We start from the raw sequence: 144,179 nt of genomic DNA on the forward strand, positions 1-144,179 counted from the left end.
GTGCCACAGAGTTCAGTAAAAAACAGTTCACATCAATGCAATTGGATAAAGCTGACTCATGCAGAATCCCTTCACCAAACAGATGCCAATATTCTCTTGACATTGTTTAGTCTTGAAGGTAAGAATCATTTTCAGAAAGTTTTAAGAAAATAAGTATTCATGGGAATCAAAAATATTACAAGTAGGAATCAGTATTGGAACAGGATGAGGCCTGTCTTACCACTGCCACATGGCTGACTTAAATTCTCATTCTGAACACATAGTGTTGATTTTGGAAGTTTGGTTCCTGCATAACAAACACATGCTAACCTCCATGTTTCCTACTCCTAGAGTCAAAATTACATTCCACCCACAGTGTTTTATTCAAATGACAATTGCTATTTCATACTTGTCATGTTTATATTTTGCATTGGTTATGTGATTGTAGTTAAACTAGTGTAATTTCTAATTTCATTTATTTAAACATTACCAATATCTACTTGTGCAGCAAGGCATTATGTGATCTCATTTGTATTAAAGATCTGATATCTGCTCGTTTATCATTTATCTATTTGTAAAGGTGTTTTGGACTGAGGTTAGGAAATGGAAACATGGTTGTGTAAATACATGTCACTTTAACCTAATGAATATTGTGGCTATCTTGCTTGGAGAAATATGGAATATGTTCTTAAAGCTTTGTTTTGTCCATTATTTTAATGCCAGCTTTATCCCATTTCTTTCAATGGATAATTGCCGTACTAAAGTAACATACACAGGAATGTGACAGCTTGTTAGCTATTCATTAACTAATATTGCTAGCGGCAAATTCTAGGTTCCTAACACTGGAAAAAGAAATGGTGTGACAAATTTTGAACATAAATCTCTACTTGTTGTCAAAGAGATAAGGACCTTCCAAATTAAAGCAACTATTTTATTAAAATTAAATCAATTTGTGAAACAATATGTAAATATGATTTTAAATTAGAACAGCACTCTACTGCAAAAGCATCGTAATTTAAAGGTATTAGTGTTGAAATTATATCAGTAAGAATGCATGATATAAAATGAAGCTTTCTTTGCACTGGATTTTATTTGGAATTGCTTTGTTTGAAAATAGCTGGTTAGAAGTTATCTGATTCATTTCAGGTAGCCACCAATATGTGCATCCCTTTTCCCGACTCAGGCAACTGACTGTGTGGAGTTTGCACATTCTCCCCGTGTCTGCGTGGGTTTCCTCCGGGTGCTCCGGTTTCCTCCCACAGTCCAAAAGATGTGCAGGTCAGGTGAATTGGCCATGCTAAGTTGCCCGTAGTGTTAGGTAAGGGGTAAATGTAGGGGTATGGGTGGGTTGCGCTTCGGCGGGGCGGTGTGGACTTGTTGGGCCGAAGGGCCTGTTTCCACACTGTAAGTAATCTAATCTAATCTAATCTAATCTTAACGATCAGTGGAGCATAGCAATAAAGATTATGCACAATGGTCAGTCTTAGAGCATGAGAAGCCTTGATCTGGAAAGAAGTTCAAGAACTTCCAGATAATTTTAGATACATTAGTTAGAATTGTATTTTTGTTTTAAATAGCAGTCACCTGACCCAGTGCAGAACAGTGAAACTCTCTGGTCCTCTAGTTAGTGTTATGTAAGAACATTTGTTTCAACAAAAGAAATAAATAACACAGTAAGAATCTGTACCTTCCGCCTACCCAACCAACTAAAATTTTCTCTTTAAAAAGGAAATAATATGCTGACATTTAACTTTGATCATCTTCAACACTGAGAATACTTTACCTTTCCCACAGCAGCACCATTATGATCTTTGCTGTTGAACCAAATCCCATTTCAAGTGGGCATTTGATATCTTGCGGTCATATTCATTATACTGTCACTACTATTTTGTTTCATGCCCCCTCAACAAATAATGAAATTGCCAAATCAAATTTCATTCAATAATATTGCTACATCTCCGGCCTTTTTTGATCCTTTCACTCTAGTTATTTTTGGCTTCTCTGTTTTGAGTCATGCTGATATATACATTTGCAAATGTTCCAGTGTTCTAATCAAAATATAGTAGCATGCCCAGGATAACTGTCTTTATGTTGTTTTGGTTAACTCAGGGTGACCAGGCTGAAAATGTCATTCATTTGATGATAGTAAGAATATAGTAGAAAGTGAGGACTGCCCATACTGGAGATCAGTCGAGAGTGTGGTGCTGAAAAAGCACAGCAGGTCAGGCAGCATCCAAGGAGTAGGAGAATTGAAGTTTTGGGCATAAGCCCTTCATCTGGCCCCACTCTCGATAGTAAGAATATAAATGACTGAGGGTTTTGCTGTCAACTTCTAAAGATATTGATCAAAGAATGTAAATACCTCCCTTAAATAATCTTTTGAGTGCCAGAAAGCTCTTGAAGGTATTAATTCATATAATTTTTGTATTTAAGGAGCTTTTTAGGTTACTTCTCCTGTTTTTTCCATCTTATGCTTCCAGAGGATCACCTCTTATTTTGAAATTAGCAGAATAGTATTACAATGAATATTGTTTTAATCTTTAACTGGAAATAAACATTATTGAAGCAACATTAGAACAAGCAAATCTTTGCAGCAGGGAAACAGCTATTTTTCAGTTACTGCTAAATTTTGATAATTCTCAGATCACAGTTTTCCTGGATCATCATGACCTATTGTATGCTGAGAAATCTTGACATTAAACAAGGAGTGAATCTCGAGAAGCAAGAAATAGAGTATCCAAAGGAGAAGAAGGAGGATGCAGCACATGAGAAGACTGGGGATTAGGCAATTTGCAGGGTAGTCATGCTGTTTTGATGAGAATTAGATTGGTAGCTGGAATTAGTGAAATCTGGAAATCTGGCATCTTACAAAGGTAGGTTGGACAGGATATGCTTGATTTCACTGGAGTTAGAAGAATGAGGGGTAACTTGATGACAGTCGATAAGATCCTGAATGGTCTTGACAAGGTCAATATGGAAAGCATATTTCCTCTTATGGGTGAGCCCAGAACTAGGTGCACTGTTTTAAAATTAAGGATTTAAAATTAAAATTTAGGACTTGGAGCTCTGCCTTGGAAGAAAATAGATGTAGGATCATTAATTCAATATTTTTAAGCCAGAGTTGTTAGAGCCTTATTGGGCAAAGAAATCAAAGGTTATCATGGGGTGTGGAGTTTAAAATAAAAACTGATCTTACTGACTGACGGAGCAAGTCTTTCATATGTCTATATGTAAGATCTTTAGAAATTTTATCCTGGCAATGTCATCCAGAGAAAGCCTTTCATTCAGTCTCTTATCTCCTCTGAGAAAGAAACCCTGTAAAAAGACTTTTTAAAAATATTCACATTCCCTCTTACCATATGTCAATTTCCACCAAATACCTTAAACCTCATGAACATCAGATATGTGCCACTCATATCAATACAGCACCCAAACAGAATTCTGGCAACCTAATTATTTTCAATGTGGTGTTTCCTCTTTCTAACAGTGGTTAGTTTCCCTGAATCAGCAACAGGCAGGAATATGACATCCATGTATTGCTGTCAGAACTTGGGACCTGAAGTGACTATCAAGTTCTGTAAGCTTGCACACCATCAGGCTAGCTTCAATTTGCAATTCATTTACTGCCCTGGAGATAGCCTGATGCTGTATTCAGTAAAGAATGAGGTACGGGGTTTGACTGGTAGCACTGGATGCCAAACCAATCAGAGAAAGGACCAACAGTTAAAAACTGTTTAAACATTCTCCTTTTGTGGACATCCCATGAGTCCATTCATAGCAACTTAGAGCAGTCTTTATTGCAGCAGTCAGAGCCTTTATCTATGAATGCATGATACATGGTCAAATTTAAGACTAATTACATGGCCTCAGTTCTGAAAGGAGATGCACCTGCCATTTCCTTCAAGGAAGTCTGCAAACTCTCATTACCGTGCTTCAGCCTCTCACATGTCGGAGGTTATGATCAGTAAACTGCTGATGTAGTCGAGAAGCTGCACAAAATATTGCCAGTTACATTTTGTTCCTTTATTCTTCCAAGGGGTGTTGGAATTGCCTACAAGGCTAGCATTTGTTGCCCATCCCTAATTGTCCATGAGAGGACAATTAAGCATCAACCACATTGCTGTGGGTCTGGACTTACAAGTAGACCAGACCAGGTAAGGATATCAAATCTCCTTCTCTAAATAACTTTAATGAACCTGATGGTAGCTACCATGGTCACCTCTAATATTAGTTGTATAAATACAGATGTTATTAAATGAATTTAAATTCCATGAGCTGACATGATGGGATTTGATCCAATGCCTCCATAATATTAGCCTGGGCTTCTGGGTTACAAAATTAGTGATATTATCATTACACCTTTGCTTTTCTTTTTCAACATGACTGCAATGGTCTAGAATACTCTGAAAGTATATACCTTTAGAGTTTTCTCTGCTTTCTCCTACTGGTCTGTCTGTTGATTTTCACAGTAGCATGATTTCATGTTATACCCTCTACTTATATCCACTGAACAAATCTAACTGTGCTACAGCATGCCAAGTCTTGGAATTGCAAAAATATGTCTGACGATATGTTTTTTGTCGGTTCAATTGGCTTCTGGCTGCTCTGATACCAAGGGGTAAGTGTAAAGGTAAGGTAATAGTTAGGTGAATGTGTACTAACGAGCTTGATCATCACTGTTCCCTGTGTGGGCAGAACCTGAAAGTTGACATTTTCAAGCAGCATGACGAGAGAATGAAAAATGCAAAGAGAACAATGCTCCCCTCCTTTATCATTTCCTGCAATCCCTTTTGAATTGCAATATTACAGCATTGATGCCCTTTCCTCAGTTGGTGTAACTTCCTGCCTTATGCCAGATCCTTCTTCAGTAGCTCTGCACTGCTCTCTGTTAAATGTTCCTTCTCTTAAAAAAGTATATAAAACTTCCAATAAAGCTTACTTCAATATCATTCCCCTGTATCATTGGAAGTGCTTTTTAAATAATTCATTCATAGAATATGTGTGTTGCTGTCTGGGCCATCTCTAATTGCTCCTCCCTAATTGGTCTTGTCAATGGTGGTGAGCAGGCTTCTTGAATCGATAAGGTTTGGAACACCCATTGAACTGTTCAGAAGGGAATTGAATAACTTTTACCAACAATGGTGAGGTAATGGTAATGTAGATTAAGTCAGCGATAACACATATCTTGAAGGGGCCTTATAGGTGTTGATGTTCCCTTGCATGTGACCCTGTGCCTCTAGTGATAGAGGTTGAGTGTATAGTACATATTGTCAGAGGAACCTTGGAAAGTTGCTCTTATGCATCTTGAGGATAGTATCTCACACTGTGCACTGGTAGAGAAAGGACTGAAAGATTTTGTTGGTGAATGAGGTGATACTTTCCTGAATGGTAGCAAGCTTTTTACATGTTGTTGGAGCCATACTCATCCAGACAAGTGCAGAGTATTCCATCGCGCTCCTGATTTGTGCCTTGACAATAAATGAAAGATTTTGTAGAGTCAGGAGGTGAGTTACTCACTGCAGAATTCCCACCCATAGACAGTTACAATATCGCTGGTCTAGTTCAGTTTCTGGACAATAGTAATTTGTATGATTTTGACAGTGGAAGATTCAGTGAAAATAATGTCATTGAATGTGACTAACTCCCAAGCAACTCTACAATGATTATACTACCACTGTGCTGCCACCTCTGATGGATCTGTTCCACTGGTCAGACAGGAGATACCTAGGGATGGTGATAGAAGTGTTTGGGCCATTGTCTGTGAGGAATCATTTTGTGAATATTACTTTGTTAGGCCATTGTTTGATTAATTTGCAGAATAGCTCTCCACATTTTGGCCCATGTCTCCCAGATGTTGAGAAGGACTATTTTGCATGGTCAGTTGGATTGGGTTTGCCTTTGTATTTTCAGTGCCTTGGTAAATGCCAGGTAGTCCACCTAGTTTCATTCTTTCTAGACATTTTGGCATTTTGATGCACCTCTGTGGCTTGAGAAACCATTTCAGAGAGATGGATGCCATGGTGAGATTTGAACTCAAGTTCCCAGGAACTTGGAAATTTACCAATGTCTTTACCGCTACACCTCATCCCATTTTCTCATTTCATCCCTGGGTCAACATAATAACTGTAGAGGCAGGCTTTAGATACTTGAAGATATATGTGTGGAATGTGCATGATTTATGACAAGTGAGATAATTCCTATTATGTAAGGGACTATAACAACCCCCTACGATGCTATTGCATTTGCTCATTATTTTGAATAATGGGAAACATTAGAAGGTAAATTTCCTCAAGCCTTCATCTGTTGCACCGGCATAAGATCATCAAAGGGTTCCAAATTCATATAAATTAATATCTGGATTCATACTTGGCACATAGGAAGATGGTTGTGGTTTTTGGAGATCAGTCATCTCAGCTCTCGGACATCTCTGAAGGAGTTCCTCAGGGTAGAGCTCTAAGCCCAACCATCTACAGGTGCTTCATCAATGACCTTCTCTCTGTCACAAGGTCAGAAGTGGGGATGTTTGTCGAAAATTACAAAATGTTCAGCACCATTTGCAAATCCTCAGAAACTGAAATGCTTCATTTGCAAATACAACAAGGTCTGGAAATTATCCAAGCTTGGTGGAAAGTGGAAGCTGACCGGTGGCAAGTACCATTTGTGCTACACAAATGCCGGTTAATGTCCATCACCAATAAGAGACAATTTAACCACCACCCCCTTGACATTCAATCATGTTACCATCACTGAATTCCCCCTTATCAACATCCTGGGGATTTACACTAACCAGGAACTCAACCGGACTTGCCAATAAACACAATAACTACAAGAGCAGGTCAGAGGCTAGGAATACTGTAGTGAATAACTCACTTCCTCACCCAAAGCCTGTCCACCATCAACAAGATGAAAGTCAGGAGTGTGATGGAATATTTCCTGTTTGACTGGATAGGTGCAGTTCCAACAGCACTCAAGAAACTTGACACCACCCCAGGGCAAAGCAGCTAACTTGACAAGCATCACATTCACAAACATCCACTCCCTCTACCACCAATGCTCATTCGCAACAGTGTGTACTATTTACAAGATGTACAACAGAAATTCACCAAAGATTCTTATCTTCCAAACCCATAATCATTTCCTTCTAGAAGGACAAGGGCAGCAGATAGATGGGAACACTACCACTTGCATGTTCCCCTCCAAGCCACTCACCATCCTGACTTGGAATTATATCACTGCTCCTGCACTCTTGCTGGGTCTAAATCCTGGAATTCCCTCCTGAAGGGCATTATAGGTCAACCTTCAGCATGTGGAGTGCAGCTGAAGGTTGACCTATAATGTGAGGATGCAGCTCACCACCACATTCTCAAGGGCAACTAATGACAGACAATAAATGCTGGCCCACCCAGTGATACCCATGTCCCATAAGTGAATTTGAAAAATGGTAATCTGGTAAACTTTCATTGACTTTGAGACAACGGAACTGGAGAAAATCAAAGGAATTCAGCCCATAGTTATTTACCATAATGTTCACAAAAAAAGTTGTATCTGTTTAATGGCTCACATATTCCTTCATCTTCCTGGTGAGATTATTAACTATGTTTGGCATAGTTTCCTTGGTTCAGTTCTGCTGCTGTGAATTATTTCAGCCACCACTGTCCATGTCCAGCATGCTATTCCTTTCCATAGGAGGCAAATAAAGCAGCTTTACCTCTGCTCTACTTCACTCAATAACCATTCAATGGTTCTTTTACATTATTATCTATCTTTTGGTGCATGCTGTGAATCAGAAATGTTTATTTTTCAAGACAATGATGAAGTGTTACTGCTTTACACTGTCAGGTTATAGGTTATGGGCAACCATTCTGCTCACCCAGGTTTATTCCTTCCTGTTCGTTCCATGAGATCATCACTGCATTAGAGAATCACAGAGTCATGGGGATGTACAGCACCGAAAAATGCCCTTTAGCCTATCATGTCCATGCTGATCAAAATTAACCACTTAGGCTTTGTGCATTGGAAATGTCTCACTAACTTAATTGAGTTTTCTGAAGAAGTAATGAAAAGGATTGATGACAAATGGCAAAGCAGTGCATGTGACCTATATGGACTTCAGTAACGTGTTCAACAAGGTTTCTGATGAAGGGCTTATACCTGAAATGTTGACTCTCCTGCTCCTCAGACGTTTCTTGACCTGCTGTGCTTTTCCAGGACCACACTGTTGGACTCTGACTCTCCAGCATCTGCAGTCCTCACCTTCTCCTATGGTAGACCAATTAGCAAGGTTAGATTACATGGAACACAAAGAGACCTAGCCATTTGGATATAAAACTGGCTCAAAAGTAGGAGACAGAGGGTGTTGGTGTAGGGTTGCTTTTCAGACTGAAGATCTGTGACCAGGGGTGTGCCACAAGGATTGGTGCTGGGTTCACTGCTTTTTGTGATTTATATAAATGATTTGAATGTAAACGTAGGAGGTTTGGTTTGGAAGTTTACAGATGACACCAAAATTTGTGGTGTAGTGGACAGTCAAGAAGGTTACCTCAGAGTTCAATGGATCTTGATTAGATGGGCCGGTGGACCGAGGAATGGAAGATGGAATTTAATTTAGATAAATGTGAGGTGCTGCATTTTGGAAAAGCAAATCAGGGCAGGACTTATACACTTAATGGTAAAATCCTGGGGACTGATGCTGAACAAAGAGACCTTGGTGTGCAGGTTCATAGTTCCTTGAAAATAGAGTCGCAGGTGGACAGGATAGTGAAGAAGGTGTTTGGTATGCTTGTCTTTTTTGGTGAGTGCATTGAACATAGGAGTTGGGAGGTCGTATTGTGTCTGTACAGGACATTGGTTAGGCCACTTTTGGAATATTATGTGCAATTCTGGTCTTCCTCCTATAGGAAGGATGTTGTGAAACTTGAAAGGATTCAGAAAAGATTTACAAGGACGTTGCCAGGGTTGGAGTGTTTGAGTTATAGGGAGAGGCTAAATAGGCTGGGGCTGTTGTCCTTGGAGCGTCAGAGACTGAGGGGTGACCTTATGAAAGTTGATAAAATCATAAGGGGCATAGATAAGGTGAATAGCCTAGGTCTTTTTTCCCAGGGTAGCAGAATCCAAAACTGGAAGACATAGGTTTAAGATGAGAGGGGAAGGATTTAAAAGGGACCTAAGGGGCAACTTTTTCACACAGACGGTGGTATGTGTATGGAATGAGATGCCAGAGGAAGTGGTTGAGGCTGGTACAATCAAACATTTATAAGGCATCTGCATGGGTATATGAATAAGAAGGGTTTAGAGGGATTTGGGCCAAATGCTGGCAAATGGGATTAGATTAATTTGGGATATCTGGTCAGCATGGAGGATTTGGACTGAAGGGTCTGTTTCCATGCTGTACAACTATATGACTCAATAACTATTTTAACCTAATTTTCCAACACTAGTCCCATAGCCTGTATGCCACGGCATCACATGTACAGATCTGTACTTCTATCATCCAAACTAGCAGTGAGGTCCCGATTCTCACCACCATCTCAGTGAAATTTCTTTCCTTCCATCTTCTTTAAAGCTCCTGCTCTTTAGCTTAAATCTATGCTCCCAGATCATTGATCTTTCCATTAAGGGAAATAGTTAATTCCTGTCTACCCTGTATATGCCCCTCATAATTTTTTACATCTCAGTTATGTTCCCTTTCAACCTCCTCTGTTCTAAGGATAACAATCCCAGTCTGTCAAATCTCTCTTCATAATTGAAACTCTCCAGCCCAGGCACCATTCTGGTAAATCTCCTATGCATTTTCTCCAGTGTTATTAGGTCCCTCATAAAATGTGGATTCCAGAACTGCACATAATACTCTAGCTGTCGCCTTACAAATATTTTATACAGTTCTAATATATAACCTCCCTGCTCTTAACTCTGTGCCTTGACTAACAAAGGCAAGTATACCAAATGCTTTCTTAACAACTTCATCCATCCTTGATACTTTCAGGGATTGATGTATATGCACACCAAGGTGCCTCTAATCCTCGAAGCTTCCCAAGTTCCTACTATTCATCATGTATTGCCTTGTCCTATGCATCGTGCCCAAGTATCCCCTTGTCCTATTTATCTTGCCCAAGCATATCCCCTCTCATTTACCTGGATTGAATTCCATTTTTCACTGATCAGTCCATCTGACCACCCCCTATTGATATCTTCTTGTAATCTAAGGCCATCCTCCTCACTGTTTACTATCCCACCAAACATACGGATCAACACTTCTAAGTTCAAGTCTAAATTATTTATATAAACCAGAAATAGCAAGGGCTGAACACTGATGCCTTCCAGTTGGAAAAATACCCCTCAACTCTCATTGTCTGTTTCTTTCCACTCAGCCAGTCATAGATCCAACTTACCAAATTTCCTTGGATCCTATAGGCTTTGCTATTAGTCTTCCATGTGGATCCTTATCAAAATCTTTGTAGAAGTTTATGTAGACATCAAAAGCATTACCTTCATCTGCACATCTCATCACCTCTTCAAAAAATTCAAACAAGTTGGCCAGACATGACCTCCACTGAACAAAGCAATGCTGACTTTTCTTGTTTAACCTCTGCCCCTTTAAATGCAGATTGTATCTGTCCCTCAGAATTGCTTCTAATAGTCTCCCCACCACCAAGGTTAGACCAATCGGCCTGTAGTCTCCTGATTTATTCCTTGCTGTCTTCTTGAATAACATTGCCACACTGGCTGTCCTCCAGTTCTCTGATAACTCTTGTATGGCCAGAGAGGAACTGAAAATTTTTATAAGCACCCCTGCTATTTCCTCCCTTGCCTCACTCAATAACCTAAGATACATTTCATCCAGCTCTGGAGATTTATCTACTTTTAAGCCAGACCTCTCAGAACTTTCTCACCATCTTTGTTTTTTTCTTTAGTTGTATCAAGACTTTCTCCCTGATTTCTATACCCATATCGTCTGTTTCACTTGTGAACGCCAACCAAAGTATTCATTTAGAAGGTAAAAACAATGACTGCAGATGCTGGAAACCAGATTCTGGATCAGTGGTGCTGGAAGAGCACAGCAGTTCAGGCAGCATCCGAGGACAGGCCAAATCGACGTTTCGGGCAAAAGCCCTTCATCAGGAATAGAAGCCTAACTACATCCTCTGGTTCCACACACAAATTACCACCGTGATCTTTAATGGGCCCTACACTTTCACTCATTAGTCTTTTGCTCTACCTTTAAAACAATTTCCTTTATTCTCTCTGCCAATATCTTTTCATATGCCCTTTTAGCTCTCCTAATCTCCATTTTATGTTCCCTCTTGCACATTCTATGGTTCTCTATTTTGCTGTTTTGAGCTTTTGGTATTTGCTATATGCAAATCTTTTATCTTCATCAAGTGCTGCACATCCCTTGATATCCATGGTTCACAGGTTTTGATGTCCTATCCTTTTTCTTGATTGAAATACATTGGCCCTGTACTCTCCTTATTTCCTTCTCGAGTGCATCTCACTTTGCGAGGCAGATTTACCTGAAACTATTTGCTCATTATCCGCTCTGGTCAAATTGTACCTGATCTTATTAAAGTCTATCTTTCCCCATTTGAGAACTTTGATTTCAGGCCCATCCTTGTCCTTTTCCATAACAATCGGAAATCCAACAGAGTTATTATCGCTGTCTACAAATGCTTCCCTACTGATACTAAACTGTGGATGGCACAATGGTTCAGTGATTAACAGTGCTGCCTCACAGCACCTGAGACCCAGGTACAATGCCAGGCCTGTGTGACTGTTTGTGTAGAGTTTGCACATTCTACCTGTGTCTGTGTGGGTTTCCACACACAGTCCAAAGATATGCAGGTTAGGTAGGTTTGACTCATGAAATTGTTCATAGTGTCCAGGGAAGTCCAGGCTAAGTGGATTAGCCATGGTAAATGTGGGGCTACGAGGATAGAGCGGGTGGTTAGTTCTGGGCAGGATGTTCTTCAGAGAGTCAGTGCAGACTTGATGGGCCAAATGGACTCTTTCCACATTGTAGGAATTCTCTATAAAGTTAGATACCTTGGCTTATGATTTATGTGCATCATTTTGTCAAAACATACCACAGCTGGAGAAGCATTCACATTTCTTTTGTGAATGCCATCAGAATGCAATGCATAAAAACTTTAGAAGCATGATCATGCCTTCTAACTTGATTTTGATTTCTTAATTTCTAAACTGCATGAATATTTAAGCTCTGATATGTGTAAAGAGCAAAGGCCAAGCCTAATTTCTTTATTATGAAGTGAAAGGTGACACAGTGTTTCCTAACACATGTGTGTGCCATAAATATTATGTAGCAATTCTCTGAGCTGAAGCTTCTCAGAAGGAATAGTGGTAAATTACCTTTTGATAATATGTGGATTAACAGGATAATAAATCCTTCATCAATATTTTTAAAACTATATCTTACTTTTAATGTCATATTTTGGCCTTTCTCTAAAGGCCAATTGATAAATGTGATGTAGAGGGGTACTGAACAACAAATATTGAATTTGTGTGTGATGTCTACCCAGAGTTGCAAGTTTCTGCCTCTTCGAGTCTTCATGTGACTGCACAAGCCAATTCTCAAATCTGCACATAGAGTCATAGAGATGTACAGTATGGAAACCCTTCGGTCCAACTTGTCCATGTCAACCAGATATCCCAACCTAATCTAGTCCCACTTGCCAGCACCCGGAGCCTATCCCTCCAAGCCTTTTCTATCCATCTTTTAAATGTTGCAATTGTACCAGCCTCCACCACATCCTCTGGCAGCTCATTCCATACATGGACCACCCTCTGTGTGTAAAAGTTGCCCCTTAGGTTTCTTTTACATCTTTCTCCTCTCACCCTAAACCTATGCTCTCTAGTTCTGGACTCGCCACCCCAGGGAAAAGATTTTAGTCTATTTATCATATCCATGCCCCTCATGATTCATTGGGCACATACAGCAGATCATTCCACAAAGTATTGAATATAAGAGTTGTTTCTTTCTCTTTCTTTCTCTGCTGCAGCGTTGCCTCATCATTAAGGCATGAAGACTAAAGCCTGACGCAGTTTGATGGTCAAGATGTCTCAATTCTGAACAATTGGTCGAAGGTTCCTCCCAATCATTAATATCAATACTACTATTCTTCAAGGAGTGTTCTGGAATCTGTTTAAAGGATTTCTTTATCCTCTGTAGAATGTTCACCATTTAATAGTTGAGAAAACATGAAAAGGAAGAGCTGGGAGAGATTGTTTTTGGTTATCTTCAGACATAGTCCTATCCATTGAAGAAGGGGTTTTGACTATTTGATTGTGGAGTTGTCTTCAAGAAGACCACATAGCATATGTTTGTTGGTCCTTAAATTGAATCCAGAGGCATAATTTATGGAATTTTTCTTGTGCTTTTATGTGTCACTGATATAAAGTCTCAAAGTCACTGTGGTACATGTGTGGTGATGACTACTGTTCTCCACACAGAGACATTTGTTCACTTGCAAAGATCTTTGTTGTCAAACCCTTGCTGCCATAGTTTATATAAGACTGAACTAGCATAGATGGTCTGATGTTGGACCTTCTTATCAATGCTGGCCTTTTGAGAGAAGTGTCTATGAAGGTATGGGAAGTTCTCAACATATTCACAAGTGACCCCTTCACCTTATACGGGAGGTGAAATATTTAGTTTACCAGGTTTAGGGTGTAGGTTTGCTCACTGAGCTGTAGGTTTGATATCCAGACATTTCATTACCTGGCTAGGTAACATCATCAGTGGCGACCTCCAAGTGAAGTGAAGCTGTTGCCTCCTGCTTTCTATTTATATATTTGTACTGGATGGGGTTCCTGAGGTTTGTGGTGATGTCATTTCCTGTTAGTTTTCTGAGGGGTTGATAGATGGTATCAACCCCTCAGATATGGCATTGTTTATGGTGTTGTGGTTGGAGTGCCAGGCCTCTAGGAATTCTCTGGCATGTCTTTGCTTAGCCTGTCCCAGGATAGCTGTGTTGTCCCAGTTGAAATGGTGGTAACCAGGTGTGGGTTGATACTTGAATTTTGTTTTGTTTAACTCTCTTGAATACAAAATTGAAAAGATCAAACCAGCTTCCAAACTCAGTGTTGAGTGGACAATGACACTGTAGTCATTCACATACTGTAGATCATGTATGTTCATAGTGGTCAATCCAGTTTTGGAACAGTGATGACTGAGATGAAAGAGTTTTCTCCCTGAATTGTATTTAAGAGTGACGCCAGACGGCACTTGATCTTTACTACTGTCAGATAGGTTGTAAATTGTATAGGAGGTCTGTCACATAGCCTCGCTTAACTTTAGCCTGGATATTGAAGACAGCTATTTCAGATCTCTCACTCAGGAAAACCACAGTCATTAAACAATGACAGGTTAGTGATGTTGATTTTTGGGTATCTAAATCTTTAAAGCAGATTCTACTGATTCCCTTAATTTACTGAATCAAATGCGTTGTTCAGCTCAAATGGAATGAAGAGTTTCCGATGTCGATCTTGTCATTTTTTCTTGGATTTGTCTGGCAACAAAGATCATGTCAGAGGTTCCTCTGGAAGATTTCAAGCTATATTGTACCTTGGGGAGGATTTTGTCAGCCATAAAAGTAGACAATTCAGAACAAACCATGTCACGATCTCCCCTGCTGTGAACAGCGAAATAACTACGTACTTTCCATAACATGAACTATCTTTCTTCTTGAAGCTCATGATAATGATTGCAGTCCTGAACTCAGTAAGGGAATTTGCTTTCCTTCCCCAAACCTTGTTGTATGGGTGCTCTTAATGTAAGATAATACATAGCCACAAAGGCTCATGTTAGGATACTCCAGCTAGGCTATAAGGAGCATCTTATCAGAGAAAAGTGAGGAGGAGAAGGCAAGAGATTTCAGGAGGCAATTCTGGAGCTTCAGGCCCACCTGCTAAGACTGGATCAACTAAAATATGTACTGTAAGAGGCTAGATTCAGAGAGGTATGGATATCTGAATGGGCTACAAGAGTTTGGAGAGATGAGGGCAGCAAGATCAGGAGGAATTTGAAACAAGGATGACAGTTTTAAAATTAATTCCAATTGGTTGGATGGGAACTGTTGAGGCCACAAACTTGTCCTCTTCTTCCTCACGTCTCAATAGTACCCAGGAAATTGTCAACTTTATTCAGTAAAGTCCTTGGCCATAAACCAATTGGGAGGTAGTAGGAGAGATGGCATGCAAAGCAGTGACAGAATCAGGAAACTATTGATTTAACATCTGTCACTGGAACAATGTTCTGATCAATCAACAAGGAGATAGTAACAAGGCAATTAGATAATCATAATATAATCAAACAGAATCAACACTATTTTATAAAAGGAAAATTGTGTTGGAAAATCTATTTGAATGGGCAGTACGGTGGCTCAGTGGTTAACATTGCTGCCTTACAGAAACCCAGGTTCAATTCCAGCCTTGGGCGACTGTCTGTGTGGAGTTTGCACATTCTCCCTGTGTCTACGTGGGTTTCCTCCCACAGTCAAAACATATGCCGGTCAAGTGAATTAGCCATTCTAAATTGTTCATAGTGTTAGATGCATTAGTTAGAGGGAAATGGGTCTGGGTGGGTTACTCTTTGGAGGGTCGGTGTGGACTTGTTGGGCCGAAGGGCCTGTTTCCACACTGGAGGGAATCTAATCTATTTAAAGATCTATCATAAAGAACAGATAAAGGAGAAGGGTAGAAGCAGTATATTTGGATTTTCAAACCTCGTTTGATGAGATGCGAGGTTCCTGCATGAGTTAAAAGCTCATACTGTTGACATGATATATTAACATGGCTAGTAGATTGGCTAACATGAAACAGAGAATTGGAATAAAGTAGTCATTTTCAAATATGCAAACTAACTATTGGGGTATTGCAAAGATCAGTGCTGGGACCTGAACTATTTATGGTCTATATTAATGATTTGGATGAGAGAATAGATTGTACTTTAGATAAAGTTGTGAATGATACAAAGATAAACAGGTGGGCAAATTATGAGGAGGATGCAAAGTGGCTGCAAATGCTTATACATAGATTAAGTGAGTGGGCAAAAAGATTGAAAGATTAGATTAGATTACTTACAGTGTGGAAACAGGCCATTCGGCCCTACAAGTCTACACCGACCCTCCAAAAAGCAACCCACCCAGACCCATTCCTACACCTAACACTATGGGCAATTTAGTATGGCCAATTCAGCTAACCTGCACATCTTTGGACTGTGGGAGGAAGCCAGAGCACCTGGAGGAAACCCACGCAGACACGGAGAGAATGTGCAAACTCCACACAGACAGTTGCCTGAGGCAGGAATTGAACCCGGGTCTCTGGCGCTGTGAGGCAGCAGTGCTAACCACTGTGCCACCGGAGTATAAGGTGAGAAAATGTAAGATTGCCTGCTTTGGCAAAGAAGAGTAAAGCAAACATTACTTAAATGAGAAAAGACTGTAGAATACTGCAGTACAGAAGAAAATGGGGGTCCTTTTTTAAAGAATCACAAAACATTAACATGCAGGTTGAGCAAGTAATTAGGAAGGAAAATGAACGTTTGGCCTTTAGAGTGAAAGGGATGGAGTAAAAAATGGGGAAGTCTTATGACAACTGTTCAAGCTTTCATGAAAGCCCACGGAAGTAGAGTATAACAGTTTTGGTCTCCTTATGTAAGTGGAAATATACTTGCATTGCAAGCAATTCAGAAAGGTTTTCTAGGCAGGTTCCTGGTATCACTTATATGTAAGAATTAAGCAGGTTGGGCCTACCTTCATTGAAGTTTAGAAAAATCTTATTGATAAAATCCACAGGTGCCTTGGCAGGATAGATTCTGGGAGGAGAGTTTCTCTAAATGGGGTCTCCCATATACTGTGAAGATGAGGAGAAATTTCTTCTTTTGTAAAGTTATTACTGTTTGGTGTTCTTTCTCACAGAGCAGTGGAGAATGGGTAATTGAATATATTCAAGGTTCAGTTAGACAGGGTTTTGACCAGCAGGAGAGTTAAGTGTTACAGGAACTGAGAAAAAAAATGAAGTTAAGGCCACAATCAGATCAGCAATAATCTTATCGAATGATTAGTGGGCTAAATGGGCTGAATGGCCTGTTCCTCCTATTTCTTATGCAACTGAAACACCACATTCTGGAATTTACCACATATTATGCCAGGGCAGAAAGCAATAAAAGAAATTATTGTTGAAATATACATACTCAGCCAGCTTCTTCACTTTTTCAGAAAATGAATTTATTTTAATTCAATTACTCCATCTCATGATTCTTATCATGGTATATTCTTACTATTTCCATTGTCATTGCATCATACAGTTTAATTACATCAGTGTTCAATGTATTTATTTCCTTTTAGGCTCAGCAGAAATTGAACTATTTGTAACTAAATTATGGAAATTGGAGAGTCAAGCTTTCACTGATGTATAGTATATATTTTAGACAGCAAACCCTTACTTACAATCAAAATCATAATGAGCAATTTGTGATCTTTCTTTGCTGCATCATAACAGTAAATTATGCTCTATTTTTAATCCAGAAATAAAAGGAATCTGGGATTTAGAATTCACTAAATTACCAGTGACTCTGTAATTGAGACCAAATATTTAGGGAATTTAGAATTCTCCAAGCTTGATCGTCAAAGGTTACTGAATAATGAGCCCTTTACGCATTTAATTTATAACCAAGAGTTTGGTTCCATATGGAATAGACTCACAGGTGAAATATAAGTCTATTTGATAAGTAGCCTACAGGCAAATCCAAATGGAAAAATCACATTTTTACAGTTGAGCATGGACACTTACAAGTAACCTACGCCTTAGAGTAACCAAAAAGGAATCGGACTTAAAAACATGACCCCAGTATAACCTAAGCTTCTTGTAAACTGTATGTTTGTCCTCCAGAGGTTTGTTCTGTAAAAACTTTGTCCACCTTAGTCCTTGTTGCTTCACTTTTACTTCTCCTTAATGAATCAACCAAATGCTAAATAGCTAAGTCATACTCTCAGATTTCCAGGTTTACCTGAAACTCTTTAAAGGACGTTTTTAACTGGACCTTCCCAGCATAGCATGTGCACTCTTGGCACTAAGCAAAATTGAGAGTGACCTGTAAAAGAATGAAAGAAACAATTGATTTGTACAGGCAACATTGTACAAATTTACTTTCTGAATAAATGCAACAGTCGGGAACCTAGCAATTTTCGTTTAAATTTTCACTGGTGAATAGCACAGAGCAAAACTGAGCTGTGTGGGATTTAGGCAGACCTAATCAATCAATGACAGATTACAGCTAAAGCCACTTCCATACCCATTAAACCAGGACAAATGCAGAATTGCAACTGAACAACTTCTAGTTTTAAGCCAACAGTGGGACTTCCTAGTTATTTATCAAAGTCAGTCTTTGTAAGCAGTGTGCCTTTCTGTGTGATTGTAGTTCGCAGTAGGCAGAGCTGACTGTAGGCCTGGAATGAAAGAACTGTTTATGCCCTCAGCTGTGGTGCTGTAAGCCCTTTGGAATTTACTGTAAATCACACAGCTTTTATTGCAAGATTTACTAGCTTATCCTCTGTAGGCTCTATTCACTGAAAGCTTGTCCCTATTAGGATGTTAGCCTTAGTCCATAAAGGGACTTACAGACTATCAAACATGAGAGAAAAACCAAAGGTTTCATTTTTCAATTTTCCAAACCTAAATTCCTCTCCAGTTATTCAGCAAGTGGTGCTCAACTAAATTATAGCCCTCACTTTTCTCAATGGAGTTATACACTTACATTACTTTTATTTTCTGTGCCAGTTCTAGGCAGCCTCTCTTAACTGTAATTTTATTACTACGTTCATTTTTTAAAAATTTAATGAAATTTCCAGATGCTGAAATGAAAAGTGAGACAAATTACAATGTAGATTTTACAAATTCTATTTTTTAAGTTATTAATTTGAGGACTTTACCAAATTTTAATGGGACTTTTTTAATGACTCAATACTGTAAGGGATATCTGTCTTGATGATTACGCTAGGTCCACTGGTACAGTTTGACAGTCTATCAATAAAGATAAAGTACTTTTTTTAAAGAGGACCAATATGAGGGAACTGCAATACCAACAAATCATTTCAATAAATAAATTGTGATGCATAATAATAATATAAATTTGTATACCATGTGACCTTGGTCTTCTTAATATTAATTTGATAAACTATCACACGCGTATTACTAATGCAATCATAAAATTGTAGTTTTGAGCATGCCATGCTTTTTATGCTTACTTGATATATAGATCTTAGTTGTTAGCTATAAAATAGTTGTTTTATTTATGTATTCAGATTTCTAATCAAACTCTACTGAAACTCAGTCAATCAAACTCAATCAAACTCAGTCCTCATATTCATATATAACTTTCTTAATAGAATTGTATACATCATTGCAAAACCAGCTGAAATATATTTCCATTAAGAGCAATTACTTCCATGAAACTTGTGAGATTAGAATAAATCCAAATTTGAGAACTGTATGAAGTAATTTTTGTAATTCCTCATCCACATGCTTCAACATATCCCAGATCTCAATTAGGTTGAGTCACAAGAGTACTATTTATCTCTCAAATGTAAAGGCATCCTTTTCCATTGAAGTCTAGCCATACCATTCCCCTGGAGACGCTTGGTAACAACATCATCAAGCCCTTTTTGAATGGTAACCATATTTATCATTACAGCTTGTCATATTAAATCAAACCAGACAAAGACCATCAAATCTTTATCGTTACAAATAAATTGCTAGGATGTCCTTTTTCTTAAATAGCTACCATCTTTTCATGCAAATTATGTAATCACTCTAACGTACAAAGTAGAATTTGTAAAACCTACTGTTTCTTGAGCATTGGCTACAATACTACCTTTCAGGTCAACTTTGCTTTTTCAAACTTGCACCAGCATAACATAATTTGAATAATTCTTAAAAATCAACTGCAGTATTCATTTACGCATTTAAAAAAAGTAAGTCAAATACCAAAAGGTCAGACAGAAGTCTCATAACTGATTTGCAATTTCAGTTGTATTGTTGTGAAGTGTACAATTAATGTTGAGTCTGTGATGCTCTAGATTTGAATAAAATGGATAAATTAGACATAGTTTTTAAATACTATTCACCCACCCATCCCCCACCCACACAATATTTCCTGAGGGTACTCTTAATGTTACAAAGACCACTCATATCTCAATGTAGCCAGTCAAGTGTTACTTAGCATCAGTTACACTGAACAGTTAAAATTACTGCTATGTATTTGCCTGAATCTTTTTGAAATAATAAATACAATATTACATTGTTATATTATGATTGCTTTATGATCAGTAAAATGGCAGTAGAAATTGGCTTCAGAAGACTTTCAGCCATTTTAACTGACACTGGAACAAACAATTTGTAGATTTTTTTTATTTTGAACATCATCAATGTAGTTTACTTTAGTAAATGCATTTTTCCTAGAGTGCATAGGACATTTACATTAGATGAATGGATTTTTTTTTCCTGACATCTCCTATTCACTTTATCATAGTAAAATTTACCAAGATTTCCCAATGGAGCTGGACTGCTCTAAAATGTATCTCCTTTCACTAAAATGCATTTCCTTTTTCCTGAAATTGTCAGTAACAATCCATTGACACTGGAAATTGTTTTCCTGGAGTCCTAGGATAAACCACAATACTGCTCCAGGATATTGCTAACCTTTAGGTAACATGAGCAGAGTTTATTGATATTAAAACATGAAAATAACTATTCACACACAAATCAGGAATAAATGGTGTGATGTGGGTCCTATGACTGCATTTTGCTGTTTACTCCTCACAGTAGCACATTATATGAATTCAGTGTGAGCTCCCATCCATGACAACATGCTGCCATGCAATTGGAGTGTTTGGTGAGATAACAGCTATGGCCCATTTAAATGGTTTTAGCAACTTTTTCATTAGAATGCATTCTCAGCTGAAGCACAAACATTTTGAATAATAAAATTCCTCAATATTACAAGCTTTCCACCTGTACATTGCAAAATTTCTTGGAATGCTTCTGGAACTCATACAGTTAGATATGCCCAAATCAAAATAAGGTGTGATTTTTAGGAGATGATTATATTCCCATGTCCTAATTTTTAAACCAGTGGATTTGGGAGTTGTTACAGTACATCATCTAGTGATACAAAATGCAGTAATTATATCTTTGTGGAGAAGGAAATGAATAGAATGGTAATGACCTGAATAGTCAGGGAGTTATACACCATATCTATTCTGACTAATAAACACCAAACTATACTAATCCCATTTATCTGCACTTTGTCTATATCTAATACGCCCTGGCATTTTAAGTGCTTGTCCAGACACTTCATGGAATCATAGAATCCATACGGTGTGGAAGCAAGCCATTGGTTCCATCCGGTCCACGCTGACCCTCTGAAAAACATCCTACCCTGACTCACCCTGACCCACCCCCCTCACCTATTTCTGGAACCCTGCATTGTCCACGGCTAATCCACCTAACCTGCACGTCCCTGAACACTGCAGGGTAATTAAGCATGACCAATCCCATTAACCTGCACATCTTCAGACAGTGGGAGAAAACTGGATCACCCAGAGAAAAACCCACGCAGACACAGGGACAATATGCAAACTCCACACAGACAGTTGCCCAAGAGTGGATTTGAATACATACATATGTATAAAAAAATATATATATATTATTATATATGTAATAGTGCATTATACATTCCCTGACAGATACCAATGCAGCATTTCCTTGGGGTTTAATATATTTTTCTTCTTGCTGATCTGGTTACCAGCAACATGTGAATAAAGTGAATGTGCTTTATTCATGATCAGCCTGATGGTTTAAGGCAGCAGTGCTAACCACTGTGCCACTTTGTTACACTTAGGATGCTTCTCAAATGTTGCAAGAGTACTTGTCTCCACCACCCTCTCAGGCAGCATGTTCCATATTTCTAGCATCCTCGAGATGAAAAGAAAAAATCCTCAGCAACCCTCTATACCATTTGCTCCTCACATTAAACGTGTACCCTCTGGTTTAGACATGTCTGCCATGGGGAAAATATTCTCACCACCTACCATATCTATGCCTCTTATAACATTGTACAACTCAAACAGTATTCCCCTCCCCTTAGGATCTTGCGTAGAATGGTATAATAATAATAATCTAATAAGTTGCATATGTTCTACTACACTCTACACTTGAGATTTGGAGATGTTAGAATAGCATTGCAGAGTTAGGGAGGATATCTCCGCTGTTCCACATATTATGGAATATGGTTTATCCAGTGAATTTCAGTCAATTACCCCCGATACCAAATAATTCAGCTGGATAGTGACATAGAATGTCAAAAGAATACAGTTAGACCTTCTATTTTTGTTTATTACCTGTGTTAAAATGACAGATAAGAACTCCAAAGTATTCATAGATTTTTAAAAACTTTTAATTCCATGATGCATTGTTTTTTAGAAAAAGAAAAGTCAGTCAGCATCTAAGCTTTTGGTCAATACTGACTCCTAACCTCTGGATATTGGTGATAGGCATGGAAGTGTGTAAAGCTGGGGAGATAGTTGTGTTGTATTCCTCAGTCTAAACCTTGAAGTTATAATTTGAGTTAGTACCATGGACATGGCAATTGTGGGAAAAATAGGAATTAACTCTGAAAATCCATGGAAGTGGTCCCTGTCAAAAGTAGATTTGGACAGATAGAAGGCATTTCAGAAGGTATGTTAGCTGAGCAGAAAGCCTGGGTCAGATTTCCTAGTGAGGCCTGAGTCATAAGGAAATATATGCTTAAAATGCACCAAAACTCCTTTGGCCCTTTCCTTCAGGTGTTTAATGCTAGCAAAATAAGCCAACGAGGACTCAAACACAAGGGAATCAAGAAAAGCATCAAAAGTATGCAAGTCACAGGAATACCTTTCACCTGAGGTTCCTTGTTATTAAAAAGTACTGCATAATTGTTGCAATACTACCATTGTAGGAAGAAAATGAAAGAAATTCACACACAGCACTGGGTGAGCTTACATTTTGGAAATCAAGCTTGAGACATATTGCAGTCAGCCTTCTGAGTCTTTTTGTCAAACATTACATGGTGTCTAATCGGAGATGAAAATAGATTTAAAATTCCAAGGTCATGGACAAAATGAAGAAAATCCAATAGAAGGATATGGGGGTAAAATAGTTTTAAGTTCAATACAACAGAAATGATCCATGGAGACAAGTGCAAACCAACACTTTATTGTATAAAATATATGAGGAAACAAGAGCTTATTGGTAACTTTGGATCAGGTAAAGATGGTAAATGTATCCAAAAGGTATTCATCTTTCTTTGAGGAATAGTTAGTACTTGAGAAGAATATTAATCATAAAAAGTTCTAATTCTAATGTTAGTGTATATGAACAAACTTGGACACAAAGTGCTCATTCCAAAGCCTTATTTGGAAGTAGGAATGAAGGCAGGTGCGTGTGGATTTACACACTTTCAGCTTGTGTTTCAGTTCCCTCGCTCCATCCTCCCAGAGGTAAAATGGGAGGGAACAATAGGACCACCCACTGAGCTGTTTAATGGTTTATTGAGGCCTGTTATCAATGGCTGACTGGAGTTTATTGGGGCTCAGACTCTAGGATCCCTCAAGCAATGGGCTAGCAGGAAGGGTGGAGACTGGGGTTCACATGCTATAATTAGATTAGAGGACAGCCTGGGTTCACCAACAGCTCTAGGCCATCAGCAGCAAAATAATGCAACAGGAGAATACAAGGATCTGTCAGAAGTGTGGGTAATGGATGTGTTGAATTGAAACTAGCTGCCTGTTGACAAAGGAAAAAGTGAGGACTGCAGATGCTGGAGATCAAAGTTGAAAGTGTAGTGCTGGAATAGCACAGCCAGTCAGACAGCATCCAAGGAGCAGGAGAATCGACATTTCGAGCATGAGCTCTTCATCAGGAATGAGCGGGTGGCCCAAGCCCAGGTGAGACAATAGGAATTTGGCTTCTCCAAGTTCCTGATTAAAACTAATCTGCATATATACAACTTGAAGTAGATCCTGAGAAACTATTGGATCCTCTAATATCGAAGTAAATTTATCTTCACAATCACAAGTTCTCATGCTCACAAGACTATATAAATAGAAAATGTAGAAATGTGAAACCCACAACACCCAAACAAGAATTGACAAAATATAGAAAATGTCCACCATCCTGAGGTTTGCTATTGACAAGAAATTTGATATACCTCAGCAATGTAACATCCATAGATACAAGAGTAAACCAGAGACTAGAGTTTCTGCAGTGAATCATCAGAGCGTAAAGCCTCCCTGCTGCATTTGCGTCACCATTCAGGACTATCCTAGAATACTGTCTATTGCCTGGATGTCTGGTAAGATTTCCACAGATTCACCATCCTCTGAGAGAATAAAAATCTCCTCATCCTCATCCTCATAAGGATGACCACTTACTCTGAGATATGCCCTCTGGTGCAAAACTCTCCACAGAGGGAAACAACTGCTCTGTCAAGTCCGCTAAGAGATGTTTCAATAAGGTTGCCTCTCATTCTTTTAAACTCGAATGAATATAAGCACAGCATATCTTTCCTTAGATAAGGGCAGCAAAACTGTTCACAGTATTCCAGGTGCAATCTGACTCATGCCTTGTGCAGTTTTAGTAAGATCCTCCTATTTTTGTATTCCATTCCCTTTGAAATAAATACAAATATTACATTTGACTTCTATATTTCCAGCAGAACTTGGATGCTAGCTTTTTGTGATTCATGCACTAATACCTCCAAACCCCTCTGAGCTGCTTTATTTCATAGTCTTTCTCCATTTTAATATTATTTTATTATTCTATTCTTCTGGCCAAAATGCAGAACCTCATATTTTTCACATTATATCCCATCTGCCAAGCTCACTCAATCTGTCTATATTCCTCTACATACTTCATTGTGTTATTCTCACAACTTGTTTTCCCACCTATTTTCTGTCATTTGTTAACTTGACAATTGTACTAAGGTTTTGATCCTCCAAGTTATTAGTATATATATTGACAATGATTGTGGTATCAACACTGACCCCTATAGCACTGTAATAGTTACAGGTTGCCAACATGAAAATATCAACTCTCTGTCTTCTATTCATTAGCCAATCCTCTATCCAAGCTAATAGACTACCTCCAACACCAATATTTACTCCAAGGGGCCATCCATAGTGATTGATGGGCCGGCACCTTTCGCAGCATTGACATCCAGTTCCGAAGGTCATGCATGGACCTCAGAGGTACACACAAAATAAAAAAAAGGGATTGCTGCCCAACACCATAGTTCTTAATGTATTAAGTAGTCTTACGTACAGTGTCTTATCAAAGGCCTCTTGGAAATTCATACATATTACATTTACTGCTTCTCTTTAACTATCCTGCTTTTTACTACCTCAAAGATTTATAATAAATTTGTCAGGCATGATTCTCCTTCACTAAGTTATGCTGACTTGCTTGATCATATTATGCATTTCTAAATATTCTGTTGTTACATTTTTATAATAGACTCTAACATTTTCCCAATGACAGATGATAAGCCAACTGGCATGTAGTTACCTTTTGTTTGTCTCCCTATCTTTTTGAATAAGTATATTATATTGGCAGTTTTCCAATCCTTTGAGACTTTGAATATCAGTGATCACATCATAAATATTTCTACTTCCTATTTGAATCTTTTCAGCTCTCATGGAGATCTTGAAAACACAAAGATGAGAGAAAATCTAAGAGGCATAAAGTTTGCACATCAAACTCAATGGCTGTTGAGCTGGATACAGGGATCATAAAGATACAGGGAAAAAAACTAATATGGATTAATTAGAGTCAGCTTTTCTTTCTTTCTTATTGTTCAAATAGGAAATAGTTGGTTAGGTTTGGCCTCATACACACAGGAGTTAATATATTAATGATGATGCATAAGCATCATAGGTGGTGCAGTACTGGAATCAGTAAATTATTAAACATTCTGCAATGATTTGCAATGCATATATTTGCATATAACTGGTTATATGAAGGACACAATTTTAAAAGTAAGGCTGCCATCACAGACTGATAGGTATGAATTCCAGATTCACACTATTAACATAGAGGTTATAGCACAGCTCAATTTCAAAACCTTTAAAGCCCTGATGTTCTGATTCCAATCCTTTTACTAGATTATAGTTACTTTTGAACTGCACTGGCCTGATAGCTGTTTCATCATTTATGTACAGAGTTAGCTTGTTTGAAAGTTGCTCCTCATTCCGAATGTAGTGCTTGTTTTTATTTTAGTCAATAATGCGGATTTATTTTGTATCTGAAATATTTAAACAAAAGGGAGAACTGGACTCACAAAAGGGCTCCTTCCCCTTTTACAGTACACTCTCTGTCTCTGTTATTATTCATATAAGTAGTAGGTCAATGTGGATTGTCCAAGCTTCTTGCTTTTATAGGCACATGGTTGTGACATGTAATGTTGAAACTGAAGTTTCCATAATGTTGTCTTCAGCCCAATTTGCTGACATTGTTGTCCCTTTAGCTTTATTCATCAATGAGATAAGGGTACTAAGAACAGCTCTTTATGAATTGCTTGGCCCTAATATTCAAACACGGTGAACCAGCAATTAAAAATAGTCATGAATAGACTGGATTGTTAGAACTTGGTGGCTGCAATCAGTCCGTTTTAGATATCACTATAATAAAAAACATGAAAAGTTTATTCATTTTTGACAGAGTTAAATATTAACTTCAGTAAATATAATATTCTGTAATAATATTTAAAATAAAATGATTCCTATTTTTAAAAATAATATTAGCTCTACTATTGATATTTATATAACACCTTTAATTAATAAATCAACTGTAGTTAATTTACATAGGCATTATAAAACAAAATCTGATTTCAATCCATAAAACAGGATCCTGATCAGATGATTCAATGGGCCAAGGAGTGGCGATGGAGTTTAATTTAGATAAATGTGAGGTGCTGCATTTTGGAAAGGCAAATTAGCGTAGGACTTATACACTTAATGGTAAGGTCCTGAGGTGTGTTGCTGAACAAAGAGACCTTAGAGTGCAGGTCATCGTTCCTTGAAAGTAGCTTTGCAAATAGACAGCATAGTGAAGAATGTGTTTAGTATGATTTTCTTGATTGGTCAGAGTATTGAGTATAGATGTTGAGAGTCATATTGTGGCTGTACAGGACATTGGTTAGTCCATTTTTGGAATATTGTGTACAATTCTGGTCTCCCTCTCATCGGAAGGATGCTGTGGCTCTTGAAAAGGTTCAGAAAAGATTTACAAGGATGTTGCCAGAGTTGCAGTGTTTGAGGTACAGGGAGATGCCTAATAGGCTGGGGTTGTTTTCCCTGGAGCGTCAGAGGCTGAGGGGTGACCTTATAGAGGTTTATAAAAGCATGAGGTGTATGGATAGGTTTCCTGGGGTGGTAGAGTACAGAACTCAAGGGCATAGGTTTAAGGTGAGGGGGAAAGATATAAAAGATACCTCAGACCCTTTTCACACAGAGGGAGGTGCATGTATGGAATGAGCTGCCAGAGGAAGTGGTGGAGGCTGGTACAATTACAATATTTAAAAGGCATATGGATGGGTATATGAATAGGAAGGGGTTGGAGGGATATGGGCCAAGAGCAGGCAAACATGACTACATTAATTTAGAATATCTGGTTGGCATTGAAATGAAATGAATGGTCTATTTCCGTGCTCTATGACTCTAAATTGTCATTTGATAGGAAAAAACTTACTGTATTGCTGAAGGAAGACACATTTTATCAAAGTTCTTCATCTTGTACTCATCAAGATATTTGTAAAAGTACCAATTTGTGGAGAAAACCAAAATTTATACTCCGCATGAAGAGAGTGTTGATTGGTAGGCAATTGGACTCTGATTGATAGAAGCATTATTTTGAAGAATACAAAAATTAACTGCGCTAACATACAGAAAACCACAAAGTATATCAGCTATCTTGGTCCACTTGCAGGAATGTAGATATGATTCAAAACTTGGCAAACGCATTCTTAAAGTTTGTTTACAGGTAGAGTGAGAGGGAGGAAGACTAGATTCTCTTACACCCATTGGTACATTCTGCTAGCTCAAGTCTTAGTTCACACACAAAACCTGGATAGTCACATGACTTCTCTCTGATATTCCATTGATTGTTCAAAAGTCCAATGTGTAATCCAAAAATGTATGATGAGCTCATATCTTAGCTTAACTTAGTCATTGTTTCATGACCCTCAGTGATTTGATTTTAATATCCTCTTTCTAATTGTTGAATTTCAGGTAGTTATCACAATATTTTGTTAATAGCACAAGAAAGAGGTTTTTTCACATTTCTCAGATGGTTATTCTCTTTGCTGTGATCTTTTTGGTATTGCAAAATGGCAAGCATTCTGATGAAGTGAAGTGTCCTTTTTTCCCTCTTAAAAGTCCTACATGTGACATCAGCCATAGACATAAAAAAAGATTGATATAGCACATCTTCATGACATAATTAAGAATGGAACTAGGTGAATGCATTCACCTGGATGGTTGTGGGTTATATGACTATAATAGAGGAAAGTTCCTCTTCAATCTTATCTTCTTTCTCTCCATGTCTAGTAGCACCTAAGGCAACCTACTTCTTCCACAAAAAGCGCATCATACTGGAAACAATTATGTATGAGGGAAAGTGGAGAAGGAAATACAAGACACGAAGAGACTGGATGAGTACAGATTGACATCTAACATGGCAAGGAATCCCAAAGGCTTCTGCAGTCATAAATAATAAGAGAAGAGTAGTAAGAGGAGAGCTGTGGATAACTTGGGAACAAGAAGTAAATCCAAATGGAGATAAAGACATATGACACAGAGGTCAGCATATAAAAGCAAGGAGGTTATGATGAATCTTTAAAAACCATTTCATTCTGGATTGTAAACATTCCAGAGAGTGAAAAGTGACCTGAGGCGAGATTACAAAGGCACTGATCAAACTTTTCCAAAAAGAAAATGGGACTGGGAGTTGTGCAAAGAAAGGAAATGAGGTTAACTGAGAAATTATTCACTCCAGTCTCTTACTAAAGTTGTCAGTAAACCCATCCACAAGATCAATGTTCTGTACTGTTAGACCCATTCCTTTTCTGGCTGCTATGCTGGCTGAGATTTTAAGTGGTTTTCTCTCCTGAGGTAACATTTCATTAAAAGTGCTTCCATCCATTCCTCAAAAATTCTACTCTTCATCCTGTAATCTTTTCATACTACTATTCCATCACCAACATTCATTTCTACTACAAAGTCATGGAACATGTTTTCACTAATTCTGTAACTATTCTTTCTGAAACCCAATGTTTGAATCTTTAAGTCAGATTCACTCTTTTACCAAAACACTGAATTGGCTCTAATCAACATCAGAAATGCATTCCCTCTGAATCTAAGTAATGTAAATGTATTCAATACATAGTTGACTGGCTGATTAACTAGCAGGCTGACTACCAACTGAATGTACAGTTGGAGACCTTTAATACCAGAGTGTCTCATGTCATGAAATTTCATAATGCCTGAAAGATGAGTATTGGGTATTATCCTATCTCATGGTTTCTGCTGTGTTGGCCATTGTCAATCATGCTGTCCTTCTGCAATCTGTCCTCTTGTTTCTAGCTTAGTGACACTGTCTTTTAACGTAACATGTTAAACTGTAGCTACAGAAGCTTCAGAGCTGGTTTCTCTTTATGTATCTTCATCTCCATGTCCCCTAAGTGATAAATGAGTTCAATGGTGAAAATAACTTCAATTACTTTACTTACCAAATTTTAAACTTGCTGACAACTCCCTGAAATATTGGATTAGATTCCCTACAGTGTGGAAACAGGCCCTTCAGCCCAACAACCCTCCGAAGAGTAACCCACCCAGACTCATTTCCCTCTGACTGATGCACCTAACATTATGGGCAACTTAGCATGGCCAATTCACCTGACCTGCACATCTTTGGATTGTGAGAGGAAACCTGAGCACCCAGAGGAAACCCATGCAGACACGGGGAGAATGTGTAAACTCCACACAGACAGTCGCCTGATGTTGGAATTGAACTTGGGTCCCTGGCACTGTGAGGCAGCAGTGCTATCCACTGAGCCACCGTGCCGCTTCATGCCACCAAATATGCACAGTGATTTTTTACAATGTAGAAATTTTGCAAGTAACCTGTTCCCATAACACCGCCATTTGGAAGGTCTTGTGAGCACAGTGCTCCTATCCCAGAAGGTCCAGATTCAAGTCTTACCTTTCCAGAGGTTGGTCATAACATGTCTGAAGAGTTTGATTTATCTATCTTTAAACCATAATGATTGTTACTGTGAAATTATCATATGTAACCTGTACAAAAGTGATTTGAAATGATACTGAAATCATTCCTGCAAGGAAGTCAGTAACCCCTGCTTTGCACCTTACCATAATTAATGGCTCAGTGTGTATATGATCATAGCACACACTGTGTTTTAGTGTACTGCTCACTGATGTTCAGTTTGAGTTCTGAAAAGACTGTCAGCATCTTACCTCATTACAGCCTTGATCCAAAATGGACAATAGAGCCTAACTCAGAGTGGAGATATTAACTGCCCTTCACATCAAGACCAGATGTAACTAAGTGTGGCATCAAGCAATGGCAAAACTGATGTCAATCAGAACCAGGGTAAAACTCTACTGGTTGGAGTCACACCTGGCACAAAAGAAGATTGTTATGATTGTTGACTATCAATCAACAATACATCAGGGGTTCCTTCCGGTAGTGTCCTAAACCCAACCATCTTCAACTGCATTATCAATGACTACTGTCCATCATTAGATGATAAGTGGAGATATTTGCTGATGATTGCACAAATATAAGCATAAATATCAGCATAAATTGTGACTCTCCAAATACTGTAGCAACCAAAGTAGAGACAGTAAATCCTGGACAGTAAATCCTAATACAGGGTAAGTAACATTCATAGTATAATACTGCCATGTAACTAACATCTCAAATAAGAGGAAATCTAAAGACCTGCCCTTAATATTCAGTTACATTACCTGAATTCCCACAATCAAATTCCTGCAACTGAATGGAACCATATAAACATTATTGCTCCAAGAGTACATCAAAGATGGAAATTCTGCAGTGAGTAACTCAATCCCTGACTCCCCAAAGCCTATCTACTATCTGCACAACACAAGTCAGAAGTGACGGAATATTCCTCACTTGCCTGAATGGGTGCTGTTCGAACAACATTCAAGAAACATGACACCATTCATGACAAACTGTCCACTTGTTTGGCACCCTGTCACCATACTTCACAACATTCACTCCCTTCACCGGTGATGTACAATAACAGCAGTACCTACCATGTACAAGATGTAGTGCAGCAATTCATCAGTCTCTCTAGGGAGCACCTCCTCAACTCACAACCTAGAATGACAAGGGTAGCAGATGTGTAGGAACAACAAGACTTGCAATTTCATACAGTAAAAGACTAATTATTCTTAAGAACTGTGAAATTCTTAAAACTTAAACCTGGAAATGCCTGTCGATGGTAGTGCTATGAAGAGAGTTCCAAATATTTACCATCCTTAATTTGTAGAAGTGCTTCCTATGACTCTCCTGAACTGTCTGGCCCTAATTCTCACGCAATGTATCCTAGATCTAGAATCCCCAACCAGTGGAAATAATTTATCTTTATCTACTCTATTTCTTCCTGTTAATATCTTGAAGTGTTCAATCAAATCACCCCTTAACTTTCTAAATTCTACAGGAAACAGGCCTAATTTTGTAATCCCTCCTCATTACCTAACCTCTGAAGTACAGGTAGCATTCTTGTAAACCTAGGCCTAGGCTGTACTTCCTCCAATAAACCCTTCCTAAGGTTTGGTGCCCACATCTGCTCACAGTAATCAAGTAGAGTCTAACAATAGTTTTATATAACTGAAACATAATTTCTGTAAGTTTGTACTCCAGTCTTTGAGATAATAAGGCCAGTATTGTATTAGCTGTCTTGGTTATTCCAAGAGAGTGCCAAGATTTTGATCCAATGACACTGAAGAAATGGTGACATATTTCCAAGTTAGGATGGTGAGTGAATTTGAGAAAAAGTTTTAGCTCTTGGTGTTCTCTCTACTGCCATTGTCCATCTAAATGGTCGAGGTCTTGGATTTAGAAGAGTTGTCTATGGAACCTTAGTGAATTTCAGGGGTTCATCTTGTAGATGGTATGTACTGAACATTGGTGGTGGATGGAGTGAACTTTTGTGGATGTGGTGCCAATTAAGCTGACTGCTTTGCCCTGGATGGTATCACAATTCTTGAGTGTTGTTGGAGCGGCACTCAATCAGGAAAGTGAGCAGTATTCCATCACATACGTGACTTATATATTGTACAGAGCTGAAAATGTGTTGCTGGAAAAGCGCAGCAGGTCAGGCAGCATCCAAGGAACAGGAGAATCGACGTTTCGGGCATAAGCCCTTCTTCAGGAATATATTTTATACAGCCTGGACAAGCTTTGTGGGATCAGCAAGTGAGTTATTCATTGCAGGATTCCTAGCACCTGACCTACTCTTGTGGTCACATATTTCTTTGTTAATCCAATTCAGATTTTGGTCAATGGTAATGCGGAGGATGTTGAGAGTGAGGAATTCAGTGATGGTAATGACATGGGAATGTCTGGGTATAATAAATACATTCTGTCCTGTTGGAGATGGCCATTGTGTGTGGCACAAATGTTACTTACCACTTGTCAGACCAAGCCTGAACACTATCCACATCTTGCTGCATTTAGATATGGACTACTTCGGGGACAGCAGATGCATGGAAACACTATCATTGCAATTTCCCCTCCAAGCTATAGAATTGGGAATTTCTTAAGACTAAAATCTGGAAATTTCTATTGATGTAAGTACTCTAACTTGTAGGAATTTTTCTCATAGCATCAGAAATAGATAGTTTTATGATGTATAAATTTTTCAGAAAAGGGTGAGCTAGCAATCTACGCTGGCAACTGGTGGCTGGAGGAGTATTTCTGGTCTTCCAAGCCTCATAAATCTAACCTGTGGGCTCCTGACTATCTACCATGATAGTCAGAACATGAACAGGTTTAAATATGAGTATTAGCAGTCCCATCATAACAGTGGTGATGAGTTATTTTCTTCAACTGCCATAGTCTACATAGTGAAAGTACAAGCAGAATGTTGTTATCCAGGGAGTTCAGGATTTTAAATGAACAGCAATGAAGAAACACTGAAATTTATCACATTTAGTTGTTGTGTGATGTAGAGGAGCACAGGGAGATGCTTCTGTAATGGAGCCCTAAACTTTCTTACAGTGAAGGTCACAGGTTTAGGATTTGCTTAAAAAATTCTTGTTGAGTTGGTGGAGTGCACCTTACAGATGGTACTTTGAGAGCCGTGGTGTGCTAATAGTGAAGAGAGTGAAAGTGAAGTGGAGACCTTGTAGTGATGGGCGGGCTGATCAAATAGATAGTTTTACCATTGCTGTTATTGAACTTCTTCTGTGCTGTTCAGCTGTTGAGATGCATGTTGAGGCTCAGTTGTGAAGCATGTTCAAGGCTGAGATAGACAATTTTAAATTAGTAAGGGAAGCATAGTATAGGGATAAGGTATAAAAGTGAAGTTGAGGAACATCAGATCAATCACAATCTTGTTAAATTGCAAAACAGACTTGATGGGCAGAATGGCCTATTTCTGCTCTGATATCTTGTGGACTTATGGTCTAATTTCTCTTGGATAAGACTGTGCCAAAAATAGAATTAAAGTATGTTTCTTAAATCATAGCTTAAAAAAGGAAACAAAATTGGCAAATAATACAAATAATACATGCGCAAAATTATTGCTACAATCTTCAAAGAGTCAAGTAATCTTAACTTAGTACATTTGTTACATTACAATGGCAATATTGGACTGTGCTCTGTTAAGTTGCTTTAGGTGTACCACACTGCACATTTATACCAGTTTCAAAACCATATCTTCCAAAGCACTGTGCAATGTTCTACTAGCATTGGGATTAGGCTTCTTTGGGTTAAGACAGCAACATTAGGTGTTGCAGGTTAGTTAGGCTTGCACTGAGATACCAGTTGCAGTGGAGACTACCCAACATAATTTAGTAATGTGTGCTTCCACCACAGCTTTCAAAGATAACAGACCTGCAATATAACTCCTTGAACTGTCGGCCCAAGACGTCAGTCGTGAAAGCAACCTGAGATCCAAAGTGTGTGTATTTCAGTATAAAGTTCTTAATGTTCAATCAAGGTATGTAGCATTGCAATGGCATTAAATTATACTGGTAGATAAGTAACCTTGTTATATTTGAAGTACTTAGAAATAGAGACCAATATACTTTTACCCCAGATTTTACAGCAAGTGACTGATATTAGTGTACGTGTTCATACTATCCTGTGCATTTGTGTTGAAAATTACTTCTTTATGATACACATTCTACGCCGTAACAGTTGACCTGAGTACTGTATGATAAATACAATATTTGAACAATATAAATCCCATTGTTTAAGCAAGGTGAACTGACCTTTCTATCTTTTATGACATATTTATACATTTTTACAATGTTACGTTTGAAATGAAATTCCCAGTTGATATCATTTTGAATTCTTTAAGAATGACCAGGAGCACACATTTTCAGTTTGCTCATACTTTATTACACAAACACCACTGAGAATTCCACAAAATGCTATTTGATCTCCAAAGGTTTGTTAAATGATTGCAGATGACTTCAGTACCTAAAAATCACTCACAAAGAATTGGATCATTATTACTGTTCATGGTTACCCACTGATATAAATTTTCCAAATGAATGAATTATGTATCTCATGTTTTCTGTTATCAGGCTAGATGTTCTCATTTTAAGATTTGTCTAGCTCCAATAGCACTGCAATAACTAGGCCATTTAAGCACTAATTATGCCTTACTCTTTCTTAAAAGGACTAAATCAGCATCTGTTCTATAATTATCATTAGTGAGTGTGTATAGGTGCCATGTACCATGTACGAAATGACTAAATAGGAATATTTTAAATATGAAGGTCAATAAAAGTGTACCAGTATAATGTTAATGTAATCTTTAAACATTCTTAAGCTCTGATTGAAACATAAATGGAATGAGTTTAAATGCAAGAGGCTATTTTTATGAAAGCATGTTAGATTTCTGTTTGTTCTGTATTTGATTTTTAAGGTATAATATATCAAATAACAATAACTAAGTAATGATACAGCAATTTATGCTGTATTAATGTTACACATACTATGTATATTGGCTGCAATAAAACACAATGTTAAATTCTGACAATTTTTTTGATTCTCCAATTTCAGGTGAAAATTTGTAAATGTCTGTAAGGTTCTGTGATATGACATCTAGGTTTATTTTTAGAATACTTTCAGTAGCAATCATACAGCATAATTAGTTAGAGTACAAGTAACCATATTGTGTAATGGCTATTTTTTCTTCTCTAATAATGGGTTCTAATTGGGAATTGATGCCACATTCTTGATGAAGAGTGAAGTTTAATGTAATATTTTAATCAAACATGGTCTGGAGAAGATATTGCTACTGATTGATTGAAAACTGATGTCTTTCTTATTTTCTTATGAAGATGTCAATACATCGATTACGTAGAATAGTTTGACAGTGCAACTATGCCAAGTTCTGCAAAAATTAACATGGCTGTAATAGTTAAACTTAATTTTTTTAATTTATGAAAAGATGTATGTGTTAAATGACACTCAAAATCTGTATTTATAAAAATAACAATTCAAACATACTCAACAACAATACAGAAACAAAAGAGTTTTCCGTTGCTGATCAGTGATGAAGTTATAATGACTTTCCATATAAAACACACCACGTGGAAACATTTGCTTTTGACAATGACAATCACAGCTCATTTGATAGCATGTCATGATGTTATTAAAGATTACAGTAATGCAGATTAAAAGCATGCATACTGTTTACTTCAAAATCCCATACAAGTTTATTTAACAACTCAGTCTCTAAGTTGCAGTTACAAGATGGAATCATACCTGGTACATAGGAAGATGTTTGTGGTTGTTGGAGGTCAGTCATCTCAGCTTCAGGGCATCTCTGCAGGAGTTCCTCAGGGTAATGTCCTAGTCCTTCAGCTACTTCATCAATGACCTTCCCTCTCTCATAAAGTCAGAAGTGGGGATGTTCGATGATGAATGCACAATGTTCAGCAATAGTCACGATTCCTTAGATGCTGAAGCAGCCTATGTTCAAATGCAACAAGATCAGGACATTATCCAGGCTTGGGCTGACAAGTATTATTTACACCACATAAATGACACACTACGACCATCAGCAATTAGAAACAATCTAACCACTGCCCCTGAATATTCAAAGGTGTTACCATCACTGAATTCCCCATGATCAACATCCTTGGGGTTACCATTGATCAGAAACTCAAATGGACCTGCCACATAAACAGTGGCTATAAAAGCAGGTAAGAGGTGAGGAATTCTGTGGTGAGTAACACACCACCTGACTCCCCAAAACCTGTCCACCACTGTAAGTCACAAGTGAGAAGTGTGAAGAAATACTCCCCATTTGACTGGATGAGTGCAGCTCTAACAACACTCAAGAAGCTCGACACCATCCAAGACAAAGCAGTCTGCTTGATTGGCACTACATCCACAAACATCCACTCCCTCCACCATCATCACCCAGTAGCAGCAGTGTGTACTATTTGTGAAATTCACTGCAGAAATTCACCAAAGATTCTCAGACAGCATCTTCCAAACCCACAACCACTTCCATCTAAAAGGACAAGATTAGCATATACATGGGAACACAACCACCTGTAAGTTCCCCTCCAAACCACTCACCATCCTGACTTGGAAATATGTCACCATTCTTTCACTGTTGCTGAGTCCCAACCCTGGAATTTGCTCCTGAATGGCCTTGTGGGTCAGCTCACCACCACCTTCTCAAAGGCAATTAGGGATGGCAATGAATGCTGGCCAGCCAGCGATGGTTACTTCCCAGGAATGAATTTTAAAAAGTAACTATGGATGTATCTAAACTCTAGCATGCTTCTGCTCAATGGCACAACATGATTGTTCATGTGCATTAGTGTCTCCAGCTCTTAAAATTACAGAAAAAAAAACAGAAATTGCTGGGAAAAACTCAGCAGGTGTGGCATTATCTGTGCAGCGAAATCAAAGATAATGTTTGATTTCTCAGGTCACCGGACCCGAAATATTACCTTTGACTTCTCTTCACAGATGTTGCCAAACCTGCTAAGCTTTTCCAGCAACTGCTGTTTTTGTTTCTGATTGACAACTTCTGCAGTTCTTTTGGTTTTTCTTAAAACAACAGACCTCTTAAAGTAATAAAACAACATCCCTTTTCTTTCCAAGGTAAAATGACATACACTATGAGAGAAAATGCATATACATTAGGGTCATTAAAAAATTATTTGCACAGAAACAATAATTGGAAAATTTATGAGTTTCAGAGTCTGTTTGATAATCCTTCTGGATTTTGTGATGGTATAACCTTCCAGAGATTTAGACTTCAGATTTGGATACTCTTGACCTGTAGGTATATTGGAATTTTAAATGTTGTTAGTGGGTTGATCACCATCCCAATGGTCTTCCACACCTTTTTTATCTGAACTTATTTCTGTACGTGATTTGTGCATGCTTGGACTATTGCATAGTTTCTGTGTTCACTTCTGAATCTTAATGGTGTTGTTCCATTCAATGTTGTGATTTCACACAATCTCGTCTCACTGCACACTATGGATATCTCTATGGGTAACCATGTTCCCTGTGTAGGATATATAACTTGGAACTTCTGTACAATATGTGGATCAGGTAATTCGGCAATTGCATGCCAGTCATGCATTACCTTTACTCTCCCTTGTTTTTCAAGAGATTTACCCTGTATCTCTGAGAACTTGGATGGGTGATAATTTGGCAAAGTTGTCTTAACTTGGATTCCAAAGATGATCTTTGCTGGTAAGGGAAATCTCATATCCAGAAGTGTAGCTCTTAGCTGTAACATAGCAAGACAAAATAACTTGTTTCATTTCTGTATACTTTATGACATGAATTTTGATAATTAAAACCATTGTCTCAGTTAGATGTTGGATCGGGGATAGTGTGGTGAAACTGTGCACATGAACCTAAAAGAACTCACCCACCCATCCTCCTCGTCTAACCAAAAACAAGGGCGCTATCCACCGGATTGGTAAGGTGACTAGTTTCTTTACTTTTTTTAGTTTTCAGTTGGCTCGTTGCAAATTGAAAACAGTAGGAATGGAGATTAAGGCAGTTGAATGTTCCTTCTGCAGAATTTCTGTGGGAAGTACACTCAACTTCATCTCCTCGAAAACCATATTAGGGAACTGGAGCTAGAGGTGGATGAACTTTGGATCATTCGGGAGGAAGAGGGGGTTTTTGAGAGGAGTTACAGGGAGCTAGTCACACCTCAGGTAAAAGAAAAAGTAGATTGGTCACCGCCAGGGGAAGGAAAGGGAACTGGAAGGCAGTGCAGAGATCCCCTGTGGCCATTCCCCTCAACAACAAGTAAACCATTTTGGATGATGTTTGGGAGAGATGACTTACTAGGGGCAAGCAATGGGGCACAGGTCTCTGCACAGAGTCTGACCCTGTTGCTCAGAAGGGAAGGGAAAGAGAAGCAGAGCATTAGTCACTGGGGACTCCATAGTTAGGAGTACAAACTGGAGGTTCTGTAGGAACGAGAGGAACTCACGGTTGGTATGTTGCCTCCCAGGTGCCAGGGTTCATGATATCTCTGATTGTACTTTTGGGATCCTTGCAGGGGAGGGGTGCAGCCCCAAGTCGTGGTCCACATGGACACCAACAACATAGGTAGGAAAAGAGATGAGGATTTATGGTAGAAATGCAGGGAGCTAGGGTGGAAGCTTAGAGCTAGAACAGAGTTGTTATCTCTGGTTTGTTGCCTGTGTCACGTTCTAGCGAGGTGAGGAATAGGGAGAGAGAGGAGTTGAACATGTGGCTACAGGGATGGTGCAGGAGGGAGAGTTTTGGATTCCTGGATAATTAGGGCTCTTTCTGTAGTAGGTGGGACCTCTACAAACAGGTTCTTCCCCTGAACCAGAGGGGTACCAATATCCTGGGGGAAAATTTGCGAATGCTCTTCGGGTGGGTTTAAACTAATTCAGCAAGGGGATAGGAACCGAAATTGTAGTTCGTGTATACAGGAGGATGAGAGTAGTGAGGTCAGAACTAAGATTTCAAGATCGCAAGAGGCACTGGCAAGCAAGAAGTGGGTTTGAAGTGTGTTTACTTCAATGCCAGGAGCATCCAGAATAAGATGGGTGAACTTGCAGCATGGGTGGTACCTGAGATTTCAATGTTGTGGCAACTTCAGAGACATGGGTACAGCAGGGACAGGAATGGTTATTGCAGGTTCCAGGATTTAGATGTTTCAGTAAGAACAGAGAAAATGGTAAGGGTGGGGGTGGGTGGGGGTGGAGGGTGGCATTGTTCGTCAAGGACAATATTGCAGTGGCAGAAAGGATGTTTGAGGACCTGTCTACTGAGGCTGAGATTAGAAACAGGAAAGGAGAGGTTAACCTGTTGGGAGTTTTCTAAAGGCCTCTGATTAGTTCCGGAGATGTAGAGGATGGGAAAGCAAAGTTAATCCTCAATAGGAGTGAGAGTGACAGGGTAGTTGTTATGGGGGATTTTAATTTTCCAAATATTGATTGGGAATACTATAGTTCAAGTACTTTAGATGGGTCAATTTTTGTCTGATGTGTGCAAGAGGGCTTTCTGACACAATACATAGAGCAGCCAACAAGGGGTGAGGCCACATTACGTTCGGTACTGGGTAATGGACCTGGCCAGGCGTTAGATTTGGAGGTAGGTGAGCATATGGTGATAGTGACTACATTCGGTTGTGTTTACTTTAGTGATGGAAAGGGACAGGTATATATCACAGGGCAAGAGTTATAGCTGGGGGAAAGGCAATTATGATGCAATTAGGCAAGATTTAGGATGCTTAGGATGGGGAAGAAAACTGCAGGGGATGGGCACAATTGAAATATGAAGCTTATTCAAGGAACAGCTACTGCGGATACTTGATACCTATGTACCGGTCAGGCAAGAAGGAAGTTGTCAAATGCAGGAGGCGTGGTTGACAAAGGTAGTTAAATCTCTTGGCAAGAGCAAGAAGAAGGCATATGTTAGGATGAGATATGATGGCTCAGTTAGGGTGCTTGAGAGTTACAAGTTGGCCAGGAAAGTCTTAAAGAGAGAGCTAAGAAGAGCCAGGAGGGGACATGAGAAGTCATTGATGAATAGAATCAAGGAAAACCCTAAGGCTTTCTTTAGGTATATCAGGAATAAAAGAATGACCAGAGTAAGATTAGGACCAACCAAGGATAATAGTGGGAAGATATGCATGGAGTCAAAGGAGATAAGGGAATACTTTTCATCAGTTTTCACATTAGAAAAACACAAGGAGAATACTGAGATATAGGCTACTGGACTAGGTGGGATTGAGGTTCAAAAGGAGGAGGTGTTAGCAATTCTGGAAAGTGTAAAAATAGATAAGACTCCTGGGCCATATGGGATTTATCCTAGGATTCTCTGGGAAATTGTAGAGCATTTGGCTTTGATCCTTATGTCATCATTGTCTACAGGAATAGTACCAGAAGACTGGAGGATAACAAATATTGTTCCCTTGTTCAAGAAGTGGAGTAGAGACAACCTTGGAATTTATAGACCTGCGAGCCTTACTTTGGTTGTGGCAAAAGTATTGGAAAGTGTTATAAGAGATAGGATTTATAATCATCTAGAAATGATTAAGTTGATTAGGAATAGTCAACACTGTTTTGAGAAGGGTAGTTTATGCCTCACAAACCTTATTGACTTCTTTGAGAAGGGGACCAAACTGGTGGATGAGGGTAAAGTTGTTGATGTGGTGTATATAGATTTCTGTAAGGCATTTGATAAGGTTCCCCATGGTAGGCTATTGCACAAAATAAGGAGGCATGGAATTGAGGGTGATTTAGCAGTTTGTATCAGAAGTTGGCTAGCTGAAAAGACAGAGGGTGGTGATTGATGGGAAATGTTCATCCTGGAGTTTAGTTACGAGTGGTGTGCTACAAGAATTGGTTTTGGGGCCAGTGCTGTTTGTCATTTTTATAAATGACCAGGATGAGGGCATAGAAGAATGGGTTAGTAAATTTGCGGATGACACTAAGGTCGCTGGAGTTGTGGATAGCGACAAAGGGTTTTGTAGGTTACAGAGGGACATAGATAAGCTGCAGAGCTGGGCTGAGAGGTGGCATATGGAGTTTAATGCAGAAAAGTGTGAGGTGATTCACTTGGGAAGGAGTAACAGGAATGCAGAGTACTGGGCTAATGATAAGATTCTGGGTAGTGGAGATGAGCTGAGAGATCTTGGTGTCCAGGTACATAGGTCCTTGAAAGTTGCCACTCAGGTTGATAGGGTTGATACAGTATGTTAGCTTTTATTGGTAGAGGGATTGAGTTTCAGAACCATGAGGTCATGTTGTAGCTGTACAAAACTCTGGTGCAACCACACTTGGAGTATTGCCGACAGTACTGGCCACCACATTGATTAGATTCCCTACAGTATGGAAACAGGCCCTAAAGCCCAACAAGTCCACACCGACCCTCCGAAGAGTAACCCACCCAGATCCATTCCCCAACCTTATATTTACCTCTGGCTAACACACCTAACACTATGGGTAACTTAGCATGGCCAATTTACCTGATCTGCACATCTTTGGTTGTGGGAGGAAACCAGAGCACCAGGAGGAAACCCACGCAGTCACAGAGAGAATGTGCAAGCTCCACACAGACAGGCATCTGAAGGTGGGACTTGAACCTGGGTCCCTTGCACTGTGAGGCAGCATGGCACCCTATTATAGGAAGTATGTGGAAGCTTTGGAAAGGGTTCAGAGGCAATTTATGAGGATGTTGCCTGGTATGAAGGGAAGGTCTTACGAGGAAAGGCTGATGGACTTGAGGTTGTTTTCATTAGAGAGAAGGTTGAGAGGTGACTTAATTGAGATGTATAAGATGATCAGAGGGTGGACAATGAGAGCCTTTTTCCTCGCATGGTGATGGCTAGCATGAGGGGACATAACTTTAAATTGACGGTGATAGATATAGGACAGATGTCAGAGGTAGTTTCTTTACTCAGAGAGTTTTAGAGGTGTGGAATGCACTGCCCACAACAGTAGTAGACTCATCAACTTTAAGGGCATTTAAATGGTCATTGGATAGGTATATGGACAAGAATGGAATAGTGTAGGTTAGATGGGCTTCAGTTTGATTTCACAAGTCAGTGCAACATCGAGGGCTGAAGGGCCTGTACTGCGCTGTAATGTTCTATGTTCTATATCACAAAATAAAATCCACCCAACAACTGGAGGAAGAATACCTCATCTTCAGCCTTGGGATCCTTCAACCACACGGCATCAATGTCGACTTCACTAGTTTCTAAATCTCCCCTTCCCCACCTCATCCGAGGTCCAATCCTCCAACCTTGCAGAGCCTCTTGACTTGTCCCACCTGTCCATCTTCCTTCTCACCTGTCCACTTCACCATCCCCACTGACCTATCACAATCACCTCCCATTTGCATTCCCCATCACTTTCCCACCTACCTTCCTCCCCATCCCCACCCCACTCCACCCCCCCTTTTACCTTTCATCCCCCTTAGCCCTCGACATTCCTGATGAAGAGCTTATGCCCGAACGTAATTTCCGCATTCCTATTCAGATTTGGTAATCTGCTCACTATGTCTAAGGTAACCATTTGATATCAAGTTTGTACCAGACATTAAAGTCATATCCGTGCACTTTTAGCAGCAATCATTGAAGTCCAAGTGGGCCAACTGTCAGTGATTTGCAGCAAGTCATGTCCAATGCTTTGTGAATAATTTCCACAGTGAATTGCTTAACAAACAGGATGCATGAATTCTTATGATATTGAATACTAGAACAAGCATTTCACATACCTCATTAGAAAGATTTTATTGCACTTGTGATAGAAATTTGGATTCAAACACCACTGGATTGCCATCGTGCATGATGCTTGTCCCAGCCCTTTCTAATATGCATCAACTTCCACGATTGTCTTCTTCCATGAATCATAATGCTGTGGATTACAAACTGCTGTTTGACAATGCTTTTTTGAATGATTCCAGTGTGTGTTGATGATCCTCCTACCATACATATGGGATGTCTTTACTTTTAAAGATGATGCTTTGTCAAAAACTTTTGCTAAGGCTGGGGCATGGAATTTTAAAAATTCTGATGCATCTCTGCAGGTCTTCTTTGCCTTGAGAGGTAGGTACTTGTTGTGCATTTCAACTTTGCCTGGGTTGAGATGGATCCCATAACTGGAATAGATAGAGCTAAAAATGTTTTTTATTATCTTTTGTTAGAAAGCACATAGTTGAACTACGCCAGTTTGTACACTGATGTACATGACAGATAATGTGGGCGGCATGGTGGCACAGTGGTTAGCACTGCTGCTTCACAGCGCCAGAGACCCGGGTTCAATTCCCGCCTTAGGCGACTGACTGTGTGGAGTTTGCACGTTCTCCCCGTGTCTGCGTGGGTTTCCTCCGGGTGCTCCGGTTTCCTCCCACCATCCAAAGATGTGCAGAGTCAGGTGAATTGGCCATGCTAAATTGCCTGTAGTGTTAGGTAAGGGGTAAATGTAGGGGTATGGGTGGGTTTCGCTTTGGCGGGGCGGTGTGGACTTGTTGGGCCGAAGGGCCTGTTTCCACACTGTAATCTAATCTAATCTAATCTAAAAAAAAATAATACCATGATGTTCCGCATCATCCAACTTATTCTTAAATTCATGTTGTATGTGAATGTTTACTTTCTGGGAATATCAGTTGACAGAATTTCTACTTCTCTGAATGGCAAAGTAGCATCAGCTTTGAAGTTCCTTATGTTACCAACAAGACTGAATATAGGACTTATGCCCGAAATGTCAATTCTCCTGTTCTTCAGATGCTGCCTGACCAGGTGTTCTTTATAGCACCACACTCTCGACTTGAACATAGGAAATGCATAGTTCTTAAATAATTATTACATGTCTTACAGCAACTATACATTCCTTCAAGGTGCAGAAACATAAAGAAAGGTCAGTCAACCATAGCTGACAAAGGAAGGATTGTTTAAGATTACATGAAGAGGCTTATAAATTTGCCAGAAATTGGAGAAATTCTGAGCATTGGAGGACCAAAAAGACTGGTACAGAAATGGAAAACAGAATATGAATGCAACCTTGCAAAAAAAAAGCCTTAAAATGTCTGTGAAAGCTTCTATAGGTACACAAAAAGGAAACAATTGATGAAGACAAATGTGGATCCATTACAAGCAGATGCATGAGAATTGATAACAGAGAATGGAGAAATGCAGAGAACCTAAATTATTACTTTGTATCTGTTTTCACTGATGAAGATTCAAGAAATCTCCCATAATTAGAGATCCAAGTGACAATGGAGATATTAAACGAAATCAGTACAAATATGTAGGTTGTACAAAAGAAATGAATGGGGCTGAAAGTCAATAACTAACTGACATCTGACATTCTACATCCCAGAGTATTGAAGGAGGTGACTATGAAGATAATTGATGCATTGGCGATCATCTTCCAAACTTCTGGAGAGTCTAGCATAATTAATGCGGATTAGAAGTTAGCAAATGTCACCCAGCTATTTAAAAAGTGAACAAGAGAGAAAACAGTGAACTACAGACCTGTTAGCCCTAAATCAGTAGTAGGAAAAATGATAGAATCGATTATAATGAATGTGATAAATTGACACTTGTAATAATAATCTAAGTAGTATAGTTAGCATGAATTTGTGAATGGGAAATTGTGTTTGATGAGCCTGTTGAAATTTTTTGAAAATGTTACTAACAAAATTTATGTTTATAGTATACTTAGATTCAGGTGTGTTAGAACAGATTGATTGGAAAATTTGTTAATAAAAAAATAGATTTTCAGAAGGCTTTTCATGAAGTCCACATGGGTTGTTTGTTAACAAAATTAAAGCATATGGGACAGGAGTCATGTATTGGTGTGGATAAGAATTGGCAAACAGGCAAAAAACATAGTAACAATAAATGGTCATTTTTGCATTGGCAAGCTGTAATTAGTGGGCTACCATAATAATCAGTACTTGGGCTCCAGCTGTTCACAATAAATAGATAAATGATTTGGATTTGGGCACCAAATGTAATATTTCCAAATTTGTGGATGATACAAAACTAAATGGGAATGTGTGTTGTGAGGAAGATGTAAAGTGGCATCAGGAGGATTTGATCAGGCTCAATCAGCAAATCAGAGCACGACAAATGGAATATTACATGGAAGAATGTGAAACTATCAACCTTGGTAGGAGAAATACATGTGCTGAATAGTCCTTAAATTGTAAGCATTTTGAAAGTGTAAATGTACAAATAGATCTAAGTGTCCTTGCTGAGAAGCAACTGAAGACTGACATGAGGTGCATCGAGCTATTAGGAAGGCTAATGGAATGTTAGCTTTTATCACAAGGTAATTTGAGTACAGGAGTTTTGAAGTCTTGCTTCAGTTGTATAGAAGATTGATTAGAGTCAAGATTAGAGTGGTGCTGGAATTGCACAGAAGATCAGGCAGCATCCGAGGAGCAGGAAAATCAACATTTCTGGCTGGAACCCTTCATCAGGAATCATTCCTGATGTAGGGCTTTTGCCCGAAACATAGATTTTCCTGCTCCTCAGATGCTGCCTGGTCTGCTGTGCATTTCCAGCACTCTAATCATGACTCTAAACTCCAGCATCTGCAGTCCTCACTTTCGCCAAGAAGCTTAATTAGCCTGCCCTTGGTGCCAGTGTGCAGTTTTTGGCCTACTTACCCCAGGAAAGATATTATTATTGTAGAGGGAGCGCATCAGAGTTTAACCAAACTTGTTACCAGGATAGCAGGACTGTCCAAAGCAGAGAGATTGGACAAACTGGAGTTTCAAAAAATGAGGGTAAATTTCATTGAAACCTGCAAAACAATTAAATGGATAGATAGGATAAATGAAGGCAAGATGTTTCTCCTGGCTGGAGTCAAATCCTGGGGCTACTATTTAATAATATGGGCTTTTGCTACCTAAGACCATGATGAGAAACATTTTTTTTTACTCAGACAGTTGTGAATCCTGGGATTTCTCTGTGCAAAAGGATTGTACCATCAGCCATCATCATACTAAATGGTAGAGAGACTCAACAGTCAGAACGGTCTGTGTCTGGTTTTATCTTTCTGTGGTGTCTGTCAGGGTACAATTGTTTTATACCTGGACTTACTCAGTGTGAGTATTATCAGTCTATTTTGCTAGAATCATGAATGTTACAATAATGTGATTTGTGCATACTGGTAAGCAAGCTATTGTTGTCCCACTCTTATCCACCAGGTAAAATGCTTGTGGTTTCTTTGCAGAACTGCCATTGCTACATTTTATTGTCAATGTAATGTATCTAAACAATGGATGGGTGACCTATTTGCATAGACGGGAAAATAAGCTGGGAAAGTTACTGGTGATATTCAACAGCTACACAACCTTGAATGAGTCCTGTGAACATTCCTTTACAGGCCAAAGATAGCACCAACAATTTATTTTTCTGTAGCTGTTTTCTGTACTGGCCGTTTGTTACACTATATGAGAGAGAGAGAGTTTTGTTCTGAGAGTTGGACTTCATCTCATAGAGTCCAACTTCAGTCCAACCCGTCCATGCCAACCAGACATCCCAACCCAATCTAGTCCCACCTGCCAGCACCCAGCCCATATCCCTCCAAACCCTTCATATTCATATACCCATCCAGATGCCTTTTAAATGTTGCAATTGTACGAGCCTCCACCACTTCCTTGGCAGCTCATTCCATACACGTACCACCCTCTGAGTGAAAAAGTTGCCCCTTAGGTCTCTTTTATATCTTTCCCCGCTCACCCTAAACCTATGCCTTCTAGTTCTGGACTCCCCCAACCCAGGGAAAAGACTTTGTATATTTATCCTATCCATGCCCCTCATGATTTTATAAACCTCTATAAGGTCACCCCTCAGCCTTCAACGCTCCAGGGAAAACAGCCCCAACCTATTCAACCTCTCCCTATAGCTCAAATCCTCCAACCCTGGAAACATCCTTGTAAATCTTTTCTGAACATTTTCAAGTTTCACAACATCTTTCTGATAGGAAGGAGACCAGAATTGCACACAATATTCTAACAGTGGCCGAACCAATATCCTGTACAGCCGCAACATGACCTCCCAACTCCTGTACTCAATACGCTGACCAATAAAGGAAAGCATACCAAATGCTTTCTTCACTATCCTATCTATCTGTGACTCTACTTTCAAGGAGCTATGAACCTAGGACCTTACCATTAAGTGTATAAATCCTGCTAAGATTTGCTTTTCCAAAATGCATCACCTCACATTTATCTAGATTAAACTCCATCTGCCACTTCTCACCCCATTGTAATCTAAGGTGACCTTCTTCATTGTCCACTACACCCCAACTTTGGTGTCATCATCAAACTTACTAACTATACCAAATCATTTATATAAATGATGAAAAGTAGTGGACCAGCGCTGATCCTTGTGGCACTCCACTGGTCACAGGCATCCAGTCTCCACCATGACCCTTCGGACGGGGATCATAAACGGTGCCAGGAATGAACCCAAGCCTCCAGACCAGCCGTCGATCAAGGCGTCCTCGACAGACAGAAGGGCATAAGACTTGTTGCTTTTTCTTGTTTCTCTTCCATTTATTACCCGTATTATCATTATTATTATTACTTAATAAACACTGACATTTAAGCAAATTTCTGTTGTCGAGTCTTCTTTTAACTATATTTAACCAAATCCAAAAGAACCACTTTGTATACACCCTATGATCCAAGACACTACTATAATCAGTCAAGCATGCTGTTGTTGGCTTTGTTATTGAATTCCAATGATCCAGGAACACAAGCTTCAGAATTCTGACTGGTAAACTGTTTGCATTAGCTCTCACGTTGACTTTCACCTTGAGAGTTGTCAATTTTCTTTCGGCATATGATCTTAATGACTTCATAACCTTCTAATGATTTGATTTTGGTCACACACTATGTAACATGCACAATGTGGAAAAGCTATTCACCTTCTCATTGAAGGTTCCTTTACTCAGAATCTTCACCCTGCCTAGTCTCACTGCTCATCTCATGTATGTGCTTAAATAGACTTTTGGCACACTCTCTGTTACTACCAGCATGTTAAACATGCTATTTGCAGGGCTATATCCTATTCTAGCCTCTGGTTCTGTCTTTGGAAGCAGATTTCTTGCATAGGTGAGCCAAGTGCCCATTTCTACCACAAGACTTGTGGAAGTTTGGTAATGCTAAATAGCTTTGTGTTGGGTGCAATTGACTGCAATTCCCCTACAGCTTTCTTTCTTTCTGCATCCTGGCTGCCATGCATACTGGTAAATGCACCTAATGCTTACAGATATTGTTTGGGTACAAAGGCTTCAAATTTTGTCATCTTTAAGCAGCGTATCATTATCTCTCTAAGAGGTCTTCTTTGAAATCTTTGGTAGGTGCTAAAACTACAACTAGCCTCATCATCTGCTCGGACAGCTTGGTCCTTGAAAAATAACAATCATTGCCATTCCCATTGCATCTACAGACAAACCAATCAATTGACTTTTGCCATTGTTAACTATAAGATATCAGGTCTAGGTGGTGAATTCTAAAGTTTACTTGTATAGGAAGCAGATTTTCTTGCATTTCCCAAAACTTAGCAGGATCTTTTTGGCCCTACTGACACAAACCTGAAGTGTTGACACTGCAACCCCTGCTTTCCAATGGTTTTCTTTATTTTCACTGCTTGCTTAGCTTGTTCTTTAATGGCAAGATCTATAAAGCATAGCTTCTTCTTTTGTTTAAAGATCCAGAATTCATGTAGGAAACCTGCAAACTTCTAATTCATGCTAGGGAATTTGGCAGTCATATTTCTGATGTTCCCCATGTTTTTCAAATACAATTGATATTTAAGGGATTTATAATTATCCTATTACTATAAGGTTATCCTATTTGAAGATGAAACTTTATTGCTGGAACAGCACAGCAGGTCAGGCAGCATCCAGGGAACAGGAGATTCGACGTTTCGGGCACAGGCCCTTCTGCCCGAAACGTCGAATCTCCTGTTCCCTGGATGCTGCCTGACCTGCTGTGCTGTTCCAGCAATAAAGTTTCAACTTTGATCTCCAGCATCTGCAGACCTCACTTTCTCCTCCTATCCTATTTGAAGACTCAGCAATGCACTATTGATATGTATTTCGCTGGTTCAAAAATTCTGCTCTATCCTGTTACAAATACAACTTAATTTTTTTTCGTCTTGACTGCTAGTTCAGTCCAATTTAGAATCAATTCTATGCTTGAACAAGCTCATAAATCAAGTACTCACTGTTCCTGTTGTTTCTTTCTCATAAGTGTAACTCTTCCACTGCTTCAAGTCCTGTTTGATGCCTTTTCCTGGGACTTTTCAAGATTGCATCACTGGCTTCCTTTTAAAGAAAATTCCCGAGTGCTCATCACCATGTTATACTTCTTGTGTTATTGGTAAATAGCGAGGATTAAATACAGAGCATTCAGTTTATGAAATTGCAAACAGGATTATTTAACAACTCAGACTACAATTTGTTGAACATGTATGCATCCAGAATCCAGCATATTTGTGCTGGACTGCATATGACAGTTGGTCATGTGGTTTCCTCCTGGACCTTGTCTCACTAATATGTTCACTTTTAAAGCTGACAGTTCTTAAAGCAATAATAGACAGCATTCCAGCATCTAAGTTACAGAATCTGAATTCATTACAGGACTTGAGCACAAAGATGAGGCTGACATTTCAGTGTAGTAATAAAGGACTTCTGCACAGATGCCACAATTTGTTTTTTAATGTAAAGTTAAACCAATGCCACACCTGACTTTGGGTGGATGTATAAGGTTCTGGGGAACTAGTTCCCAGTGTCCTGGTCAATATTTATCCCTCAGACTACAATTGGAAAAAACAGGCTATCTATCCATTTTCACATTGATGTTTGCAAGAGTTTGTTATGCACACACTGGCTGCTATGTTTTTTTACATTACAGCAGTGACAGAATTTCAAAATAACTTCATTGTTGGTGAAGTATTTTGAGATATCTAATGAGCATGAAAAGTGCTATGCAAATATAATTATTTCTTTCATGCAATATCTGTATTATGAACACTACAATTTTACTTTTGTCTTGGCATCATTTTGAATTTGCTATAATCCATATCACCATGCTAAAACTTCAGATCATAGCACAAGACTTTACTAGGTGTCCCTCTCTCTCAGACTGCTGAAATAAGTATCTGCATTAACCTCTCAGTTCTGAAGGTGAGACATCTCCTGTATCTGCTTCACTAGATAATTGGTTAGTTAGTCCATCCATAACCTTTACTTATGGTAAACTCATAATTTTTCATTCTAATGACATAGTGAGTTCATTGTTTAAGAAATTGTAATTTAATTAGCTGAAGAGAGAGACAGACAGAGAGAGAGAGAGAGAGAGAACAAAAAGAACAAACAGTGTGGAACTCCAAAATGACATTGACAAGGTGCTTGAGTGGGCCGATAAGTGGCATAGGACGTTCAATGCAGAGAAGTATGAAGTGATGCACTTTGGTAGGAACAACATGGAAATGTAATCTAAAATAGGAGCTACATTCAAAAGGAGGTGCAGGTGCAAAAAGACCTGGATGCATATGTGCACAGATCATTGAAGTTTGCAGGACAGGTGAAGGGAGCACTAAATAAAGCATACAGTTTTTTTTTGACTTTATTAAGAGAGTAGAAGAGCAAGGAGGTGATGTTGAACTTGTGTAAGGCACTTGCTAGACCTTAGCTGGAGTATTGTGCACAGTTATGGGTGTAGCATTATAGGAAGGATGCGAATGCATTGGAGAGAAAGTAAAAGCAATTTACAAAAATCATTCCAGGAATGAGAAACTTCAATTATGAGGATCTCCTTGAAGAGAAGAAAACTGAAGAGATTTCATAGAGGTTTTCAAAACCATGAGCTGGTCTTGATTGAGTAGATAAGGAGAAGCTGTTCCCACTCATAAAAGGAATTGGAATGCAAGGGGAACCATGTGTAAAAGAATGATATGAGGAAACAAACCAGTGAGTTGGCAGGGTATGGAATGCACAATGAGGTATTAAGAGAGTATTGGATGATCATTTGGATAAAAATAATGTATAAGGGTATGGGGAAAAAAGTAGGAGATTGTCACTGGGTAATGATGGTTGTTTGAAGAGCTGATATAGACATGATGGGCTGAATGGTCTCCCTCCATCTGTAGCATTTTGTGGATCTGTGCAAAAGATAAGATAAATTTCTGCTGGCAGCCAATCACAAACTTTTTTGTGGTCATGAACACAAGAATGAAGAAAGGGAAAACCAAAGGCAGAGAAAAGCAGGAAAATTAATAAACATAGTTATAAATGTTAAAGGTGAAAGTAAACAAAACACATTAGGAAAGAAAAATATAATAATAATAATAACAATAAAAGTTAAAAAATGAAACATAGAAAAGACAATAAAACAAATAATAGGATAAAGTAAGAATAAATAAGAAAAGAGCAAATGAGAGTGAAAGGAAGAGCTCAGATAAAATGTTGTTTAGGATCTTTAATATCAAATCTCAGTAATAAAGGCACTCCTAACATTGTAATAACAGTTGATAGTGTTATTATTTGTTTCTTCAACCTGGTTTTGGATTGTAAAGTGAGCAGGGTTTTTTTTAAAGGAGAGATAAATAACCATGGAGAGAGTTAATAAAAACAGAAAATGCTGGAAAACTCAGTATTTGTAAGGAGACAAACAGAGTTAACATTTAGTCAAATAAGACTCTCCTTCAGATCTCAATAACTGAGTTTCTCCAGCATGTGCTACTTTTATTTCAGATTGGCAATGTTTTGATTTTTGAATTACAGAGGGAGTTAATATGTCAGATGATTTGTAAATTGTTTTACAGAAAACATTTAGATGATATAAAAGTGAGGTAAAAGATACCGTATACAAAGAAGGATAGGTTTCAACTTCCTCTTTCCAGAAGTAGAACCTAAAATATCAACATTAGGTTGAACATACCAATTCACCCTGTCATTCTGTCGGGTAGTCGTTGTATCTAACTGGGTCAAGTGACAGCCTCATTAATCCAAATTGGGATCTTATGGTATATATATTACTCTGAGGCCAAATAAACATCCATTTAGTAGAGAATATTCATCAACGCTTTTGGCTCCTAAACCCTGGCAAAATAGCAAAGAGGTCTATGTAAATAATATGAAAATTTATTTTTGTAAAGCTAGGAGAAGTAGTACTTTCTCAGTTCCACAATAACAATATAGGCCACTTCCTTCTCTTCCTTAAAGATAGCAACACCTCTTTATCTCTTACCTAGACAAGTTAATCATTAAGATTGCACGAGTCCAGATCGGATGAGATGCAACATGCCTATTTGCTGTCAGTAAATCGACATGTTAATGTTAAGGTGTCTTGGCTGTCAATGAGATTCAGATCTCTCTTTATGACAGTCAGGAGGCTAGCTGGTACCTTTATTAAAACTAACATATAAAAAGAGCAAAGAAAGTGAAGACAGGGGCATGTCTTCAAAGAAAATCAAGGGTGCTGAAAAAATACTGCGATATTTGAAATTTGTGAAACTCTCCTAATCCCATTTTGACCTCTATTTTTGGCATTTAACATTATTCAAATGAAGATTGTTGCAAAGTTCAATAACTGTGCCTTATCTTTCAGTTAGGCATTTAGCAATTCTCTAGTCTTATCATTAACTTTACAAATTACTGAACTTAACTCCATTTTATTTTCTTCACATTACTGTGTGCTTAGAAAATGGGAAAGCCTGTAATGATAGAGGAGTAGGAAAGAAATACTCCCTCAGAGCAAAACAATGTTGGTCAAATTATTTTTTTTAACAAAACAAAGAATTGTGGATACTGGAGATCTAAATTAAAAACAGAAATTGCTGGTGAAATTCAAAAGTCTGGCAACCTCTTGGGAAGATAGGAGAGCTAACATTATGAGTCCTACTTTGTTGTTATTTGCTCCAATATTTGAGGCTGTATCTTTTCTGTTTTTTTTTCCCATTTGTTTTTGTACAAAAACAGCAAGTTGTGGAGAAATTCAGATAGCCAGGCAGCAGTTTTGGAGAGGTAAAAACAGAGTTAATGTGTCTGTTCAATAACCTTTCATCACTTCGGAGTATTTTCATCACAATCTGTTTTCATGTCAGATTTCCAGTATCCACAATACATCCCTTTTGTGTTCATTTTTTTCACTATTAAGCATGCAGATGTTTTACAGTTGTTAGTCAAAACAAGATTTGACGCATTTGTCTCTGTGAATCTTATGTAATTCAAACCTTGAAAGATGTTAACATGGTGGCACAATGCAAATTAGGTTTACAGGAGAACACTCGAATTGATTCACGAAAGTTGTTCATTTTAAATTGGTGGTTTGAAAAAAAAAGCTCAATCAGAGAAGCAACCAAAGGTGTATTCCCTGGGAATGAACATCAACATGTAACAGTGCATGTTGTGTTCCGAGGCATGCATTATATTTATAATATGATGCTCAGTTAAGAAGGTCGGAATTCAAACTGGATTTCAGAACTTGAGCACAAACTGACCCAGAAGGAGGAGGAACATAAAAGCCTGCAGTTCGGATTTGGCAACAATGAGATCTTGTCAAGGAACCGTGAGTCTGCCGCAGTTTATTTTCAGAGTGAAGCGTTCAGTGAGTGGACTATCGTGGTGTTTCACTCCTGATGTCTTGTTTGAAATTGCCTCTCCGGCTCGGACGCATGCGTGTCCCCCTCCTCTCCTCGGCCGAGGCAGCTGTTTTGGGTCCGAATTCCAACATGGCAGTCTTCCGAGCGCACTGGTTTGAAAACTTGGAATGATTTCAAATCCTTGTCAGCCCCGCTTCGCCCGAGCTCCCGCTTGCCAGTAAACACCGGGGTCGATGTTCCCAACCTCCGCGGCGACCCTCTGACCAACCCCAGGTAAGACTTCCTTATTTTTTCCCGTCCCGATTGGCAGCAACATTTCCATCTGAATCCCGTAAAATCGAAGCGATCGCGAGCAGATGAGGGCATTGGGGGGGGGAGGAGGTGGGGGGCTGAATAACCCGCGCCTGACTCCCCCCCCCAGTGTTTATCTGCACCCGCAAATCACTTGCACACGCTGTGCGCCCCGCACTCTAGACTAACGCGTTTAAAAAAGACACACGCACACAAAGAAAGAAAGACTGGGACTTTTCCTTAAAGTAAGCGGGTTAATTGCAGTAGTGAGAATCCAAGAGTTCAGCAGAGCCCCAACCCCCGCCCCTCTCTCACTGCTCTCTCTCCTCCCCTCCCTCCCCATGTGCATGTTCTTTCCCCATTGGAGCGGAGTAGAGTTATTCTGCTGTCGAGTCGGACAGCGGTGAGAGTGCTTTGCAGCTTGGTTTGCTGGGGGAATAACTTCTGAGCAAATTCAGGAGTGTAAATAAAAAGCAGACCTCCCTTACTTGGCGTGGTATATGCTCGTGATTTTTATTTAAAAAAAAGGCACCCAAGTGTCAGAGCCGAGGCTGAACCTGTGCTGTAACTGTTGGGAGCTGGAGAGATAACCACATCATCTATTTTCAGGCTGCAAAGGAAGCATGGTGGGCGTATTGTGCCGTGGAACAGAGGAGAGAGAGAGAGCGAGATGTATAATCTAATGGTATATACAGTACAGTGATCCTATTACTGTCCTCCCCGGAGCTTCTTGTTAGTTTCCATGGAAGTGAGTGAAATTGACAGCGACTTGGATTCGTGATCATGTGCTTGTATTTTTTTGTGTGTGTGGTGCGCTCTCTGTCTCTCAGATCCCTTTTTGTTGATGTCGCTTCCCCCCCCCCCCCTAATTACATGCATGTAGGTTAAATGAATACCTGACGAAGGGGTCCACGTTTCAGCAGTGAAATTTGATAGCCAAGAGGGGGGAAAAAGTGGCTAATGAAAACCCAACGGTCGGAATTCTGATTGTGAATCCAATTGTGTGCTTGCAAGAAATGATCAGTAGCGCGAGTGTTTATGGTATGTTTCTGTTGTTGTTGCATTTTCGTCATTTGCAAAGCATCTAAGAGCGGAAGCTTTTTTTTCCCACCTTAAAGATGTTTAATGTGCACGTTTCCATAATTTGGAGCTTTAGAGATCCTTCCGATCTCGTGCTAAACGTGTAATATATATTCATAGCGGATTTGGCAGTGGTGTGCCTAGGATGCTATAGAGAGGCTCTCGCGTTTATAAATTTTAAATCGGGGGCAGTACAAGTGATGAGGGCTGGTATTTGACGGGAATGCGATTTTTGCGATTGGTATTCATTAGTGCGAAATTCACAGCGAGCGGCCAGCAGAAAACAGCAGGTTAGGGTTAGCCAACGGTTGCCTGTAGTTAACAATCATATGATTTAGGGTTTATTTTAATACGACTGCGCCATTTATTCAAAAAAAGCTATTGCCAACAAAACTTGAACGCATTAATCAATTTGCAGTTGATGAAACCCAGTGTGAGCAGAGTAGGCAAAACCAATGCTTTTTCCTCAGGATTTGCTGTGAATTTTGGTGTCAATTAATTGCGACGTGTAACAGCCATCACAGTCCCAGAGCGTTTTAAGTTAAAGGAAAATTCAGTTCCGCAAATTAATTGCTGGAAAGCGAGGAATTGAAGGTAGTAGTAAAGGTCTTATGCTGTTAGATATGTGTTAGATATTTAATTTTTTTTCCATTTAGCTGCTTTAATGAGACATTTATAGGAATCCTTCTGATCAATAGTACCGCTATGTGAAAGACTTTTGTATTGGTCTCTGACGAAATAACAATAACTTATTCCTATCACTGGACCTATGAACGTATGAAGCCCCTGTGCCAGGATCATTGTTTTAATAATGAAAGTCCAACAGTTGCATCACGTAAACAGCAATATTTCCACATATTGATGATGACACTTGACTACCCCACCCGAGCCCCCTCCCACATTCAGGACTGTGTCCTCGCGTCCCCATGCAAAACGTGGCATTTAAATCAGTATGCGAATCAGATGCTGGGAAGTTCGCGAAAGTATTTTGCATGCGAGCGAATTTCAGTGGTGTAAATAGTTGAAAACAATGTTTTTCCTGATACTCACGCGTGCAGACCACATCAGAATTATTTAAGCTGTTATGTGTCTAGAAAACTCAATAAAATATATGATAGAAAAGGGCCAGAAATGAACACCAGTATGGAGCAATTCCTAGTTATCTAGAGTAGATAACTATGTTGCACCTTCAAGAACACTGAACATATTGTATGTATGGAACAGAACAAATGAAGAATTTGTATATACAGAAACAAAACAGATGGCTGCATTTGTAACCTTCATTGCACCTTCAAGTATAATTATTTGAACTTTTAAAAATTGTTTTTGTTTTGGTGTGTACCTGATTGTATATTAGGAAGTAAAAGATAATGAATATCTGAGTAGGTATGTTCATAGAACACTTTATCTGTACTAGTTATAAACATAATACATTTTTCAGTATCTGTAAGTAAGACTGCTCGAGTAAAATACCATCAACCTCAGCTTGTCAGCTGTAAGCAAATATGTTAAGTGTTGTGTTTGTGCTTTAGATTAGAAAGAAGAGACCCAGGGGAGCTAGCATCATGCAAATATAACAAATCCCATTTCTAATATGCATGATGTTCACCCTTCCAGCAGCTGGATATGTTTTCTTTGTGTTATTTTTGAGTGTGCTGACAATTTTTAGTACAGATCTAGGCTGGACTACATTATAAAGTGAAACCAGCTGCCTGTCGCTGCTCTGAGGGATGTGTTTGCTCTGCTGAGAAGATGAAGGACCACAAATCCTTGACACACTTCCCTGACATGATCAACATTCAGCTGCTGAGATTGTCTGCTTGGTCAATTTTTTTTTGTTCTGACTGACAGCATGCAGCACAAACAAATTAAAGGAAAAAAGTTTGAGCACAAATGCAATGCTTTCATATTATTCTTTCTGTGGAATCTCTGTGATTCTGTTTGAAGCATCAGCACTAGCTTCTCAAAAGTCCATTTCACCAGTGAAGTATTCGCTCCAGTAAAGGAGAAAAGAAAGTGCTTTTTTTCCCCCAAAATAAATATGCAAACTGTGAAATGATATGTTAGGAAAAAGTAGAATTTTATATGTTACCTATTAGTTGCAAACTTTTATAATTTAAAAAAAAAGATCAATGCCTGGTAGAAAGTAGGGTCTGGATTGTTTGTGTGCAAATTGGGAATTGGCTAGACCAGGCAGTCCCCAATGGAGAAGAAGGGAGGTTTAGTGGTAATGCTTTTAATCTGGACTTGTAGAGGATTCATGAGCATCCATAGATTTACACTAGTAATTATCATATCCCAAGTGGCACAGGAAGGCATTTGCCTAAAAACTGATGTCTTCATTACAGTGTTTACATTTTAATTGAACAGATTACAGTTTCTGGTATATGAAGAGTTGTAGTGTGAATGAGACAGAACTTTAAAAAAATAAACCTCTCAGGAAAAATAAAATCCATCTGCAGTTATAACGTTATAACAAATATAAAATATTCTGGAAGCCAAGCAGTATGATTTTCAAATATTATTATTTATATTTCAGTCTTTTGCAGGGTTTCCTTTTTTTTTGCTGTCTGTTGAATACTTCATACATCCAGGCCCTGAAGCATTGTATGGCTATGTACTTGGCAGTATGCCAGACATTGACTGCAGGAGCCTTGGTACCTGAGAGTTTATCAGTTTTCTGGTCTGTAAAAATGTGATGAAAATGTTGGTAAACTGCCATGAAGGTTTACAGAATGTCGGAAAAAAGGTCCATGTAATCAGATTCTAACTCTAGCCTGAGACACCCTGTGCTGGAAATAGCTGCTTATTGACCAGAAGTGTGTTTGTGGAAAGCCTACTTGCTGACCAGTACATTAGGAAATCACCGATTTGTTGCGATGACCACAGATTGGTTTGGTAACAATGTCACTATTTATGTAAATACTGTAAGCAATACTATTTTTAAGATATAGAAACAAACTATAAAAGAATAGAAGAATTAGAAAATAAATCTGCCACAAAGAAATAATGGGACAATTACCTAAATAGACAAGTACTAAGCCACAACTGCCTTTTGGCACAATGATTCACCTTTGCATCAACAATGTGTGAATTTGTTTGATCCAAGAACATCAAAGTAAATTCTTTCTTATTTAGATTAATTGCACTGCTGCTAAGATTCTTTACTTTCCTTAAACCCTGATAGTGATCCACAGATAAAGTTCAAACTGTGTTCAAATTCTGGACCCTGTATTTTATTTCCAGCTGAAGTGATTTTACTTCAAGGTTACATTGTTATTGCGTGATCATTTTTTCTTCCAGTTTCTTTGCCATGTTCGATAACAAAAACATTTAGGAATTTTATTGTCCATCTGTTTCTCAAAACAAATTTGTCACTCCAGTATTTCATTACAAAAATTTGTTCTCTTTTAAAATTCATTGTTTTGCTGTCCATGACAATAATGGGTGTTTAATTACTCAATAAGAGATTCCATTTTTACTGCAGGCTAGACAAACGGTATTGATTTTTTACTTTGCTGCAATATGAAACTGAAAAACACAATTACAATTCTTTGCCTTGTGAAATGCATTAGTCCTGTTGAAAATCAGACCTTCCAGTTGCAGGAGCCTACAGGTTGAGACTGTAAAATCATTTATTTTGTAATACTTGTATTTTGTGTGAATATTACAAATGTTTTCTGAAAATATTTGACAAGTTGTTTTCCTGCAACTGAATTTACATGGAATTACTGATGTGACCATTACCAAATTAGATTTTAAATTCTGTTAGTTCTGCATTAAAAATTCTTACATAAGTTATTAAAGCATTGGTTAAACAGTTTTATTAGCTTCATCATAATTAAACTGAGCACTATTTCACTACAATTTGTTCAGAATAATAGCATCAAGGTTCATGTTAATTATTCCCCCCGCCATATCTGACCAATTGTCTAAATCCTCCCTCCTCTCTGGAAAGCATTGACTTTTTGTTGAAATATGGATGCACAGGCATCAGTTACCCTCCAGTACTCTACCACAGTGGCTGTTACTAACATTCTGCCATGACAGTATTTGTTTGTAGCTTTTTGGCATCCATATGTGCATCCACTTTCAACAGGAGTCATAGGATCAAGAGTGTGAAATATGGCTGTTTTATTCCCTCCCTAACCCTGAGGTGCTGTAGGCAACATAATGCTTTAGCACCTTTTGGTGAAGAATTAATTTAACATAGACAGGGATTGAATCCAGGATCACCCTAGTTGGCCTAGTTGTTCATTCAATTGACTTATTAAATAATCAAAGAAATCATTCTTTCATTTTTCTTCAATTTAATTTGAATGGCAAGGCAGAATGACTTGCTCTTAAAGTTTGATGTGGAATGATAAAAGAAACAGTAAATATAAGGAATAAAGTGAACATAAGGGGGTTAATGTGTGAACCTGATATTATGTTAAATGTGTTTTGGATCATGCACAACTAGGTAGGCAGAGACCAGTGAATTTAAATTGTGTTCAAATTTAAGATTAGGTATATGATGAGTGAACAGGCAATTTTATCTATGAATAATTTCAAAGCACATTTGTACATTGTAATATTTAGACAGTAGGTTTAATTTTATTTCAGTAGATTAGTAAAGTAGAACACTTTATTCTAGGTATCTAATAAAAGTGCCAGGTATTTTCAAATGCTGTTTAATCGCTCGTAGAATTAAGTGATTCTATGTTTTCTTAATATGATTTTGTTACAATTGTAAATAGCAAATGCTCTATCTGCTGATTGATATACAGTGCATATATAGAAGAATCTATATCATTGCAAATGAAGCAGTTTAATAGTTGTACTTTTCGTGAAGGTGTTGTTCAATCACTGTTACTTTTTAACAACTTTAATACAATTTGCCTCTAGATTGTCTATGTTCTTCTTGGTCATAGCATTCATTAGTTGCCTAGTTCACCTTTGTTCACAATAGACTTGTGAAATGACCTCCTATTTGAGTGACTGTCGATAACAAATTGCAGCATCTTCGCCATTCGAGCCAAGAGTACTGTGCCTGCTAAAGACTTCTTCAAACCAATAAATGGCTGTAACATCCACTTAATTTTTTAATTAAACTTTAAAGCTTGGAAACTTAATTACTATTTAATACTAGGCAATTAAAGTGTGTGGTCAGGGCTGTCTATATAAAACGCATCAATTTGAACCTGCCATTTGATTAATAGCCTTGCCGATGTAGAAAGTGCACCACAAAAGAGAACTGCAATAGGGTCATATCTTTAATAGCTGTATAAGGTGTGTTTTTAGCTGTTATTCTCTGCAACAATTGACTCAAAATAATATATTACGTAGTTTCCATTACCTGCTTTATAAGCTAATGCAGTTTTGTTTTGAATTCATTTTAATTTTAATAATAATTTATTTTATGATTAATACATGTAGAGAAGTTTAATTCTTTAATATTAAAGCTTTAAGACATTCAAAGTAAAAGAAAACCACTTGTAACTGTATACTGCTCTGAATGATTTTTCTGAATTATTTGTATTGAAATAACAATTACCATTTGTGCTAATTCTACATTTATTTGCTTGTAATATTGCTTGCTTTTAAAAACTCAAAGTAACCTTACCAGGTGATGTTATCTGTGCCCTATGAGGTAGATGTATTTCAGGTATAAAAACAGAAAATTAAACATTATCATGTAAATAAAGCACAAATTAACAGTTTATGAAATATTAAGTTTTCCAATATCGCAGTGGGCATTTTGAAGGATTAAAGTCTGAGTTTGTTTCAATCCCTCAAATAAATATTTGTATTTTTAGCACTTATTTTCATGTTACTTATTTGTTTATATGATCATAACCAAGGCTAGCTGAGAAAACTCAAATATTTGATATTATACTAAAAGTATTAGCTGCACATTTACTATTTAAAGATCTATTCACATATTCGAGCGTTCCATGTTAATACTGTAATTGGTAGTTGCTTACATATTTTCCATGGAAAGCATTATAGAATCACCAGTGGTCACTAATAGGAAATGGAACTTAGCTGTATATTTTATCATTTTGTAGACCCAGAATGATTTTGTTTTTGCTATTTCTGTAGCCACTGTTCACAATGTATCAGGTCCATATTCACAAAGACAGCTGTTTGAATTTTCTCTGCTCAGATGTCTTTTAGAGGCAATGGGAAACTTGATCTACACATGCTGTCATGAACAGGGGAATCCAGTTCTTAGATATTATAATGAACCATGAGCTAAATTGCTGAATTTTAAAGCAAATTTTATTTGCTAAACACCAGGAATAATTGGTTATTTTGGGTCTGTTATAACTTGTCATTTACTCAAGTGCAGATGTTGAGTTGTGACCCATCTGCTTTCCTCTTTACCAGGGTGAATTTAGGATTAGGAGACGACCCTGTTCTGCGGTGTTGTAAGCAATGCTATTAATCACATCCAGTTTCTATACAGAAGATGCAGTCAAATCTAGTTACTTCCCTACTTCAGGAGCAAAAATCTTGATTCAAGTTTAAACAGTATGTTAGCTACTGTTGACCTGTGTCTCTTTTTAAACTTTGATATTATGCAATGCTGTTTTTATTGCTACAATAATCACTGAAAATCAAAGTAACATATACATGGTCGTGATGTGGTGGCATTCCATTAGTCCTGCCATTTTAAAGAAAATGTGTCTGTTTATGCATGGATGAAATGGGCTTCTCATAGGTATCATAACCACTTTTACTGCCAGTTTATCCTGATTACCAGAATTTTTAGGTTTTATATTTTTCAATAAATAATATAGATTACAGTGAATATTTGAGGTTTATTGAACCTAATATTGTATATCACTGGATTAGCAGAAGTGATATAGTTGCACCCCCAGTTTGATATTTTATTTTTTGTTCAGTGAAAAGTCACATCTGCATAAAATTAAAATCAAAATATTCTTCAGATGCAATTATTTGAGGATTTTACATAGGAAAATAAAATAGTTATCAGCAATTAATGAACATATTAAACTGTCAACATAACTCCATGACCACTACTGCACTGTGAGGTTCTACTTTATCCAAAAAAAAAGTTTGTGGAATGGTGAGCAGTGCTTAACTTAAAGCATTAAGTTAGTTTCGCAGTGAGGTGAGAAGTAAATTATGAAACAAAATAATCCAACTTTCACTGAAAATTCAGTGTCTGATTTATGATGTTATATCTTGTGTCCAGAAGTTCAATTTTAAACTAAATTTTTGTAATCATGGAATATTAAAGTGCTGAAATACTGATAAAGCGATGTAATGCTTATATGTATGGCAGAGGTGATGTGATTTGCTTATTGTACCAAAATGATATGCCATGAATTAGAAAGTGATATTTCATATCATCTGCAGTTCATTACTGGACCAGTCCTGATCTTTGCTGGTTCACTGGGAAAAGTATTGCATTGAGGCCAAATGGTTTCCTGAGGGCGTTAAGGGAGTGAGTCCCCCTGATTACTCCAGCATTCATTCCAGCGGCCAGTTATGGAGCAATAATAACAAAAGCAGTGAAATGGGTGATATCTTCATTGGCTCAGCTTTGCATTAATGTGTGTTGCATGGGATAAGTTTAAAAATTAAACCAAGAATTAAGGACATAGAGCAAAAAAATATAATAATCAGCCTTCTATTACATATCTCTTCCTAAACTTTGCATCCTATTTGCATGAGTACTACCTCATGCCTTTTTTAAAAAAATCTTTTAAATTCCACAGAATAACTTAAGGTATTCTAAGGGAAAGGTACATATAGTTCTGTACCTGGAAATCTGAGCCCTTTAGTCTTGATTCAGCTCTTAATATTGGTTACTGTTGAATTTCAACAAAGGTAAACACTGCAGGGGGAAGTGTTTCAGTGCTTTAGAGAATTGGAGCAATTCCTCCAATTTTCATGGTTGTGATATGAATTCTTTTGACAGTTGGAAAGGTGAGAAGCTCTCAGAAAATGCATTTCCAATCAGCCTGACGTTGTCCGTGTTGCATATTTTTTTAAATACACCACAATGGTGTGTATCTGATTTATTTGGAATAGCTTCTGTTTCTACTTTGACTGCTTTTTAACATTTTCTCTATACCAAGGTCACCAGTTCTGGGTTTGATTCGTTCCTTATTGTTCAAGTTTTGACACCAATTGTGGGAGATGACTGCCCTCACCTTTTTTGGGGGGGCATATCTTTATCCCACTTTGTTTTAGAATCCAGGTCTTGAATTATCAATTCTGTCCTTGCTCTTGCATTGAAGCTTCTGCTCATTTTATTCTCTTTAAGTCTGAATTACCCAACTCATCAGTTTATCAAAAATACATGCAGGAATCAGAACACAGGACTGACATTTTTTTTCTGGGCTGGGAATTGTAAGATGTACTTGACAGTTGCAGATTTTTTTAATCCACTGAATCCTTTGGGTATTTTATTCTAATTATTGCCCTAAACTTTGTGTTCTAGTGGAGCAAAAGATAACTATAACTTTTAACATCTGAAGTGTATGTGTAATAAAATACATTTTCATTAGTTTACTTATGGTAACTTATTACCTCCTAATCTTTCAGTAACCTGATAAATGCACATTTCCATGAATTGATTACGTATGAGCCAGTTTGCTTGCTTGTTGCCTCTGTGTGGTTGACACTTGCAGTCATGGAAAATGACTGCTGTTGTTAACCATATCCCATATTAACTCAAACCTGTGAAATTCTCTGCCACAGAAAGTAGTTGAGGCCAAAATATTGAATGTTTTCAAGAAGGTGTTACACATAGTTCTTACGGCTAAATGAATCAAAAGGTTTGGGATGAAAGCGAGAACAGGGTTTTGAGTTGGGTGATCAGCCATGATCATATTGAATGGCAGAGCCAACTTGAAAGGCTGAATAACCTACTCCCTTTTCCTAATGTCTACACTTCTGTGTTTCTACGTTCAAAGAATGAGTGCATTCCAAATGCAATCAGCAATTTTCCTTGTGGGGACATTAAAATCTGTAGGTTTCTGTTGGGTGTGATTTGAATTTTACTGCAAACAACATTTTAGGATACTTTTATGACCCACAGAGTGGACGATAAACAGTGATCACGTGTCTTATGTTAGCCTATCTCATTCAGTTTTAAAAGGATATCCCAACAGAAGACAGCTGAGCATTGCTTTGAATGGGACTTTGAAATTCCTGACCAGAACCTTATCATGCCCACTTTACATTTTGGAAAGCATTCAGTTCAGGGCAATGTTCTAGAATTTTTAAGAATTTCTAAAGAAGCACTCAATTTCACATTTGGTGCTTTTCTGGATAAGTGTAAGTTTTTAATTGCATGCTGGGTCAGAGAGAGAAACTATTTCTTGCAATTCCTCCAACTATAAACAAATTACTATTAACACTGGGAATTTAACTCATCGTAGCTACATTTGGATTGATCTCATAATGTATACAATGTATGTTGGTAACTTTAGTTAAGGTACTTCTTGAAGAATGTTACAAGATGCATGTTTGTAAAGTGACTTACTTTATCATAGAAAATTCATTTTAATTTGGTAAGCAATTGTATCTTAAGTGAATCACTAATTGTTGGTGTTATGCATTAAAATGTAAGTAAAATTCAAAAAGGATTAAGTGTTGAACAGCATCAAATGAAGATTCTTTGAGATAATGTTTATTTACTTTAATGAGCTTTTGACAAATGTTTGCTTTATCAGTTTGTATGGATTGCTTTACATACATTTCAATTAAAAATAGTTCAGTATTGAACTCTGTTTGCATTGCTCAAATAAGTAGAACACATTGCAAGAAATAGCAACAGCAAATAGCTCAATTTCAAGTTATTTTTGTTTTTGGAAAGGTGTTGTAACGAGTACGATCTGTTTCTGAAAATCATAGTATTATGATGCACCTGATTCATTTTCCAATTTTTTATTCCAAGCAAGACATTTTTATTCTTTATTTCAGTATATGCTTAATTTTGATTTCTTCTGCTGTATACAATGAATTTGTATCTGTGTTCTCAGTAATGTGTGCATAGGAAAATTACAGATCAAAGATTAAATGCAACATTTATCCTTCTGTTGTTACTGTCCTTATGCCATAGTACTGTTTGCTTGCATTCTTAGTATCATTGAGAGTGAAATTGGTTACAACAGTACCACCTAATGAGTTCATAGTGAATTGGCAACCTGTTTTGCATTGAGAAGAGCACAGGATAAAATAGGTTGCCAATTGGCTGTGAGCCGGTATTATTTTATCAATGCGAATCAGTTTCACCCCCACTGCTTCACTTTTCTGTTTCTCCCTGTACCTGATTTTCTTGCATTCTGTTTTTTCCCCCCTTTTTCTGTTCATGGCTGTTAATCATATTTGTCTCTATATTTATTCCTTCTGCTGTTTCTTCACTACTTTTGTTGCCAACTTTGAAGAACCATCAGTTATTGTTTCTTAAATACTTAAGGACAAATCATATGAATGTTAATAATGCTAATAATTGTGTAATTTTGAAAATAAGGCATTTTGGTAATAGAATGGACTCTTTAAAAATTAAAATTTTCTGAATGAAATTTAAAGTAATAGCTTTCATTTCTGCCTGCTTATGGTCTAACCTGTCAGCCAAGTCATCATTGGAGTGGCACTGGGGGATTGGAACCACTATTCATTGATTACTTTAAACTGAATACAGGTCATGCATTTTAGATGTTGTCTTTGATTTCTGTGTGTTGGAGAGAGGAAAATGGAGGGTAATGTTGCGTCCCAGCTTTTCTCTCATTCCCCTGCATCCAATTTAAATGTTTTCACTTTTTAAAAATTTTGATTTATCCCAGACTGTAACTGAGAAGATAGGCAGGTGAGCTGCACCATGCCTCTAATTTTCTTATACCCTCTAATTTTCTGTACTTTTTTTCTCACCATCTCTGCTAATAATACTCCAGAATTTGAAACTCTTTGTAAAGGAATCTGATTAAAAGCTATTGAGAAGAAATTAGTTTTAGCAATCTCAAAATAAATAGGTATAATTGTTGCAGTTTCTTTGACCAACTTATAGGCAAATTGTGTTTCAGGAAATTTAGTGTGCAGCTTTAAATGGAAGGACACTTGCATTTTATAGGCTTGTTAGGTAAACAAGTTTTACACAATGATCGGTTTACTAAATCCAATGTTGTTCAGAGAGAATTTAAATTCATTTGTGTGCATAACTTGTTATCTAGCACTCAGAGTGCCATTCAGTCAAAAAGCATGGAAACAGACCCTTCAGTCCAACTTATCCGCGCTGACCAGACATTCCTATCTGACATGGTCCCATTTGCTAGCAATTGGGTCATGTCTCTCTCTAAACCCTTCCTATTCTTATGCTCATCAAGATGCATTTTAAATGTTGTAATTATACCCACCTCTACCACTTCCTCTGGCAGCTCATTCCATACAGCCACCACCCTCTGTGTGAAAAAGTTACCCCTTAGGTCCTTTTTTAAGTATTTCCCATCTCACCTTAAACCTATGCACTCGAATTTTGGACTCCTACATCCTAGGAAAAAGACCTTTGCTGTTCACCCTATTTGTTCTGTTCATGATGTTATAAACCTATAACCTTGTTCTCTCCCCTCCATGGAAAAAAGCCCCAGCCTATTCAGCTTGTCTGTAGTCCAAACCCTCTAATCCCATCAATGTCCTTGTATATTTTTTGCAATATCTCAAGTTTAACAGCATCTTTCCTATAGAAAGGTGACCAGAATTCTACTCCTACAAACAATTTATTTTTTTAAAACAAAACTGTATTTAAAAAAAACTTAAAATTCACAAATGGCAAATTTCATGTACTTATTAGTTCATACAAAATATAGACTATTATGCATTTTTAAATGGTAGAAAATTCTGTCAGTGATCCAGAGATGAGTGTCAGTCAAATCATTATGTTAATATTGTTATATTCATAATGAGTAAAATACTAAAGCAGCCTGTTTGAATGAAATAGTGTGAGAGATTTTCTGTTTTGTATCTTGATGTGAAAACCCATGTCTGATTAATTTATAGTGCAGCTATTAACAAGTGTATTGAGAGCACTGATTTCTGAAAGTCCTGTTTATTGTTTGCAAGTAGTTATCAGCTCAATATTGAATTAAACCTTATTTATGAATTTAAATCTAATTTGCTACTCTTGTCAAATAAATAATTTTCTATACTTCTATAGTAGTGCATTGTATGTTCCCTGACAGATACCTACGCAGCATTTCCCTGGGGTTTAATTTAATATGTTTTTCTTCTTGCTGATCTGGTCAACAGCAATATGTGAATAAAGCAAGTATCCTTCATGTTATAAACTGTTATTTATAAATGGGCATTTTAGGCCAATCTATCCAAGTAATTATGGTTTCCTTTACATAAGAACATCTACATTTCTGAAAAAAACAGTAGAAATGTTTCAGTTACAGGAAATGCAGTTGAAATTTTGCTAATGTGGTTTCTCTGTCAAATACCAATAGAGGCGTCTTTGAGAATGACAAAGAACACAGAAACAAGACACTAGTAATCTTTTCATTGCTCTGTTTTATAGAATAAGGAATACATTCATTTCCATCTCTTAGTTAAGCCTGGGTAATTGCTCAGTGGAGAGGAACATATATGAAGTGTGTACAGATCCATTTGAAAAAAAAAACATATACAGCTGTGTGGAATTTTCTATTTATCAGCTGATTGATTTATAAGTATAATGTAGTAAACAAGGACATTAATTGTTCACAAAAAAAAGTAAGGTGTTTTCCCTGTTTTAATAACAATAATAGCCAGTGCTTAATTAGTGTTATGAGTAGCTCGATCCTAAGTTTAAGTTAGAGTTTCAAAGCTAAATTCCTTTGATTATTGTTGGTTCAAATAAAAGCAAATGACTTCCTAATTTTTTTTTCCTTTTTTCAAATGGCCAGTGGTATGTTGAGCTCATAGACTGGGTCACATTGACTGGATCTCAGTGGAACATGATTTGAGAACAGCTTTATGTAAAAATATGCCGACTGATGTTTGGAGTTACGCAGCACATGTAATTATTTGATCATTTATTAGTCATCTCTTTCCATAGAAAAAGCTTGCTCTTTGTCATGTAACTTCTGAAGTAAAAATCAAATTTCAGTGAATAGTATAACGGCAGATTTGCTGCATACTCATACATTAATGTGGCCCACAAATTTCCCTATAGCTATTATAATTTAGCAAACTTGATATATGTCAAAAGGAGAGAGCACGCATGTTATTATCCATTTACATATTTCCAACTAAATTACTTTTGTATGTTTCACTTCAATCAATGCATGATACTTTTCTTTCCAAACTGCTTCTGAAGCTTTCATCTTCCATCCAACAAATGTGAACACATTGGTGAAGTACTTGCTAAATATCAGATTTGCTGCTCAAGCTGTACAGCTTTAATCGTTGGCAAAAAAGATTGAACATCTCGAACTGTAGCCCTGTTTCCTTGTGACATTCAAAACCTTCGAACTTTCCATTTTATTTTATAAAAGGGCAATGTTGATCTTGTCATTCTAAACTTGTTCCTAACTGAGGAATAGATTGCAATGCATGAAGTACTTTGACTTCTCTTGCAAAATCAAACCAAATTATCCATTTCTCTTGATTTAAGTGGTGGAAGGAATTTGAAGTACTCCAGTTAGGCTCTGAACTACACCCGCTTTAACACTCTAGTGCTAAGTATCTGCAGCATTTGAATGTGCTGGACATCTGTATCATTTTGCTGTGAAATGATTAAAATGGCAGTACTGATCGTTTCAGAACTCTGACATTTAAAGCAATCTGAGACTGAGAACAAACATTCCGTTGTTCACTGTTACCTGGTGCTAATTCTAATAGTGAATAGAAAATCAGATTGCACATTTGTTCTTCTTCAGATTAATGTGATTAAATTATTCAACTCTAATCAAACTACTTGTGTTACTGAATTATAAAGTACTATTTATTTCCAAACATCTTTGAAACATTCTTATTTTAAAAGTATATTATTTGCTGGTGGCTACTGTATGTAGAAAAGCTCTGATTATGCTCAATTCATGATTGACTGCAAAGTTTCATAATGTGTTCTCACATACCATTAGCTCTAATAACTGTATTCTAGTGCTATCAATTTAAATGATCTGCATTTGACATGAAAATTGCAGAAAGTTCCAAAAGGTGAAGTCTTATCATTGTGTGCAATCTCTGGAGAACTGGAACATTGACCAGATGACTTGCCTGCTATTTCCACATTATCCTATTTACATCACTGGAATGCCCATGGACAAATCAGCTCATTGCAACAAGTTTCTCAGTTGATATGTTTTTAGCTCAATCTAAGGAAGATTCAAGAGCACTGGCAGATGTTTGTAGAAATTCCTTTGACTCTTGGGTTGTGTAGAATTTCAGCGTCACATCAGCTGCAAACATTTGCGAGGAAAATCTGAACAAATGAAGAGTAAGCCTCAGATCTGATTTTGAACTGAGCATGTTATAATCAGTCACAGCATTACTGTTAAATATGCTGGCATTTCATGTTACTAAATTGTTTTGGCTACACTTCAAAACTATAAAAAGTCAAATAGCGATTTTTGTTTCTTTTACAGCTGCCTTGTAAATTATACATGCGATTTTCTTGTAACCTGTTTCTGTTCATAATACATCTGAATTTGGAGCTTGTACACTTACAGACTTTTTAAAATGAATCTACTTAGATTTTGTGATAATGCCTGCAAAAACTGTTAAAGTTGCCAAATGGAGCAATGGCTCAAAGGTACTTTGAGGGGGAAAAAGTGTATTGTTATCTTTTGTGATGGTCAAAGTTAAATTGTAGACATGTTTTGTACCAAATTAGTGCATTAGTACACGGAGATGACAGCAATTTTTGGCCAATGAAAGTAGTTTGATTATTCATTATTTAATGTGATAGTGGCAGTTTAATTGACTGTCAACAGCAGAAATGTGTGTTATTAAAACTGAGGAAATGGATAAGTGGGAGGTGTTGCAAGTTTACAAAACTAAGTATTACATGCTGAAAACCATGCTGAATAGATTAAAGTTGACAAATTTACACAAGCCTTAATTTGCTTATCATTAAGCAAAATATGGAAAAATTGAACAATTTATTTCACATTTCCGCTATCAGGTGGTGAAATTGCTTTCTATAGTAATGTAGTTTTATAAGAAGTTTTTAAAATCATTGTTTCATACAGAGATATTTTGAGGCAGATGTATTGCAATACAACATTGTATGGAATATCTCATAGCACAGCTTGACATTAACTATAATTCTGTATTTGGTTTGACTAAATTCTATATCAAATTTTGAGTGTAGACAAAATCTCATTCTTGTCAATTTTAATAGTATTCCTGAATTTTAGCTTGCTTTTTTTAAAATTCATAATAAACTCGGAAGAATCACATTGACATTATTCAGTGTTGTTGGCAGTCATGCACATTTTAATTCCTACGCTGGACATTTCTTGCTTTTACTATTAAACATTCCTGAGTGCAAATAAAAACTTATGTGGCAAAATTATTAAAACTACTGAATTAAATTGAAAAAAAAAGAGCAAAGGTACATTCACTGGTTCTAGTTTTAGTTGTGATAATAGACATATTTCCCTTTTATTTCTATCAATGCTTAACTTGCTTCTAGGAAACAAAGAATCATTTTTGAAGTGCAATAGCTGTGGTTCCATAAGAAGACACTTTTTGCACATAGATCATGCAACACAGTTGCAAGATGAATGAGCAGTTCATTTGTTTTGGTGCAGCTGGCTGAGAGCAAGTACTGGGCAATACATTGACTGAACTTAGAAGACATTTTAAATTTTTGGTGTTGTAAAATGGTGGTCAAGGATTGGTCATCTGTTGACTTAAATGCAAAAGAGAGTTGTGCGAAATGTGCAACAGTCTCATCTGAAGTTCCACGAGTCATGTCCAATAGGAAACTCACTCCTGCAACAATGTAAGCTCATGACATAATGCACGGGAACATCAGTCTAAATTATTGTTTCAGAGTGTGGAGTGAACTGAAACGTGGGAGGTAAGAGTACTGTTATAGAATGGAGCTAGCATTGAATCTCTCGCACATTAAAACCAATTCTGAAGGCAAGTCATACTGAACTTGAAACTCCATTTCTCTCTCCATTGATGTTGCCAGTATTCTCTGTGTTTACTAGATTATATTAGTGCCTTATTTTTACAATGCTGTTCATAAGGGGAGAGTTAGTTGAGTAAAGGTTAAAAATAGTAGTGGGTCATAAAATTTCAAACATGTTCCTGTCACCCACACTCCCAATCTGCCAAATTACCTTGCAATAGATATAGGAGATGCTGTCCCAGACAGATAGAGAACTTCTTTCTATTCAAAACTTTCTGCCCAATATTGTTTTCAATGTCATCATTTTAACTAAAACATTTGGTAGATCAGCACAGTGGCAAAACTCACTGCAAAACTGATGACACTCATTGTGCGCCCAGAAGAGACCAAGGTGATTTTTTTTAAAAAAAACATTTTCTCTTTATGAATATTGCAAGAAGTCATTGGGTTCCCTCAACCTTGTTCTGGCATCTGCCCCCTCGTACTTAATGTGACAGTTGCAAATATCCATTCTGAATAATCTTGCGATGTGGCCTGTTCTTGTAGATCCCAGCATACTCTGTGCCATGTCAATTTCTGTTCCCAACTGCCCGTTTCAGGCAGGAAACTGGACTGCAATATTTAAATTAGATCCAGGAATTAAAATAGCCTGGGTCTTTGACTGACATTTCTGAGGGCATTTCCCCATCTTGCACCCAATCTCTTCTAATGTACTCCAAGTTTAAATTGACCTTGTAGGAATTGTACTTTTTTCCAAAAATTAGAGAATAGAAATGTAGTCAACAGATTTCTACGTGCTTGTAAAATAAAATAGCAGTTACATATTACTTCATGAAAAGATTTTAGGGTGTTGTAACAGAACAAGTTTCTCTCATTTAAATGAAGCTAGTGAATTATTAGTGAGTCTCCAAATTAATTAGTAAATTCTGTTAAGCTTTCACAGAACATAATTTCTGCAGTGCATGGTGGTATACTCATGAAGCAGGCATTGTGATAGTGCATTTCGTTCAGAATTTCTAACCAGGACAAAGCTGACAAGTTATTTAGCAAGGGAGTTGACTTTATCATGGGAAGAAGCTACATAAACATTTCTCTATTACAGGGCTTATAAAATCGCACAATATGATTTGTTTTCCCACCTGTCAATTCCTATAAGTATATAAAAAGCATTGATGATTACTAAGTTTACAAAGCAAACAGTGAGCTCAGTGCAGTACATAGAAAAATGAAGCTCACTAAAGCTTGTAATGGAAATGTTGTTACACTTTTGTCTCCATTTAACAACTTGTGCAGTGACACAAATACAGTATATGTTTATACCATTAGCAGATTATGTGTTGTCACAATGTAATTCTGATTGATTGACACCACTACTAAACTAACTGCAATTGCGTAATATTCTATATATTTTCATACATAAGCACTTTCTTTGTTATTGATGCAGTCAGCGTCTTCAAATAGATTTTGATTGACAATTTTTTTTGTTGAAAAATAAGACCGATTAGTTGGTGTAATCTAATCACAATAAAGGTACGAATTATCACAGGTTTAACCACTTTTCAAAAGCTATTTAACACTTCATAGATTCTATCCTGCTGTAAGATTTTTTGGCTCTTTGGTTACTGTGTGTACATGGATTTGTTTGACATTGTATAAAAATAAATCCCAACATGCATACTTTAGCAACAGCAAATAGCCATAGCAACAAGAATTATTGATTTTACAAAATGGCTACGGTTGAATGGGGATGTGGATGTCAGCCATACACACCTTCCCCATTTGTATGATTGTTCCTTTTTGTTGTCCTGCAAGTAAAGTTACCACACAGTATAGAGCCAGATTTTGTCTGCAAAAGTAGAAGATTCTGTCAATGCAGTAGATTCTGTGGAAGTAAGAATGGAGTTAGCGGTTTGTGTTTTAATTCCCTGGTCTTGATCTTGGGAATCCTGACATGATTGTGGCAAAACACTGGAGGGGAGTTTTAAGAAGTTGACCAATTAAGAGGTTACTTCCTAGAGATCGGGGACCACCATCCAATTGAGGACAGTGGGCAGGTCCCACAGCCTGCAGGGCTGAGGGGAGTGACAAGAATTTGTGCAGCCAGCAGGCAATGTCCCTTGTAGGACAATCATCTTTTTAAAAAAAGTTATTCTAAGATAAGTAGTGGCAGATTTAAAGCAGTAATGTGGAGGAATTGCTTCTCCCAAAGATTTTCAAATCTGTGGAATTCACTAGCCTGGAAAACAATGGACAGCAAGACACTAAATAAATTTAAGGAGCTAAACTGTTCTTTAATTAGTAACAGGTTAAAGTGTAATGGGGAGCGAGCTAGAAAATGGAGTTGAGACCAAGATGAGATTAGCCATGATCCTATTAAATGATGGAGCAGGGTCAAGAGGCTGAATTACTACTCCTGATTCTAGTTCCTGTGAAAATGTTGCCCAATGTTTCAGGGCGATTAATCTATGTTGACTGTGCCCATACATTGAATAGGCCTGCAAAAGCATGTGTCCCCATGTATAAACAGAAAGTACTGGGGAAATTCAGTAGAATTTGTGGAGGGAGAAACAGAATTAATGATTTGAAGTTCTGTCTGACATCTTCAGAAAATGTATACCCTCACCATTAAGTTTCCATTGATGAAATAGAGACGTGTGGAACCTGAAAGCACAATAATAGTGTGAAATCACAACAGGCGAGTGAACATTTGAAGGAGAAAAGATAAGTCCATGTTTTACTGAAAGCACATTCCCAAAATTTAGTTTTGTGGAGTCAATGCAAATGCTAGCTGTCTTTGACTAAAATTGCAACAGCAAAAATTGCTGTTCTTAATGTTTCAAAGTACATTTTAGTGATGGAAAATCTAAACCTTGGTGGTCTAGCCCAGAGTTGGGAAATTCAAAATCTTATCATCGAGTAATAGTGTTGAAGGAACTATATTGTTTTGATTTGCTGACTTGATTAATCCTGGAAAGAGTATGACGTCTGATTCAGGTCATAATGGTAGGTTACTGTCTGAAATCAGTTGCTGACTGTATTTCTAGAGGTTGGCAAGAAATTTGAGGCAAATCTATCTTCTAACAATGTTCCAGGGAACCTTATTTATCAGTCCATACATTTGAGGTTAGTCTTCACTAGCAAAAGGTTGAATTTTACATGCACTTTCCGACCATTGGAAAGAATGTTTCAATATTGTCAATAATGCTTTGAATAATGTATCATACTGGTGTGTGGTATGACTAGTGCAAAGTGATGGTAAATCATGGCATCTTCCATTGCTCAAAACTCATGTTAAGCTACTGTTTTTATAGCCAGTTCTGGTTCATGACTCACAACTGCATCCAGGGGAGATGAGTTTTATTGAATCCTTAGTTACGACTCTGGTAGCATTTACACAAGATTATTTACTCAGAAGCTAAATCCAGTCTGCAGCAAAACCCCTCCGGGAATACACCATTTAATAAAACAGAACAGTGCTTTAAGAATAACCTGTGTGCCAGTACTTGACAGGTAGATTTCAGACTGAGACAGGTGATGTTCTCATTATACCTGTCCAAACAAATGGGTGATTTTCATTTTGAAATAGACCGCCAATAGTTAATGGACAGATTACATTTTAAAAAAAGCCCCTCAGCTGGTATCTGTCCAAACAGATATTAATATACACGTTTTTTTTGTCTAACAATATTTGTGGGCTGTGAAGTTTTTGGTTTTAGTTCTTTCATCTTACATTCTGAGTTGCATTTATTAATGTTGAAAGAAGAGTCTGTTGTAGGTATAGATTGCATTACAGGAATCCCATCTCATTTATTCGTCTGTTTCTACTTATTCACCTTCAGTGTTTCCTGGATTTTGTGCTGATGAGCTCAGAAGTGAACGAAGCAGAGATTGAAGGATAGATACAGATACAAAAAAAATCGAGCAGGAAATCTGATAGCATTTACTCTTTGTATGTCAAAATTTCAAGGTCAGCTGAATGGAAGAGGATGACACATGGACACTGTGTAATCATTGAGTTTCTGTAGTGTATTCTCTTGATTGGAATACTTATCTAGCATTGTAGAAGCATTACTCTGACCATTTTTTAAGCATAGTTTGTAAGGCTGCAAGTCAGATTACGTCTTTTTTTATTTTACTTTTACTCTACTTTCCATGTTGTCCCATACCTGAGCTGGAAGGTGTAGTGCTGCTTGTCCTTGTGCTTCAGACACTGCTGTTGTAATTGGCTGGTGAAAGGTGTAAATGGACTCCTAATAGTGTTTTTTTTTCCCTTTTACTTTCAATCTCATCTTAATGAGGGAGATTCTTAATCTTACCCATAGATCCAAAGTGGAGGTCAAGACTAGAAACTGAATCTTTAGCCCTTGCTGTGCTCAGAACAGAAGTGAGCAGAATCAGAATCTTTTCTATTCTGCCCCAGGTTATTACTTGTGAGTGGGTAGCCAACTGTATTGATTTTGAAGCCCTGTCAGGAATGGCTGTGATTGATTGGGCTGAGGGGTCTTATGGATCAGTGGTAGCTGTGGCCCAGAGAGTCCAGCGTCAAGTCTTCACTGCCCTAGAGGTGTGTAATCATGTCCAAGCAGGAAGATTTTTCTTGAAAAAACTGACTTAACTTCCTAAAAACAGAAAGCGGATTGGGATTTTCCAGTTGGCATTAGTGGGGAGCAATAGTTACCTGCAGGTGTCTCTCCACTGGGGTGGGGGTGGCAGTATTCCGGGCACATTTAGAAGCATTACCTGCATAGGTTTAATTGCAGCTGCAATGGACATTTCCCCTCCCCATCATGTTGATAACCTTGCTACAAAGCTAGCTTTTTATTTTAAAATGTTGGAGAGAGGGCTCCTCTGTTTTGCAGTGCCTTCACCCTCACTTACCTGCCATAGCTTCCTGCTGCTGCATTCAAGTTGGAAGATCTCCAATTGGCTCTCCAGTGTTGAGAGCCTGCTTGCCATCCTTAATTGGATGATGAGTTCACCTTCTCGACGTTTAGTTGGCAACACAAAGGGAAATTTCAATGAGTGACTGTTCCTTACACAGTGTGGGCTTTTGATTTGATCCTGACAGTGAATTCAGGAGCTCATGCTGATTATCCTGCCCTCATTGTTTTGTGAAATGACCTGATTGTACCTTTATTCTCAAATAAATCCCACAGATATAATCTCACCTCATTTTTAGAATACTTTTACTGACTTTCATCATTGTATCTCCACCTTAGAATCTTCATTATTTGGACTAAACAAAATGCCATTGCATAGAGTAAGAATTGCTCCCATTTTGGTTTCCAATTTCTGAAATTTAATTGTACCTTCTGCATTTGACTTTGTTTTGATTTTAGTTCTGGAAATATAAATTCTTCAAAAGCTAACTTTGATAAAATCTGATGACATGCAATTCAACACAAGTTTGTGTTCGTAATACGGTACTGCATTTTATTTTTCCTCATTTATGTTATTCATTGCCTCAGATGTCTTATTTGCAAAGCAACAGACCTGTTTCCAATTCTCTGTTAATATCAACCTTGCTTCCTTTAACTGGAGCTCTTTATTGGTACAATATTAAAGGTCATTTTATTTTTGTTTCAGAAAGTGAGGAAGTTTTGGAGACAAATAAATTATGTGCTTTTAAGTCCTATTCAATTCCGAGAATTTATATATTGAGAATTTTCTATGTTTAGTTGCTGCTTTGTTCAAAGTATTATAAATCAATCCAATATCTCAAAGCTCTGATTAATTGTAGTACAGAATCTTCAGACCTGAGCCAGGCTCAGGGTACATTTGTCCAGCAGTAATTACCTGCATCAGAAGCAACAGTATCACCGGAAGCAACATGAAATCTCCACGGCAGCAGCTGCATGTATTGTCCATTGTTGCTTACAGTTGAGGAGTTTTCTATTGGTTTAAAAAAAAATTAGGATGGGAGCTTTTACGAAATCCTGAATTATACTCTGCTGTGTAAAATGTGTCATCTAGTACTGTCCTTGCACTGTCTCAATAAGTTTCCAGAAGTGGTACAGTCAGGGAGATGTTTCCTTTTCACTTGTCAGTGATCCTAAATTGTTATGGCTAAGTTGGGGATGGGAGGATGACCATAACATAGCTGGAAGTATCATTTTTTTTAAAGAATGATTCCCCTTCTTCATTTGGAACTTCACAGTTTTAAGGTACAGAATGGCTTAGCAGATGCATAGTAGTTTTATAACAACAGATTTTCAATTCACATTTGCAAATCCTAGAAGGTGTTGCCCATCGAGGTTCTAAATTTACATTGCAAGGCTGAAGACATGGGGACAAATGTTTAAGTGGCTCCTGAAGTGGGATCAGCGCTAACCGGCTTGCAAATGTTCTCCATGTCTGTGTCATTTTAAAAATGGATTTTTGTGGGAAGGAGAGAATGGGGAGTGATATTTACCCACCATAAGTACTGGAGTAGCCAAATAAAGGTACAGCACAAACACTGAGGTTGCGCATTCCTCTCCCCTTCCCCTTTTGAAGTTGAATACTTCAGACAATGAATAAAGACAGACTGAAGCCAGGTGCTTCAGATCACATTTTTCGCCATCCCAGTCCCTACAATTGACCACAGATGCGGTAAGAGATTTTCTCTCCAACCTAGTGGTCTGCAGCTATGGACGCAGTTTCTGTATCACATGTTCAGTCTTCAGAAGTCCCCTCCATCACTGCCATCCTACCTGCATCAGTAGCTCCCACTTCTAGTTGGAGAGCTGCTGATCTGTAATTGCTGGAAGATATCCACTTGACCTTCCAGCCTTGGGAACTCCTCACCATCTTTAGATAGAAGCCATGCAAGCATCCTAGACACTGATTGAACAATTGATTTTAAAAAAAAGAAATTTCTCTGCCCAGAAAGACACAATTGAAACTGAAGTCCCATTCCTGCAAGTGGCAAATTGTTCTTGGAGATTTTATGTTCTTATTTTCCTGTCTCTTGCTCTTAATTAAATTTTTCTCTCCCCTTTATTTTTCTTTATGTACTTGACTCTAATTTACTCCTCCCCAATCCTTAAACTTCATTGATTTAAGGAGATAAATGTTGGTTTGGTTTTTTTCATAAGGGTCCCAAATGTCTCATTGACTTGTCCCACCTTATCAACTCGCACTTGTAGCAATTGATACACAATTTTTTTTACCATGAAAAATGAGGGAAGACCCTTGACTACAGGACAGCTGTGAGATGCTCTGTCACAGTACACCATAAAATATATTAGTATGATACATTTGTGTGCAGTAATGCTGGTGATAATAACTGGGTCATTAGAAAATTAAATCTAATGATCTGACCTTGAGGGCTGGTGTCCGATTCAGCTCGTTGCTTTTGGATATATGTATGTCCTTCAATTGCCTGAGGTCACAGACCCATCTATCTACTCAAATGATAAGGAAGATGGTCTAATGCTTCTATTTTAATAAACATGTTTCAAGACGAGCTAAAGGACAGGTTTTATAAATGGGTTCTTGGTATGTGAGATAGAGGAAAGATATGACTGTAACAGTGTTCATATTACACAATATAAGAATGGGAGAAGTCCATTTACTCCCTTGAGCTGCTTATACCATTCGACATAGTCATGACTAGTTGGAACCACATGCCAATTGTCTACTCTACTCCTTTGTTTTATGTTTTATACATTTTAGCAAGTGAAAAAGAATGCTGACTATTGGGGGTCAGAAATAAAGAAAGAAGGAAGCATGGACGTTTCAATATTTGAAGCATATGAAAGCCAAATACATATCTTACCTGTATTTTATTGGTAATAGGTCAATGTGAATTATGCTCTCCCATGAGATAGATATCTAAGCCTCATTCATATGGGACAGTGCTAAAGACATAAATGGCTGTATTTTGTCGATTTTTGGCAGTTGCTTCAAGAGATTTATGTTGCTCAAACCACCTTGTCTCATGTTGACATTTCTCACACAATCTTCCATTCTTATTCTCATCAATTATGCAACTGGCCTGTTTGGCACCAATCTCGCAGAATCGTGGTCGAGGCAAAAATGTGCACTACTGCTGGGACTGAGCAATGATTATGAAACTTGCTAGATTAAAACTGCAGTTCCATTGCACTTCACACACTACAAGCCAGGGATTTCCTTTTGCACTCTAGTGGAGGGGTTGGTGGAATGGAGGGCACTGCTTTATTCCTGTTGACCAGCAAAGAAGGCTACACCACAATACCCTGGGTAAAATGCAGTGCACTGCAGTCAGGCAGAACATCAGTGATCTTCTGCAAGTGTAAGTGCCACCATCCTTTTTCTGCTATAGCACACTCATTCACTCAAGGCCACTACTCACCCTCATTCTGCCACTGCACACTCCCCAAGTCTCCTAAAGTAGAATTATTTCATTCATCTTATCCACTTCATTGTCCTTAACTACGACTCATTCCTGTCTTGTGTGCTGCCAACTCGATCACTGGGAACACCGTATCACCACTACTCCTACATAATTGCTCTTCCATCCACTGTCGTCATGCTCTGTCCCTCTCATTGTCTCATGACAGGAAATAATAGCCTACTTCCTGGACTGATGACTCCACAGTACCCCGACTGTAATCCTCGGACTGATTGAAGTTTAATCTGTAAGACTGACCATGGGTTTAACCCCTCCCCCAATGAAATCATACTGGCTGTGACATTATCCCCTGACTAACAATATTCCTTCTCACTAAGCATTGCTTCCCTTTGACGTTCAGCCGTGGCCCCGCTTCAAGCACGTATTTACCACATAAGCTGCTGGCAGTGTGAAATTGTGCCATACATTTCCTGCCATTCATTTCCTGAAGAAGGGCTCATGCCCAAAACGTCGATTCTCCTGTTCCTTGGATGCTGCCTGACCTGCTGTGCTTTTCCAGCAACACGTTTTCAGCCCATACAGTAACATGTCCACCTCCTTGATTGTTCAGAACTCTGAACCGTAATAAGCCGTACCCCTTCCTCTGCATTAAAAGGCAACGTAAGCCACACAGAGGCAGAGCTTCCAAGTAAGTCCAAAATGAGTGAGCGCTAAATAGTGAAGATAAGAGCAAAGGATGCATTCTGTCGATGCGAGATGTGTGTTTGTTCCTGCATGTGAAGTGACCTGGCAGAAATGTGTATGCTGCAGGTAACCTTGCACTCTAAAGAGAAAGGCTGAAGGTCTGAAGTGTCTGTGAGTCAAGGCGAAAGCAAATATTAAGGTGACACGGTGACGATGGTGCTTTGCTGTTGCCAACTTGCTCGGATAAAAGTTAGAGGATGGTATCGGTGGGCCATGTAGGGATAAAAACAAAGTCCTGGAGAAACCCAAGTCTGGCAGCATCTATGAAGAGAGAAGCAGAGTTAAGAAGAGTCACACTCTTCATCCAGCTGTCTTCACCACAACATCCTGCATGTCCAAAAAAGGTGAAGTACTGCAGATGCTTGAAATCTGAAAGTTAAAAACAAACTGTTGCGCTGCTGAGTTAAGAAGAGTCACGCTCAACTTGAAACAATAACCATGTTTCTCTCTCCACATATGTAGCACAGCAGTTTGCTTTTACTTTCAGATTTTGAGCGTCTGCAGTATTTTGTCTTTTTTGAACATACAGGGATGATATGGTGAAAACAGCTGGATGAAGAAAACAAAATCAATTGGCATTTGTCTAGTTTCTTGGCAAAGGAGGAGAATTGGGAACTGCAGAGAAATGAGTCCCGTTTACCTTAATAATAGGATGCAAATGCATGGAAACAAGGCAGTTGTCGTTTTTTAGTAAAATCTGACCTCTGCCTTTTGAATCCTAGAGGATATGTTGGAATTTTTTTCTTGCTGTTTCATTCTTACTGAATTTTCCTAACTTTCTTGCCACAATGCACAAGGGAGAAGAAAATTCTGCTCAGATGGGAGAACATGAAGTGAAAGGCAGTCCAGCAGCTTTTCTCCTCACTCTAAACAGATTTATTTTTACATAGATCAGGAAAACTTTAAATGTGCACTTTCCAACTTTTAAAAAATCTGTTCACTGAATTTGGCTATCTTTTGCCAGCAATTATTGCCCATCCCTAACCGTCCAGAAAATAGTCAAGAGTCAACCAAAGTAGTGTGAGCCTGGATTCATATGTAGGCCAGATTGGAAAGGATGTCAGATTTCCTTCCCAAAAGGACATTAGTGAACCAGATAGCATTTTATAAGAATGGACAATGGTTGCCTGTAGGCTAGTTTTTAAATACCGATTTTATTGAATTTAGGTTTCACCATCTACTGTGGTTCAAACCAGTATCCCCATGACCATAGCTGGTGTTCTGGATTGCTAGTCCAGAGACATTACTGGACATTGTGAAGAAAATTATTTGTAATGGAAGTATAATTATGGACATTATGTAGGATTTTAAATAGATCCTGGATTATGTCTATGTTCCCTAGCAGAAGAATTCCCCCAGTTTCTAAACTGTTTCACTTGAGAACTCCACTTAGTTTTGACTTTATATGCAAATTGTGGTATATTACTTATTACTTATAAAATATTTATGTCTTGTGGCTCTATCAACTCATTCAATCAATTGACATTTTGGTAGTCATTTTGAAAAAACATAGTAAAATAGTTATATGAGAGCCTTGATAAAGTTCGGCAGTTCTGTTTTAAAAAACAACTCAATTGTGTTAAATAACCTAAATTTTTTAACATGAATATTGGTCTGTTGCTTTATTGAATTTTTCTTATTTGTGGTTCTGTGCGCTCACCAACTACTGCTGAAAAATATTGCAAACTATCAAGTGCTTTTCATCATTCAAAGTAGTGAGAGAAAAAGATTGTAAGTCACTTGTATTTGTGTTCAAGTCATCTGTAGCTGATCACAAGACCGTGCATTCTACATTATTCTTAAAATAAACATTTTTCATGAAATGAGTTGGAGATTCTATGAATTTTAGATTTTTTAGTTACTTATTCTATGCCCATGTCTGTTTCATGAAGTAATGTTACTCATTCCTTGATTGAAATGACAAAATTGACGGTAACATGCCGAACTGGCTACAAGAGGAGGTTAATGGCTTGGGATTCCTTTTTCCTCTTTCTCTATCCAAATACATAGCACAAATCAAGAGTGTAATAGGAGCAAGAAATGCTGGATGACTTCAGCATGGTTGGCATCATCTGTAGAAGGATAAAGAGTTAACATTCTTCTGACTTTCTCCAGCAGTTTCTAATTTTATATTGGATTGTGAGCATCCGCAGTACTTTGCTTTGATTTAACCTAGGAGTGTGGTGAAATACTTGACTGGTTATAGCTCCAACAAAGTTCAAGAAGCTCAACATTATACAGAACAACTTTACTGAAGGTGGAGGATGGGATAGTTACTCCCTTCACCATTGGTACACAGCAGCATTTCAGTATACCATCTACAAGGTACACTGCAGTAACAAACAAAGTATCCTCAGACAGTATATTCCAAACCTGTGATCTCTACCATCTAGAAGGACAGGAGTGGGCAGATACTTGGGAACAACATCACCTTCAAGTTCTCCTCCAAGGCACAGGCCATTCAAATTTGGAAGTATTTTGTTGTTCCTTCATTTTTGCAAGGTGAAATTCTTGGAGGTCCCTAGCAGCATTGTGGGTGTCCCTCAATACCAAGAACTTTAATAAGGCAGTTCGCCATCACATTATCCATGACCGTTAGGGATGAGTGTTAAATGTTGGCCTAGCCAGCAATGCCCACATTCTATGCACATTTTTTTTAATTCCAAAAATGTGTAGTGCTACTCTGTATATAAACCAAATTTACATTAATTTCCTTAAATCTATCTCTGAAAGATCGAGTAGCTATTCCACAGCAGAAAGATATAATATTCAATTTAACACCACTTTCTGGGCCTAATTTTATGTCATGCTCATCTGTTTCATATGTTTTCATTTGGAATTAGTTGTTGATGTACAATGGAAAATTTTAATGTAGATTGCATCATCTATTGTTTCAGGATAAACCAGCAAGTGAAATTAATAAATAATTATGGAAAAGTGGGCAGCAATTTATTGGAAGCTAGACTAGGCATGTCTCAGGAAACTTCTTCAAAATGAACTCTAATGCATAAAAGTTTGTGAAGGTAGTTTTATTTAGCAACAGAATTGTTTCTAAATATGCTTTTGTGTCACTGCTCTCATTCCTAACAATTCAATACTCCTTTCCAAAGGCAAGTCATTTTCTGTATTTCCAGTTCAATATAGAATTGATCATGGTTATTTCCATCTTTTTAGTTCCTGATTAGTGTGATAAAATGTTACAAAGGTAGTGAAAAGATAAGCAGTAGTCATTCCTTCATTAATCACCTGTGAGTATTAAAATTGGTTTGTCTCAGATATTGTAAAATTTAGGTGGTCTTGGACAGTAAAAGTAACATTTGAGAACTCATGGGTTTCTTTAAGGTAGACAATATCTGTTGAACAGCCTCTGCTCCCCCAAATCATTTTCCCACCTCCACAAATGTCCCTCAATTTGCCTCATTCTACCCTTGAATCTTCTTTCTCTCTTCCAATTTTTCATACTCTTACAAATGTGCATGTGCATAGATCTACTTATTTCTCTCTTGATGTTATTTCCAGTAAACTAGTGAGCTTTGAATTCTGACACCATACCTGTGAATATTTTAAATTGTACATTCCCTCTTCAGACATAGTTCTCTTCAATTTTAAAACTACTCTTTTATTTTCACAATTCACCCTTGACCCCTCCATTCCTCCAAACATTCCCTGACTAGCCCAACTTGGTAAACCAGTGATTGTCATATTTAAACAATTAACCCAGAAGTCTGACTTTAAAACTCTTTCTTTCTGACAAGTTTTTGAATTTGAATCAAATAAATCTAGTTATTTATGGATTGACACCTGAAAAAAGAAAGGAAAGCTACTTGATTTTAGTACACTTTTATTAGCGTTTCAAGAAATAAAACCTATCTGCAGTGCTTATATATCAAAACAAAAACAGAAATTACTGGAGAAACTCTAGCAATGACTATGGAAAGAAAGCAGAGTTAACATGCTAAATTGTCACTGTTGCTCACTTCCCAAGAACAGGTAAAATAATTTATTGTCTTTCCAATTTAAAGTCTGTAAGTATGTCCCTCACTCTTACTAAACTCTCCTACAGCTCCTTTTGCAAACTCCAGTCAAGTTTTTGGCCCTTTCAAAACATTGAAATGGCCCTAATCAGTGATGCAAATATTATTTTGTGTGACTGTGAGCATGGTGGAATACTCCACGTTATCTTCCTCAACTTCTTTGCAGCCCTCAATGCAATTGTTCAGCCCACCCTTCAAAAACTTTTTTTAAGTTCCCCTGTTTGGTACTTTAAAGTTTGTTTGTAATGGTGAAGACAGAACATATATCCTTACGGAATGCTGATACATAAATCCTTCTAATATAAATCCTAAACTTCTCCCATCTCTTTCTCAGTTTTATGCTGCTCCTTTGGAATATCATCAAGAGACATAGGATCAGTGTCCACATGCATGCTGAGAGCATCCAGCCATACCACTACACTGCTTCTGGGCTGTTCGATTACAGTCATAGAGATGTACAGCACGGAAACAGACCCTTCGGTCCAACCTGTCCACGCCGACCAGATATCCCAACCCAACCTAGTCCCACCTGCCAGCACTGGTCCATATCCCTCCAAACCCTTCCTATTCATGTACCTATCCAGATGTCTTTTAAATGTTGCAATTGTACCAGCCTCCAACACTTCCTCTGGCAGCTCATTCCATTCACGTACCACTTTCTGCAAGAAAATGTTTCCCCTTGGGTCTCTTTTCTATCTTTCCCCTCTCACCCTAAACCTATGCCCTCTAGTTCTGGACTCCCCATCCCAGGGAAATGACTTTGTCTATTTACCCTATCCATTCCCCTCATGATTTTATAAACCTCTATAAGGTCACCCCTCAGCCTTCGATGCTCCAGGGAAAACTGCCCCAGCCTATTCAACCTCTGCCGATTGCTCAAATCCTCCAACCCTGGCAACATTCATGTCAATCTTTTCTGAACCCTTTCAAGTTTCACAACATCTTTCCGATAGGAAGGAGACCAGAATTGCACGCAATATTCCAACAGTGGCCTAACCAATGCTCCCATACCACACCCATTCACCTATTGTACTCTTTGCTACCTTCTCCCCAGCCCCACACCCCCATTTATCTCTACACTCTGGAGGATTCCTGGCTCTATTCCTGATGAAGTGCTTTTGCCCGAAACGTCAATTTTTCCTGCTCCTCAGATGCCGCCTGACCTGCTGTGCTTTTCCAGCACCACTCTGATCTAAAATCTGGTTTCCAGCATCTGCAGTCCTCACTTTTGCCTAACCAATGTCCTGTATAGCTGCAACATGACTTCCCAACTCCTGTACTCAATACTCTGACCAATAAAGGAAAGCGTACCAAATGCCTTCACTATCCTATCTACCTGCGACTCGATTTTCAAGGAACTATGAACGCCAAGGTCTCTTTGTTCAGCAACACTGCTTGTCTATTTTGGCAATGTGGATGATCAGTTGTTTTCCCCACCCAAACAGTGGTAAGTGAAGCCAACAGTTTGAATGTTCTGCATCCTTGAGCAGCGTGGGCAACGGTGAAAAGTTAATATGACAAATATGGTGAAATCAGATTCTCGATGGCAAGAAGAAGTTCCTGATTTTCCCCTTGGGGTTTAAAGGGTGAACTGAGTCTTGATAAAACCTTTATTCCATGTATTTGCATCTCATTTCTCTGTCGTTCTTTAATTTTCCCAGTCTCGCCAACAAAGTAGATGGTGCCAGTTCTCTGATATGAAAGTCAGAGAAATTACCTGGTGCGAGTAGCTCACTGCATACTTCTGCAAGCCTTTTTCTTTTCAACTCTGCCTTCGCAATATTGTCTGTGTATGCTCCAGGACGCACTGTTGCATTCTTCATCAAAGTTAAGTGGTCATCACCAAACCAGTAACCTTATCACATTGTTGTAGCAGCTTTCTGACCCACTCTAGCACCACATCATTCCTTCAGGACTTTACAACTCAGGAACACTTTGAGACTTGAATGTTTCTACCAGATCACTTTCCCTGCAGAGGCACATGCTCATCTCATGAATCCTCTGGATTCAAGCTATCAATAATACTGCTCACACACTTTGCATATACCTGGAGGCTCGCAGTCTCTGTGGTGAGCTTTTTTTTAAACTGTAGAGGGAGAGACGGGCAGCTTGTCGCAGTTCAGAGCACTGAATAGCCAAGGAGGTGGGCATGTTGCTGACTGGCACCATTCAATATCTACGTCAAACGTAAAGCATGTGCCAGCAACATAGATTAGATTACATTACATTACATTACAGTGTGGAAACAGGTCCTTCGGCCCAATAAGTCCACACCGACCCGCCGAAGCGCAACCCACCCATACCCCTACATTTACCCATTACCTAACACTATGGACAATTTAACATAGTCAATTCACCTGACCTGCACATCTTTGGACTGTGGGAGGAAACCGGAGCACCCGGAGGAAACCCACGCAGACACGGGGAGAATGTGCAAACTCCACACAGTCAGTCGCCTGAGGCGGGAATTGAACCCGGGTCTCAGGCGCTGTGAGGCAGCAGTGCTAACCACTGTGCCACCGTGCCGCCCCCCTGCCACCGTGCCGCCCACATGGAGCGTATTTGCACATGGAGTGTATTTGCAATCAGTCATGCCTTAAAGTGAAAAGGGGTTTCAGAATGTCACATGAAAGTTAGTGAAGGCAATTTTATAAATTTTACTTTGCATCAAAACTGTTTCTAAATATGTCTCTGTCACGCTTGTCAAGGGGATCATCTGATTCTAGTTGAGCTGGTGGGCTGGTTTTTCCGGCCAGGAGATAACAAGAGGGATTTAGCACAATGGAGGAGTAGCTATTGATGATCCATGGCAGGAAATGAGATAGAGTATTCCCACTGAATGAGTAAGAAGCAAAGAGCTGAAAGGTAATTTGGAAAGTTGGGTTAGATGAGAGCCATTGAGTTATCAAGATGCATGGAAGAATGAGAGTTGTAGTCCATGAGCCCTGGTGAAATGAGTGTATAGGGATAGAGTCAGAGAGAGTGGTAGCCCTTTGAGTGTGAGGTAGCAGAATGAAGATGGTGGCACTTATTTTTGCGAAGTGCAGAAGGTCATTGACTTTTGCCTGCACTGCTGTGTATTGCATTTTACCCAAGACACTGCATTGATCTGGGGCACTATGTTGGTCCAGGCTGGCTGAGTCTTGTGGTGTGACCTCCTTTGCCAATCAGGAATAAGCTCTGCCATCCTTTCCACCACATTATCCACCAGCACCTCCAGGTTCCTGTAGGTAAACTGAGAAGTTAATTTGCTTTTCCTTCAGGATAACAGTGCAGGACCATAGTGTGAAGAGCGAGTCCTGGCATCAGCGTCTGATGTAGCAGTGTTCTTAAGTATGGTGCTAGTGGTGTGGTGGCCATAAAGTGTGAACAACAGCAAGTACTTCTGCCTCTCCTGCTCATGTGATACCATAACATGGGTGCAGGAGAGGCCTTTTGCATACAGCTGAAAAGCAGATAGCATGAGAGAAATCAACATCAGCCAAGGCAAATGAGGTCCTGTGAATCCAACTGAAGAAAATACTTTGCCAAAAATGGAAAGATTCAGCCAATTGTTTTGCCACACACTTCAAACTTTTTTCTGTTGTGAATGTGTTCCTCTATTTCTTGCTCACTGACCAAGGCTGACTCAAACTGCTTGTAATCTGAGTTCCTGGAGCGAATATCTATTCTCATATTTTCTCTCACAATAGATTGCCTGCTTCCTCATCCTACCATTACTTCTGTCTATAACTCAACTCACTTGCTGTATAAATTTGTAACTTGTACTGCTTTCCTGCCTGATCTCTCTACCATTACCCATCATAAGTTTCAGCTCTTTCCTGCTCTTCTCAACTCCTGTGCCACATCCCACACCCTCATGAACATTGTCCTCCTTTTACTCCATCATTCACAGCCTTGCCTTCAACTGTCTCGACCCAATGTCCTAGCATTCTTTCCATAGATATTGCACTACAACAATGCTTCCTTACTCCAGAATGATCACACTTGTTCAGAAGTACTTCATTGGTTCTAAAGTGCTTTAAGATTTGCAATGGTCACGAAAAGGATTTTAACAAGAGCAAGTCTGTCTCTTTTTTTTTCAAATCCTCATGTCTCAAAACAGGAGCAAAATACTGTTGATGCTGGAAGTACACAGCAAGCCTGTCAATCATAGAGAAGGAAACAGTTTTTATTAGAACTGGAAGAAAACTAGAGATGTAACAGATTTTAACTGCAGTTAGGGAAAGTGGGAAGGGGTGGAAAGAGCAAATGGGAAAGTTTGGGGTGATCTGAAGGCAGGAGAATTTACAAAAGAAATCATGTTGTGAGGCAAAAGGAGATTGTAATGGGCCAAGTAAAGAAGCAAAAATGTGTCTATAGCAAGTGTAAGTGGGAAACAAATGCGTTATCACTCAATTGCCATCCAAACAAAAAAGGGAGTCGAGTTTATGACCTGAAACTGTTGAATTTAAAGTTGAGTTTGGCAGGCTGTATTGTGCCTCATCTGAAGGTGTAGTCTATTCTATGAGCTTCTGTTGAGATGTGTAAGAGATGGAGGACAGGAAGGTCTGAGTGGAAGCAGTGTTGTGAATTAAAAAGACATCCAACTGGAAGCTAAGGGTCAAGCTTATAAGTTGATTGGATGTGTTCTACAAAGTGATAAATGACAAGCTAATGTGTATGATCCAGTATAGAGGAGACCATACAGTAAATACACCAAATAGTAAATATAGTATATAAAACTGAAAAAAGTACAAGCAAATACATACACCTAAATTAAACTGAGGTGCTGTATTTTGGAAACACAAATCAGGGCAGGACTTAAACACTTAATGGTAAGGTCTTGGAGAGTGTTGCTGAACAAAGAGACCTTGGATTGCAGGTTCATAGTTTCTTTAAGAATAGAATTGCAGGTAGACAGGATACTGAAGAAGTGCTTGCATTTATCGGTCAGAGCATTCAGTAAATGAGTTGGGTCATCATATCGCAGCTGTGCATGATATTGGCTAAGCCACTGTTTGAATACTGCATGCAACTCTAGGCTTCCTACTGTCGGAAGAATGTTGTGAAACTTGAAAGGGTTCAGAAAAGATTTACAAGGATGTTGCCAGGGTTGGAGGATTTGAGCTTTGGGGAGAAGCTGAAGAGGCTGGGGCTACTTTCCCTAGAATGTCAGATGCTGAGAGGTGACCTTATAGAGATTTATAAAATCATGAGGGGCAAGGATAGGATAAATAGACAGGCAAGGTATTTACTCCAGGGTGGAGGAGTCCAAAACTAAAGGGCATTGGTTTAAGGTGAGAAGGGAAAAATTTAAGAGACCAAGGGGCAACTTTTTAACGCAGAGGGTGGTGTGTATATGAAATGACCTGCCAGAGGAAGTGGTGGAGGCTGGTACAATTGCAGCATTTAAAAGACATCTGGAGGGTATATGAATAGGAAGGGTTTAGAGGGATATGGGTCAGGTGCTGGCAAATGGGACAAGATTAATTTAAGATATCTGATCAGCATAAACTAGTTGGACTAAAGGGTCTGGTTCTCTGCTCCACAACTCTGATTTTATGAAATCATTATTTCAACTGGAATGATGTGTAAAGCCTTAGACAAAGGACAAAGTGAAGGGAAAAGATGATGCATCACCTGTGCTTGTAGGTATTTTCCAATCAATCAGTTGAGGGATGTTATCTCACACCTCCGGAGCAGGTAGGACTTGAACCTAAGCCTCCTGGCCCAGAGGTACCACTCTGCCACAAGAGCCCTTTCATTAGTGCTTGCATGAAAAGGTGCCCTGAGAAGTGGAGAGGGATGTTGGGGTGTTTTTTTTATTTATATATATTCCATCACAGGATGTGGACATTACAGGTTGGTCAGCATTTATTACCCTTCCTGAATTGCCCTTGAGCCGAATGGCCAGCTCGAACATTTCAGAGGGCAGCTAAGAGTCAACCCATATTGCTGTGGCTCTGGAGTCACGTGGGCCAGATCAGGTAGAGATGACCGACTGCTTTCCTTAAAGGCTGTCAATGAACCAGGTAGTAGTTTACCATAATTGATAGTTTCTTTTAGAAACAAATCAAAATTTTATTTTTGATTTTGCTTGAATTCAAATCCCACCACCTGTCATTGTGAGACTCAAGCTCATGACCCCAGAACATGAGTCATGGATTCTAGATTACTAATTCAGTAAAATTACTACTATGTCACTGCCTCCCTTTAAGGGATTGAGGAGTAGTGGGGGTATCATGAATGAAGTAGTCTCTTCTAATGCTGAAAGATAAGTGGGAGTTGGGGGAGGTGGGGGGAGAAGCTGTGTGGGTGGTGGCATACATGAGACATAAAGGAGGATCTGTTGAATGTGAGGTTGCTAGTTTAGGAGATGAGGATAAGGGAGACTGTACTTAAGTTTTGGGGTGGAGTGAGAGTGATGCAAGTAAACCAACGGGAAATGGAATGGACACTGATGAGGGTCTTGTCAGCCACAGTGGTAGGATTGGTGGAAGTGAGGTGAATCTTTGCTTGAGGGGGAAAAAATATAATGCAGGTTATTCTGTTATAATGCGAGTTTTGTCAACCTGGATTTGCTGTATGCGATTGATTAATTGGGGGAGCAGTTTCTAAAACGCAAACTTTTAAAACCTGATCGCTGTAACACAATTACAGCATCAACATTTAAGTGCGGTTTCTAATGCACAAGTATGCAACCATCGTGTTATAGAAAAACTGACTGTCTATCATCAAGATCGGATAGGATAGAGAAACAAGGAGCTGGAGTAATCCTTTTCGGAAGCAAGATGGAAGTTAGTGAGCTTGTAACAAACAAATATTTGTCATCATTCCATTTTCTTTTTTCTTAAAAACACTTCTTTACACACCTCTTTGAGCAAACTTTGGTCACCCTTCCTAAGATCTCCTGATATATGCTGAGTTAGCTGAGCAGTGCTGAGATGACATTAACATGCTGCAATTGGATTCAGTGTCCTTGGGCTAGAGAAAGAAAAATCAGCCAGTGTTCCTGATTGCTACTCAAGGATCCGTGCTGCAAAAATGTGCATGTGAGGACAGGATTAGGTTTCGCTGTGGGGCCTTTGTGGTTGAATAGTTTGTGACATTTGCAGTTCATGCTAACACATCAAGAGTAATTGCTTGGGCAAATCAGTGGATGTTATTGACATCTATAAAACTGTATCCCAGTCAGAGTTACAACTTCCTGAGATAACGAATAAACATTCTTTCAGGTTCATTATGTAATGACTTCTTGAATTATAGCCCTGTTCTTCTCCTTGTTCCACAAACTCTGCTCTCCAATCATCTTATTCATTTCTTTAGTTTAATAGACGTAGATTCTACACTGCAGTATAACTTGCAGGGTTGTAGCATCAAAACATATTTTTTCTTTGATCTATGCTGCATGTCTCAAGGCAGCATGGGATACCAGTATGGTAACATGAGATCGTCGCACTGCTGTCTTTCTGAGTCTCTGATGGTGGATTTATTAGCAACACCTAGCATGAGCCGTGCCCACCAGAGTCACCACGAGCAAATGATTCTATCTGTCTGTGCAATAAATACACCAGCAATATGTCAGTAATTTTGTGATATTGGGACTGGCTTGTGTAAGCAGGCAATCCAATTATTTTATTTTTTTCATTTCTACGCTTGTTCCATCAGTTTAGCTGTTTTCTTTGCTTGCTGAATGTGCTCATTTGGATGTATTCAAAAGCTTACTGTACAAGAAGGCTACATATTTTTGGGCCGTCAAAACCCCTTTCAAACAATGCACAGATCAGAAATGCTTGTGCATTTGGACCTTGACCTCCAGTTGGAGAGTTTACATCTGATACAAAATCTCACCAAGTACAGTGAATTATAAATGTTGCTTTTTTTTTTGGCAAAGGAGTGCTCAAGGGTAGATGCAGGCTATTTCCTTGTTAAACTTGATTACTAGTTTAGATATTTTATCATGCTCAATACACATTAGCTGAAATTATGTTTGAAGTGAACACAGTATTCCCAAGTAACTGAGTGAAAGATGTCAAACAAAATGCAGTGCTTTATGGTTTTGATATTAATTAGATTGACCAAGAACTTCAATTTACTTACTGCATAAGGAATATTGTCATTTCAACCTATATTGTGAGAGTCTATTTACAAGCCCACAATCTAAAACACATCCTTCCCAACTGATGGGAAAATATGACTAGAATGTGACTGATATCTGCCCTGGTTAGGATAGATTGTGCTCATTTATCTGCATGCTGTAAATACTTGTTCAACAGCATAATTATCATTCTTGTTTACTTATAATACTTCCAAGATGGCGGTCAATTGAGGTGGTTACAAGACATTCATTAAGACACTCATTAAGCAACATTGCATTTTCTATTATGTACACAATTCTAATAAGTGATGTTTTCAATGCTATCTTTAATGGCACTGTCATACATTTTAAATTATTCTCAGTATTATCTACACTTTTTTAATTAACAGTGCTAATTCACTAAGCCTATATTGTTGGTAAGGAAGCAAACCCAGGCAATGAAACTTCAGTTTCATGACAGTAATGTTTTGCAATCTGTGTTTGTTACATATCAGTTTAACATTCATAATCGTGGTGAAAATTGGCTGTTAAGAACTTGTTATTTTTTTTTAACATGATTTATTGAACATAGTTACTTAATAAGCATCTTTAGTATTGTAAATCGATGAAAGCAGTAATGAGTCTGATGAGAATGAATTTCAATTACTGTGCTCCCCTAGCATAAAATTCTTTTTTGATGTGGTGGAATCCAGCTACAAGGCATCACGAGAACAGCCACCTCTGTGTTTCCTTTCAGCTGTTTCATAATGAATAGTGAATTGTGCAAACGGCTGTCCAATTTACGTGGTGGGAAATTGGATGGACATACTGGAGGCACAGTCATGTTTGCTTAAAAACAGCAAAGAATACAGAGATTAATAGTACTAAATAAGGTCACCTTTGTGTTGTTTGCTCTCTGAGCCAGGATAGTGAAAATATTACTTTGAGTTTGCAAGAAAAAAGCTTGTCAATCCTAGAAAATAATTCTCAACGTTGTTCACTCAAATACAGGAAATTCTTACAGCCCATCACAGTGAATTTTTTTTTAAAAAAGAAGCTAACTTTGTGGCTAATTTTTGCATGCTTTTCTGGAGATTGGCATTTACAAAGCATAAAGAATGTGCTGTAAAATGTTGTAGGTTTTTAATCATTGTGCAGAAAGCTCGACCACCAAGCGCCGTTAAATTATACAAAAGTGCATTCTTTGTGAGTCTTTTGAGGTGCTAATCAGTGGAATGTGAGCCGAGGCCCTCGAGCCAGTCAGAAACTATTTCATTATTGGGATGTTGTGTAATCAAAGTGTGCCAAAAATGGTGCTGTAGACTTTGAGCAGAGTTCTTCTCCAAACTAAGAGCTGAAATGCGATTTTTGTTTTGTGTACTTGTGTGTTTGATATTCCTGGAAAAAAGGTAGCTTTTAAGAAACGAGAATAAATAGGCTGCTCACTGGAATGGTGCACACAAAGATGACAGTATTTTATTTTGCATGCAAGATTAGATATTCAATATGGACCTCTAAACCCTCCCCAAAAAAAGAACTCCGTACCCACTCACACCCACCAATAACTAGGGTTCCCTTTCCGACAACAAACCTAGCTTTTCCTGCTGCAGAATGAACTTTGCTCCTCTTGTGCACATCGCAGCGCAACATGCGTAGTTAGTTTCTGGATTCTTTTACATGAGCTGAGAGGCTGCTGTAATGCTGCCAGAAGCTCAGAAATCAATTCCAACAGTTGACTGTCTTGGGATGATTTGGGAGTATGCACGCGACAAGAATAGAGTCCAACACTAAATTAATAATCCACCAGTGCCTCCACCACAGACCACTTGGCTACCCCTTTGTTTGTTTAAATGTTTATAGTCTCACTGATGTGAAGGAGAGAATTTTGCACATGGGTAATACTTGTGTCCATAACTTGAAATGTTTGCAGTGAAGCTAGACTTACAAACAGTTATGCTTTGTCCATATCCACAGAGAATGGGTAGAGCCCGTCAGCTATGGTTCAAGCTATGGTTGAATAGTTTCAAGTCAGTCATTGTGCTTCGTTTAATTTTCTGTTTCCATTTCATTTAGCATTTGATGTTGTGGGATTGCAACTGTACCTACTATAAACACACACTTACAGAGAAAGGCTTCTGTGATTGTCGGAGGTGCCTCTTTATGCAAATGAAAGGGAATAGAAATTAAGTAATTTACTCCAAGATGTAATGTAATCTGCAAATGCAAGGTGTGAAAGTGTGATTTAAAAGGAATGCTCTTCTGCCTGAATTTAAATTAGAATCTATTAGCGTAAGAATGCAAGTTCCGGTTACGTTATTCTTTATTAAAATTGAGGTAGAAGTAGGCTGGCGAAGCTGTGGATCAGATTAATGCCAATGGCACAGGGTTTAAGCACCATTCTGGCTGAGAGAGATTTCAAGCCTGCCTCCTCACCCTATCAATTGTGGGAATCATGGCACTTTGTTGTGGCTTGGCAAATAATTGCCGACAACCTTCCTTCTAGCAGAAAGAAGAAAAGTGGGGTAATTTCACATTCAATTTTGATCAATTAGCAAACTCTCTTGAATGCTGCCTGCCTAACTTCTATAGTCCCATTTTTAAGAATCAAGGCACACATCCAAGTGAGTATTTGCTGATATGCTAAAGATTCAGATATCAACTTAAAGGCGGCTGTTGGTCAGTGAAATGAAATAGCAATCATTTGGAGATGTAGACCATGTGAATCACCAAACAAATTTTGTCAGGCAACATGGCTAATAGTGAACTGTGACTGTTTCTAATTATTTAATTGCAGGTATTAATTACAGAGAAAGTGCTCGAGATGTTGACAAAATTGAAACTGAAGTTTATGTATTCTGTTTATGCATTTGTTTAAGAAGAGATTTTCCAATGGCTATGGTACATTAAAATTCAAGAAGTGTTGCCAACAAAATTATTTTCTAACCAAATCACTGACATTTAAGCTGTTTATTGTTACAAACTTGCTATGGTTTTAGGATTCTAGCTTCAAAATTAAAATTAGTGTTTAGTATAAATATGCTATATTTAGAATATTAAGTTATGTTTAAAATTGTAAATATTGAAACTTTTATTTTCAGTATTCTTCTTTCTTTGTAACTTTTAATGGATATGATATTGTTTCAACCTTGCTTCCCTGAAATCCAGGTCTTTTATTCCCTCCCTTCTGATCCTTGCTTTTTTTTCAGCCAGAGAGCATTTTCAATGTTTGCATTTTCATACATTTCTTCAGTGGTAAGTTGGAACCATGACAAAGGTGCCAGCTATATTGTGATTTTCTTTGAATTAAACCCTGTAAATTAACACAATTAGCAAAGCATCATCCTGTTAATTAGCTCCCGATGTCTAGTGCAATGGTTTGCTAATGCCGGAGAGGGTGTCAGATGGGAATCGACATGCTGTTCTGTTACCAGGCAAACAGTATGTTGCATTTGTTTAGTGGAGCAAGGCTACAGCAGCCGCATCTGATGCCTCATCCAGGCTGTGAACAGCTAAAGAGGGGGAGGAGATGAGGAAGGGGTGGGAGCTATTTTAAAAAAAAGACAGTAATAATTCAGAGTGGAGCAGTGCCACAGATGCTTCAATTTAACTGGGCCTCCCCCTTATCACAGAATCTGTGCCAGAGGGTACTGGACTATTTGTGAAAAATCACTTTTTGTAATATGATCGAGATTAAGGAAGCCTGTTGATACAGCTGCACCAAAACACTAATGTGTACCATGCTCAGGTAAGACCTGGACAGAGTTAGCTGATGCTTCCGCTAGTCTCTCTCTATGTATTTGAGGAGTTGGGGAAATGCAATATAACATGCCACAGATTGTCACAGATATAATGTAACTTTAAATATCTCTGCTCAGCTTGATAAATAGTGTTTGAGTTTGTGTGAGAACGGCAGGATTAGGCTGCCCAGTGCCTTTTGTACCCTGAAGGCTGCTAAAGAAAGAGGACTGGCAGACAAGTGACGCTTGTTTTTTCAGAGCTTCGACAACAGGACTAAGAAGCAAAAGGGCCAGTTGTAATTCATGCCGAGTTGTAGGCTTTGTGTGATGAAAGCGATGGAGCGCTGCCTGGGAGATTGCTTTGCTGCACTCTGTGAAGCAGATTTGAAACTGTCTCAGACCACTCAGATGAGAGTTGGATTATAGAATGACCTGAAATGTCTGTGTCATATTGTTCTGCACAGGGTGCATTATACCGCACTAACTAGGTGTTCAGTATAAAATCAGAAAGGTATCCTAGAAGTGATATGTCAGCTGTGTCTCATATTTTATATTAAAAAGAAAACAGAAACTGTACTGAGAAGCAGCCAGTAAATGCAGTACCTCTGAAATCTGTTCAGTCATAGTGTCTGTTGTGGAATGGAGTAATTAGTGCTGTTTTTGCAAATTAAAAAGACAAATGTAATATTAGCCTTGTATTCCAATTTGCCACAATGATTTTACATTGTTTTTATATATTCAATGGTTATGATAGGCTAGATTTGGACGACACAGGAATCATTAGCTAATAATTCCTGTATACTGTAAATTTATCACATAAAAAGGTTGTGCAAATGTAAACTTGTTTAAAGCTAGATGCAATTTAAAAGTGACTAGTATCCAGGTTATTCATTCTCATGTAGGTAGAAATTGATGAAGGTTACCATAAACAAAAACGTATTCCTTTGTTAAATCCCTCCTGAAGAGATGCAACTTTTTCCAATTGGGATTTGGTTTCAGTCACGCAGTTTGTGTACTTGTGCTGCTGACCTTCATCTCCAAGTACCTGCCAATCATCGAGGCTGTGGTGAAGAATGGAAGCCGGTGGCATGACTGGACATTCTTGATTTTCATCCTCATCACAAGGTGGCTGGCATTTCGAAAGAAGTTTTTCAGAGTTAGACTTCTTCTGTTGCTTGCCACAACAAACAAACGTGATTATTCATCTTTAGCTTGAGTAAATATGTTTTAAGATAAATAAAAAATTAAATAGTTACTGAGACATTATTGCTGACAGTAAGAAGTCAGCAATCACTAAGTCCATTAAGTCACAGTGTCAATTCATGTAAACACTCGGTGTCACAGTAGGTTCGCCAGTATTTGAAGTGTCAGTTTTTAACGGATTAAAATCTTATCTTTTGCAGGCTTGAAGATGCAGTGGACGCCAGAGCATGCCCAGCCTCTGAGCCAGTGGCCGGAACAGCACTTTGACATTTCCTCCACTACTCGTTCACCAGCCCACAAAGCAGACGTGTTCAGAGGCCATCTGCAACGTACCTATCAATATGCCTGGGCCAACGATGATATCTCTGCACTGACTGCCTCAAACCTACTGAAAAAATATGCAGAGAAATATTCCGGAATTTTAGAAGGCCCCACTGAGCGATCGATCTTAAGTAGCTACTCAGAGGGGCCACCAGGACTGGTTAATGGGCGGAAAAATGAAGGTGAGCCTTGGCAATCCTCACTGAACTCTGAAGGTGTGTATCCTATGAGCTGTGTTCCAGACGTCATAACTGCGAGTAAATCAGGAGTGACCACTACCCTTCCACCGACAGATGCTTCTGGAAATATTGGAACCTCTCCTGGAGTAGCCAGCAATCTGCCAGAACCAAGTTATTCCACCAGTACCTGTGGCAGTCTCCATTCTGGGCTCCCACCAGTTGGTGCTTCTCAGGAATACGCCACAGCTTACAATGGCTCTTACCTGCATTCAAGTTACAGTAGTCAATCAGCTCCAGCACTTCCATCACCTCATCCATCACCTTTGCACAGCTCTGGCCTTCTTCAGCCTCCGCCTCCACCTCCTCCTCCTCCTCCACCCCCTCCACCTCCTTCCTTAGTCCCAGGCTATAGTACAGGTTCATCCAATATTTCTGGCACTGTGTATAATTATCCCTCCGCTGGCTACCCCCCACAGACTCCTGTTGGCCCTGGCTACAGTCCTGGTGCAGCCCCACCTCCCTCTGCTTATCTGCCATCAGGCATTGCTGCTCCAACTCCTCTCCCTCCAACCACTGTACCAGGCTACAGTTACCAGAGTCATGGCTTGCCACCAATTGCTCCATCACCACTTAGTACCAGCTCAGCCAATTCTCTGAAAAGAAAAGCTTTCTACATGGCTGGGCAGGGAGAAATGGAGCCTAGCTATGGAAATTACAGTTACGGACAACAACGGACTGCGCAGAGCCCTATGTACAGAATGCCAGATAATAGCATTTCAAACTCAAACAGAGGAAATGGCTTTGACAGGAGTGCTGAGTCGGCACCTCTAGCATTTAAACCAACAAAACAGCTGATGGTCACCGATCAGCAAAGAAAATTCAGCAGCCAGTCAAACAGGGCCCTCACACCCCCTTCGTACAGTGCTGGTAAAAATTCCTTGGGACCATCAAGATCCACCGAATCTTTCAGCAAATTCACCTCGCCGGTGATGAATGAACGTAGTGATGAGCACAGGCAACTCCTCCCACATCCAATCCAGGGCCCAGGCATTCGCGCAGCTACCTCATCAAACCGGCCAGCTGATGAACTGTTGAAGAACACTGATTCACACCTCATAGAACTTGTAACCAATGAAATTATAAACCAAGGGCCTCCAATAGACTGGAGTGACATAGCAGGCCTTGAAATGGCTAAGGCATCTATAAAGGAGGAGGTTTTATGGCCCATACTGAGGCCAGATGTTTTCACCGGACTCAGTGCTCTACCAAGAAGCATCCTTTTTTTCGGTCCTCAAGGAACCGGCAAAATGCTATTGGGCAGGTGCATAGCTAGTCAGCTAGGTGCCACCTTCTTCCGAATCAATGGCTCAGCACTTATTTCAAAGTGGCTGGGGGAGGGGGACAAGATCATTCAGGCCTCTTTCCTTGTGGCACGCTGTCGTCAGCCCGCTGTCATTTTCATCAGTGAAGTTGATTTGCTTCTTTCATCACAAGTGAATGAAGAACCCAGTCCCATCAGTCGTATTAAAACAGAGCTCCTCATGCAGCTGGACACTTCAGTGACCTCTGTGGAGGATCAGGTTGTGGTAATTTGCTCCACCAGTAAACCAGAGGAAATAGATGAAGCTGGTCGCAGATACTTTATGAGACGACTTTTAATCCCATTGCCTGACAGTTCAGCAAGGCACCAGATGGTAATACACTTGCTCTCACAGCACAACTACTGCCTCAGTGACAAGGAGATTGCACTGATCGTGCAGCGTACTGAGAGCTTCTCTGGCTTAGATGTGGTTCGACTGTGTCAGGAAGCTATGGTAGGCCCTCTTCATGCAATGCAGGGCACAGACCTTTCAGCCATCATGCCTAATCAGTTAAGGCCAATCACATACCAGGACTTTGATAATGCTTTTTGCAAGATCCAGCCAAGCATTTCCCAAAAAGAGCTGGATGTGTATGTTGAGTGGAACAAAATGTTTGGCGGCAGCCAATGATAACCCTGTGAATATGCAGTGATCATTGGTCACAATAATGTGCTACATAGGGATTAGAAACCCCTTTTTCAGTAGTATTACAGTTGAAAAAGGTACTAAGGAGACAACAGTGACCTTGGCATATGACTGACAGTCAGGGTAAACTTGAAGGAAGAGCGCAAAATGTCAGAGCTACTCAAATGTAAGCTGTATATGGAAAAGCTTATGTTGATGTTTAGTTCTGCTCAAACAAGACGACGCTCACCAAGGTGCAGAGAAAAGTGGGTTGTTTTCAAAGGACAGGAACCCTCTGTGTTGATTCCATTCTGCTGTTCTTGAGATTCAGTTGCTGTCAAGTGCCTGAAGTGGTGCTTTATTTTTTTGTTTGCCTCACAATTCAGTAGGTGGCATGTGCTAATACAAGAGCTTTAACTTTAAACAGTTTTGAACTAAATGTTTATTGAGAAATCAACGGTTGTAATAGGAGGTGGCTAGCCAGCTTTTGCCATTCTTAGGACAACAGTATTCCTCAATCCTGTCTGTTCTGCAGTATCATCTGCAAACAGTAAAGCAGGGTATTGATAATCTGGACCTTAATTTTAGCAGTTCAGTTCTTTTAATGTTCTGTCCGCAAATACTCAGGAAAGTGATTGTGATTTGTACCTCAAAGGAATGTGTTGAAAGCACTATGTACTGCTGGGAGTCATAGGCTGGGTTTCTCATTACTAATATTACTGTATGTTTACCTCAAAGAAAATATAGCGAGGAGATGACTTTGAATGTATCTAGGTTTATTCTGAAGTGGTCCGTCAGAACCTTTTACACTGTTTACCTGTTCCAGGCTTAAACAGAAGGATGAGTCCTTATTGTGAAAGCGATTGCTTTCCAACTTGGGGGTAAATTCAGCCCAAGCTCCTCTTTATCGTAGTGAACTTTAGCAACTGACAATAATGTTTGTGATCTTACAGTAGCTGCAGTACCCAGTCAGGAGGTGCACATGTCAATTGAAAGCCACTTTAATAATTAAGTATTTGGGGAAATAATTTTTCATATTCTTTATTTGGTGGTTCACTACTATCTGAAAGGCACACTTAGCTGTGAACTATGACTGTTGACCTTCAAGCCACTACCGACTGGTTACAGTTGTAGCTTCTAGGTTATTGAGATGGGGGTGGGGAAGGGTTCATTATATGTCAAAGTTGGAAGGTCATGGGTCACAGAGCTACTACATGTGGCAGGCAGTTGGCTAGCTGCTGGATAAGCAGTAGCTAAGCATGAAAATGAATGGAAGATTTTCAGTATACTGAAAAGACTTTTTGTGTTCAGTTTCAGATTAATTTAACTATCATTCCTCATAGATGTGCCCAAGGAGGAAGTGTCCTGCTTTCTGTTCTACCTCAGTTTTGTTATATTCTCTCTGAAAGCAGATTATTAGAGGGTTTTTGAAGTCAGATTACACTTTGGTATGCTAACCTGCAGAACAAGTTTCTGTGAGCTGCTAATTTTCCCTCAAGTGAGCTTCACGTTTCTCCTTCCTTCAGCCATACATTCTGCAGAGTGTTCTTTCTGGAACAACTATTAGCTGGCATGTGTGGCATTTTTATCACCCCTCCTGTGTTGTCTTTCTTTTTATCCTTTAATGCTTTATGTGCAACTTTTTGTTTTTGACAGCTGATTGATGTTGGGTAATGTCTCTGAACAGGAGTAGCTTAGGCTGCAGCTGCCCCAAAGCTTGTGACTGCATGAGCAAAACAGTCTCGCTCGCTGCTGAATGTATCGTTTTTTTCCAATTCTTTATTTTATACAGTTAAAGAACTGTTGCAAAGCACTGGTACTTTGTGTTGCCATTAAATAATGTAAGTTTAAAAGCATTTTTAAAAAAAGAATCTGCACTGAAAACGCCAAACTAGAAGATAAAGAAGTTAGGTTTTGCCCCATGTATTATTTTTGTGAAAAAAGCTCATTTTAATTAGAATTTCAGAGTATCCTTCTCACAGTTTTTTTTTAAACATGCTACAGTCTAAAATCAATATTTCTCTTAAAGTTTGCCAATGCACTGTGCTGACCCTTTTTGTTGTCTTTAGGTTAGCCATTAATTTTGGTGTCTGCTTTCAAACTAGATTTTTATTTCAGTCTTGATGCATTTATTGGAAATGATAAAATGAAACTTAATTCAATAATTCCAGCAAACCCACCAATTGGAAGACCCAATAATGGTTTGCAGTATTTTCTTTAGCTTGGATTATTTGTGGGTTAAAATAAAAGGACACAGACATCAGTGCTGTGGACTATTCTATCCTAATGTGCCACCTAAATGTGACATCCATGTTATATCCAAATAGGCTTTAGCTTTTTAAAAACAAAATCATACCATTTTAACTAATGCATGCCATCAGACTGCAGCTATTAAACTGATACAATTACCATTGGTTTTCCACATGTGTATTTATTCATTTCTAATCTGTTTTGAATGCAACATGGAAACCAAAGTTTGTGGCTTGTTGGTAGAAATAAAATTTGCTTTGCCCCAAAATAAATTTAATATTTTATCTTTTAGAACATTTTTCTTTGATTTAGCAATTTGTGAGCTGTAAACGATCAGCTTACATGGGTGGAATTTATTTTTGAGCAGAATTTTCTTAACAGCCCGATATTTCTAACAGTAATTTAAATTCTGACCATCTAAACTAATTAACAGAATGTGAAATTAGTTTTATTTGTGAAAGCTCTTTAGTCAGCACTCATGCTCTTGAAGTGTAAATAGGTTTAATGTTGTGCTGGAGGTCATTCAGCCAGAGATGCTGGAGTGTGTCAGGCAACGAAAATCTGTACAGTATTATGTTTTTGAGTCATTGTTAAAATTTTACACAAACACCTTATAGCACAGAGATAGGCAGCATTTAATTACAATGGCACATTCTACCTCCTTCCCCAATCCTAATCAGCTGTTCCTGTTACAGCACACAGTCATTGCCTGTCATTCTAAATTCTTCTCCGTTCTTAAATGTAACACTAGTAGTGTAGCACAATACACAGCATTGTTAAAGGCAGTTCAATTTAAAATGGAAGGATGGCACATCCGAGCCCTTACGATAGCCACATTGTAGGCAGTTTGGGTCAGCCATGCTGCGGGACTGAGAAAAATGAAATAATAGAACAGAATGTTCAGCATTTAAAATGGTCCTACTGAAGTGTTTTGAGCACAATCATTCCTGTTTTAACATCATAAAGCTACTATTGTGAAAGAGCTTGAAAAAATTATTTGCAGTTTAGCCACTCAGAATTTTCGTTTAAACTACATCTGTTGTAAATTCAAACATTGTTGCATTCTTTGTAACCATTTCTACCTCATTGCTACATATTGTACATGTAGTATTTATTATTTTATGTCCTTTTTGAATGTCATGCATTTGTAAAATAAAAGACTTGTCCTTGAACTTGGAACAGTCTACCTCAGAAAGACTGTCATTACACTGAACAGTATTATCAACCTAAATGATAGAAGCATTAGGAAAGTGTGGCCGTGTAGATAATGCACACCTACTGGTGATATAGTTGGACTGGAAAATAATACTCATGACCAGACCATTTCTGTAAGATGTTTGTTACTGTATATGCCTTTTTGTGTGGCAATAAGTGCTACAATTAATTTGTGTTGTATTTAATTCTGGCCCATCAAGTGAACAATAATTAAGGATTGTACTAATTTTTTTTTAAAAAGAGGATAGATCCTTAAATCCATATCTTTTTGAAAAAAAACCTTCTAAAGACACAAAAGTCCTATACAGTATCATAAAATTTGAATATTTTTCAGCAGGTTTTAAAATACATGCATATATTATTTTGTATCTGCTGAAACCAAATTTGTCTTTACTGCACTGTGTAAAGACTTTCCCATCTTTTAGGCTGCACAGTATCACTAATTAAGAAAAAAGGTCAGTTAATAAATTCACATCATTTGTGAACATTATTTGTGTAAATGAAACATTTCTGGTTTAAACTGTTTTTTTTTCAGTTGCTGATGTGATGGGATCATTATATGGTTGAATGTATGTGCATTGGAAACTGCTTTACAATTAAATTGGAGGTCTCGAATGAGTTCCTGAAATTGTTGCAATGCATTTTGTCCTCATTGGTGCAGTATCATTGTAAACCTCTGCATCTCAGTCCTAGAAAGTAGTAAGGCACTGTAGTCTGGAAATTCAGTGCTGAATCCTATTATATTATCTAGCCACATAGAATCTTTCTTTTCATAATTACTTGCTACCACAGGGAAATTATTGGAGTAAATTTTCATATAGAATAACTAGTTTAAGTAGTTACCATGAAAAGAAAATTTGTGGTTCAAGGCAGATATTTTTATGAAAAGTTTTCTCTATTGTACAATTTGTTGTATATGGCTATGCTACTAAATATGGAAACAGAAAAGAACAAGCATACCTCAAATAAAATTCTGAATATGAAAGGTTGTGGATTTCTATTTCCTTCACACACACACACAAGCGATGCAATGAAAACTAAGGAACGTTGGATGTTTTGGGTACTGAAAATTTCTACATTTCCAAATGTCATGATTGGTTCAAATTTCCCCAGATGATTGCTTTGTGGTGTCTGTCACTTTGCTTCAGAACCATTTCCTAAGGAAAAGTGTATACTCATTTGTGCATTTATAACATTCATGGATTCTTATTGACAGATGGTCGAGTAGCTTTTGACCTCTTGCTATGACTGTTCCATGTGATCGGAAAGTGACTTTTACATGGACCAGAACTGAACAAAATTCAAACTCCAAAATGACCCATATGCTCAGTTCATTTAGGTTTATTTGACCTGTCCCTTTAATAAATGGTATGGCACATGTATACAGATGGACATCCTTCTGTGTGTCCAACCATCAGATTCCCACTTAGCAGGACGAATGATGGATGAGCAGCTGCTGTTTCATGTCTGGAAACAATGCAGCAAAGGTAGGTCTTATTTTAGTTTATTTTTTTTCTCTCTGTTATGTTCTTTCTTATTGTAGTGAAATGGTGGGTGATTACAGTCTTTCAATCTGAAGGATGAATATTTTGTCCAGGACAATTTTATACCGAAGTCTATTTAATTCTTGGAAATGTAGCAACAAAAATACATAAGTTTTCTCAGGACATCTAGAGTGCATTCAATCCCTGGAAAATCTAGTGGTAAACAAGCATCCATGTTCCCTGGTGACATTGGAATGCTGATCAGCCGGGGGGGGGAGGGGGGAACGTGTCTGCATCTGATCCCTGCCAGTGTAGAGGTGAGTGTGTGTCTGTATTCCCTGGTGTGTCAGAGAGACTGCTCCGCTGGCCGGTGGAATCAGCATTTGATTTTTAGATTTAGCTTTACAAATACCTTCATTTTATGAGTCCTACTCCTTCTCAAGTCAAATCCTCTGGAAATCTGAATTTACATCCCAGAATACTTATTGCATTCTGTAACGGACAGAATTACACTCTTCCCGGCATATTTTAATCTGAAATGTGATGAGAAAACGGCACTGCCGCTGAGAAATGAAAGAAGGTCTTCCAGTCTCCAGGAATTTTTTTTTTTAAAAAACCTTCAAATTCAATTTATAATAAATCAGACATACATTAAACAAGGAATTGGTTGTGTTAATGAAATAATTGTTTTCTGGTGTGAAGGCACACACCCTTAGATGACATTACTAGGATAACATATGATTGTATCTTTAACTTGTGCTCGGTCATTTATGAACATTGGGTCGCACCTCATTTTTGATAAACCTCTGAAGGTTCTTTAGTAGCTGCTTCAGGTCCATTAAATTGTAATTAATGAATGATTTGCTGCTGAACATGTTTCTTTTTAAAACAAAACTGCCCAACAGCTTGTCTCACAGTTGCAAAAGTCTACACCAAAAACTGCGGTAATCTATTGATGCATTTCTAATCAACAATTTTATGCAAAGTTAGTCATTTGCAGTACTATTTGGAGAGACAAGCTCACAATGTTCACTGTTATGCTATCTTCAAAATCAGGGACATCTGTCTTTCTTTTCCTGTCCTGCTGATGAGAAGCCGTGGATTTTTCCTCTGCTCCCCTTCTAGAACCTCAACACTTCCTGCTCTTTAGTCCTAGCTGAAAGCAGAGCTGCTATCAGCCTCAGTGGTCTGGAATTCCTGGCCTTCAGGCCATGCTCACAAACAGTATACTCAGCTGTAAGGAATTCTCGTAAAATGTATACATACACACAGTATTACTTTCAGTCAAGTACGGCATTCATGAGGTGCAATCAAAAAATGAAAGCACCTATGGGTGTCCACAGAGCTGAGATAACCGAATCTATGCTTGTGTCAGGCAAATTACATTCTAGTTATTAGTGGCTAGTTTGTAAATATCAAAGATCCACTTGTTACACTCCTTCAAGCTGTATTTGCATGCTGATGAAATGCATGTGAATGTCTGTGAACTGCAGGGTTATCTGTAGCGGAACAGCGCTGAGCTCAGAAATCAGACAGTCGTTCATCTGACCGACTCAAAAGTCCATGCCGCAGACCTTTATTCACTTTCTTCTCAACAATTAAAATATGCAAAGTGATAATTTTACTTAAGTAGCCTTAAATGTGCGATCTATTTAAATGTGAGGAAAATTGCCCGAAGCTTGCTGCTGCAAAAAAGAATAAATTATGCAAATTACAAAAGGACTCTACCACTTGAAAGCCTAATTTTTCTGTAATAAGCATACTGTTTCATTTAATTTTTTGCCTCTTATTAAAAGTGACAGTTCCTTTGCACTGTCTGATGGCTATATCTGACACTGGGTAGAAATGACTGCAAGACTAAATGCTAAAGCATTTTGGTAGCTTTTAGATGATGGTTACATTCACAAAGTAATTATGCACTGGAGAGTAGAGAAATAAGGTTTAATTACACAGTAATCGCTTATGATGGACACAACAGAAGTGTGAACACCGCCAGACTGCAATCCATCAATGACAAACCCCTGGCCACTTTTAATTCTTCCTCATTTGCATCATAACCTCCGCACAGAGTTGCACAAATGCTGTTAAATGTTAATAGGAGCTGTCTCTCCACTCAAAATGAATGCTTAAGCTGTTTCATTTTCTCAGACCTTCATAACTAGCTTCTCTCTGAGAGCAGGCATTAAGCACAGGCACTGTACATGGTCACTGTTGTGCTAATTGGGAGCACACTTAAAGTTTTATCTCTAAAGCGCTAATAATGCACACTGCTGACAAACCTCTGCATAAGTAATGTAACTGGAGGAAACCTGCTAGGAATAAAAAATGCAGCCTCGGCTGTTGTTTGGTGACTAGCTATTTGATTAAGCCCTGTAGTCATATTTAATTCAGATCCTCTGGGAACTGGGACAAAATTACATCTTCATCTCTTCAAACATTCAGCCATTTTTAACCATTCAGCTGATCATTTTTATTGTTGCCTTTGGATCTGCTTCTGGAGCACAGGGACAATGATGTCCACTGTTTCTCATTCCATAACCCTGTTGTGGCCAGCACTCAAAATGCTCTCATGCCTTGCTGTGATTTTTAATTTTTTTTCAGGAAGAGATGCAATCTCCTTCACATTCCAACATGTAGGTCTACTTCATGCAGTCATTAGCTGGGAGACACCAGAAGAGTCATTCTTTCCTGTCAATTCTTAGGTTTTTCCATTTTTCAGAACAGAAGTCATGACACTGTAAGTGGCCCTTATTCTATTAGGCACCAGGCAATAATTCTTGTCATGACAAAAGAGGCCCCCTCCTGCCTACTTTTCTGTATTGCCTGTAGCTTTCCACTTCATGGAACAGAGACTGGCATAGTAATTGTGAGCAGCCTTGCTTAGTTTCATCATGTATTCTGAATAGTGGCAATAGCTCTCTTCCTAAATCGCGATTGAGAATTATCAACATCTTTCAGCACATAATAGTGAGGCCTTTATCACTTCAGGCGCTGCTGATAAGGTTAAGAACACTAGACAAACCACTCATTAGTGCAAAGGTTCTTCTACATTAAAGGCTGCTGCAAACTAGAGGCTTTCTGTCTCACTGTATTCGATAGGAAAACCACAAGTGCTGAAGCAGCCAATGTATGAGAGCAAATTGGTGATGCAACCCCTTCATACAGCTTGATGGAGAAGACATTCTGTGGAGTAAGAGTCTTTGTATGCTGTTTATTGGAGGTCAAATGCCTATGCGGTCAAGATAAACAGGAATTAAAATTGCTCCCAAAATCTAATTACTAATAAACATAACCTCAATTAGCATGTGTTAATTATGATAACTTAGCTTTCTTTAGACTGTACAGTAGGAGCAACAATAACAACAGTCAATACTTATATTATTTTGGCGGCAACTAGCTACTGGAGCTATCGTTTTGCCTGCAAGATTTCAACCAGAAATGGAATGCAATACCTTCATTGTTTTATTTTAAATAAATCCAAGCATTTTGTCACTTATTGTTTCTTACTTTTCTTTTGCAGGACTGCAGTAAAATATGTACACTGTACATTTAATTAAACCGTGTAATATTAAAAAAAGTCCAACGGTTACACTAACCTTTCAGCATGAAGTTGGTTTTAATAATTAGTGGAAAATGAACAGCTGAGTTTGGAATTCTACTATATTTCCCAGGAATAGCACATGCTAATATTACATCATATTAAGGGAATTTATCTTAGCAATTATGTGGCAAGAATGAAAAAAAAAGGCATCTATTAAAAATTATGAAGGAAGTTTAACATATCCTGCAAGTTCTAGAGCAATAAATGTAAGAACTACATCTTTTAATATTTTGGCTTAATTTCTTTGCATCTCAATGTGCTGTGTTGAAGTGTCAAGAATGTAGTTCAGCAATTATGCAATTCTGATGCAAACTACAATGCTAAAGTTGCAGAGTTGGATTTTTAATGTATTAATGTCAGAAATTTGACAACTTAATGTACAGTGAATAAAATAATGATCAATAAGTTTTCAAATGTAAAACAGTTAATGCTGCAGTGTTGCATTGCAAATATTAAAATGTCAAATCATGTGATGTTGACATCTGCTTTTGAAAAGATAACATCCTCTTAGCCAGGAACTCAAATTAATAGTTCAAAATATTTTTGATTTGGAAAATAATTTACATTATCTACAATATACACAGTATTCGATTAAATTTATAAGTAAAATAGTTTTAAAGGAAAATATTTTATATTAGTTGATGGTCATTTAAGATCAAATTATCTGCCTGCCTTCTCACACCATGACTATGATGCTATGCAAATTACCATGTTAATGTGAGTAAAGTCTTCACAGATTCAGATCAAATATTTAGCACTTCTAATTAGTTAGCAATAATTAACAATGAGGAAGACTTGTATGCTTCTCTGAGTTATAGTCACAGGATGAATTCTTTCAAACCCCATGAAGACTTCACTGCAGTAGTGATATTAGAGAGGAGAGTACATCTGTATGTAAAGGACAGCATTGGAGTGCCTGGGCTGCAGGCAAGAAACTAGGAAGAGGATTTGTGAAACTGGGAGGTCTTAAAAGGAGTTTGGTTTGTAGTCAGAAACAAGAAGAAAGTGCACAGAAACTAAAGCTAGTGAAAAGAAAGGCTGGAAAACTGAAAGTGAAATTGAAGAGAGACTGACAGTGGAAGAGAAAAGAGCTTTATAACAGAGGGACAGCTGGAATTAAGAACAAAAATAATTGCCCAAAGGGCAGAATTACAATTTGTAAATGTAAAATTAAAAGCAGAGAATAAGGACAGAAATTGGGGAAAGGGATTCAGCTTCAGGCCTTCAATTAAGTGAGTTTATCTAATTTCAAAGATGTTAAAATAAAATTCTGATATTTATAAAATCAAGGCTTCCTTCAAACTATTATATGAGAAACACAAGAGTACATGTATGCCAAGGTATACAATCTTGCTTTTACATTAATAATCATTGGCTAGTATTTAGCATTGTGGGAAAACAAACTTTAAAATAACAAGTTAGGAAAGTTATAATTAGAACCTAATAAGCTTGTGTAGATTGTTTCAGATTCAGTTTCCCTCATGGCTAATATCTGGCCAAAGACAGGCTGTCAGGGAAATGCTGAGAGGATGTAGGTCTATCAATTTGCAAATCCCCCGGGGGCACTCTCATACACCTCCTGGTGGACTCTTACAGCCAAACACACGCAGGGCACAGCAGCAAGTTGCCCTTTCCTCCAGCAAACGATGATGTGACAAGACCAAAAAGGAAGAAGATAGCAACATAATTTCCAAACTCTACTACCCTATTCTCATTCAACAGAGATTGAATGTCATTTCCCTAAATATTTTCCCTAAATAATCAAGTGAATTTATTTGTATTATCTTTAATTCACAGTGCATTTTATTCTCATTGCTGATAACATTTACTCAATCTGCAAATTATCTGTAAATATGTTAATGAATTTATTTGTGTGCACATTTTCCCAATACATTACTATTTTTAAAGGGGCAATTGAGAATAAATGTATTTATGTCATATTTAGGACCCAAAAGATAGAAAAGATATTGGTCCAAAGAGTGCTCAAACCATTCACAGAATATATTGAGACAGGTCAAAGAATTATGGGTATATTTCCAAAATAGGAAGTTTTACTGGGACTGTCTTGTTTCTTATTTGCACTGACAGCCAGAAAGGCAGACGTGGAGCTGAGAAACTTGCAACAAGTCATTGCTTTACCAAACCTAATGTCTCTGCTAATTGCAATAAGATGAGATCTACACTCTTGTGAGTGAACTGCAAAAGGCTTTATTAAACTTAGCTATATACAAAAGATTGTAAGAGAGACCATTTTACCTGATCACAAACCCTGGCTCCAGTTGCATTTGATTTGATGTTACTCTGACTTTTGCATATTCTCAGTAACTACATCCAGAGTAATGGTATAATATCCTCTACCGTAATCTCTACCAGGGAAGCCCAGATTGCGTAACCTGCCTGAAAGATGATATTTCATCAATTTTGTGGCTCTTTAGTGGCAGTACACATTGAGTGCAATGAACTTGTCTTTTGCTTGGACAAAGAAGGGCCATCCTGAAAAATTGGGCATAAAGAAAAACAGTATTCATTGTGTTTACTGAATAGACTGGAATTTCCAGTAAGAGAAACTAAATTCTGCTCTAATTTTTCCCATTATTGTTTAATTTCCTCATTCCATTCTAGGGATGCAATTGATAAACACAACAAAATTCGCAGTCGAAAAGAATCAATCCCAGTCTTGTTTAAAGTACTATCTTTAAGAGCCAACTGCACACCGCTTCATATGCTGCAAGCCAGAGACTGGCGCTTACACAGTGGTACTCAACAATAATGGTCCAGAGAAAAAGAAAGCCTGCATCCTGTTTAGTGGACAGGGACCTGGGAGTGCTGGTGGGTGGGATGGTGGAGAGGAGTGCCATCTTCAGGACTGCCAGAGGAGACCAGAGAACCAGACCCTTCCAACCTGGATGCAAATTGCAGCCTAAGTCAATGCTGAGTGTCAGGTTAAGCAGGATGGTCAGCAGTGCAGGAACAAGATCAATGATTTTCTGGAGTAAGTATGACCATCTTCTCTCTGCTACCTCAACCACATAAAACCACCATTCACCCTGAACTCGGACATTGATACACCTCTCATCAAAGCTTGTTGATTACAACTCTCAATATCATGTCCACTCAATGGCTCTCTCTCCTCCACCTCATCTCCCCAAACTGCCAACCCCATCTGTGATTGATGTTTCCTATTCACTCACTGGGATCACCTCCATCACCTCTGCTGCATCACGATTAACTGCTCTTCCATGTACCTTCATCATACTCAGTCTCTTCCTTTGTCTCACTGCAGAATAAATTTACCCATAACTTGGCCAAAAGATGTAAGACCTCTGAGTTAGGTAGACCTAAGACTCTTCATTCCATATGAGGAGACAATTCTTAGATTACCTGGAGAAATGCATGACTGTTTATTTGGGGATGAGGGGACCTGAAAAGTCAACCACCCCAATGAGTGTTTTTGTGCTGTGCTGTCTACCATTTGCATGAATGCTAACTCATTCTTAACATGCACAAGGTTTTATCTCCTGTCAATAACTAATTCCCTCTCTTTTATGCAAGGGTAAGAGTGACATCCAGCAAGTCTTTGCAAAGAGTCAGCACCAGACACTGTTAACTGCAACTCCATCTCCAAGGGGCGTGAAATGGTGTGTGAGTTGGACTGAGACCACTGTAATGACATGGTGAGGCTGGTGGTTTGTTCAAGACAATTTGTGTGGCTGAGGGTTCAAGGAGGAGGAGCCATGGAAAATGGTGTTGTGACAAATCAACAGTTGCTTAAGGTCCAGGAGAAGAACTCAGCAAGCCGTAGTCAGCAGAAACTCCCTCTGACTTGCATGATAGGAATACATGCTGTCTCATTTATAGAGTCATAGAAATATACAGCATGAAAACAGACCCTTCGGTCCAACTTGTCCATGCCAGCCAGATATCCCAAACCAATCTAGCTCCACCTGCCAGCACCTGGCCCATATCCCTCCAAACCCTTCCTATTCATATACCAATCCTGATGCCTTTTAAATGTTGCAATTGTACTAGCCTCCACCACTTCCTCTGGCAGCTCATTCCATACACATACCACCCTCTGCACGAAAAAGTTTCCCCTTAGGTCTCTTTCATATCTTTCCCCTCTCACCCTAAACCTATGCCCTCTAGTTCTGGACTTCCCCGCTCCAGGGAAAAGACTTTGTCTATTTATCCTATCCATGCCCCTCATGATTTTTATAAACCTCTATAAGGTCACCCCTCAGCCTCCAACGGTCCAGGGAAAACAGCCCCAGCCTATTCAACCTTTCCCTATAGCTCAAAATCCTCCAACCCTAGCAACGCCCTTGTAAGTCTTTTCTGAACACTTTCAAGTTTCACAACATCTTTCCGAAAGGATGGAGACCAAAATTGCACACAATATTCTAACAGTGGCCTAACCAATGTCCTGTACAGTGGTAACACGACCTCCCAACTCCTGTACTCAATACTCTGACCAATAAAGGAAAGCATACCAAATGCTTTCTTCACTATGCTATCTACCTGCGACTCTATTTTCAAGGAGCTATAAACCTGCACTTCAAGGTCTCTTTGTTCAGCAACACTCCCGAGGACCTTACCATTAAGTGTATAAGTCGTGCTAAGATTTGCTTTTCCAAAATACAGCACCTCACATTTACCTAAGTTAAACTCGTGGGCGGCACGGTGGCACAGTGGTTGGCACTGCTGCCTCACAGCGCCAGAGACCCGGGTTCATTTCCCGACTCAGGCGGCTGACTGTGTGGAGTTTGCATATTCTCCCCGTGTCTGCGTGGGTTTCCTCCCACAGTCCAAAAATGTGTAGGTCAGGTGAATTGGTCATGCTAAATTGTCCATAGTGTTAGGTAAAGGGGTAAATGTAGGGGAATGGGGGGGTTGCGCTTCGGCGGGTCGGTGTGGACTTGTTGGGCCGAAGAGCCTGTTTCCACACTGTAAGTAATCTAAACTCCATCTGCCACTTCTCATCTCAACCTCAATTTCTTTAGTTAGCCAACATTCCTTATACCTACCAGCCTTTCCTTTCACCCTAACAGGAATATACTTTCTCTGGATTCTTGTTATCTCATTTCTAAAGGCTTCCCATTTTCCAGAAATCCCTTTACCTGCGAATCTCTGCGCCCAATCAGCTTTTGAAAGTTCTTGCCCAATACAGTCAAAATTGGCCTTTCTCCAATTTAGAACTTCAACTTTTAGATCTGGTCTCTCCTTTTCCATCACTATTTTAAAATTAATAGAATTATGGTCGCTGGCCCCAAAGTGTTCCCCCACTGACACCTCAGTCACCTGCCCTGCCTTATTTCCCAAGAGTAGGTCAAGTTTTGCACCTTCTCTACTGGGTACATTCACATACTGAATCAGAAAATTTTCTTGTACACATTTAACAAATTCCTCTCCATCTGACCCTGTAACACTGTGGCAGTCCCAGTCTATGTTTGGAAAGTTAAAATCCCTTATCATAACCACTCTATTATTCTTGCAAGTATCTGAGATCTCCTTACAAATTTGTTTCTCAATTTTCCTCTGAATATTAGGGGGTCTATAATACAATTCCAATAAGGTGATCATCCCTTTCTTATTTCTCAGTTCCACCCAAATAACTTCCCTGGATGTATTTCCACAGATATCCTCCTTCAGTACAGCTGTAATGCTATTCCTTATCAAAAATGCCACTCCCCCACTTCACGTGCCTCCCTTTCTATAGACTGAGAATCTAAACTATGGAACCTTTACAGATTAAGGGTACAACTTCGATTCCAGTCTCTTATGAGAAGCAGCTTGTTCAATTATCACGAATTGTAGTAAATAGCTGGGGCTCAAGACTGACAGGCAAAATTGGTTGAGAACGATTCACCTTCATTGAGTCATTTTGGGATTAGGAGAAGGTGAGGACTGCAGATGCTGAAGATCAGAGTCGAAAAGTGTGGTGCTGGAAAAGCACAGTAGGTCAGGCAGTATCCACGGCGCAGGAGAATAGATGTTGTGGGCACATTCCTGATGAAGGGCTTATGCCTGAAATGTCAATTCTCCTGCTTCTCGGATGCTGCCTGATCCTCTGTGCTTTTCCAGCGCCACACTCTCAATGTCTGAGTGAAGTCCTAGTTTAATACTGGAAGATTTTCAGGGAGGCTTAGGGACTATCAAAGGAGCCAAGGCCACCTTGTATGTTGACCAGGAAGCAATTCCACGATTCTGCAAGATCCATTCAGTGCCATTTGTCTTATGTGCAAAAGTAGAGGCAGAAATTGGGAGGCTGGAAACTGAAGGAATCATCCAACCAGTCATCATAGCAATTACAGAAACATGGCTCAGGGATGCACAGGATTGGCAGCTTAATGTTCCAGGATGCAAATGCTAAGGAAGGACAGAAAGGGGGGGGCAAGAGAGGAGGAGCATGGAATTTTTGATAAGGGACAGCATTACAGCTGTACTGAGGGGGGGATATTCCCAGAAATACATCCAGGCAAGTTATTTGGTGGAACTGAGAAATAAGAAAGGGGGATTAAAGATATTGAAGTTTTAGTTAAGAAAAGGAAGGAAACATATGTCAGGTATAGACAGGATAGATCGAGTGAATCCTTAGAAGAGTATAAAGGCAGTAGGATTGTACTTAAGAGAGAAATCAGGAGGGCAAAAAGGGGACATGAGATAGCTTTGGCAAATAGAGTTAAGGAGAATCCAAAGGATTTCTACAAATACATTAAGGACAAAAGGGTAACTAGGGAGAGAACAGGGCCTCTCAAAGGTTAGCAAGATGGCCTTTGTATGGAGCCGCAGGAGATGGGGGAGATACTAAACGAGTATTTTCTTGGGGAACGTGAAAAAAATTGGAAGTGCAATAGAAATGAGATGCAAATGTATAGAAATAAGGTAGTTGCCCCTCAATGAGTAGACTGCTTTCAATGTGTTAGGCATAAGTGAAAAATTGCAGAACCTTTCCTCATTGTCGAGGTTCTGAGCACTGAACATTCTCAGCCCCCGAACAATATGGCTAATGGTGAGTCAGTTGGGAAAATATGGCAAGATCATAAAGATGAGGTTCTCAACTTCAAGAAAAAATGCAGTTTTGCAACTAAGGTTTGCAGGGCAAGATGACAATCTCACTAGTGAGCAGTGAGAGGCTGATTTGCATCCATTGTAAAGAATCTTTAATATGAAATAAAATGCAGTTTCCCATTCTCCCACGCACCAGAGAAAAATTAGAAGGCAACTATTGCTGAAATGAAAGGCCGATCGGAACCTGATGGCTTCAACTTGCTATTTGCTCCCCTGGGCTACTACCTTGTGACTGCAATCACCAACATCTCAGGGCCTGCTCCATGGGCAATGACTGCCTGCACCCTGGTCCACAGAATTATGCATCAGATATGCACCAATTTCACCACATCATCATCGCATAACTCTGACCCTCCTAGAATACAGTTCTCCATAGTAATGCTGCTCTCGAGAGTGCACCAGCAATTTTCACTGTAATATTATTGCCAGGACACTTAGCTCATGGATTGGACCAAAATGCAACCCTGTCTTCCTTGCCCTCTTAACACTCACTCACGCTGTGCCCACCTGGATACTCACAGCATCTCCAGCATCCCTTGTTTTACCTTGCGTTTTTGTATTTTGCTGCCTGATTCTGAACTTAAAAGCTTACAGTCCTTATATCTTAGCATGCTGTTTAGTGCAGACATAAAGCCTGGCATCTTGTCATGGTTGTCAACAGTCATCAGGCAAGGCCGGGGGTGGGGGGAGTGTGGCGGGGGTGTATCGTGCTACATCAATGTTACACCTTAACCATGTGCCAGCAGCTTATGTGGCAAACACACCACTGAATGGCCACATCTCAAATTCTAATGGAAGTAGGTTTCAGCCAAGTCGAGAGATCTCTTGTCAGTCAAATGGTTCCCACCACAGTAAGTCAGGGGCAGCATCTGATCTCAGCTTTTAGACGGTCATTTAGCTGGTTGGGGCAGTCACGCTCAGGGTCAGTTCGTGCAAGTCCATTAGATCAATTAGAGGTTGGTCACTCATCAGTCAGACTGTTCATCTGAGTCAGTCATGGAGTAGGCATGGTCTTGAGGGGGTCAGGCAATGAAAGTCAGTTGGGACTGGGGGAGAAGTGCTAGTCAGGATGGAGTGGGGAGGTTATCGGGGCTGCTGCTGTGGAATATCTCATTGGCAGTGCAAGGGTATGGAGCTGATTTCCTCTCAACCTGAACTGTTCCTACTTGCCAACACATTCTTGTATGCAATTTTGTCTTTCTTGGATGATGCAGTAATGAGAGTGAGGCACAAATTATCAGTTACTCCTATCACACTTGCAATCACCTTCTCTGTTTGCGGACATGGCTTGTGCTGCATGCATTCCAATAAGTTCACCGAGGTCAAAGGCCCATCTTGAGATATTCCATGGTGCTACCCCACACCCCGCCGACTTGTCAGAGTCCTCCATGTCTCACTGAATGGCAAAATATGTTAAACTGTAATTTGTGTACAATACAAATACTTGTTCTGTTTTTGGCTTTCCTCATGCAGGGTTATTGAAATGGCCAATACTTTCAGCCACAGCAGTGATTAACCTCACTGTTGCTGCAAAGGAATGATGGCACAGAGAAATTGTAAGGTAACAGATGTGCCAGAAAACCATGGGCCAGCGGCTAACTCCTGCAGATGCTGACCAGCCTTCATATGAACAGCTCACAGCATGAGGTACAGGAACACCACAGCCTATTGTCCCTTGATATTATTTCCTCCAGATCAGTACAACACTGACACCGAACAACAATGTCCCAGGACACCACTGATGAAGAATGCAATGCTGGAGAGGGATATGTGAGCTGAATGGATAGACAGCATTAGATTTTTATTCAACTGGCTGTTCCAAGGGGCCACTAGGGATCTGTGTGGGATCTCTCAGTCCTCGACCCACAAATATATCAAGGCTGTTACTGATGCAACTTGTGCCAGCTCACACTGTTTCACTTTGTTTCCACATGATGAGATCAGTTTTGCAGCCTTGGGATTAGACTGTGCCATGCAACTGGCTTTCCCCAGTTGCATGGTGCTATAGACTGTATGCATGTCACATTGAGAGCACCATATCATAATATGGCTGACTTCATCAATCGGAAAAATTCTAGTCCATCAATGTACAGGTTATCTGTGATCATTGATGCCACATCTTAGAGGTGTTGCCATGAGTTGCCATGATGCCCACTTACTTTTTTTTTGAGGCACTCACAAGATGCGGGCATCACTTACTCACCAGCAATTGTTGGGCCAACCCTAATTGCCCTTGAGAAGATGGTAGTGAGCTGCCTTCCTGAATCGCTGCAGTCCATTTGGTGGAGGAAAACCCACAACACTGTTGGGGAGGAAGTTCCAGGATTTTACAGAGTGACACTGAAGGAATGGTGATATATTTTCAAGTCAGAATGGTGAATTATTTAGAGGGAAACTTGCGGTGGTGATGTACCCCTCTATTTACCACCCTTGTCCTTCTAGATAGTAGTGGTCATGGGTTTAGAAGGTGTTAGCTCAGGAGGCTTGATGAATTTGGGTAGTGTATCTTGTAGATAGTACATACAGCTGCTACTGCGTGTCAGTGATGGAGAAACTGAATGTTTGTGGATGTGGTACCACTCAAGCAGGTTGCTCTGTCCTGGCTGGTCTCAGGTTTCTTGAGTGTTGTTGGAGCTGCAATCAAACAGAAAGTGTGAAGTATTCCATCATATTTCTGAAGTGTACCTTGTAAATGGAGGATAGACTTTGAAGAGTTGGGTGAGTTTCTTGTTGCATGATTCCTAACCTCTGATCACTGTAGTATTTGTAGCACTTATAGCATTTTTATGACTAGTCCATTTCATTTTCTGGATGATGATACTGCAGGATTCGATGATGGTGATATCATTGAATGTCAAGAGGCCATGTTTAGATTATCTCTTTTTGGAGATGGTCATTATCTAATATTTGTGCAGTGCAAATATTACTTGCCACTTGTCAGATCAAATCTGAATATTGTCCAGACTTTGTTGCATTTTTGCCTTAGCAACTGAGGAGTTGCAAATGGTGCTGAACATAACGCAATCATTGTCAAAAATCTTCACTTCTGACTCTTTGATGGAGGAAGGTCATTGGTGAAGCAGTTGAAGATGGTTAGGCCTCGGGCACTAACTGAGAAACTCCTGTAGAGATGTCCTGGGGTTGAGATGACTGACCTCCAACAATCACAGCCATCTTCCTAAGTGCCAGGTATGATTCCAACCAGTGATGAATTTCTTCCTTTGATTTCCATTGATTCCAATTTTGCTGGAGCTCCTGATGTCACACTTGGCCTTGATATCAAGGGCTGTCCCTCTCAATTCACCTCTGGAATTCAGCTCTTTGTCTATGTTTAGACAGAAGTTATAATGATGGCAGGAGCTGCATTGCACTACAGAACACAAACTGAGCATGAGTGAGCAGGTGATTGCTAAACAAATCCCGCTTGAAAGCACTGTTGATGACACCTTTCATTGCTCGTGATCAAGAGAGTCATCCAATCAGCACTTCTAGCTGAAGATTGTTGCCTTACAGCTCCCTCTGGACTGTATAACACTGTGCCATCACTTTTGCTGGATCAGTCCTGCCCATTCTTCCACCAAGTGCATTGTAGAATAAACCTCCTGAAGATGAGGTTCCGATACTTAGATTGCTATGGGGGTTTGCTGGAGCCTCATAGAACAGTCCAGACAAGGCATGTCACATAATTCTAGGATGCTGTGAGAGCGGCAGCAATCTTCTGAGGAGGAAGATGATGACTCAGGGCAGGCAAACATCACCTTCACCATGATAGACTGATGCAATGTCAGATGCAACAAGCCAGACAGGACTTCAGTGACAGGCGAAAGTTTAGATTAGAGTGATGCTGGAAAAGCACAGCAGGTCAGGCAGCATCCAAGGACCAGGACAATCTACGTTTCGGGCAAAAACCCTTCATCAGGAATGGAGGCAGGGAGCCTCCGGGTGGAAAGATAAATGGGGGGGAGGGGAGGGGGGGCTGGGGAGAAGGTAGCAAAGAATACAATAGTTGAATGGGGATGGGGATGGGGATGGAGGTGATAGGTCAGAGAGAAGGGTGGGGGAAGATAGCAAAGAGTGCAATGGGTGAATGGGGATGGGGATGGAGGTGATAGGTCAGAGGGGAGGGTGGAGTGGATAGGTGGGAAGGGAGATTGGCGGGTAGGACAGGTCATGAGGACGGTGTTGAGCTGGAAGGTTGGAACTGGGGTAAGGTGGGGGGAGGGGAAATGAGGAAACTTGCGAAGTCCACATTGATGCCCTGGGGTTGAAGTGTTCTGAGGCGGAAGATGAGGCATTCTTCCTCCAGGCGTCGAGTGGTGAGGGAGTGGTGGTGGAGGAGGCCCAGGACTTGCATGTCCTCAGCAGAGTGGGAGGGGGAGTTGAAATGTTGGGCCATGAGGCGGTGGGGTTGATTGGTGTGGATTTCCAGAGATGTTCCCTGAAGCACTCTGCGAGGAGGGTCCAGTCTCCCCAATGTAGAGGAGACTGCATCGGGAGCAATGGATACAATAAATGACATTGGTGGATGTGCAGGTAAAACTTTGATGGATGTGAACGGCTCCTTTGCGGCCTTGGATGGAAGTGAGGAAGGAGGTGTGGGCTGGCATTTTTGTAGGAGGTCGAGTGGGAAGTGGTGTAATCCAGGTAGCTGTGGGAGTTGGTGGGTTTGTAAAAAATGTCAGTGTCAACTCGGTCGTCATTAATGGAAATGGAGAGATCCAGGAAGGGGAGGGAGGTGTCAGAGGTGAATTTACGGTCGGGGTGGAATGTGTTGGTGAAGTTGATGAACTGCTAAACCTCCTCATGGGAGCACGAGGTGGCGCCAATGCAGTCATCAATGTAGCGGGGAAGAGGTGGGGAGTGGTACCGGTGTAACTACGGAAGATAGACTGTTCTACGTAGCCGACAAAGAGACAGGCATAGCTGGGGCCCATACAGGTACCCACGGCTACCCCTTTCAACTGGAGAAAGTGGGAGGATTTGAAGAAGAAATTGTTAAGGGTGAGGACCAGAGTGTCAGTGGAAGGGTACTGTTGGGGATGTCGTGAGAGGAAGAAACGGAGGGCTTGGAGGCCCTGGTCATGGCAGATGGAGGTGTAGAGGGATTGGATGTCCATGGTGAAGATGAGGCACTGGGGGCCAGGGAAACGTAAATCTTGGAGGAGGTGGAAGGCGTGGGTGGTGTCTCGAACATATGTGGGGAGTTCCTGGATGAGGGGAGATGGGACAGCATCGAGAAAGATGGAGATGAGTTCGGTGGGGCAGGAGCAGGCTGAGACAATGGATCGGCTGGGGTGGTCAGGTTTGTGGATCTTGGGAAGGAGGTAGAATCGGGCGGTGCGAGGTTCCTGGACTACGAGGTTGGAAGCTGTGGGTGGGAGATCTCCTAAGGTGATGAGGTTCTGTATGGTCTAGGAGATGATGGTTTGGTGATGGGGAGGTGGGGTGGGGTCATGGTCGAGAGGGTGGTAGGAGGACGTGTCTTCGAGTTAGCATCTGGCGTCAGTGGTGTAGAGGTCAGTGTGCCAAACTACCACTGCACCCCCTTTATCTGCTGGTTTGATGGTGAGGTTGGGATTGGAGCAGAGGGGGTGGAAGGCTGCGTATTGTGAGGGTGAGAGGTTGGAGTGGGGGAGGGGGGTAGACAGTTTGAGGCGGTTAATGTCTCGGCGGCAGTTGGAAATGAAGAGATCGAGGGCGGGTAATAGGCCAGCGCGGGGTGTCCAGGTGGATGGAGTGTGTTGGAGGCGAGTCAAGGGGTCTTCGGAAGGTGGACGGGAGTCCTGATTGTAAAATAAAGCTCGGAGGCAGAGGCGACAGAAGAAGTGACATTCTGTTTCAATAGATGTGAGTTGAGTGCAGTAAACAGGGTCTGTTACCCACCCTCAATGTCTTACCTGCATCCACATCTCCCCTCTCACTTCCATCCAAGGCCCCAAAGGATCCTTCCATATCCAGCAGAGATCTTCCTGCACCTCCCTACATGTCATCTACTGTGTCCGTTGCTCTCAGTGTGGTCTCTTCTACATTGAGGAAACAGGAAGTCAAATTGCAGAATGTTTCAGAGGATATCTCTGGGACACATGCACTAAACAATCCCACTGCCCTGTGGCCAAACACTTCAAATCGCCCTCCCACTTTGCCAAGGACATGCAATTCTAGCCACCTGATGTCTGGAAGAGGAACACCTCATCTTCCACCTTGGCACCCTCCAACCATATGGGATCAAAGTTGATATCACCAGTTTCCCCTTCCCTGACCCTATCCCAGATCCAACCCTCCAACTCAGCACTGCCCTCTTGAACTGTCCTACCTGTCCAATTTCCTTCCCACCTATCTGCTCCACCCTCTGCTCCGACCTATCCATCACCTCCCACTTTCACCTACCTATCACATTCCCAGCTACTTTCCCCCTTTGGAAAACAAGAGCGAGAAGGCTATTGGATCACTTCAGATAAATGCAAGCATTGGCAACCATTATTTCTTTAAGTAGACCAATACTGTAGTCTTATTTTTGTAACTGAATGCTAAAGTATAATCATTTCTTAATTAAAACAATGAAATGAAATTTGTCAACTGAATTTTCCACATTTTTGGCAAAGTGTTTTTTGGAGTGAAATTCATGACAACTGATCCACAACAGTCCGTGTCAGCATTTCTCATGCAATCTTCTCCTAATTAATTCCATATCCCACCTCATGAATTTATGTGATAGGAGTGGAGGAAGCCCTCGCCATTTCTGGGACCCTGCAATGTTCAAGCTGCTGGCACCAAATTTAAATCCCAGCTCCATAATCCTCGAACCTCTCCAAGTCAGCAAGTTCCCCTCATACACTGGTCCTGTAACATGGTCCCAAATGAAATGACCCAAGAAGTATCTTAACTCCTCAGTTCACTAACAGAGATCTTGTGGTGCTGAAGGGTGAGGTGATGATGAAGAGGGCCATCCTTTCTTTGATGTTCAGCCACCAGACTGAGCTAGCCTGGACTGAATTAGTAGGTGAGGTCAGTGCAGTGTCCCAGGTGAAACATTATGTCCAGCAGTGCAGGAAGATGGTTATTGACCTTCTGTATTCATCAAGGGTAAGTGCCAACATCTGCTACTTCACAGTCACTTGTTTATGTACTCTTGGACTTCCAGAGACCAGCCACCTGTTCAACGTCAAGCACAGGACAGTCCCATGGACTCAGCCACGAATGACTTTGTTTTAATGCGCAGACAGTACAGGATCAGCAAGCAGATTTGTTAGAGGCAGCTGGTAGGCTGAATCAAACATACAAGGTCATAAGACATAGGAGCAGAAGTAGGTCATTCAGCTCATCGAGTCTGTTCCGCCGTTCAATGAGATCCATACAAACATACATACATACATACATACGAATATACAAACAAGAAAAATGTATAGGTCTCTCGGCTCTTCAAGTCATCCCCACTATTCAATAGGATTATGGCTATTCTGATTTTAACATCCACATTACATTCCTGCATACCCCCAATGATCTTTCATCCCCTTGATCATCAAAAATCATTCTACTTCTACTTGAAAAAAATTCAAAGATTCAGTATCCACCATCTTTTGAAAGGGAGTCCCAAAGACCCTCACCCCTCTGAGAGGGGAAAGAAGTTTCCTAATCTGTTTTAAATGAGCAAAACTTATTTTTAATCTATGAACGAGTTCTAGATTCTTCCACAAGAGGAAACATTTTTTTCCCATCCATCTGGTCAAGTTCTCTCAAGATTTTATATGTTTCAGTTAATCTGCTTCAGGTATTAGTAAACCTTCTCTTAACTGCTTGCAATGCCTTAGCATCCTTCTATACATAGAGTGACCAGTACTGTTCACAATACTAAAAATGCAGTCTCACCATTACACTGTATTACTGAAGCGTAGTCTTTGTACTCTTGTATTAATTTCCCTTTGCAATAAAACATAATATTCTATTAGCTTTCCTGATGACTTGCTGTGCCTGTGTACTAACCTTCTGGAACTTATGCTTTCTGCATTTCAAAGCTTTGAAACCTTACACTATTAGATAATATGCCCTTTTTATGCTTTCTACAAGAATGAACTAGTTTGCACTTTCCTGCCACTGCACTCATTTGCCAGATCTTCGCCCACCCTCTTATATCCTCTTCGCAACTCACTTTCCAGCGTATCTTTGTGACATAAGCAAATTAAGCTGTCAGATCTTTGATCCTTCATTCAAATCATTAACATAAATTATAAACAGTTGAGGCCCCAGCACTAACCCCTGTGGAACACCATACGTGACATGATACCAGTGTGAGAAGACCCATTTATTCTCACTCTCTGCTTCCTGTTAGACAGCCAATCTTCTATCTTTGATAGACAAGCAGGAGGCTGAAAGAACACAGCAAGCCAGGCGGTATCAGGAGGTGGAGAAGTCGACATTTCGGATGTAACACTTCTTCAGGGCCATGACAATATGTTATCCGCTCCACCATGAGTATTGATTTTCCACAATAACCTTCAATGTGGCACCTTATTAAATGGCTTTAGAAATCTAAACACAACATACATCCACTTGTTGGAGTTCTTGTGGTGTGGTGTAATGTCCACACGTCTGAGCCAGGGGGTATGAGTTCAAATCTGATCTTTCCCAGAGGTGTATGATAAGATGAACAGCCAAGGTCTTTTCCCATTGTGGGGGAATCCAAAGCTAGAGGGCATAGAATTAAAGTAAGAGGGGAAAGTTTTGAATGGGACCTAAAGGGCAACTTTTTCACACAGAGGGAGATGGAAACAGATAATGAACTACCAGACAAAGTGGTAGAGGCAGGGACAATTACAATATTGAGAAGACATTTTGACAGTACCTGGAAGGGAAAGATTCAGAGGGATATAGGCCAAACACAGGCAAATAGGGCTAGATCAGTTTAGGAAACCTGGTCAGCATAAATGAGTTGGACCGATTGGCCTGTTTTTGTGCTGTACGACTCCATGACTCTAAAACTATGCCAGCTCTGCCTGATTATCTTGAACTTATCCAATTTCCCTGTTATACTGTCCTTAGCAATAGCTTCTAATAATTCCCTATGTGTCTCCAGGAGGTTTTTCAGTACCATGCTGGTTTCTCCATGAATGTGTCTGTCTGTTTCCATGGCCAGGCTGGGTACTGATGTGGAGACCAAGATCCTGCACTCAGTGTCTAATGCATAAGTCCATGAACCTGCACTCCAAAGCTGTAGTCATAGGTGCTTAATATCAATGATAGGCAGAGAGCGGAATAAGGGGCCACAAAATCACTCTTAGTCAGCTCCTTTTTTTTTAGGAGACAAATTGATGCCAGTTGGGGATGGGGAAGGGAAGTGGGAGAAGAAGCAGCCACACAAAGAACCTCTCAGCTTCCTCAGCGCTTCTTCCCCACTTGTGATGTCAAAACCTACAGAGCTCCAAGATGATGGTGGTAGGTCTGTATCTGGGTAGTACTCTGTTATCAGGCCCGGGTCCTCTCAGCTTAAATTCCCCTATGGTTAACCAGATAAATCTCCCAGAAAACTATGGCCAACCAAGAGCCGTCTCCTTACCACCAGCTGTAGAAGTCAAGCCTGCCCTTATATGTAATGGGAGAAAAAAGGATGAAAAAACTTATTAGAACATGTGACACAATTGCCACATAATTGTAGAGTTTTTGTATTTTTGTAAGCATATGTTCATCTGCAGCCTTAGAATGTCTGCCCTGGTGCTTTTGTCACTATTGGACTTGGTGAGATTGCGGTATTTGAGATGTGAACAGTTTTTTCAGACATCACACGGATGAAAGAGGTTGTAATGGCCAAGCATTGTTCATCTCTCACAAGCAACCACCTCCTTGACTGCAGATAGATGGAAATGTCATAAATCCATCAACTATGATGTCATTGACTGCAGCCAAGTCATTGCATGTTTACATGGATAAAGCTGATGCTACAAGGAATGTGCAGGAATTATGGTGAGGACTGACCTGCACAAGTCATCCATTCTGACGCATTGGCTCAATGGTTAGCACTGCTGCCTCACAACACAAGGACTTGGGTTTGATTCTGCCCTTGGGTAACTGCCTGTGTGGAGGTTGCACCTTTTCCCCATGTCTGCGTGAGTTTCTTTTGGGTGTTCCAGTTTCTTCTCACAGTTCAAAGGTGAGTTAGCTATGGTAAATGCAGGGTTACAGGGATAGGGTGGGTCTAGTGAAATGCTCCTCAGAGTGTTGGTGTGCACTTGATGGGTTGAATGGCCTGGTTCCACACTGTAGGGATTCTATGATTCTTGCACCTACATGATGAGTGAGAGTGTGGAGTCTGTGATGCTTCTGAAATGACTGACCAGCCTTTCAAGACTGGAGGTATACATTGAGTAGTTTATCTGTCACCATTCCCTCATAAAACCATGGTTTGTCATACAGCTGCCTTTCTCAGGATAAAACACTGTCCTACAAGGTGGTTAAGCCTTTCAGTTAATTTACCAACCACACAAAACTCTGAAACATTGAAGGCTGATTGTTTACAAAGAGGATGCAAGGTGTGTCTCAGGATTGTTCCTGACTTTCTTTCAATCACGAGCTAATTCACTGCTCATCACTTAGATGCCCTGTGGTAACTGAAGCCTTGAAAGCAGTCTAGTCTTAAAGGCATACATTGTTAGTGTCCTGCTCAGTGACTGCTCCTTACCCCCCAGTGGTATGAAGAACCTGTAAAATGTAAACACTTTAATGTGGGATTATCCAAAGATACCAAGCATCCCTCTGTTCCAGAAATACACAATAACACTTCTGACTAAACAGGTTGATTAGAAAATAACTATAATTCAGCAACAGAAATGTTCAAGGGCTACAAAACTAACCAGGCCACTTGTACTATGGATTGACCAGGGGCTGTTTGCTATATAATAAATGGAAAGGAAGTCCAAACCCAGCTCATTCATCCTGGAAGACACTTTCAATTAGCTACTGTCTGGGTTCTATCGGTGTATAGCTCCATCATACTCTCTTTGATGTCCCTCTTGGTCAATGTCCTAATCCTTATCCTCACCTTTATCCTCAAAGGATTGCTGTCAAATCTCCCATATCCAAGACATGCCCCTTTGTTAGCTCCCATTGTGAAGGGCACAGCATGCCACAATAGTGCAGCACACCTTCACTGGAGTACACTGCAAGAGCCTGACACAGTGTTCCAGGCAATGAAAGCTCATGATAAGTGCTGTTGCACAGTTCCTAGTGGAACCATGAACAGCATTGTATCTTCGGTCTACATCAGTCTGAAGGTTTTGTCATAAGACATGTTGAAGCGTGGAGCTCTTGTCTCCCAACAGCCACCCTTGTAAAGCCTAAGGACCAGTGAACGAGGAAGAAACCTGTGGATATTCTGATATGAGCACAGCATGGCATTTCCCAGGATATCCTAGCTCAGACCTCCAACGTTTGACAACAATAGTCACTGCTTAGCTGAAGACTGATGAAGTGGAAGCCTTTTCTGGTGAAGAACTCCGCAGGTTGATGGTAGGACCCGCTTAAAGCTGTGCTCCTGCGGGAAGCCAATGATCTTAGAGAAACCCATGGCTCAGGCTGCTCAGTTCTCTGTGTCACTTGCAAAGGCTATCAACTGATGTAAAAAAGAGGCATCACTGACATCACAGATGTGTTTATGGATTGAGGATTGGAAGATATCACACAGTTCTCCACTTGCTCCTTGAACCAAACTGCTAGCATAAACATTCGGGGAGGATTGTTCAGCCAGTCGGTCCTTCTGACCAGAAGTCTTGCTTCAGCAAGCAACGTAAGTTCAGTAATGATGGCTTTGGACATCCTTATTCTGTACCTGCATTGTAGGAAGAACTGTAGAAAATGGTAGTAAGGTTGATGGATATGGAGTCTGGTCATTCTCCACCTTCTCAGGGGTCCTTTCCCTGCTGATCCCTCTCTGTGCAGCAGCTGTCTAAGATTACTGTTCTTTGGGCTTGATGATGATGTACTCATTGTTCTCTCTTTAAAAACTGTCTTTGCCTCTAAACTAAGATAGCAATCTTAAGGTCCATTTTAGATATGTGAGCCAATTATCAGAGGGAAATGTTGGAGATAGTACAACATGCCAGCAACAGTAATCAATCACAATGCAGCATCATATTATGTCTTGACAGAGTGTGTATAGAGGTCTTACAAGGTGCTCAATGTCAGTTAGGAAGACCATAAGATGTAAGAGCAGAAGTAGACCATTCAACCATTGAGTCTATCCACCATTTAATGAAATCTTCAGTGATGTGATAGTCCTCAATTCTACTTTCCAGGCTTTTCCCATACCCTTGATTCCTTTACTGATTAAAAATCTATCTCAGCCTTGAATATACTACCTGAGATGCATATCTGTATCCAAACATACATTGCAGATCCAAATGCTACATTGGGGAATTAAAATTGTGGCATTAATCCAATGTCATAGAACTCCCTGCAAAACCCATCCTTGACAATCATAGATCATGTTCTTGCATATTTACAGTTGAATGTGCAGGTGTGGGAAGTTTAAAGCATACTTGTCCAGTAGCACATATGAAATGTGATGCAGAAAGGGCAAGCCCAGGTGGAACTCCTAAATTAGAATCTGAATAGATTTGCTTATCTAACGTGACAAGGAGACGATTTGTACAGCCTATCTCATTGTCATTTTTGCAAAAGAAATGAGCTGCCAGTGAATTGCAATTTGATGCCAGATGGGTGCAATTATGGAATCAGTGGATATATGATTAATACAATTGTCCCTAACAGAGCCTCATTCAAAGAATCGTACCTTGCCTCTAAAGTGGCAGACAATATTTCAACCGCTCTGTGTATGATGGCAGCCATTTTGTCTCATTATTGGGTAGGTGAGTTTAGATTGAAGGTGTCCAGCTTTCAGAAGCTTCATGGCCTAGTGAGTAACTTGTACGCATTGCCTGAACCATGGATTGATTCCCCTTATTCCACGTGTTGCCTTTTGTATTACTGTCTCCACGTCCTTGATGGCTATTCAGCCACTTCCCATTTCTGTTCATCCCTTTTATATAACAGTGTTCCCAAGTTACTTCCTGAGCCATTGCTTTGCAAATTGCCATGCCATTGTTGGCCATAAACAGTCCTCACGGTGAAGGCAGAATGTATGTGATTTGTGAAATCCTGCCTTCCCTACAGCTTCCCATCCTTTTGTACTTTTTTTTCTTTTAAAGGAAATAAACAGAAAGAAACCCAGAAAAACAACCACAACAAACAATAAAGAAAATTAAAAATCAAAAAGTCTACCTGAAACAAAGGGGAGAGAAAAAGGAAACTCTCCTCCTTAGTAGAATCCCATCCCTTTGTATGCTGTATGAGATCCCACCCTTTTATTTTGAATGATTAACAGATTGATTGATTTTCTGTCACATGTATTGAGGTACAGTGAAAAGCTTTGTTTGCGATCAGTACAAGCAAGGACCTACAGATCAGAAGGACTTCGACAGAGGCATACAGGTTACATTGCACAGGGTGTGTGCTAGGCAAGAACAGCATTAGCAAGATCAGCATTATTTAAGGTTAGACAGTCCATTCATCAGTCTAATAATGGCCAGAAAGAAACTGTTCCTGAACCTGCTGGTGTGTGTATTCAGGCTTCTGTATCTTCTAAATTGATAAAGTGTGGCGCTGGAAAAGGTGCAGCAGGTCAGGCAGTATCTGAGGAGCAACAGAGTTGACATTTCGGGCATCAGGTCCTGATGAAGGGTTATGCCTGAAACATCGACCCTCTTACTCCTCAGATGCTACCTGACCTGCTGTGCCTTTTCCAGTGTCATACTTTATTGACTCTGACTCTCCAGCATCTGCAGTCCTCAGTATCTCCTTCTGTATCTTCTGCCTGACAGAAGAGGTGAAGGAGGAGGAGATCATTACCAGTTTGCAATGGGTCTTTGATGTTGGCAGCCTTTCCATGGTGGTGAGCCATGTAAATGGAGTTCCTGGATGGAAGGTTGGCTTCTGTGATGGTGTGGGCTGTGCACACCACCTTCTGTAGTTTCTTATGGTCCTAGACAGAGCAGTTTCCATGTCAGGCTCTTATGCACTTGGACAGTATGCTTTCACTGGTGCATCCGCAAAAGTTGATGAGGGTCCTTATGGACATATCAAACTTCCTGAACCCTTATACAACAATTATGTCCTCCAATTAAGTCTCCAATTAATTCTATCCCCTGACTTGAGCTTCCCAGGACTCCATGGGTTATCCATTGAAAACAGATATGCTGAAGCGGTGAGGCTATTGGTTTGGCAATGTTCACTTCCAAGGATGAAGAGTGCAAAAGGATGGTGTCCATGGAGCATGCATGGAAATAGTAATGTAGGTGGAGCTACCTCAAGATCCAGAGAAGCAAGCGATGAGCCTCAGCTACCAGGTATCTCCTTTGACTTTCATTATGAGAATTGGTGCCATTTAATTTCTCAAGAAATTAGTGTAGATTTGGGAGATGCAGAGAAGTAAGGTAAGTTTAGCTAATAATAACATGCAAATGAGTGGACATAAGGTACTCACCGCTCTTTGGCTTGATTCCAAACTTAGTTTACAAACCTTTAGGGTAAAATAGGAAACTTTATCGTGAGTCAGAAATCTGATTTTCCCATTTTCACAGTATTTGCTCAACTTTCTCTCCATTGCCGAGATAACTCAATGGAGCAGAAAATTCCAAACTGATCTGCCGCTTTTGGTATTTAGTGAATTTCTCCAATATCTAACGAAAATCTCTTGAAACAATACATTTGTCAAATTGATTAATCTAAAATAAATCTTTGAAGTAGATAATTTGTTGCATGAAATAAAATAATCACCATATACATGCAGAGGGTGGTACGTGTATGGAATGATCTGCCAGAGGATGTGGTGGAGGCTGGTACAATTGCAACATTTAAGAGGCATTTGGATGGGTATGTGAATAGGAAGGGTTTGGAGGGATATGGGCCAGGTGCTGGCAGGTGGGACTAGATTGGGTTAGGATATCTGGTCGGCATGGACAGGTTGGACCAAAGGGTCTGTTTCCATGCTATACATCTCTATGCCTCTATGACATGCAGTAATCTATTAATCTTGATAAGCTTAAGCTTACACTAACTATTTCTATGTTTAAGAATATATGGAATGAGACAAAAATTAAGTTAAAAAATCTCCAAGGATTTTAGATAAAATCAAGTTACATTGGACAAAAACTAAATTATTTTGAAATCTTATCATAATACCTTTCCTACTCTTGGCTTTCAAGAAACAGCCAAACAGAACAGTGAAGTATTCTGAGTCATAAAGGTTACAATTTGAGTATGATTTTCCTAGTTTAGTCTTCAATTTTAAAGCTCCCAAAATATAGCTACACTGTTTTGCTTTGATGTACTATACCCTGTGCCATGGAAAGTTAAGATACAAGTTCATGCACAGAGTTCTCTATGTCTTGAGTTTCCAACTTGAATGAGATCATCACTGGGAGAGCACTAAGTGATAGGAAGTATTTTGTTGTAGTGAGCAACGAACTGGACAAATTGAAGAGTGTTTATTGGAAACAGTTCCATGGTGATCTTCTCAGGTAGAAGTGACCTCAGAAGTAATCAACACAATGGTTACTAATTAAAATAAGGAAAAGAAATAAGGTATATCTAATTACATGATCTATGCTTCAGGTAAAATTAAATAGATACCATTCTTACCCCCGCATTGGAAGACCATGTTTTCAAGTTCAAAAAAATTAGGCTGACTTTTCAGTGCAATACTGTCAGAGATGCCATCTTTCAGAAAATGTATTAAACCAAAGCCCTGCCTGATCTGTCAAGTGGACATAAAAATCACATGTATCTGTCTTCAAAGTTATTCTACACTGAGGAAGCACAGACAGAAAATGAAAAGTTGGTAGCGTTGTGCTGATAATATAAAATGGGATCATTTGAATTTGGAAGAGGATGTTGGTTGGTAAAAATAGTGCGATGGAATGGCAATAAGGGCAACAGATATTGGATTGCAGTTGTTTGTAGCCCAGCAAATAGTAGTGGTAGAGAGTGGAGAAGCACAGAAGGTCAAATAGCATCCGAGGAGCAGAAAAGTCAATGTTTCAGGCCAAAATGTTCACTTTCTTGCTCGTCAGATGCTGTCTCACCTGCAGTGCTTTTCCAGCCCTAAATGTATTGACTCTGACTTCTAGCATCTCCAGTCCTTACTGTCTGCGATAGTAGTGGTAGTGTAGCATGTGGTATTAGTTAGGAAATAATTTGAGCATGTAACATTGGGACAACACAGTTACCATGGGTAACTTCAATCTGCATATAGACTGGGTAAACCAAATCAGCACTAAAACTGTGAAGGACAAGTTTCTGGAGTGTGTTAGTGATGGTTTTCTAGAGCAGTATATTAAGAAGCCAATTAGAGGACATGCTATTTTCGTAATTTGTGATGAAAAATAGTTAATTAACAAGCACGTTGTGAAAGAACCTTGAGGGATGAGTGACCACAATATGATAGAATTCTACATTTGTTTGAAAGGAAGGTAGTTCATTCTGAAGCAGAAGTATAAAGATTGAATAAAGGAAATTGTGAAAACATGAGGTTCAAATCAGCAGAAGTGGATTCAGAAAATACCTTAAAAGATATTATTTATATAGGCAAAGGATAGTCTTTAAAGAAATATTACAGCATTTTACATTCCTTATAGGTGCAAAACTTAAAAAATATCACTCAACCGAGGCTAACACTGGAATTTCAGGAGGGTAAAAGAAAAGATCTATAAAGTTGCCAGAAGATGCAATAAACCTAGTGATTAGGATCTTTATCCAATAAAGGAGGACCAAGAAACTAATAAGGAAGTGGAGGATAGAATATGAATGATGTTTAGCAAAATTGTATAAACAGACTCTAAAATCTTTTATATATAAAAAAGAAACATTTGACTGAAACAAATGTTATAAAGAATCTGGAGAATATCTAATGGAGTCGAGAGAAATGGAAGAGAAACTAAATTAAATCTTTGTGCCTGTTTTCAGCAAGGAAGATACCTGAAATCTCCCAGATCTAATGACACAAATGGCTAGTAAAAGTGAGGAGTTGCAGAAAGTTAACATTAGTATGAAGATTATCCTGAAGAAATTAATAGGCTCAAATTTATTAAGTCCAATGAGCTGATGGTCTGCATCACAGTGTGCTGAAGGTTGGCTATAGAGAGAGTCAATGTGTCAGTAATTATCTTCTATAGATAAATAATTATATCCTACAGATTCTGGAATGATTCATGCAGATTGGAAGGGAGTAAATGTCAGCCAATTATTTAAAAAGAGAGCAGGAGAGAAGACAGTGAGCTGCAGACCAGTCAGTCTTACATCAATAGTAAGAAATTGCTAGCATCTGTGATAAAGAATGGTATAAGTAGACAATGGTTGATAATGATCTGACTGAACATTATCAACAATGGATTTGCAAATAGGAAGTCAGTTTGTCAAACTTGTGGAGTTTTTGAAGATGTGACTAACAAAATTGTGTTATAAAAGGGAAAAGTCAAACCTCTCTTATAATTAAAACCAAAACACCCAGAGACGCTCACCTTGCCATTCTAACCTGTTAAGAAGAGTGGTTAAATGAAAGAAAATCCCCGCTATTCACTCTATAAACAACAAGTAACAATTTATTGATTTAACCTTAACAGTTAGCAAATTATCAGGATTACTAACAAACCGAACAGTTCCCCCCTAACTACTATTCCCTAACTGAAGAAAATTCCATTGGTATGTTGTTCCAATAAGCACAAGTCCCACTTATATAAACCTAAGTAATAAGAAAAAATAAATTAAAACTTAACCTTTCAAAGTCTACACAGAATGTACCTTCTGGAATTCTCTGCCTTCTTTATTGTCTCTCTAGTCACAAATGCCTTTCTCCTGCTGTTCTCAAGTCACAAACACCTCTCCTCCACTTATCCTGGATGTTTTCTCTGTGAATTCTTCTGTGAGGACCCTTAGCTGGAGGTGCCATGGTATCTTTTATGGATGGATGGTGCTTTCTTATAGAGCGTATAGATTTCTTATGACAGCGAGATTTGGAAATATTACAATTTCTCAGATGGCAGCTTAATCTCGCCCTGATTTTCAAAAACCCTCTCCTTATATACCTTGGATGATATATCAATTTTCGTATATTGGCATTGGTCCGAGGTTGTCAAAACCATCAGATTTAAATTCAATTAACTTTCAATCTCTAAGTGTTTGGCTTAAATTAATTGGTTGATTCAAGCTAATTGTCAAAACATCAAAGCAAGCCTCAGTTTCCAGTCCCACAGCCAATTGGTACATGTTTCAATTCCTGAACTGTCTGTAATCTGCAGCTACTTAGAGACACAATTTTCTATATAAATTTCTAAGCTTAGAAAAGCACTTTGCCTCTTAAAGGAATCATGCACTTTTCCCCTCATATTGTTTTTCACAAACAAATTCTAGCTTCCTACCTTCCAATTCATGATTACTCACACAACTTTGTAACAATGGATAGAGAGCCAACACTTGTAATGTACCTAGATTTTCAGAAGGCTTTTGATTAAATCGTCCACAGGAGACTGGTTAGGAAAGAAAAAAGACACAAGGATAGAAAGTTACATCCTGACATGGATTAATGATTGGCTAATAGACAGAAAGCAGAGTAGAAACAGATAGGTCATTCTAGTATTACTAGGCTGTAACTACTGTGGTACCTCAAGGACTAATACTTGGGTCTATCTGTTCACAATTTATATCAATGACTTTGGAGCTGGGGACCAAATGTAATATTTCCAAATTTGCTGATGATGCAAAGCTAATTGGGAATGTGTGTTGTGAGGATTAAAGGCTTACTGGATGGGCAAGAATTTGGCAGATGGAATATAATGTGGAAAAATATGAGATTATCCACTTTGGTAGGAGAAACAGATGTGCAGAGTTTCTTAAATGGTAAGAGATTGCAAAGTACAGATGTACAAAAGGACATAGGTGTTCCTGTCGATGTCACTGACAACTGACCTGCAGGTGTAGCAAGCTATTAGAAAACCTTGTGGAATATTAACCCTTATAACAAGAAAGTTTGAGTACAGGATTGTAAAGTCTCACTTTAATTGTACAAGAGCTTGATTTGGCCATAACTGTGTAAAGCTTTGATCTCCTTTTCCCAGGTAAGGTATTATGCCATGGAAAGAGTGCAATGAAAGTTCATCAGACTTGATCTCAGGATGGCAGGAGTGAGCTATGACGAGAGATTTGGTAAACTGGTCCTTTTTATTCTAGAGTTTCAGGGAGTGAGACATGATTTCATTGAAAGTTATAATATAATTATAGGGGAAGACAGAACAAATGCAAGTAAGATATTTCTGCTGATCGGGGAGTCTAGAATCAGGGGCACTTACAAATAAAGGATATGTCACTTGGATATGAAATAAGGAGTTTTACTTTGCTCAGAGGTTGTGAATGTCTGGAATTCTCTATCTCAGAGAGCTGTGGAAGCTTAGTCTTCAGGTGTGTTTCAGGTAGATTGATAGATTTCTGGTTACCAATGGTATATGGGGTTATAGGAATGGGTTGGTTAAACAGCATTATGTTTGATTAGCTACAATGGCATTGAATGATAGGGCAGGATCAATAGGTTGAGTAGCTTACCCCCTTTCCTATATTCCTGTCTTGACAAACAGCAGGCAAGTTATGTCCAATGTCCTGATAATATTTATCCCTTGATCAACTTTACTGAAAAAACAGTATGATTGTTTGTTACATTTCATTGAAAATGAAGTGCAAAAATTGGTTGTTGTGTTTCCAACTTTACTCAGTTCCTCGACTTCAAAAGTACTCCAACTGTAAAGCACTTTGGATCTCCCTGAGATCAATGAAACACTGTGTACCTCCTTTTCTGTATATAGCAAGTCATTAATATGGCTGAAAGTAAGCATTGCTTTAAATATTTTGGTAGATTGTATTCTTTTTAAAGAGCACCAAGATAAATGTGCTAGAAAAATGATTTAGATATGCTAAATAGAAATTACAAATTATTTAATCCTTATTACAGCAGAGCAGCTATATTAAAATGTGGAAGCTAAGTGACTCATTCATTTTGTGGCACTGGTTATATTTTGTGTAAAATGAGCATTATGTGAGATTCAACTTAATGCTGCTGATCAGAGCATTTTAGAATCACACTTAAACTATTGCTCTGAAAATACTCTTGTCCCAATGAGACAGGATTCTAGTTAAATGTCTGTCGACAGTATATGAGCACTTCTGTGAGTGGTCATTCCCGGAATATTCAACAGCCCACACAACAGCAGTTTAGCAAATCATTTTGTGCATGATTGCTCTTTATACAGTGGAAATAGAGATAGGTTTCCTTCTTCATTTGTATGTTTAAAAATTAAGTACTTAAATTTCAGAGAATTTGGAAAGCTTAGATTTAGAATATTTTTGAATTTTTACAAATATGCTGTCTTTTATATCTTTTATTCTTTGCAGTCATATTAAAATAATGAAGTGGATGTCATCAGTGATTATACATCTAGTTCTAAAGATGATTGATATTGATGCTGTACAAAAAACTAAGAAATTCACGTTATATAATGCTTTTAGCGTTGAATCTAAGAAATAGGTTTTTGACAAATGTCTCATAGCAACATTTAAAATGAATGATCTAAATTACATTTCAAAGGTTGATTTTTTTTCTCACTATTATATGTTTCTGTGCTTTCAAATACTTGTCATATTAACCCTTTCTCATTGATTGTTGTTTTAAATGCCCCATAGGAGGGTTAATGCCTAGCAGCTGTATCCTGCTTGCTAGGAAACACAACATGTGTAAATTATTAATCTCTCTTGGCAACTCCCAGTCTTTCAGGCACCGATTACTATTACCCAACGCACACTAGTAACATTCCTGTGTAAACATATTCATTTTTACTGCTGTTCAAAATTGTGTTTTTGAGCAGTTCATGATGCAATTTCAGAGTTCCTTATCCATTTTTACAACAATTTGTGTGTATTTTTGTATCACATGGAATTTTTAAAAAATACATAAATCCAAATTAAATAGTTGATTGAACAAAGTGAACGCGAAACCTCTCCATTCTTGCAATGTGCTGCACAATGATGCAATTCATACTTGTTCATATCTCTCCCAAAAATCTTTGGTTTTTCTACCTCTTTTTAGACATTCAACTAAAGGTTCTGGAGGCTATAACAATGGTTGTTTGTAGTGCCTGCAAGTTCATAGCACTGTTAAAAAATTATAAAGTCCAAAAGTTCATTAAAATTCCAAGTGATAGTCTATCTGGATATCAATGAAGAGGTACTTAATAATAATTAATAATAATATGACTTAATAATAACATATGTTTTGCATAAACAAAAGCAAAATTTCTCTTTGTGGTTTTAGTTGTTAAAAGGTTAGTTTTCAATTATCTTTATTTAAATGAAATAATAATTTGAAGTTCTTCAGAACTTTGCAGCAAATTCCACAAGCTAACACTTAGAAGAGTGAGAATTGAATGAAAGATTCAAATTTGCAAAAAAACCCGTCAGTGTTTTCTAATGATATCTTCTAATGCAATGTCAGAATCTGAATCAGATACCAGGATAAGGAATGCTGTGCATAATGATGAAGTGACCTATTACAGTAACTGTATAGCTGGTATTTACAAATACGTTTCATGGTCCTGTTCTAACCATTTCACTTCACTTTAGTTAATTAATTATCAATACCTAATTAATTTGCAAGATTGCTCTACCATGTCTCAATATTTACATATTTTGGAAAAACTAAAAGATTAAGTCATTTAACACTAAAAATATCTTTGATTGATTTAGTAAATAATTACTATTTTTAAAAAGCTGGTCCTTAAATAATCTTGTTTTTCTGAAAATTGTCACAGCCAATAGTGCATATAATGTGCTTTAATAAAATAAGGTTTCTCAATGGATTGTGAATGACATTTTGATTTATATTATATTTAAAATGATGAAATATATCATTGTGGTCACCAAGGACTTATTTGTTAAAACTCTAATAGCAATAGATTCAGTCTGTGACATCATTGTACCTCAAGCTATAGGTCACTTAGAATCTGAGAACACCTTTCCAACCAATTACAAATTATTGAATTTAAAATGTTACAAAGGAAGTGTTCTGAAAAAAAACATACAGAATACTTCTATAAAGTACTCTCTAAGTAAACTGCAAATGTCACGCTTGACATATTTAGCTCCTGGATACTGAAATTCTACTTTGTGACTCAGAGTCAGCTAGAGACTTTAAGGTTTGTTGCAGCTGAAATCAATAAGTGAACATTGTACAATGATCCTTTCTTGAATGAAAATTAAAATATTCCTTAGTTTCACCTATTTGACTAAAAATGCTCACATGCTTACTGAAATGATTGAGATTTTGCGGGTGATAATGTCAAGAAAATATTCACTGTCATGTTACTACACCATGGATGTTGAAATTAATATATATATAAAATTCTAAATGATGTGAATTAATTCTTTACTTAAGAAAGGATTTGGTAATTTTAAAATCAGGGAAATATAATAGTTATTAATTTAAACATAGAATATAATGATTTTGCCTGTTTTTGTTTGCAATCACTGACAACAACATTTAGACTACAAAACATGAAAGGCAAGGTATTTAAAATGTCTGGGGTTGGAGTTGCATGGTTAACTACTGTTAGCTGGATGGTTAACGTGTGGCTTAGAATAATGTCAATGGAATAGGGCTTGATCCCTATTCCAGCAGAGGTAGGTGCTTCTTCATTCTGCCCTGTAGTAAAAACCAAGCATAAACCATGTGGGTTCAACAACATCTTTGAATAATCAAAGATGCTACCTGGAGAAGAAGCTAGTTTTCATAAACTATAGACAACAATAATGGCAAGAATATTTGGGCATATACTGATAATTGCTTTTAGTTCATTGATTGGAAAACTTGCATGTTCATAATTTAATTCTCATGTCTGTTTGGTATAAATGCCATAAGCTGTGGTTCCAATTTGCAGCTGATGCTGAAAGTATGCTGAGCTTAAAGCTATAGTTTAACAAAAAGAAGCAGATGGCTGCCGCCAAGGTCAAATCAGATGGAGAAGTTTGTCAAAATGGGATGACAAAGGCAATCTGTAAACTGTTATTGCGCCTACCTTGAGGTGCTGAAAACATTTTGAAATTACAAAAACACTGGAGTCGTCAGTATGCTGGTAGAAAAGGTAGCCTCGAGTGCTTCGGCTGTATGGATGAATGCCAGATGTGGAATCCGACATATCTGGAATTAATGATATTAAGCGTGCTTCCCTATATGCCCAATAATAACACTATTATGATTGATATAAACCACAGACACTTTATCTAGCATAAATATAATCATCTGTCATGCAATATATTAAATCATCAATTTCTGCATTATGAGAGCCGTTTAAGGTAACTAATCATCTGTCTAGTTCTGATGTCGTTGAGGCTGATCCGATAACACAGAATACTGCTACCACAACCATGACAATCTAACCCCGGCATGAAAAGGCTAAGAAAGACCCATTACCACTAGGAACCCTGTGGCAATATCAGAGCTCTTTTTCTACATAATCCACCGCTGTAAATAAACCACCCTCTGCCGCTAAGTTTATTGATCACAGATAGCTTCACACTTGTGTCAAGCAAATTCTCAACAGAATAAAATGTTGCTGATGTTTTGTCTTGTCAAAATATTAAATTGTTCTGTCATGTACAGTCAGGCTTTCGGAGACTACAGTGACAATGTAATCTTGTATTAGTTCTCTGTTGCCAAGTTCGCCTCACAGGATCATTCCAGTAGTGTCCAATTATACTCTTCAAAGTTCATACCTGGCTCTGTAATATGCAACACAGGAACCTGGCTCCAGCAATCATGATGGATATATCATTATTATTGCTGTACCCACTTATTTCAAGTTATATGTTAAAAGCAGTTACAATGAGACAGAAGTGCAAAAAGGCTTTTGGAATTAAAATATTCTAATTATGATGGTGGTTTTATTCCATGGAATTTAATTTCTACTCTATATTGCTTTAGTATATTTTAATATAACCATAAATCTTTTTGTTTTCAACAGGTTAATAGCTGTAGTACAGACTAAATATTTTGCCTGCATTGAAAGGAAGAGACCAAAAAAAATGATGACCTTATTTTATAATGGTATACCCAGCTAGACTTTTATTTCATAAATTATGTTAATCATAATCATTATATGTTGCATCTATCATGTTAATTATTGTACCATTAACTAAATGTAGTGCTATAAAAATGATATATTGACAATGAGCTGTGGTGTCTTTTTAATATACCTATAGTGGAATAGAAAAAATGGCTAAAATCCGCATCATTTATAATGACCAGTTTGAACTTGAAACAGGTCCTGAATGTTACACTAACAAAATGGCTTTCAATTTTGCTGCATTATGCATTCTGAAGCAGCTAAATTTAGTGGCAAAACTGGGAAATTCCTGCTTAATAATCTGTACCCTAAGCCGCTGAGAGCAATCGAGAGTTTGGACATGAACCCTCCTTTTACCATGATAATAGGTTCGTTTTGGTCATAGGATGTCTATAAAAATAAGAAAATTACATTGTATATTTAGATTGTAAAATAAAAGAATACTGCAACATATTTCTGTTTAGGTGGCTGATTTCATTGAGCAGTTTCTATCTATAATGGCAGCAGACTATTGCGCTTGTCTGAATGTAGATCTTTTGAAGGGTCTACCTTATATCTTTATAATGCAATTTCTATTTTGTCCAGTCAGCAAACTACAATAATTAGCTGAACAAAACCGAATTGATTTTAAAAAAACTTGCACCTCTTTATCATTGCAATGCAACTCCTCCTTGATGGTTCATTATGGTTGAGAATAGTTTAAATGTGGAAGGATACTGGACTCACCCCTCGAACTTGATCATGCTGATATCTGACATTTCCAATGAGTAAGAAAAAAATCCAAATAAAACACATTCCATAGTTAACTCAAAATGTTAAAGATTTAAAACTTAAATAAAAATCATAAAATTGTGCAACGACAGGTGGCAGCTCAGAAGATTGGAAATACACAAAAAAACCCCCAGCAATATGACCAAAAAACTGAAGATAGAAGATTTAGTGTGCAAGAAAAGCTAGAAAACAGGTAGTAAGATTTTCTGTAACGTTTAAATAAGAGAGTAGTTAGTGAAGTGAGTGTTAGTTCCATCTTAAATGAAAATGAAGAAAGAATAATGAAAAACAAAGAATTGGCGGATGAATTGAACAGGTAGCATTGGATTTTTTGTCACTATAGCCCTTGATTTGAAGACAGTCTCATTAGTTGGGAGATTGTAACTTTTATGCAAAAAGTGAGGGAGATTGAAACTGAGAAACTAAAAGTCAGCTTTACTTTTGGGAAATATAAAAACTGATTAACAAACAACAGGCCTCTCAATAATCAAGCAGATTCACTGTGGTTTTCTAAAAGTGAAATCATGTTTGATTAATCTTTGAGGAAATAACATATGCTGTGGATAAATGGGATCTGGTAGATGTACTGTACTTAGATTGTAGAAGGCATTTAATAATGTATCACATCAAAGGTCATTACAGAAAACAAAATTGATTGAAATCAAGATCCTGAGCATTTTGGATGTGAAGAGGACATTTCCTCTTAAGGAAAAATTTGGATCAAGGGTCACCATTTTTGAATTGGGTCCCTCAATTAAAACAGAAATGAGGTGGACTTTTTTTCTCCCTGAGAAAGTCAGTAGTTTCTGAAACCTTGTTCTTGAAAAGGTGCTGGATGGACAGTCCTTGGGTGTTTTTCATGCAGAGGTCGATAGATTCTTGCTAAGTAAGGTGGTGAAATTTATCAAGGGTAGAAAATGCGGGGATGGGGACATTCAGGTTTTCAGCTGCTATTCACAGATAAACTCCAGAGATAGGCCTAAAATAGTGTTTATATTTGCCTGTCTCAAGCTAATAGGGTTCTATCCCACCAATCCAACACAATTTGGCGAGGTATATATTGAGGTGGATACTACTGGGCATGATTATACGTAACTTCTGAAGTTGTGACACATCAATTGTCATTAACAGAAATATTGCCAACACGAGAACAAAACACAGACCTGAACATTACTTGTTTAGACAGGTTAGTGAGAAACGAGTAAATAATTTAAAAAATAAGAAGTGCTGGAGAAAAGCAGGAGATTTGGCAGCATCTGTGGAGAGAGAAACAGTTAACCTTTCAAGTCTGATGGTTCTTTTGGATGGCACAATAGATAGTGAAGAGGTTGAATCCATTCCATTAAGGTTAAACAATAATATGGAGTCTCTTAATCTTTTAAAATGTTATTATAGACTTTCTTTGATTGGAAAGAAATCAGAGGGTGAGGAAATATGGAATTAATATTATTATTAAATAATGGGTAATTTTCATTATTCAAATATAGACAAAAGTAAGAATAATGTATATGACACAGAAGAGGAGAGGCTCGTACAAAACATCCAGAGTGATTTCTATATCATATATTTTGTTCAACATAAACAAAGTATGACAAATAGCTGATATAAAGATAGAAAGCCATCTGGTAAGCATCCAGTCAGTTATTAAGATAGACATAAAGAACTGAGAGGAATGTATAATGAAATAAACAGAATATAGAAAATGAAGATGAAGCAATAAACTTGACAAGTAATATAAGGGAAAAGAAAAAAGGATTTCATAAACTCATAAAATGCAAGGATAACTAAAGAAAGAGTCAGATGAATTTGACATGAAAAGATACATTTTCCTTTCAAAAATGAAGGAATATTTAAATAGATTGAGTAATTCACAATATTTTTCACAGATGTTTTTACAACGTGGCAGCAGTAGAAGGATGACTTGGAACAATTAGTTTGGACAACTAACTATCAGGGTGTTGTACCAAGATTGATGTAAATCAAAGTGGAAAATACAATGATTGCTTTTGGTGTTTGTCCAGGATCCAGAAGGAAGGCAAAAAAAATTAATGAGTAAACTGGCCACAGAGTTTAAAACATATTTGGATTTGAAAATTCTGCCAGAAGACTAAAAGATCAGCAATATGACACTTCCATTAAAGAAGAATATACATTAAACAGTTTAATAACAATAACAAGTAACTTTCTAGTGTTAATAAAATAAAATAAAATAAATGCTTGCTTAAAAACGATGTGGATTAGTTAGGGAGAGACATCATGGATTTACAAATAACCAAGTCACGTCCAACAGATTTTCTGGAGCTTCTGAGGAAATAATGAGAAAGAAATGCAATAGACAATGTGTATCGAGAATTCTAAAAAAAAGTTCAACCTGCCAATAAAATTAAAGCACATGCTGTAAAGTTGGCTAAAGGTCAAAAATCAGAGATGAATGGGTTTTTTTCTTTACTGGGGAAATATGAACAACGGAGTTACCCAGAGGTAAGTGTTATGATCATTGCTTGTCACAATGTATGTGTAAATGGCCAGGGCTTCCATACAAGAGAATGTAAGCTTTAATATTAATATTTAAAGCAACATTTTAAAAATCAGGAATTGTAAGTAATAAGCAATTTCAGGTGAACATTCTCAATTTAGGAGATTGAGCTGATAGACATCAGATGCAATTTATTTGTTTTAATTAATTTGTGGTATCAATTCAGAGAAAATGTAAGAAGTGAGATTAAATAAGTTATAGCAGGCACCTTGGGAAAATTCAAGGCAACCACGGAGAGTTAATGCGGTTAAGTGAAAGGGAAGTCATGATTGGCCAGCATTTGTTGAGCATCCTTATTTGCCATCAAGAGCCTGGTTATGAATGTCTTTCAAAACTATTGCAATGCTATTAGGGAGAGCTTTCTAGAATTTTGACCCAGTGAAAGTGAAGAAACAGCAATTTAGTTCCAAGTCAGGATAGTTTGTGGGAATTTGCAGGCGGTTATATTTCATTAATGTGCTGCCCTTGTCCTTCTAGATGGTAGAGGTCATCAATTTCGAAGGAGCTGTCAAAGGAGCATTGTGAGTTGCTGCAATGCATCTTGTATTTGGTCAATTGAGCTGCTATGTGTGTCGGTGATGGCAATAGTGAATGTTAAAGTCAGTGGATGGTGAGTCAATCAAGTGGACTGTTTCTTTTTGGTGTTAAGACAACTGGAGCAAAGAAGGTTTTGAGGTTTATATCTTACTCCTGGAGAAAGGAAGGTTTTGAGGATTCCAGAGGGAAGCTTTTTTCCTTTATTCATTCATGGGATTGCAGAATTCCTAGTATCTGATCTAGTCCTGTAGCCACAGTATTTGTATGGATTACAAATTTAGTTTCTATCAATACAAAATACATAAGATGTTGATAGTGGAAGATTCAGCAATAGCAATGCCATGAAATGCTGATGACAAATCATTAGATTAATTCTTGCGGTAGATGATTATTGCCTGGCATTTGTGCAAATGTTACTTGCCACTTAACAACTCAAGTCTGACTCTTATTCAGGTCTTGCTATACTTCGGAGTGTAACAATTCAGTCTCTGAGGGTTATACTGGTGTGACTCCAAGCAGTGGGGAGATTATCCCGATTCCTTTTAACTCCAGTCTTGCTAGTGTTCCTT

The 144,179-nt window shown here is 38.8% G+C and overlaps 1 protein-coding gene across 3 annotated transcripts; it reads left to right on the top strand.

The window, feature by feature from the left end:
* The first annotated feature begins 54,042 nt into the window (after window positions 1-54,042).
* fign (fidgetin) lies at window positions 54,043-104,392 on the top strand. 3 transcript variants are annotated; one of them, XM_043693888.2, is made up of 3 exons: window positions 54,043-54,187; window positions 54,815-54,953; window positions 97,664-104,392. In XM_043693888.2, exon 3 carries the CDS (start codon window positions 97,672-97,674, stop codon window positions 99,952-99,954), a length of 2,283 nt encoding a protein of 760 aa, XP_043549823.1. In that variant the 5' UTR covers window positions 54,043-54,187; window positions 54,815-54,953; window positions 97,664-97,671; the 3' UTR covers window positions 99,955-104,392. The 3 variants fall into 3 exon arrangements, with proteins under 3 accessions (XP_043549823.1, XP_087845225.1, XP_043549821.1); XM_087989099.1 differs by having other exon boundaries at window positions 54,815-54,890; XM_043693886.2 differs by lacking the exon at window positions 54,815-54,953.
* The last annotated feature ends 39,787 nt before the right edge of the window (window positions 104,393-144,179 follow it).

Source organism: Chiloscyllium plagiosum, unplaced genomic scaffold (genome assembly GCF_037043375.1).
Source record: "Chiloscyllium plagiosum isolate Xiang-an unplaced genomic scaffold, Cpla_swu_hap1 HiC_scaffold_7, whole genome shotgun sequence".
NCBI lineage: Eukaryota > Metazoa > Chordata > Chondrichthyes > Orectolobiformes > Hemiscylliidae > Chiloscyllium > Chiloscyllium plagiosum.

Bases quoted from the DNA above. Each gene is read 5' to 3' on its own strand.
- fign (XM_043693888.2), top strand. From the start codon at position 97,672: ATGCAGTGGACGCCAGAGCATGCCCAGCCTCTGAGCCAGTGGCCGGAA.